The 115,878-nt window shown below is 49.8% G+C and overlaps 5 protein-coding genes across 7 annotated transcripts; 2 read left to right on the plus strand and 3 right to left on the minus strand.

Moving 5' to 3' along the window:
* Positions 1–1,624: 1,624 nt before the first annotated feature.
* LOC122382685 (von Willebrand factor D and EGF domain-containing protein-like) lies at positions 1,625–14,733 on the plus strand. The gene is made up of 13 exons (XM_043368347.1): positions 1,625–1,829; positions 2,630–2,736; positions 3,468–3,581; positions 5,556–5,690; positions 6,068–6,286; positions 7,898–8,094; positions 8,269–8,831; positions 11,296–11,481; positions 11,708–11,964; positions 12,770–12,899; positions 13,279–13,365; positions 13,751–13,884; positions 14,178–14,733. The coding sequence occupies exons 7-13, from the start codon at positions 8,498–8,500 to the stop codon at positions 14,274–14,276; spliced, it is 1,227 nt and encodes a 408-aa protein (XP_043224282.1). The 5' UTR covers positions 1,625–1,829; positions 2,630–2,736; positions 3,468–3,581; positions 5,556–5,690; positions 6,068–6,286; positions 7,898–8,094; positions 8,269–8,497; the 3' UTR covers positions 14,277–14,733.
* A 121-nt stretch (positions 14,734–14,854) lies between these two features.
* LOC122382688 (otoferlin-like) lies at positions 14,855–88,644 on the minus strand. The gene is made up of 38 exons (XM_043368351.1): positions 88,110–88,644; positions 87,610–87,659; positions 65,273–65,461; positions 63,644–63,867; positions 62,645–62,869; positions 56,237–56,423; positions 55,948–56,010; positions 55,450–55,534; positions 53,646–53,802; positions 51,466–51,652; positions 49,791–49,977; positions 49,477–49,581; positions 47,059–47,174; positions 46,206–46,383; positions 44,981–45,177; positions 42,286–42,480; positions 39,692–39,808; positions 38,237–38,389; positions 36,088–36,288; positions 35,723–35,839; positions 35,325–35,459; positions 34,467–34,628; positions 33,382–33,509; positions 32,593–32,761; positions 31,800–31,952; positions 31,391–31,531; positions 30,267–30,440; positions 29,842–30,027; positions 29,310–29,444; positions 27,939–28,210; positions 27,030–27,200; positions 26,578–26,744; positions 25,151–25,290; positions 24,321–24,508; positions 23,911–24,109; positions 17,549–17,767; positions 17,017–17,117; positions 14,855–16,685 (listed from the first exon to the last, which is right to left on the minus strand). The coding sequence occupies exons 1-38, from the start codon at positions 88,186–88,188 to the stop codon at positions 16,505–16,507; spliced, it is 6,033 nt and encodes a 2,010-aa protein (XP_043224286.1). The 5' UTR covers positions 88,189–88,644; the 3' UTR covers positions 14,855–16,504.
* On the minus strand, positions 75,284–77,961 carry LOC122382690. Its single transcript, XM_043368353.1, has 2 exons — positions 77,927–77,961; positions 75,284–76,851 (listed from the first exon to the last, which is right to left on the minus strand). Exon 2 carries the CDS (start codon positions 76,691–76,693, stop codon positions 75,440–75,442), a length of 1,254 nt encoding a protein of 417 aa, XP_043224288.1. The 5' UTR covers positions 76,694–76,851; positions 77,927–77,961; the 3' UTR covers positions 75,284–75,439.
* Positions 82,123–86,099, plus strand: LOC122382689 (steryl-sulfatase-like). The gene is made up of 3 exons (XM_043368352.1): positions 82,123–82,319; positions 82,930–83,808; positions 84,092–86,099. The coding sequence occupies exons 2-3, from the start codon at positions 83,032–83,034 to the stop codon at positions 85,475–85,477; spliced, it is 2,163 nt and encodes a 720-aa protein (XP_043224287.1). The 5' UTR covers positions 82,123–82,319; positions 82,930–83,031; the 3' UTR covers positions 85,478–86,099.
* An 854-nt stretch (positions 88,645–89,498) lies between the features above and the next one.
* Positions 89,499–109,457, minus strand: LOC122382691 (ankyrin repeat and SAM domain-containing protein 6-like). Of its 3 annotated transcripts, none has more exons than XM_043368356.1 (13): positions 109,428–109,457; positions 108,539–108,770; positions 108,086–108,313; positions 102,759–103,337; positions 95,489–95,680; positions 94,918–95,155; positions 94,027–94,141; positions 93,518–93,678; positions 93,055–93,217; positions 92,595–92,733; positions 92,076–92,237; positions 91,706–91,829; positions 89,499–91,387 (listed from the first exon to the last, which is right to left on the minus strand). In XM_043368356.1, the coding sequence occupies exons 2-13, from the start codon at positions 108,642–108,644 to the stop codon at positions 91,129–91,131; spliced, it is 2,466 nt and encodes an 821-aa protein (XP_043224291.1). In that variant the 5' UTR covers positions 108,645–108,770; positions 109,428–109,457; the 3' UTR covers positions 89,499–91,128. The 3 variants fall into 3 exon arrangements, with proteins under 3 accessions (XP_043224291.1, XP_043224290.1, XP_043224289.1); XM_043368355.1 differs by having other exon boundaries at positions 109,390–109,447; XM_043368354.1 differs by lacking the exon at positions 109,428–109,457 and having other exon boundaries at positions 108,539–109,083.
* Positions 109,458–115,878: the final 6,421 nt, after the last annotated feature.

Genomic DNA, 115,878 nt, shown 5'->3' on the forward strand with positions numbered 1-115,878 from the left:
ATTTATTGTTTCGTTCAAATTTTTCGATTGATTCCGCATACCATTCGTCTGATCGTCCGCCTTTGCTCGCTCCATCAGAGCAGATGCACGCTCTCTGTCTCTGCGATTTTCAACATCAGTCAGCGTCGTAGCTCGTGATTGAAGTCAATAACAATGCGCCCGAGTACTCCTAAAAGGATTCACTGCAATGTGTTCCAGAAACATTTTGTCAAAAGGTTTCGACTTTGTCTGGTGGTAATGTAGAATTATTGGCGTGATGGCGCCTTGAAGATTTGAAACCAGGCACGATATTTGCACGATAGTAGCACGATTGATGTGTTTTATCATATGAAAGATCTTGCTTGTTATTTTAAGAAGAAAACTATGGCTGGGCATGCCTCCATGGTAGAGAATTCCATGCCTTATCCATTTGATTACAAAGCTTGCCTTAGTGCAATACACGCCCAATCGAAGGTTAAGAACGATGGACAACGTTTTTCTTCGAATTCTCTATAAATCCCATAAAAGTGTTGTCTTATAAGAGAGAGCATAGCATGCAGTTTTGAATAAAGTGTAATGAAGAGCATGATAAATGAAACTGAATATTTACACTCCTGTTGAACGATGGCAAATACTCTCTAAGTTCTTCAACAGCCTCCTGTTTTCGTCGCAAAATAGTCGCTTCGAGATGTAAATTTGTTGAAAGATTCCCGCCTAGCGCGAACTTTGTCGAACACTCGGTAAACTTCAGAGAGCTGGCAGCACATGTCGCGAACAGAGCTCCGATCCAGTATTTATGGATGGCCGCACAGCTCAGCTTCAAGTTTCCGCGGTGTGATTGGCCGCGCAGCTGCACGGAGAGATTTGAGGGAAAAATAAATGATCCAGCTCGCAGGATCGGAGTGCGCAGTGTCTCTGGAGGCCGCGCAGGTGCGACGGCGGCTCCCCGGACCGGAAACGGAAATGGACCATCCGCTAAAGCCGCCGCTGAGCTGACGCGGCTTCTGTCGGAGGGTGAAACGGCCATACCAGTCCCCATGAGTTGCAGGCTGAACTTGAGTCACATGAGTTATCATCGCTTACACGGCGAACAATGACAATGATGCTTGACATCGAATGATGCTTCACACAGAAAAATATTGACACCGTTAGCGGTGTAATTGCACAGTACATATCTGAGCACTTGAGGAAAGTTAATTTAGTCCCTTCCCAGCTTAAATTACTCGCGCTTCTAAATGAACACCAGGAAGAAGGTAATAGAACACTGTTAGGAGGGTTGGGTGTTTTACTACATGTAGCAAAACACCCAACCCTCCTAACAGTGTTCTATTACCTTTTTCCTGGTGTTCATTTAGAAGCGCGAGTAATTTAAGCGGGGAAGGGACTAAATTAACTTTCCTCAAGTGCTCAGATACGTACTGTGCAATTACACCGCTAACGGTGTCAATATTTTTCTGTGTGTTGGGTATCATTGGCAAATATCTGGCTAGCCGATATTTATCGGCAGAATTTTCTTTTCTGCTTCCAGTAATACTACTCAAAAATCGCCTTTATTGTTATCAAACTTTTAAAAGTGGATCGTTCACGAAGCGATGCAAAGCCACCTTTTCCCTCCAGGTAACATGTTTTGCCTGTTTCGCAGGTGATTTGCGAGGTCCGTCCGGCGCTGGCCGTCGGACATCCCCCTCCCCGTCCCCTGCGCTCTCCCCCCACCCGCCTGGGGGTGACCTGGAGCAGTCGGCAGACGCGGGACGGCCGGACCGACCTCACCCTGTCCGTCTCGGCGCCCGTGACCTGTCGACCGAGGCAGAACTGTCGGCTGCTGCTGAGACTGCAGCCGCTACAGCAAGGTGAGGTCACGGACTGGATGTAAGATAAACTGTCGGTTTTAGCCCGTGCTGAATTGAAAGCCAACACAAACCATTGTTACATCTATTGTAGGCATACAGGCACTCTGTTTTCTTAAGAGAAAGCAGGACTATGCTGAATACTTTAAAAAGTCTTCAAAGATAATCAGCAATAAAAACGCTGGAGCTCGTGAGGAACAAACGATGGCCATTGACGGGATGAGAAGTGAGAACTATGACAGCGTCTTTCAGTGCCGGCACTCTGCTGAGATTGGCAATCAGGGCGAGCCTCCTCGATGTCTGGAACAGAAAATGGGTCATTAGTGTGGGGACGTGAGGGCAATGGCGCATTCACGATGATCGCGCTCATTCATAGCTGCTATTTGATATCCGAGATGATCAGTGAAAGATATCTGTAGCGGAATCTCGTCCAAGTCATCTGCCGTAATTCAAAAGGTAATATCGGCGGCTAAAGACTGGATAATGAGCATATTTTTATGTGTACTGCTGGTGCAAATATAGTCCATCTAATTTTCAAGTGCGACACACTTTTGTGCTCACCCTTTTCAAGTACATGCGTGTGCTTTCCATATGGAGCTTGAAGGTTCATCTCGGTGTAAGGGTCACATTGAGTAAATACCGTGGCAACAGAATCACAAACCATCGTAAGTACCTTTCCAAGTCCTTCGGTTTAGGGATTAGAGATACCGGGAAGGGCTATTCTTTTGGCTTCTGCGTCTGAAGCTAGAGCAATGGTGCAATATGTGCAGTAAGATATAACCATTTCCATTTCTCATTCACAGGGACAGCCGGAACCCAGTTATTACTCCTTGACAAGTGTGTGGTATCTTTCAACTGTCCGGGAGGCATTTGCTGGCCTGAGATCGTCACGGCAACAATCAGCAGAGCGGTAAGTTATATAGCGGTTGTAAATGGGACGCACTAATGAGTTCGAGTTAGAGATGTCACTGCACGTCGTTCAAATGATGAGAGTTGACAGTCGTGTGGCGGTGACTAATGACTGACGAGAGACGACATGACAGGCAACTTGACTGGCGTTTGATGTGACAGACAAGCTGACAGGCGTATGACATGTCAGGCTGGTTGGCAGGCGTCTGACACGATGTAACACGGGTGACCTGTCATCGGCTTCGCCTGTTACCCTGACCACCCGTGCCGTCGTTTAGAGCAGCTGGCGCATCGAATTTGAATAAATGGTTAACAATCGTGCATTAATGAATTCCCTGTGTGGAAATTTGAACCACCGGTAGGGTGATTATTCACGCCGAACAAACACGATTGAGCTATGAAAGTCATTCAGCTTAGAGTTGCTGTATTTAGTGCTCGCCATTTCGACATAATTTATTGACCACCGTCACGAACCATGGCCACCAGTATGTAGGTATCCTAGTGCTGCACCTGTAACTGTCCATCTTACCGATATGGGGTCGATTTGTCCGAGAAATGGTCTATTTGCCCAAGACAGAGTTCCAACTTCCACCTGTCCTAAACAGGGCAAATCTTCTTGTTAAAAGAGTTCCGTCCAAGCTCTAGCAGAGAAGCGGGTCTATCCGTCCGTCGGGTACGTTTGGGGGTTCGTCTACCCAATGACCTCACAGGCCGCTCTCTCTCTCTCGACAGCCTCACGACGGTCCACCGCGACCGATCACTGCTGAGCTGCGGGTGATACTGGAGAACCGGGCAGATCTGGGGCCGGAGTGGGCCGAGTACCAACCGCCGGTTATCGCACTTACGGTAAGGGTGATATTTGAGTCACTGGGGTACGTTTAACATTGTTGGTACAGTTAGCACACAATAAATCATTCGTCAGTACGTCGCAGTAATAATTCAGACCATCAAATAGTACGCCGCTGTAAACTTCACCCGGACCACTTTGTAGGACCATTGACTGGCACAATATGGATAAATGAACCTCCTGTGGGCGTCAGGCGCTGAGAGTTTATCACGGTTACCATCTACAGGCAAATCCCGCGGATCAGCACCCCGTCTTTACGGACAATCCCTGGATTCACCGGTAGCGGGCGATGTCTCCCCCATACTGGAACAGTGACAGTCGGTGGTCGGCTATTGCTCTCATATAGACCGAGTGGATTTTGACTGTCACATACGTCTTATACCTATACAAAATTTATATACCTTCTATTATACATATTTGTCAGTCTACACAAACAGTCAAAAAACAAAAATATGTAAAACGCTAATATTACCATAGGAGCACCAGGATTTGTTATCGCAGAACCACGCCACGCCTTGTGGTCCACAAGATGGATGTGCTATGCCTGGTCTGTTCATTACTTCCCCGGCACCATTACCGAGATGCAGCCCGTTACGAGTGTGTGCTGTATATTGGCACCCGGTATGTTATTGCCCAGGCTACACAGGCACGGTTGGGTATGTGGTGGGTTGGTGTTATACCAGAATGGTTGCACCCCCATGCTTATTACGACTTATCATTTAATTTATCATTGCGCTGGCACTGATAGACTTCATGCTGTCTATTTTCCGTATGCACAGCATTTATTCTATACCTTCCTATCCCAGACAAAGTTCTTTATCGTCTTTGCAATAACCTTGTCACAAAAATACGGAATTTTATAATCCTCGATGACAGTTTCAATGTCTGAGGAAGAGCCATATGTCTTTCACATTTCCGCCTTGTTCGAAGACCGCGGATAGCAAATAATTAATGAAACCATCCCTGGCCCCACTCTGCTCCCTTCAGCACGTGCGGAACAAAGTCACAGTTTAATTTCCGGCCGCGGCCGCGGACGTTTCGATCAAAATCTCATCAGCGGACGATTGGAGCCGAACACTGTCCGCTGACCCTTTGGCGGAGATCGGGTTTGAGGAGCACGGCCGGCCGTCTCGGCCCTCTCTCAGCGCTGACCGCCAGCAGATCCGGCCCGGATCGGGTACCCAATCAGCGACAATATGGCGTCTGTCCGTCAGACGAGGTGACAGAGGTTTCTGGGAACACTGGCCGTCACACTGAGGGCCTTTCCCGGCGCTGGGCGGTGCCGAGTTACAAACGATGTTCTGCCGCCGCCGAGACATTGTGACAAAGCGCCCGCACGACAGGCCAGCAATGCCGCTGGTGCGACCAATAAACCATACCGGGTGCAATATTGGTGGCTCCTGGGCTTTTGTGAGATTCCACTCAGCGTGGCTCGAAAGCTGGAGGTAATCCAATCTCATGGTGGCGGAGAGATGTGACAGTGTTCACACTATTAAAGTGAAACGAATCGCGGATATGGCTGATTTTTACGACGGTGACAATGAAAATGATGATGAACCAACGCGATGAAGACGTGTTTTCGATTATCACCTTTGTACGCTTTTGTTCTTTCGTTTACTTTACTTTCTTATTTAAGTTTTGGTTTATTGCATACCAAATAAAATGCACAGCTTGAGTATTTTTAGTGTTCCTTGACGTGGTATACAATGGCCACTGGCAGTCGTGCTCGTGAGTTCATGTTGCTAGACTTGTTCAAAGAAATCCAGTTCCAAGGCATCCGTTTGTCTCCTACTTATAATACAGCTAGCAGGTAAAAAGCGATCCTCAGGTTCGATTTCTCGACCATTCATCTTCAAAGACCGAGCCGGATCTGCTGCCCGCTGCTGATTATGATGAACAAAGAAATCGAGACGTGAGACATCGCCCATCTCCGACCGGTCTCGGACCTAACCAGCTTCATTACCGATCCTCAGGTGAGGCCGTCGGCCCCGCTCATCTGTCAGCTAATCGACGGGAGACACGTCGTCGGCTTCGACGCACGACTGCGGACCCTGAGACGCGCCGGGCAACACGTTCTTTTGGCCGGCCGAGCCGACGGCGGGAGAACGGTATGTAACTCGAGTGGCGGGATGGGTATCGGATGCTAGGATGAATAGGTGAGGGATGGGGTAGAGCATTGTGATAGCTTCGAATATCTACATATATCTTGTAAATAGCTAGTATATGTAAATAAACCATTTAATTTAATGTAGCTGGGCAGCTGAATGAATCCGCGTGTTTCAGAATATGATGAAACCTCACACTTGCATCTCAAAGCATGACGGCTCGTGATTATGTAATATGACCGGCGTCACGCGCTGTCATTTGGTGTACCGTGGCGTTATCTGACGCGGCACGTCAGTGTTCTTTGACAGAATGACGATATCATGCTGATGGAACCTTGGAATTCCTGCGGTCATATTCCATCCCGTGGACATTGTTTTAGCAGGTGACGGTCAGCACTGTTGCCACACGATGCGGCGGCCGGGTCGGACACTCCTTCTGCGCCTGCGCAGTGACCGTGGACGCCGGCTCGGAGTGGATAGAGGTGGACGTGTGCCCCGACCCGGTGGACAGGAGAGAGCCCACGCTGCGCCGCTCCGCGCCGGCCGGCCGCGGGCTGCAGCTGCACGTGCTGGAAACGAGGCCCGACTCAGCCTGGCTGGTAGGTTCCGTCTATGTGTACTGTTGCGGTACTGCGTATAGGTATGACAGGTATTTACGGTACCGGTTTTCTGGTACGATGCGGTACTGCGAACGTAGCTTTTGTGGCACTCATACATACAATATTGCTGAGGCGTAGCTGCCAAATTTGAAGCAGCTGGTTTCGTTTATTTTAGTGATTTAAGGTGGGAATGTAGAACAGCAATCTATTCAGTTTAGTGTGAGCGCCTGTGAAATAAAGCGATGCTTACAGTTACCTCGCATTCACAGTAAAGTGTAAATCCGAGCAACGAGAACACAGCTACGGCATTTGCATTGATTGTAAATAAGGTGACCTTTGTGTTTATGGGTGTTTCTGCACACTTTTACCTGATTCCGCCTAAATATTGTAAGGAATATTGTGTTACTATTGTTTGCAACGTTCTCCTTCTCTCATTAGTCGCGTTTTGTTTTTAACTATTTATGCTATGTTGGCATTTCTATAGAACTTTGCATTCATTATCATACCACTTCATGTTACACCATTCATAAAGTCAACAACGCTTCTTTGTGAAGCAGTTTCATCAAAGGAGACGGGAACAGTTTTGTTTTCATGTCAAGACGTTTCATCATTTCCCAGAGCGCTATCCAGGAGAACGTTGATGCATTGTTTTCTGGCATCTATGCGCATTCAGCGGTGAACAACCATTACTCAAACCGTACGTCTGTTATGAGAAGGGTGAAATGGTTCAGTGAAATTGTCTGGCTGAGATCTTTTGAAAAGATGGATGGATAAGTACTCTCGATGCTCATACATTTGAGCATCTCCCGAAACCCTGTATAAACTGTATTGCATGCATACCGTACGCCGCCCACTCCTTCAAAAACACCGATGCATTTCGGGTGACATTTTTTCATGATCTCACACACTAGTGACATTTAGTACCACATTTAGGCGGCATTTAAGACTCAACGATTACCCAGCCTTGGCCCACATTCGTCTTACTCACCGGGCCCTTCTGTCACGCCATCCCGGAATTTTGGAAAGGTATAAGAGAGCAAGGACGTCACGGGAACCGTTTCAAATTTATAAGGCAATCTTCCGCTGCCCCTCCTGGGCTGAAGGCCCTTATCTGACGGCTAAACTGCGCCGACCGTGCCTTTATCCCGGCTCGCTTATACACCATATAGCGGGTTATTTATGGTCGGCCTGCAGGCTCAATATGTTGAAGACGAACTCGATTATCATACTGATAGCAATGAATCTCCCGCGAGTGGTACGGGCGGAGACGAGAGGTGCGCTGTGAGAAGTAGGATATGGAGAATGGATGGTGGTCATAAAGGATGGGAGAGAGAGAGAGAGAGAGAGAGAGAGAGAGAGAGAGAGAGAGAGAGAGAGAGAGAGGGGGGGGGCAGGAGAGAGAGACAGAGTTCCTATCACATAGAGAAAGATAGAATGAGAGGAAAAATTAAAAAGAGAAAGAAATGCGAACAAAACTCATTCCCGATTTTATTTGTTCATCACCGCCTGCAAACGTCAAACTAAACAAGCATATATTCATGCTGTCTCTGGTGTACAGCTGTACAATGCTGGCAAACCTCAGCCGTGTTATCTCGTGTCCAATTTCAACAGATAACATCAGGCTCGGGCCTGGTGGTGCGACTCCATGCCTTCCCCGTGGACCAGGACCGGAGCGAGGACGAGTCCCCAGCCGGTCGGCGCCGGGCACTGTCTGTCACGGTCTCTGTAAGGTCACATGGTCAGTCAGAGACAGGATTGTGCCCCGGAGCACCAGCGGAACATTTCACCGCGGGCCGTCGGGGACGCAGGTGAGCCGAGACGGCTGTTACGATGTTTCGTGGCTTAGTTTGTTTGTTTATTTGATATTTGTATACTATATTATGAAGAGACACATGCTACATTATTTTGGAAGTATATGTATGCGTAACGTCGTGACTTGCCTGAATATTCATTCACTCGATGTTTGTTTCCATTTCAAACAGGAGGAACAAACGCAGTCTTCCTGCCCAGGACCATCTGGAGGAACTGCCCTTCGAGGAGCTCACAGATCACCTCTTCAGTGGCGCGCTGGAGCCAGAAACGATATCTGAAACGCCAGCGGAACCTACTCCAGATTCGCCGCCGAAATCTGTGCCAGAAACGGCAGCCGGCGCCCCGGAGCAGACATCGCAAACGGAGAAACAACACACGACAGACGGAAAATTAAAAACAATGGCTGGATCAGCCGCTGGCTCAACACTCGAAACTCGGCCGGACATATATCCAATTCCAGGGATTCTGCCAGATGACACACCATACTTCACTCCAGACACACAGACTGGTACACAACTGGAGAGAGCCAAGGCTGAGGTCCAGTCGAGCGGGCTACAAGGCGGGGGTTATGAATCTAACGCAGTGTTTGGGGACAAACCCGAGCCGCTTCTTCCGACCGAGAAAAGACGGCATAACTTTGAGCACTTCATCGCCAACGCACGACGGCAGTCTGCGTGTGCTGCCCAAATCGACAAAGCAGTCATGGTGGCACTTCGAGACGTCTGTCGCTTAGGTGAGGCCATCAGCTACTGCAGTACACTTAAGGTAATGATTGGGTTGATGGTTGTAGTAGCAACAGTTTGTAAGTACGTGAGGAACTTGGTGGCATTACTTCAGGTATTGTGATTGGATTATTGGGCTATGGAACACCTTTACACTAAGGCCGGGGGGATCCAGGGCGTCGCAAGTCCATCTACGACACGTCGCAAGTTACGACACATATGCCGTCGCAAGTTGTGTCGTAGCGGAAAAGGAGGGATGTTGAGGAAAGAGGGGTTTGTCGGAGGATACGACAGAACGTAGCTGCGACGAGGCTTAAATACCCGCTTTACTCGAGAATTTAAAAGGCTACACGATCAGCTGATCCCGTAGTAAACGTCAGTAAGGTCGAAAACTCTATCACGCATAAAGGAACATTCGCCTTTCTGGTTTGCGAGCTTATGAGACAGCAAGGTCAAGCATGTTCTCTGATTCTGAAGCTTTGTATTAACTGGGTGACTTGTGGTTGCTAACGCTCACGTGATTTGCCATAAAATTTGGGATCGATCACAGGAGATTCGTGGCTATAGGGCATCTAGAATCGATGCTTTAGAAGAAATGAGTTCCGAGAGTTTGAGGTCAGAGAGAGGTAAGAAATTTGTAGATGGAGGTCACAATTGGAGGTTACAGAGGTCATCTGGGACACGTCAGGTCACAGAGGTCAACTTGGGGTCATCACAGAGCTCAATTGGAGACCACGGAGGTAATCTGAGACACGTCAGGTCACAGAGGGCAACTTGGGGGCACGTCAGGTCACAGAGGTCAACCTAGGGTCATCACAGAGCTCAATTGGAGGTCACGGAGGTCATCTGGGACACATCAAGTCACAGAGGTCAACTTGGGGTCATCACAGAGCTCAATTGAAGGTCATTGGGGCCATCTGGGACACGTCAGGTCACAGAGGTCAGCTTGGTGCCATCAGAGAGGTCACTTAGAGGTCACATAGGTCATATGGGACACGTCAGGTCACAGAGGTCAACTAAAGGTCATCAGAGAGCTCAATTGGAGGTCATCTGGGACACGTCAGGTCACAGAGGTCAGCTTGGAGTCATTAGAGAGCTCAATTGGAGGTCAAGGAGGTCATCTGGGACACGTCAGGTAACAGAGGTCAACTTGGGGTCATCACAGAGCTCTATTGGAGGTCATGAGGGTCATCTGGCACACGTCAGGTCACAGAGGTTAGCTTGGGGTCATCGTAGAGGTCGCTTAGAGGTTACAGAGGTCATATGGGACACGCCAGGTCACAGAGGTCAAGTTGGGGTCATCACAGAGCTCAAATGGAGGTCATCTGGGACACGTCAGGTCACAGAGGTCAGCTTGGAGTCATCAGAGAGCTCAATTGGAGGTCACGGAGGTCATCTGAGACACGTCAGGCCACAAAGGTCATGTTGGGGTCATCACATAGCTCTATTGGAGGTCATGGGGGTCATCTGGGACACGTCAGGTCACAGAGGTCAGCTTGGAGTCATCAGAGAACTCAAAAGGATGTCACGGAGGTCATCTGGGACAGGTCAGGTCAAAAAGGTCAACTTGGGGTCATCACAGAGCTCATTGGAGGTCATCGGGGTCAGCTGGGACACGTCGTTTTTGGAATTGGGAGAATATTTTGGAGGCTGCTCCTTGCAACGTCCAAGACCGCCTTTCTGGATTCGCCAGTAGTTGCTGGAATGGTGTTAGGCTACTTCATATCCCCGAATACCCCAATAAATGTGAATATAACATATTACGCACCATTTTCAACACTCTCGCTGGCACGGATTGAGGCCTCATAGACGACCCGTCAGTTCAAGATCTATAACTCGCGTTAGCGTCAACGGATTGCAACCAAATTTTCAGGATCTAAAGTTTAAACAATTTTACACCTACCATGTAAATTTCGTGACCATGACCCGAATGACCTGTGACCTGTGACCTCTTCCTCAAGGCAACGTCAACTTGCGACACAACTTACGACTGCTATTTCAAATTCGTAAGTTGTGTCGCAAATCAGGCTATTTGCGATAGACTTTACTACTTAAGTAACGCTACTCATCGATTGATCCCTTCAAAAACGACTTACTACACAACTTGCGACACGTCGCAGCTGCGACGAGGCTTACGACGCTCTGGATCCCCCCAGCCTAAGTGAGTAACTCAGAAAAAGGAAACTTTCTCGTTCCTCGAAGGGAGTACTTGCATCACAGTTTCAGACTTGTCGAGGAAATATGTCGGTGTGGGGCTGGAAACCGAATGTTAGCACCTCCCATGGACAGGGGGAAGGGTGCTGACCTATCCCCTGACGCACCTATTGATAATTGAGAGGCTTCGTTCTCTCTTTACGTTTTTTTTTCACTAGCTATTACTGCAAAACGTCGGAGGGTGTTCGAATCACCTATGATATTTTCAAATCCTTATCTCTGGTGTATTTCCCATTGACTACCGACTACCCTGGCCCCCAGATGCCGGCCGTTCCGTCGAGCGGTGGGCCGAGCTGCTCCCGCCGCTTCTGGAGGACCGCTGCCAGGTGGCAGCACTGTCTCAGTCGCCCGCAGAGCAGGGAGGGCTGCAGTGCGCCGAGAGCTGTGTCGCCGGTGGTGGATGTATTCAGCAGGGTGAAGAGGTCGTCAACGACCACCGCCCTAACGGTACGGGTGCCTCTGTCAGTTAATCGCATGGCGACTTGGTGGGATGTTCTTGATGTCTCCTTCCACATCTGACTTGATGTCTTCTCCTCTTGTCTTCTCCTTTCAAGTTTCAGTTTACCTACTAAGGAGTATGGACATTGGACAGCTGTACTGTCATAGCCAGTGTCTGGAATGTACTATGTAGGCACACCGGGACAGCGGTCTAACTCTGACATCCCGTTCGCAGAGTGGGTGCCCCGAGTGACCTCGGTGGGTCAGCAGGGCCTCTGTGACCTGGCCTCGGCATCCTGTGTCGCCATCTCCATCCGAGGCCGCCACCTTTGGCCGTCTGTCGGTCTCCGCTGCCGAGTTAGGCAGGGCGAGCAGGCGTGGAACATCGCACCTGCTACCTACCGGTCTGCAGAGGAAGTACAGTGTCACCTGCCCGTCGCCAGTGTGAGGAGGCTGCGCCACACGGCAGATGTAGTACCGTGGACGATTCAGGTGTGTTTGTCGTAGCAGCCGGCGAGAAAATTACGTCGTGATTGATTAGGCTGAGCTCCAGCCCTTGCCGTTGGTAGCTAACAATAAGTGGTGTTTTTAAATGGTTTGGATAGCTTCAGCTTCTCTCCGACGATGATTCTGAGCAACAGTTGCATCCCACCACGTTCCACGAGGCCCTCTGGTTTCTTATGTCCTTATTGAGGAGTGGGTGCTGTACAGCAAAGCGAACACCCCCTTAGTCCGCCCCTGTGACGCTGCCAAACTCTCCTCTTGGCGCAGCCGGGAGTTGCCGTTTCAATACAAACCGTCCACAAGCTTAGTTCGATTGAGCAATCGCTAGATCGCTAGACAGCACTGTCGCTAGATGGCAGCACCATTCAGCGCCTGGAATGATACTGTCCCGCAATACGCCTGGGCAGGCGGCACAGTATTAGAGCACGCCGTTGCTTGAAACAGATATCCCGTAGGCAACTAGGCATACACATTTTTGACACGATTGCAAGGTTTTAGTGATTTACTGTGCTGGCCAAGGTGCTGGCATAGTGTTCAGCCGTATTACCTCGTGTCTGTATATCCGTCTTAGGCATATAGGTGCCTACCTATCCCTAACAATCAGCAACGTCAAATCGATTGTGACCGGTCATTATCATGCTGAAGTTAGTGATGGCTGGTGCTTGAGATGAACTTATAATCGTATGCATCTGATCGCAGTTAATGAACCTATCGTCCATGCTACTGGACCACGGAGTCAAACTCTCCTCTCTTATGGGTTACTTTTGATTCGCTGTCTGTTTCGCTGTTTCAGGTTTCTTACAACGGAGTCATCTGGAGTGATGCTGTGGTTCTGAAAACGTACAACAGCGACTGTCAGATCTGTCGAGAGAGGAACGGTAGCGTCTCCTGTGCTCCCGTCATCGACTCCTGCATCATAAATGGTGAGGATTGGTCTGGGATGTTGGAGTTATGTCATTTAGACTGCTGTTTAGATGGTGCCTGAAAAGATCCTGACGCTGGAATTGTCAACTTACCACGTGGACTGGCAAGCGATAAACCATGAGGCATGAACATGAGCTCAATTTATGAAGTGAAAGTCAACAAAGACTTCCCGAACTGAAGGGAATGCTTCTGCGTTCATCGCGTATAGCAATCTTGGCAATGAACGATTGGGAACTACGAATTTTGAAATGTTTTGAATTATATTCTTTTGAATAGGCTACACATTCGTTTTCATTTTGAAATGTAGCATGAAAACGAAATGCCATCCCGTACGTAGCATCTTTTCGTTTCTCTGTCGTTATGACTCTCTTTTTTCAGGTCAATGTTACCGGTCGGGAGACACCAATCCGAAGAACCCGTGTCGATACTGCGGCTCTAACCGGCATCAGTGGGTGACTCGAGTCGGTAAGTCGAATTGAACTTACTCTATTGGAAAGGATCGCCTCTCCGCAGCACAAAGCGACGAATGACGATCTAGTAAGGCGACAAATCTAGTAAAGCGACGAATGACGATCTAGTTAGGACCTGTATCGTAAACCTGACGATCAGACGGGGATGCCTATGATAGCTTGTCTGCAGGTCCGTGGTCGCCTGAGTTTTAGAATCATGTTTGAAACTGGCCTGTGGTTACGGGCTGCATCTTGAATAGGCATCCGTGCCGTATACCGTATCATGATGCTGACTTTGATGCACAGGGCTTGAAACTCATGGGTCTGAAGCCAACCATATCCCGCCTAAGTACCATTCGCATGCTATTGCCTCGCCGTCATATGCCGTCATTTACCATCAGATGACGGTTGCCGCGGGGGCCGACCTGTCACCTGTCAGACCGTCGGGCCGGCCTGTCAGCACGGTCTCTGCGTGGAGGACAGCCGGGGAGCCATCTGCGTGTGTCATCCCGGCTACATCGGCTCACACTGTCAGGTAAGGCCTATACATAATTATATATGCATATAATATAATATATAAATAATGAAAATACATATAACGAGCATAATTGCCCAGTCATGCTATGAACGAACACCGCAGTCTGAGCACGCTTAGTTATAACTTAGCTTCATCAGCTTTAGTCGCTGCATTATCGTTAAAATAAGCACTAACGATTATGATAACTCCCAATCTGCTTTGACTTTATCGACAACATTCAGTCAAACTTCCTGTCTCAACCAAAGGGGTGGAGAAGTTCTTACAAATTTATAATCGACTTGTTTCCCCAGATACGAGAAACGCCACCGGACTTCATCACATTGGCGGAAGAGATGGGCGACGAGGCGCTCTATGCCCCGCGAGAAGCGCTGGACTTCCGTTACCGATGAGAAGCTGTTATCTCCGCGTACTATTACCATAGGCTGACACTCATGTATCGTCTTCAAGTCAATGTATGTACCTCAGACATGACGTGCAATGGGATTATTGTACAGTAATGGATGCATGAACATATCTTCCAATAGAGTCTGTCGCCGAATACCACGACATTCGAGCTTGATTCTTGTTTTTGTACAAGTGAATAGGGTCCTGACAAGGCTCAAGGATTTGTTTCATATCGCGACCCAGTCAGCTAAATACCGGGAACTATCAACCAGCGTGTCATCGGCGTTGCAAAGGCACCTGTGACCCGACAGTGTTTGTCCAGCGACATGTGGCCGTCCCTTACTGGGAACGCCGTATTAGTTCTTCCTACCAATCAGTGTTAATTGTTGACCATGCCGTTGTGAAATAAAGGCAGACGTTCGATGTTGAAAGGGAAACAAAGAGACGCTAATTTTTATGCGATGCATATTAAAAATGCGTGATGAGATAGCATTCCATGGTATACAACTCGTTTGAAACATGGCATGCTATTCCTAAGTCCGAATAATACTGATGGCATGTGAGCGAACTCTCAAACACCTAGTATCAGTAGGTGTCAGATTGTATTGACAGTCACTTTAATAAGTTCACAATCCTCGCACAAAACTCAACGAACTATCGGCAAATGAACAAGAAGTGATATCAAAGCACCCATACAGCCCGACTATACGATATAATCATATACAAGAACTCAATGGAATTTCCGAAATAATACGAACAGTTTTCTACTATGAAATATGGATAGTATTGAGTTCTCTCACCCTCTCCACGTTATGCAGTTCACAAACGAACCATATCAGTTACACCATACGAGATTCATACCAGAGTACAAGTGTGGACCATTCACACAAACAAAGGCATTTTAGATATATAGGCTGTCGGTAATAATCTCAAGCCACTACACTATTGTAATGAGACGGACCGACCCACTGGGAAAGTGAACTCTTCTATCTACTCGTGAGCAGTTGGATCTACGGCGGCTGGCCAGCCAGCCGCCCGCTAACGCTCTAACGGCTACAAGCGGCGCACAAATAGAAGCGAAAGACTGTTCGTATCTATGTTATGTCTGGCTGTCAGGTTTATGTCACTGCTCGCTCTATGTCAGGGTTACACGGCTTGGTATTGTATCCACTCAAAATGTGGGTTGTGCGACTCGTTACCCTAAAAGATGCTACTCTTTTTTGACTATGGTGTGGCGTCTTGAAGAGGATCAGATCACTAGGTTATCAGGTCATGAAGTTCGAAGTGGGTAGTACGGTTATAGTTCACATCTGCAGATAAACTCAAGGGAGTCTTCACAAGCCAGGTTGCCAACCAAAATATTAAGGGAAATACAAGGTCACGAACGATTCAATCAAAATCAATATCAAAGTATAACATATTGCGAATGGAAATAACATAGCAATAAATGCTTCAGTAAATATGAGACTCATGAATATAAATAATGATTACATGAACAAATGATGCGCATCAAAATGTCACTCAAACATCACCTAAGGTATACCGTACGATAAAGTCGCCAGAGATCCGACAATAACGCACTAAACAAAGAAAGACAGTAACACGAATAAATTGTAGAATCAATCGACATGTAAAATGTAGACTCACATAGAGTGAACCAAAAGTCGTTTGTATGGACGAGTCAGAGATTAGCATCAGCACAGCCGCGGAAACTTGGATATCCTGAACTTGAGATCCTAAACTTGGTAATATCACCACGAACTCCTAACGCTACACATTCACTTTTCCTTTGATAGCCAGTGATCCCTTGGGTCATAAGCACGATTAGAAATAAGTTGAGGTTCTAGAAAAACACCAACATCTTTAGAAATCCGTTCCTCTCATGCTTATTTCCTCCTCGATTCATTTGGTCAAACTCTTCTGTCAAGCTCCACCGTTCATCTAACCTCGCTGTCCAAGATCCACACCACAGGTGCAGCGAAACTCTCAGCGAATGTCGCAGCGGAGCTCAGTTTCAGCGAATGTTCTTACTCCCAGAGCTCCTCAGCGGGATCCTATCAATATTCCGACCGGAGTGCCTACTTGGGTACTCTCTGTCCTCTGGGGAGCCTATCGGAGTACCTACGTACTACGCAGAATTCTCAGCGTCCTCTGAAGTCTGTCCACCTTCAGTCGACTGTATCGCCACCTCTTCCACACTCCCGACATTTCTCCCCGTTCCCGTCATCCCCGACTACGCTCCTAGAAGCTTCTTGACCGAGTAGCCGGGTAGGCTGTAGAAGAAGAGAAGAAGCAGGATGGCTAGCGCCAGCACCAGCAGGATCTTGACGATGGTCCACTTGTAGTTGTGCCAGACGATGTAGCGTATCGACTTGATCGGGTTCATGAACCACATGAACGACGAGTCCGGACGGCTGGGGAGGTGCGGGGGTCCGTTTCAATTTTACAATCGAATAAATTGTCCGTGCCGTGATATCTGTTACTGTCTTTGGTCAACCTTCATTTTCGCCATAAAGATACGTTGAAAATATGAAAAAAATTAAAAGCAAGCTAAAAATCACACCAATGAAAGAAATTCATCATAAAATTACCATTACTTTGACATCACTACTCTGCTCTACTCTACTTCAAGCGATTAGAGATGCACAAATCATGCGTAATCGCTGTTAAATAAATGACCAGTGCCTACGAAGCGCAATTCCCTTTCCCCATCAGCATTCCCCAAACTTCGGACCCCGTCCGTACTTGGGTTTGTCCAGTGGGTCTGGCTCGTTCCTGCCCATTCCGACCGGTGACCGTTCCGCCTCCTCCGCGGTCAGCAGGTGGATCTCCGCCTCCACCTTGCCCTGCCGGTCAGTGGTACAATTTAGTTCAATAATTAACAAGGGTCGCAGCGGTCAGTAGTGCAGGTGGATCTCGGCCTCCACCTTGCCCTGCCGGTCAGCGGTCACAGTTATGTCAATAACCACTGGTGAGCTCAGCAGTCAGCAGGTGAATAAGTGCCGCCACCTTGCCCCGTCGGTCGCAGCCAGAGTCAGAGATCCATCCATCATGCTCTACCAGGGATAAGTGCATGCAGTCTTTACAGAATACTTGTATCGTACCGATTAACTCCTAACAAATAACACTACTTTTGAGTTTTCAAAAGTTTAACTGCCGCACAGCTATGAACCGCACAGCAATGAAAGATTGGTCGGCTTAGCTGAGCAGCCATAGCAATACCAGCTCTATCTATGTAGTTATCTACATCTTACAGCGACTATAAAGCCATCCTTACCGTGAGTGCCATCTCCTCGTTGTTGTTTTTCACGTAGAACGGCCACCAGCCCTTGACGCGTTTCTGTTTGAAGATGGACACCATGGGTACAGAGCCGTCGTTCTTCAGCAGCGAGAGGGTGCAGTGTTTGGAGGACTTGGCGCCGCGCGGAAACCGGTTCAGGTCCAGCGTGATCTGACCGAGGAAGTCGTCCGCCGAAAAGTGGTCGGCATCCCACACCTGCAGAGAAAGAGTGGTACTTCATGGGTGTCGCCAGACCACTTAGTAATTAACTAGTTTTTAATGATACGGTACATGAACGTAAAATAAAAACACAGGTTTCATTATAACGATGAAAGTTGCATCAAACTCAAATGAAAACACATTGTATTGTACTGTATTTACTACAAGCACCCACAGGCAAACGCCCTTTTAACAGGTGCAGTCAAAACAGTACATAAAATCATAAACAAGATGAGGTGAAAACACAAACGATTCACAACACTGTAGTTAAAAGCACGGCATAACATAGGTAGGTATCTACTATAAGCAACACTAAAAAGAAAACAAGCTAAAAGTATACACTAAAAGGAAACATGCTAGTACACACCGGCGGCCTGACCGAATGAATATGTAGCAGTTCTGAAGGCTCCAAGTGTTGCCGTGAAAAAGTCAACTGTACTGTTCGCGGCTACGAGGGCGTTACAGCTGTTTGGAATTCGCCCGAACATAGAGTTTTTGACAGTATTGACTCGTGCTGGTGGGATATTCCACAGCCTGATGTTGCGCACCCTTCTACTAGGTGCTGAGAGTGAGAGCCTTGTGACTAGTTGCGGGCAGTCAATCTGACCATGGAAAATCTTGAATAAAAACATGAGGTCGTGTTGATGAAATCTCGATTTGATGGATGGAACCTGAAAGTGAGACAGTAGATGTTCGTAATCCAGGCAGTTTGTGGGATGGTCCGAACGAGATGCGAGCCAAATGAGGAACTTGTGTTGCACACGGTCTAGTCGTTTCATGTGGGTCACTGCAGCGCCGGCCCAGACGACACTACAATACTCCAGGTGTGATCGGACATGCGCAAAGTAGGCAGTACGCAATGCTCTGACGTCAAGGGCCCCGCCGCGCAGGTTGCGAGGCTGCTGCATACCCCGAATGAACAACCCGAGCATGCGTCTGGACTTCGCCACAACAGTGTCTATGAGACGCGCGAATGTCAGCTTGCTGTCCAGTATCACTCCGAGATCACGTGCCTCTACCTTGCGCTGCAGTGAAACATGAGTGATCTGGTAATCAAATGTAACTGGCCGGGTTTTGAGCGTGTACGAAATAACAAAACATTTGACTGGGTTCAATTTTAGCTGCCATGCCTCAGACCATCGCACCAGCCGACCAAGGTCGGCCTACAGGACGGCGGCGTCGTCGTTAGAGGTTACACGATTGAAAAGTTTCAAATCATCCGCGTACATGATACAGTTTGTGTTGATAGATGGAATGTCAGCAGTGTAGCAGATAAAAAACAAAGGTCCACAGATGCTGCCTTCTGGCACCCCAGACTTGACAGAAGTCCAGTCAGAGGTCACGCCGTTCAGCACTACGCGCTGGCGCCTATTGGACAGATAAGATGCGAGCCAGGCATACGCTTTGTCAGAAACACTAAACGATGTTCTCAGTTTGTGCAAAAGCAGCTGATGGTTAACTGAAGTAAAAGCAGAGCTAAAATCGGTGTAAACTGTGTCCGTCTGCGAGCCAGAGGCAATAGAATCCCATGCGTGGGAAAGAAAGCAGGCTAAGTTGCTGGCGCAAGAGCGTCTCCTCAGGAAGCCGTGCTGACTGTCAGGAAGACCAGGCAGACAGTGAGACAGCAGCGAGTCATAGACGAGCCTTTCCAGGACCTTGGAGCATAGTGGCAACAGCGACCAGTGGCGGCGGATTCGATTTTGGCGTGGGGGGGGCAAGATCCCAGTCGAGATGATGTCATAGGCGGATCCAGAAAGGCGTTTTCGACGCTGTAGGGGACATACCCCCCCAAAAAAGTGTCCAAAATCCAAAAACTCCTCGGATTTCGATTCCTTACTGCTGATACTGATACTGATTCGATACTGCTGAACAGTATAAAAAAAAATCCTGATAAAAATGTTATTATTAGGAAACATAAGGTACGTTTTGTCTATTTCGGGCGATGTAGGGGCCAGGAGGAGGGGGAGTAAATATTTGCTTTAAATGCCCGCTCCCTGGATCCGCCAGTGGACGATGTAACGCATTTCGTATTGCTGTATTAGAAAAAAATCTCCAATGGGAAAAATTGTGCCATAACCCGATCGCATATCAGATGTTGAAGAACGGTGCCAAACCCTTTTAAGTAGGCGAGCGCTACTCTTCAATGAGGTAACTCGTTACCATTTCCTCTGTTCATTTTACGTTGGATTTTCGTTTAACTTCCTTTAAAAAGTATTTCTGAGACAGATATCAACTGAAACTAGCTCACAGCGGGAGGAGACCGCTCAAACATTCAGAGACAGTCGGTCGCATCTAAACCTATTGGGACAGCGATCCGCCAGAAACCCTTCCCAAGGCAGTAGTTCGCCAACTAAGCTCACCGAGACGGGCTGTCTCGATGGGTTTATCCTACAGTCAGCCCACAGCAAGGCTTAACTAAGGCCCAAACGCTCGTCAAGCTGGGAACGGAGGGCTGAGGTGAGGGAGTCGAGCAGCGGACTAGGGTGAAGGAATTCGGTGAACTCGATGCAGAAGCTCTGGGGGGGGGGGGGGCGTTTCTTTATTAGGACTTAAGGGTGCGCTGACTGCGGTAAGGTCCAAATTATCACACCAAATTTTACCACGACATCTACCGGTTCAGGCACTCGAGAATCAGCGGCCAGTGATATCTGCAAAGACGAAGCATTTCCAACCCAGCTTCAGCCTAGTGTGGGCGCCTCAGGTGGCTTTAATTACAGTTGCACATACCAAACGACCTCAGTGCAGCCAGTCTGTCGCCGAAACCATTCGAAACAGACTTCAACGAAAAGTGAGACAAGGTTAGTGCTATCGTTAAGTGCCATTATAGACTTGGACCCCGTTGGCTTGACCCACTGGAAGGTGGTAGTTATCGGACGCTGCGGGGCATACTCATTTTTCCAAAGTGCCTTAGATTTTGCTTTCGTGTTCGATGCTCTGTATTTTACAGCCAGCCTTTAGCCAGAGGGGGCCCCACTAATGATCAGTGCCCTAACCCTCAAAAGTTTCCAACGTTAATTTTAACTTATTCTAGTGAATACTGAAATAAAGCGGATAGGTACTGAACTGTGAACATCCAGTTTTTACACTGGCCCCACACAAGCCTCCGAGGCGAATGCCCAAAGCAGATATCTAATGACTGGCCTTTGGGTGTCATACCGTGCATTTCTCAATGTGGTCAATGTGTACGACCTCGGCGTTTACCATTTTACTTGCACTGGAAACTGTTGCGCTCGAAAAATCAGGGGAGTGGCTTATTACGAGCGCTCATCAGTCCTAACTACCCGCAGGCGAATGGCTAGCCCTTCCGTCTCCGCTCGCTTGCGATTTGGCATTCATGTAGGTACAAAATAGCGGCAAACGACCACTGAGGGTGTGAGTTGCGTCTCTTGCACACTTAAAATATCTCTAAATCGAATCTGAAAAGACAAAAAATGCTATAAATCGGAAATGGTTAGCATTTACACATATCAAAAGGCACCGTTGGACAAACTGTAGGAGTGCATAGCTGCAATATCAGGCTATGGAAATTTTCCTCATGTTTAGGGCACAAATTATGGAGGGGCAAGAATATACGTTTGTCCCTCCTCCAGAAGTTTCTTAAGGAACGATGCCTCCTCTGCCACCCCGTATCCGTCGCCCCTGTAAGCGGTCCACTGAAGGCCTGGGTTGCCGCTGCGTCACGTTGACGCTTATAATGTCTCCAAAACTAGGGTGAAGAGAGGAAAACTTGAATTGAACGCGAACACTTGTCATTTAAGAAAGGCAACGTATGATAAAGTATATGGGCATCTGGTTACATCTTCAAATGATCGAACAGAATAATCAGGTTATATGTTTCTTGTCTAAGTTTTGTCACAAATTATGGGGGGGCAAAAAGATACTTTTGCCCCCCCCACGAGTTACCGGGCGGTAGTTGTCGGGGGAGCACTTGTTACCCTTCTTGTGGACGGGTACCACGTTCGCATGCTTCCACGCATCGGGAAAGACACCCTGTTCGATAGACATGCGGCACAGTATTTCTATCGGGACGGCAAGCTCACGAGCGCACTCCCTCATAATACGCGCGCTGAGACCATCAGGGCCACATGCCTTGTGCGGGCTCAGTTCAAGCAACAATCGCTCCACAGCGCCATCTGCAAACTCGAAACGACGCAGCGTCTCGGAAACAAGCTCAGGGGCCGCTGGGAGGTAGTCAGCACCAGGAACAGAAAACTTTCTAGAAAAGCACAGATTGAAACAGTTGGCCTTATCGACATCCGTGTCGTAAACATGTCCTTCATAAGTCAGGTTACTAGAGCAGTGGCGAGAAGATTTAAGAGACTTGAGAAATGACCAGAGTCTTTTAGAGTTGGTCTGAAAATCACCCACCAGGCCCACAAGGTACGACCGATACTCGGCGTTCGCCGCGGCCTTGAACCGTCGCCGAGCCTCGGAGAACATGCGGTCATTTTCCTCGGACGGTTGAGAGCGCTTGCGCCGATAGCTTGCTTCTTTGAGGCGCAAAGCATCTCTTACAGGACGAGTAAACCATGGCGGGAAACGACTGCGCAGTGCCACAGTAGGGATAAAATCCCTAACTGCCGCCTGTGTCCAGTCGTAAAAAAGCTCCGTTGCTTCGTTCACGCTCAAAGAACGTAAGGTGATCCACGGCAGAAGACGCAACGCCGTCCGCAGACCCACGAAGTCAGCCGCACGGTAGTTGAGGGCGACACTTCTCGTCACTCGCGGGCGGGACGCGGCTCGCACAGTGAAGTGCGTCACCGTCTCACGGTGGTCGGACTCGAACGTGCCGTCTCTGACGTCGGTGCGCGCAGCCCCACCGCACGACAAGATCAGGTCCAATATCGCACCATCTCGGGTCGGCTCATGCACAGTCTGGTCCAGGCCAAGGTCGTTTACACCATCCACAAACGTCACCGCGCGCCGCAGCTGCTGAGCCAGGACCGGCGGTGCGTGCTGCGGCCAGCGAATCTCCGGCAGGTTGAAGTCGCCAACCAGCAGCAGAGGATGACCTAGCTGGCGAACCCGAGCGGCGAAGTCGATGATGGTCTGCACCTGGGTGTCGGCAGCGGGAGGGCGATAGCAGACCGCGACGATGACTGGAGAGCCGGCGCAGAGCTGCACGGCCAGCAGCTCACAGTCCGGCGGCTCGAGGTCGGCGCGTCTGGTCGGGCGGAGGCTGGTGCGCACGGCGGCCGCTACGCCGCCGCCGTGACCGTCCCGGTCGCGCCTGAACCAGGAGTGGGTCGGCCAGCCGACCTGCAGCTCCGAGTCAGCAACGTCCGCGGTCAGCCAGCTCTCTGTGATGGCTACCACGTCGAAAGTCTGCAGCTCTCCGGCATGGCTCCGTAGTGTGTGGAGCTTGTTCTTGACGCTGCGGACGTTCTGGGCGATGCAGGAGACGACAAGCGGCGGACGGCCAGGCCCGGCCCCCCGGCGGACCGCGGGACGGGCGGCGGAAACAGCGGCAGCGGCAGAGACAGGCCCCGGGTTCGTCTCCACGTCTCCAGACTGGATGAGCAGGCATGGCTGAAACGTACTGACGCTGTTGCTGTAGTACGGGATGCGTCGATGGAGCCACACCCGCCTCAGTTGTTGATGACGGAAGGCCGCCACGCCCGCCGCCGACCACGAGCCGACGGCAGCCGGCGCCGGCAGGCCCGCAGCGCCGCATGACAGCGCGTAGGACGCCAGGAGAAACAGCAAAACGTAACTGATGACAAGCCGCGAACCCGGCACCCTCCGATCTCCCTGGGTTGGCCGTAGCTCACACCCAGACGACTTGACCACTCGGCCATCCGAGCCGCCGTCTCCACCGTCACGCAGAGGGTCCGACTCGGCGATCTCCCCCAGGTGTTCAGGGGTCAGCTGATCGGTCATGGCTGACGGGACACCCTGACCAAACGTAGTGACCGGCTCTAAAACGCCTATGCCGGGTGCGTACACTGCTAAGGGCTGTCAGTAGATCGCCCTGAGGCTGAATAAGGTGCTTAGGTATGTTATGAACACATCTTCTGATACAAAAATCGCTAAAAACCGGTTACTGAACAGTTCAAAGAAAACAGTTTAAACAGGGTAAATTAATAGATTCTCGTTTTTCCTATTTTTTTTTTTTTTTTTAGATGGTTAGTTCACTATACCTGCAGCTCCAGGCGGGCGGGTATCTTGCACTCGGACTCGTCCCAGGAGAAGAGCGACTCCTTCCTGGAGATGACGATCTTCTGCTCGGCCACCAGGTAGTCGAAGGGGAAGATGAAGCGCCAGTTGAAGTTGCCCTCGCCGGTCAGCGAGCGGTAGTGGATGTCGGTGCACTGGCAATCCTCGGGACCCTTCACCCAGCTGGAAAATACAGGGGAAATAAGTCCTTGAGTAAGGGAACGCAGAAGTGTGCTGAAATTTCCAATAAAAGATATCGAATCACTTCATACTACAAACATTAACCTTATTGTTAACAGTGTGCAAGACTGTGAGGGCAAGACAGAGGTTGACCTACCAGCCGAAAAAACTGACGTTGATAATTTTCTACATTTCGCAATGCCGAGATACGCACCCCTTGACGTAGATGTCTGACATCTTCTCGCCGGTGAAGAAGGCGTCATCCTCCAGCACCACGTCGTCCGTGTTCCAGATGATGACGCGCAGCTCGTAAGACTTGGGCTTCCGCGGCGCGATGTCCACCGGCGGTGGAGGCAGCGGCATGTCCATCGGAAACATGTCCACCCACATCTCCAGCTTGCCCTGGGGATGAAGCTTGTCTCAGTATGAGGCACTCAATAACTACAAGGGTTTGAGACCAGAAACATGTCTGTGTGGCACCGTTCCATGCTTCTATCCTCAGGATACTGAAATCCTTCTCCTCCACACCGCCACCCCCCTCCGGGCTGGACAGGCAACTTTATCTCATGCGGGCTGCTCCCTTGGAGCGGCACCGCTGCTCCCGAGGGAGCGCACCCCGTAGCCGGGTGCAGTGAGTGCCTTGGGGCTGGGTGGCCTGTCTTCGGACGGGCTCAGCCCCGGCGACTCACTAGGGTGCCTGCCCAGACCAATCTCTCCCCCTAATTCCTATCATCCTTCCGGCTCTGCGATGGTCTTGTCAGACCGAAAGGGCCTAACCCAACAAAACAAAAAAAAAAAAAACATGTCTGTGTGTTGGTGGGGGTTTCAGGCGGGCACTTCAGCCATCAAGAGCCCACCAGAAGCTTATTTGCTTTGTTACTGTCATACAATCTCTTCATAACTTGACAAACCCTTCATAGCTTAACACACCTCATAACTTGATAAACCCCTCATTAAGTTGACACAACACTGATAAACGCGATTACCAACGACACTGGGTCCTAGTACTTGATTCAATTACGCATTCAGAGTCTACCAGCTGACCTGCTCGATGCCCGGTTTCTCGGGGTTGTAGAGCGGCCGGGTCTCGATGTGGGCCGGCGTCAGTTTGCAGCCGACTCGCGGGATCTCTGACCACTGGTGGAGCGCCGCCAGAGCCAGGTCCTCTTCAGACGGCTCCTCGGCTGTCGGTTACAGCGTAATAGTCATTTGAGGACAACACTCACTCTACAGAGAACACAGGGACGGTTACAGGTCCTCTTCAGACGGCTCCTAGGCTGTCAGGGAAAGGGGGAAGGTGACAGAAACCTAAGAGGACTCCTCGGCTATTGGCTAGGACAAAAGTCACAACAGGGAACTGTAACAGGCCCCTCAAAGGGTTCATCGGCTGCCGGTCCCAGGATAACTGTCAAAACCGAGCGGGTGGACGGGAAACAGGGAATAGTGACTGATCACCCTAAGAGGGCTCCTTGGCTATCGGTCACTGCATGACAGTCATTGTGCAGAGAACGGTAGCAGATGACAAGTCTCCCTGAGCAAATAGCTGGTGTACTAGCTCGGGTCAGATAAAAAATTGCAAAAATGTTGCTTTTTTGTTTTTCCAATTAAACGGTCTTTTTCATTCTGAATGGACAATCGATGACAAAAGGGCACATGAAGAACTAACAAAACACAAATACAATATCATTAATTTACCTCTTCATAATCAAATGCTTATGAATAAGCGACAAAGTATGAGCGTCGATGCTTCCCGTAAACGCGACAATTATCCACTGAATGTTTCCCATGCTGAATGGCGGTCGCTATTCGGCGGAAACATCGGCAAATAAAGCATTAGCTGATGCATGTTTTATAACAGTTTCCCAACGAGCGTGACAGTACAGACACGGACCGTACCAAGACCCTAATTAAATGATCGACTGACGCTCGATATCGCCGCTGGGGAGTGGCTGGCGGGCTGAACGTTAGGACAATGGCCCATTAGGTGATCTATAATACTGGCGACACCTGCTTATAAACGAGCTCATCAGCGGCTACTGGAGGTCAATGAAATGGAAAGTGGGAAGACGACACAAAACTTAAGTGATGGCTAGGCTCTTTTTCACATCAAACTGCTCTGTTCAGTCCTTTTTTAATGGTTTATTGGTCGTTATTGAGCTTGAGGATCAAATTCTTGGAAAGCACTTTATCCACTTTGACAGTATCAATTTTACTACATAAACGCTTTATTACCTTGCGGATATTACGATAAAAATATCAGCAGTTAGCAGGTGATTTTTTTTTTTTTTTGTTAGCAGGTGATTAGGGAGAGCTAAAATAAAAGACGAGTGCCCATATTTACTAGGCATCTGAACTTCGTACCTTAGAAAGAATACTCCTCGAATCAAATACTGATCACAATAATAGTATGAGAAGCCAGAAGCACAGACAGACACACAGCCACTCGTCCCACAGACCCCCGGCACCCGTACCGTGTGCGTCGGGACCGGTGCCCTCCGGAGCCGGCGGCGCCAGCGTCTTGTTGCCGATGCGGACGTAGCCCTGCTGGTAGTGCGGTCCGTCCAGTTTGTTCTCCTTGCATAGTTTGTGCAGGATCTGGGTAGGCCGCATCGGGTCCCGCCAGGCGTTGTAGCCCGACCTAACGCCAGCGGAAACAGTTAGTTTTGTCAAAGATGAATAGGAGTTTGAATCAACAAGCTACACAGAAGGCTTCCATCGACTACTGACCATATCATTGTCATGCTCTTCTTCACGCGTTCCAAGTTCTCTCCCGATACGGAATTGCCCCCGCAGCAACAGTTCACCTTCATCGAGATGTCATCAACCCCGACACTCCTCGGTCTAGATCTGACACTCTTCCCCGGTTTGATTCCAACACTCCACTCATCTCCGGCCCTTTTATGCGTCTCATCACCCGACTTACGTCTCGAACTTGGCGTCCAGTCCGCAGGTGGCTCTGTGCCGAGAGTAGAAGCGGTTCTCCAGGTCGATACGGGTCTCCCCGATCAGTTCGTCAGTACCGACCAGGTCCCAGTCGAGCACCTGAAGAACGAGCATCGAATCCTGCGGGAAGGTGGCCTCCACCTCCAGACACCTGCAGCGGAGGGGCAGGGGGTTGGTTACAAGACACCTAACGAGCGGGTGAGAGCGAGTTAGTGATAGACAAGGAAGGGTTGATACGAATGACAGGGGATCAGCTAGAAACAAATAAGGATCGGCGATGGTTTCAGTAATAGACAAATAACGAGCGAAGGCCGAAGGGTTGAGTTAAAATACTTAGTTTAGGGCTTCCAAGACTCCTTGGAAACAATTTTGACTAGAGCAGAATATTTCAATTCATCACCCATGGGCAAATCATCATTTATCAGTCTCAATATAGTCGTATTGTTAGGTAGCTCAGGTGTTTGGTGTACACTTCACACCTCGTAAGGAACAAAACTGTTCGTCTTTCAAGGAAACAATTTCCACAGAATGGCCCCTTTGAGATTTCATACCGACAGTAGAGCTCACAATGGCATCGAAAGGAGGCGTCATCAAAGGAAATGACGTCCCCGACACGTTCAGCTGAGGCTGATAGGATCAAATGGACGGCAAAACGTACGGGGTTCTACGAATCCTAGGTCGCTGACATAACGACACGTTAGTTTCCGTCAACACTCAATGCATGTCATATTTTGTCCGTCTATGTTCGACATTCCCTGAAGACTCAATCAATCATCATTCGATTAAATAATCGAATTATTTGAATCGAAAAGAATCGAAAAATAATTAATTCGACATTAATCGAATTAAATAAGGCGGCACGTACTATCTCATCTATGGCGGTACTTACTTGCCAAACACTGGGTTCAGCTGTTTGGACTGGTAGTTCTCCTTGTCGCTCAGTTTCTTGCTACCCAGCTGAAGCACGATGTAGGGGTCGGCCTTGCCGTTCAGGTCCATCGGGTGCAGGTCTAGCGCGCGCACCACATAGACTCGCACCAGCACGTGGATCGGCTCATTGGAAGGTAGACCGCTGAAGTAGCCTTTGTACGGGTCGCCGCAGTGCTCTTTGAGCGCCTCGCAGTCGCGTGCCGGTGGCCATCGGTACATCTTTAGGGAGCCCTGTGGAAACCAGACATCCATGATCAGATGGGAAGACGGGCGGAGAAAATCAGTAAAGCCAAGAAATACATCCCGTATGCTGTCAGCTTCAATGCAATGAGTTTATTAAAATATATGAATTAACAAAAAGTTCGAGCATGAATAAATAAAATCTGAACTTTAATGTCAACTTTTCTTGACCTTTTTCCTTCCGTCGCCGCTAGCAGGAATACTTCAGAACACCTTCAAAGATCAACTCCTCAGTCGGGTTGAGTCATAAATCATAGGCCAGTCTCCGATCACTAGCTGCATAGGCAACGAACCGGAAAAGCATGTTTGAACTGCGCAGGGTAAGTGCGTCAAACTCCGGTAAACTAAGACGATACAGCCCTATTGAATGCGATTCATGGTCTTCTCATGCTAAATAAATACAGTTGTTCATTAAAATTGTATTACTAGAAGAGTTCAAACTTCAAACAGCCACTAACAAAGCACGAGATTCAGATAAGAGATGAAACTTGAGGCACGTGACTGCTGATGGGCCGCATGGGAGAGGAATACCAAAGCAGCAATTGAATCGTCAAAACTATGGAAACAAACTCTACCCGGATACGATATTTCGCAGACAATGATTCGGCTCAGTACTCGGCCTACGGGGCTCAGCACGTGACCATTTGTGGTTAGAATGAGAATATCAAATGACAAATGACAATAGAAGCCAATGTGACTGAGCGTAGGAAATGTGCTTCTCTGGCGAGCATTACCTAAGCAGTAATATCAGAGCGCTATGATCGTCCCTCCATTTGGCGTTGCATAATGCGCAATATTGGCTTTTTCGTGACATGCCGAATCACGGAAGTCTGCGTTGGTGACCCAATCGGTAGTGTACACTAGCGGAGCATGCAATGCTTCGAGGAAGTTCCTCATCCATGTATTGCTATTTCCATCTCCCTATATGATTGCTGGACGATTGACGATGATCGTCGACGTATCGCTGAGTCCAGGGATGCGGAGTCGATGGATTTTGGGGGACCAACTCCGACTCCACAGCCCTGTTACGATGGATTTTAGGTGACTCTGACTTCGACTCAGCAGCCATGTCACTGTCGCTGACTCCTACCTTGAACTTGCCGACAATGCGTGACTCGTCATCACTGAAGTCATCGGCCTTCTTGCCGCGGTACAGGTCGAAGGTGAGCAGCCACTCGCGGAAACTGCCAAACTCGGCTACCTGCTCCAACTCACACTGGTAGATCTGAAACAGCACCGAAGATATAAGATATGAGACACGAGATATAACGGAATATGACGGAACGCCACGGAAGATGCAGCTAAAAGTTAAGACAGCCGATTTACCAGCCGAGTGCCGCAGCGTGCGCGAAAACACGGTGGGAGTGTGGTGATTGGCATAGTTGTTTGTCACAGGCTTTCTGAGAAAGACTGATCACATTCATACCAGCAGTAGTGTCAATCACCCTCGCAAGGCTGTTTGCTCAGTTTTTGATGTCGCCGTTGGCAACCGAATATTTATTGCAATGTTGTTTGTATTGTAAATTGCAATGAGCTGTAAAAAAGTAGCGAGTTGCACCGACACCCCCTACGATTTCTCTCAATTTCTTTGCTATGAGCTCCGTAATAAATCCAGTGCATACCTGCAGTAGTGCCGTGGACTTTTTGTTTTTCCGTCGGAACTTTGGACTGATCCTGGCAGCCAGTCGGACCGCCTGGCTGGCTCCCTTGAAGCCGACCTTGCGGGACCGGGTCGGGGGCGCCTGGGCGGCAGCCACCTCGGTGACAGCCTCGATACCCAGCAGACGGGCCCGGTTCTGCCGCTCGCTCTGACAACGAAACGGAAGAGGCGCACCATGAGCCCGGGCAGAGTGGTTAGCAGGGGGTGGGTTACGAGTTGCCGTAAACGCCAACACACCTCTGTCATGAACGCTATAAGAGCAGCATCAGGCTGCCAACTCTGTCAAAAAATCGTAAACTCACAACACACCTATTCGTAGTACACATCGTCACTACTCATTGTGACCATGTTGCGGCGTAGAAGACGGCAGCTCTTTCTCGCCCTCACCTCGATAAGTGCCTCCTTGGACGCGAAGTACTTGGTCCACCAGTCTTTGGCCCCCTCTCCCTCCTCCTCATCGCTAGACTGCGAGTTCCGGCGGCGCTGCTTGGGCTTTTCGCGCTTTTTCCGCTTGGCGGGAGCGGCCATCACGCGGTGACCCGCGCCGCCGTTTCGGCACCCCTGGGCAGAGGCGATAGCGTAAGGGCCTGGCGATGCTAGAAGTTACTAGTTACGAGCACAGCACAGGAGAGGATTATTTGACGACACAGTGAAATTACTTAATGTTAGCTTACGAATGAAATAAAAAATATGAAATCAGGTGCAATGTAGGATATTTACCGCGAGGGTCCTATCAAATAGCCACTGAGAAGAGACAAGGCCTAATCATATCAGCATAAGGAAAACGCCTCCGTTTTCTCAGAGTCCAGCTGAGGCCCGGTGAGTCCCCGTGTCACATTCATCTTATCAATGACCACTCTCCCCGACTGCACCTGTCTGGCGAGCATCATTGATCAGTCCCGAACTTGGCGGCGATACTTTACCGAAAGTTAGCCAAGCGGCCACAGTAACCCGGTTTTAAGATGCAACTTTGGACCGTTCAGTTAACTCAATTACCGAAAATATTCCGGGAGATATCCGGGCGGGGAGATGGCGACACGCTTCTGGTCTAATTGCGCGATAGCATTAGAAACATTGCAAATTGCAAGGATGTCGCAGAAGTTATAATCGAATAGAACAAAATGGTTTCAATACCAAATTGGATGAAAGCTATCAAAATGAGGAGGTGACGATACGGTATAAAGTGCATGCAATACCAATGGTGCATCCCGGCAACGCAGTGAATCTGTCAATGTGGGAAAGTGGGACGGCTTCGCCGCAGTGGTGGGACAATAGAGTGGGACAGTGGGCTGGGAGAGTAAAGCGAGACACTGAGGTGGGACGGTCGTGCAGGACAGGGTGAAGTGGGAGAGTGAGATGAGACAGTGATATGGGACAGCGATATAGGAGAGCAGAGTGGGATAGCGGGGCGGGACAATATAGTGGGAAATTGGTGTGGAATATTGGGGTGGGACAGTAGAGTGGGACAGAGAGATGGGACAGTATAGTGTGACACTGGCACAGCGCCGTACGTAGTCGATGGTGATGAGTGTATCCCGCTGCAGCAGCGGACTCCGCTCGCCGTCGGCGCGGTACTCTCCTCCGCCGGGCGGCTGGCCGCCACCCAGCTGGGCCGACTGGGGCAGCAGCTGGCTGCCGGCAGCTGACGGACGCTGGCGGCACACACGCAATCATATTATAGCATACTTAGCACACTGTGGCATATTATGGCATACGATTACCAGCATAATTAGCCTCACAGCAGTCACAACCGGTGATCTTACAACAGGTAATGATGCTGAAAAGGCAAATGAAATATGGAAAGGTTATAGAAGAAAAGTGCACACGAAAACAATCAACACGTTTTATCTCATTCAATAAACTCAAAGCTTATCACCTAGTCGTGACCTACAGGCCACCCATTTAGTCGTTGGTACTTACCGCCGAGGCGGTGACGGCCGGCTGCGGGCGTACCATGTACCGGTGGATGTTGGAGATGATATGGGTCCCGACCAGGGTGAACCGTCCGAAACTGCGGCAGTCCACCACTCGGATAGTGATGGGCGGGCAGTACACCTCCTCCTCGGGTAGTTCCTGGGGAACAAGTATCGATAGTGATGGGCCAGTACAACTCCTCCTCGGGTAGTTCCTACGGAGAGAAAACGCACGGATAGTGGTGGTTTGTTAAAGGACATCTCCATTCTCCACCTCGGACAGCTCTTGAGGAATAAGGCGTATCCGAACAGTCATGGGCCAGGGGGCTATACCCAGAGGAAATCGAACTTATTAATCCACAGCGATAAATTCCTCCAGTGAATCTTTATCAGCCGCTATGTGAAACACACCCATATGAACCGAATCAGGAAAACGATCGACTCATGCATACCGCTGAATATAGGTAGAACTAAGTCTAACCTAACCTAAACTAGTTAGCCCAGCAATATCTATGCAAGATGACGGCTCCCAGGACATAGACTGGCATGCTTAACTAGTTCACTGATAGTGTTGCACTCAAGGAATACCCGCGGGAGGAAGCGGCAACTAATAGAACATTTTGGTGGCAAAGACAACACAATTTATCTTACAGCATGATGTCAAAGTATGCTAAGTGGTTAAAGTGAAACACAATCCAACTTATCAAGTGCGCTGCGGAATGTGAAAGTTTGCAAGTTCGCCATCATAACACGGAAGACGTTGAGCTACGACCTCCATGAATAATACCAAATCCACTCACCAGGTCCATAATTTTCACTGGTGACGGGAAGTTGGGGTTTTTGCGGTAGTTCTGTATGACAGACGACTGCAGGCTGTTGCCGGCACACTCCACATCCACGCGAGGGTTGTCCACCGTCAGAAAGTGGATCCTCCGCAGCGCGCGCAGACCCCAGAACAGCACCTCGATTCTGTCAACATCGAAAAGATTTATAACACAATCCTCGACTTTTCAACCTCACATAACCTAACTAGCTGCTGTAGTAATCTGTGCAGACGTCCGAGATCTCGGGGTAGCACCGGGTGACCCGCGGTAGACCCTGTTACACGGAGCCCACCCGTGTTGTACGACCCAGTCAATCAGTGATGTCTGACTGCTCAGCTGCACAGCTGCGGGGCACTGCCGCGGCCCGGGGAGTCAGTGGGCTCTGTTGGTAGTTTCTATCGGTAGTATAATATAGTGGAGGGCCCTGGGTAGACCTGTGTCCGCGCATGGGGTCGGTAGGTCCTGGGGTGATCCATGCAGCGGCTGTCACGGCATTGGATGGTGCACTGCATCACTAACAACTGGCACTGGCGGAAAACTGACCAGTGGTGTAACTGTTATTCCCAAAGTACGCCGACACAAACATTTACAGGAAAGGAAATCCGTCACATGAAAATATTCTTATATGTAAATAACTTCAATATAGTTCATGAGAAGGAAAAGTTCATTTCAATGAATAGAATTTAGTGTCCGTACTCCTGTCTGGGATAAATCCTCCGCATATTTGAGCTAACTACGAACAAAGGTCAAAGTGTACCCACGCACCTGTACTTAACCAGCGTCGGTCGGATCTCCTTTGGAATGGGCATCACGGGCCCGGTCTCCCTGCTGGAGTCACGGTACTTGGCGGGGGGAGGGGGCGGGATATCGGCGCCCCTCGGGTCGTCACACACCTGAAATAGAAACGGGTAGAGGAGGAGGGTCAACACGGGAATGCAGACAATTGAGGTATGACAAAATGGATTGAGTCGAGGGTCGATGGTCTAAGTTTGAAGATTGGCACTCATTTTGACGTCTGTCAAGGTAACATATGTATGTTTGTTTGCATGCATGTCGGTCTGCTATGAACCATTATTGGGACTATTTTTGTCCATTGTCCACTGTCCCATCCACAGTCGTCGATATTTCATCTACCGAAATGGCTAGCGATTGAATGTTTGTGACAGCGTTCAGACACAATACAGCAGGATGCCGACCTGGAATGGCCCATAGGGACCAATTATACCGCTGATAGCCTGAAACAAGCCGCAGTGACAAGGCATCACCAAACGTGTCTCGCGTCCATCAGAGCTCGTAAAACAGTTTTTGTCCGATAAAGAAGGCTTCTAAATTCGACACTGTAGCTTGTTTCGTGCTGTATTCCCGCGCCAACTGAGTGTTGTAGCTACACGTATCTAACAGATGATCAAAGCCAGGGGAGCGCTTAGTGGAAGTGGTGCTGCCCCCGACCCTGCATAGTAATCCGCTGTCCACGTACTAAAAGCTCGTTTCCGTGCATGATTAAACGTTCAGATGTGCAACATGTTTCGTGAGTCGCGCTCGAATATGACAAGGGTCACGGGGCGTGGGATACGGACAATACAGACCGTATTGATTCTGAGGACTGGCAACCGGTACACAATACACATACATATAACGGGCTCAGCCCCGGCGACTCACTAGGATGCCTGCCCAGACCAATGTCTCCCCCTAATTCCTATCATCCTTCCGGCTCTGCAATGGTCTTGTCGACCGAAAGGGCCTAACCCAACAACAACAAAAAAAAAAAAAACAATACACATAACTACACTCGACCACCAGCAAACAGTGAAGTCCCTATCAACAGCCCCGCCTTCCCCATCCCTTCTCACCTGAAGCAGCTCAAACACGGCCAGCAGATCACCGGCTGCCTCTGTACCCCTGACCAGCTGGTGCCATTCGAGGGGTGGTGGGAAACGCGGCCGCTCGTACGGCTCGTCCAGCAGCTTCAGGTGAGGTCGGGCCATCGTGCGTCCGATGAACTCTGCCTTACCCTGCCGGGGGAGAGGAGGGGCTGACGGTCATACGGTTTAGTTTGCTGGTAAATGTTGCATCGAGCTAGTTTATTAGCCGTGTTAGCTTACCAGCTCGTCGGAACACTGGATGTTTTCATTCGGCAAAGCTCACAATTTTCCTTTAAACTCCATTCGACCAGACTTTTTCACCTAACTTGTGACGGTCGGAGCTACTTCACCAATGGGTAATGATCATTGATCAACATCCAAAAACCACCTGCCTCAGGCCGCTACGTGAGAAGTTACATCTGAAGAGCGGAGTTAGACTAAGAACACACAAACAAGAGCACCAATAACCACCACACCAGCATCAGTCGCTAGCTGGCTGTTGACTTACACATCACCAGCCGCCAACAGATCGCGGTCACCACCGGAGCGAACCAGTCGCAGCCGCCAGCGTGGACTGTGGATCTGTCACAACTCACACAGCACTGCGCACAGTTCCAGGTACCGACACGGATCCCAGGACTAACTAGCCCTAGAGATCTTATACTGACAGCTCCCGGCACTAACACGACTTCTCACTCCGCGCCACACTTGTCCCACTCTCTGCCGTACTATATTAGCGAGCGCTGCGTCCTCAGGATAGCACTGAAGCAACTATTCGGCTCCCTGTCGTACTATATTAGCCCTCTGCGCGTTTTCAGACACTCACCGTCTTTTTTGGACACTTACCATCTTGTCCTGGTCGAACACCTCGATGACGACGGTCGGTGGCTCTCGGCAGATGGCCTCGGGACTTCCGTAGACGGTGACGTCATCGATGAGCAGCAGCTCGTCCCAGGTGGGACTCAGCGTCTCGTCAATCACCTGCACGTGCACAATGGATCCAAGCGGGTCGTACATGCACAATTATAACAACTTTATCATTTTTATTCAGCATATTTGCTCCAAGGCCTCCAAGCATCATCGATTACTTTGAACACGATGTGACAGACGGGCTGATGCTACGTCCACTCGTAAAGAAAAGCCACTTGAGAAGCTTTGACTACCTATTCATGTCATCCACAAATGGCAATAGTGCGTCGTTGTCTGACTATAGCAGTGCAGCTGAGGTGTGGCTAAAGTCTGACCTGCGTGGTGCGACTGTGTTCGCCGAACACAATCCTGGCGAACGGGTCGGAGAGACCGGACGAGTCGGAGCCGATCAGGGAGCGAGCCTGGTACACGTGAGCGCGCAGCTGGAACGTCTGTGAACCGAGGGTAAAGGGTTATTAAGAGCGATCCTGGTACTCGCGTGAGCGCGGAGCTGGAATGCCTGTGAACCGACGGGGTGATTTGAGAGCGGGCCTGGTACAGTTGAGATAAAACAGACATTGCTGGGGGGTCTGTGAGGTGCGGACCGACCAGAGCGATTGCATGGCGCAAAAAAAGTAAGCGTTACTTCCAGTATAATAGTTTCGCCAACTAATACAGCGATAATTTACGGTGCCCTCACCTGTCTCTCCACGTATCGCAGAGAGGTGGGCGGCATGGCGTTGGGTCGGTCCGAGTTACGCAGCTCGTGGGACATCTCATAGCCCCGCGGCAGGCCCGCGTAGAACGTGCTCTTGTGCTTGGTGAGGCCGAGCCACATGTAGACCTGCAGTTTGGCCTGGATCACCCAGCCGCCCGAGCCCTGACCGCGCTTACCCGGCAGCTGGAAAAAGGAAGGGAAATGAGCTTAGCGATTGGTGCTTCGAAGACAAAAGAGAAATGAGAATTAGGATGGCAGCACATACAAAGACAGAAAAAGCGAGCCGAACCTGTTTGGTCTGCTTTATGTTGCAATTAAACTAACAATAAGCAAAACTCATAGGATTACGGATTATGGACACTGCGACGATACGGAAGCACATCGCAAACATCGCACTTTCGATGCCATTGCTGTGCGTTAGACGGTTTCTTAGGACATCTTAGCAATCAACAGATATGACGAAACAATTTGTAAAACGGACGCGCTGAAGCCCAGCTTTTTACTCCGCCATTATTTTCTTTAAGGTTCACAGCCCCAGCCTGCCAACGTCATCCGCAGAAGCGCTCTTCACGCTTTCATGCTCATTATGCTCGCGGGTTCATTGGCTCCACACCGGGAGAGTTAGACACTTACTGAAAGCGCGATCTATCACACTACTATTTTCATATTTAACTACCTGTTAGAGTAAGTTCACTGAAGCGTCAACTAATCTAACTTACCCACTCACCACACCGGGGGAGAGTTTGCCAATAGTGCTAATCAGACTGAGTCCCGGAAGGCACCTTCGTGAAGGCGGATCAATTAGTGGCCGAGGTGGGTGACAAACAAGAGTTCAGAGAAGTCCGCCCGACGAGCAGAGGCCAGAACAGCCTCCACGCACGAGAACGTCACATTTTCCACTCCCAGCGGAGAGACGAAATGTGCCTTGATGGCTCAGAATGGTACCACTTTTTTATCCAGTGTAGTCAGCACTCAGCCCTAGGGAATCGTATCTGGGTGAAAGACCACGCCTGTGCCAGTCGACATGTCTCTAACTTCCACACCACTTTCCGTAATATTCCTCCGAAATGCTCCCTCACTCCCATACTCGTCTCATCTAATCAATAAACTCTACCCCCGACCCAGCGTCACCTAAGACCCAGGCTCACACACGGCACGACAGTCACCGTAAACAGCAGCAGGACCCCTGGAGGTACCGTGTGTTGATAAAAACAGACGCTCGTCGGTCCGCCGACTCCCGTGACGTAAACAACGCCATTACCGTCCGTGTCGACGGGGGGTGGGACAGTCAACGGGACGGGACGGGACGACAATTTTCGTCAGGGCAAGAGATGGGACAGGTCTGACAGCGGGACAACACAGGAGGGACAGTAATTGGTGTCAAGGGGAGATGTGACGGGACGAGACGGACGGGACGGGACGGGACGGCTGTTGTCAATGGGCGAGATGGAAAGGGACGGAGCAGGAAGGACAAGACAGGACGGTCATTGACGTCAGGGCGATATGACATGAAACGGGGCAGGATGAGATCGAACAAAACCGGAGTCGAGACAAATACACATAACGGACGATTGCGAAGGGACGCTATGATACAATCGGGTACTAAAACGGAAAGTACGGGATAGGACGGGACGGCTGTCTTCGGCTGATACATTGCTGGCGCCGGCCGTCGGCCTAGCAGCGAGCAACAAGTAGATAACGGCCGACAGCAGCTACAGTGTCACCACCCCGGAGACCAAACTGCCCAGTCGTTCTTTTTCATCAACGTCGTTTAAAAGCAATGTGATGACACCGGAAAATACAAATAGGCTCTAAAAGGAATGGCTCGTACAAAATATTTGGGAGCCTTCAAAACAAGATGCATGGTTCCGTTCTACTCTAGTTTCACTTTTGAAACCAGGGTTCGTAAATTCAAGGATGAATATAGCCAGCGACGGCCGTTTTGTTCGCGGAAGGATAGTTTGGCCATGCTTTGCGATGTCCCAAGGGGCGGAATCTTCGGCGCAAAAACGAAGAACTGAATGATAGTGTCCTTTACTTTGTGGGTTATACAAAACTGACCCTCGAAAACAGTAGGTCTCACCACCATGTCACTGACCTTGCGGAAGAATGTCACCACCATGTCACTGACCTTCAGGAAGAGCGTCTGCACCTTGCCGCAGTGCTGGCCGGCCTCTTCTTCGACCAGCGAGTGGAGCAGGCTCCTGGCCCGCAGTCGCTGGTAGGCCACCCGCTTCCCGCCACTCACCATCCATATAAACACGTCCGGCAGACTGTGCTGCGGCTGTGGAGAGGAGGGAGACGGAGGGTTAGATACGTAACGAGGAAAAGTAAGAATCAATCCCGTATTCAAGGACCCTTTGTGAGAATGTGAAGAGTGCGGAAGAGGTATGCTATGCAGTCCGACACAATGGGATAAATATTCAGAGAGAGAGGGGGAAGACGTGAAATGTTTCAAAACTATTTGCTACGTAGCTCTGTCAGCTTTTATCAGCCCGACATTGAGCAGGACACCAGACTAGGTGTCACGGCAGGACAAAACATTACCCCAACTTCCGCCAACATCTGTTCTGGATTAACAATCATAAAAAGACTTCGCAATCCGAAAGCTCGTGACCCTGTAAGCTTGGACTATGACCGGAATTAGTGACCGAAGATGCCGCCACGTCCTTTGCCCTTTACGCTACGTCTGTGGTAAAGCAGCATCATGCAGAATATTTACGAGCTAACTCTCCAGACATCAGGAAAGTCGCGTCCACCGCATCTCCAGCAGCTTAGGGAATCAGTAAAGACAAGCCCCATCCGCTGTCGGTCGACCGTTCACTTTCATCTGCCCCGCCCGTGACCGCCACCGACCGCCAGTTCTGATCAGCCGCTGCCTCCCGATCGCTCCCCAAACTAAATAAGTTAGCTGGGCGACCGATGACGTCACGGTCTCCTTTGAAGTCGCCGCCCGGGGAGACCGTGTGTATTTATAGGGCTAATTGGAACAGCTCGGGCTAATGAGAGCTGTCAGTTGAATCACACATGCCGTTTCGGCGGAGAGACGCTCGCTTCCCATGAGATAAGAAGATGAATCGGGTTCGTTTCTCGAGATGAATGCAAGGTATTATTGCCACTTGCTGGAAATGAAGATGCTCATCTGCAAAGCCGTAACTTTTCTTATGATCATATTATTCAGTGGGAGAGGCATAGCGTTGGAAGATATTGAGCTATTAAGTCAGAAATTACGCAAGTCCATTACCTTTTCTCGTCTTAATTTTCGAAGTTAGCGACGCATTAATTTTCTAAAATGACTTAGTTGATGAAGATAGAAGTCTATTCAAGCCCACCTCTAATGTCAAAAATGTAAATGTTGTGTGAGAGACATGAATTACAAACTATTTACGATAAACAAGCAAACGCACCTTTTAAATCAATTATATAAAAAAACATCAAAGGCGCCCGGCCTCGTCATAGACATCCCCAGCGCCTTGAAGCAAGTCCTCCTCTATGAACTGAATTATGAAACTCATCAGGTCTAACGCACTGAAAAGTAGGACGGCACCGTTCCGCTAAGACCCAGCCCGGCCCTCTGAGCACTCACGTCTTCTGTGAGGAACCGGAGCCGCTGAAGGAAGCTGTGGGCCGTTCTCAGTTTCTCCTTGACGTTTGCCGGTGTGACGAGAAGTCTCAGTCGCCGGGCGTTGTCCCCCATCGACTCCTGAGGAACCGATGGCATCGTTACACTCGACAAAGGCTTGGCGCTTGGGAAATACCTCACACTTCTAGCCAGGAGCTGAATTATACTTGACTGTCCTGTCTCAAAGCAGCGCAATTTATTGCGTCCATATAGTGGGCAATAGAAACGCCAATTAGTTCAGCATACACATACACATAAAGAGATGTTCAAGTGTTATGCCAAAAGGTTTCTCACTACATTTCCGAAGTTTGGACGTCGGTCCATGTGAAGTTATATCGGAGAGTATTAGGGTTTTACAGAACTACGACACCGCCAAATTGTGCCATTCCATATCGGGCGTGCTATGACAAATGGCCAGCGCAGGGAGATGATTACAGCAGTTAGTCGCGGCTCGGCGACACTGAACTCCGGCTACAGAACGATCGAGAGTCCAACTTGGGCGCCACATTCGGCCGAGAAACTGGGCGACCTTCGGTGGAGGCATGGCGGAGGCAGTTCACAATTTTGTTACTGTTGTGGGCTGTGGCTTTAATGCAGCACATCATATTTCGAGCTAAGTGGAATGATGATTAACGAAAAAAGAAAAAATACCTACAACTGGTTTTACTTGACACAGGTACTAACAAACCAGCATACTTGAAGACGCTTTTATTACGAGCGAGCGAGCGCAGCGAGCGAAGTGAGTCTTTTCAATATAACGGAAAAATCTCAGTATGAGCGGCCCGGCCCGGCCCGGCCCGGCATGTAACGCTTTTGAGAGGCTTATATCTCAGCAACCGCTGGACCGATTGGCCTGCGGTCTTTTTTGCTGGGTAGCCCCATCCCTTCTACCCCGTAATTGACTACTTTTGATACATATCAGTGACCGTGGTGGCACGTGCCACGTGAAAAGTCAAGGGTGTTCAAGCTGTTTTGCAAAAGTAGTGATTTTTCGAGGCTCATATCTCAGCAGCCGCTTGGGCGATTGACTTGCGGTAATTTTTGTAGGGTAGCAGCATCCCTTCTACCCAAAATAGGATACTCTCGATGTATGTGGGTCACCCCCAGTGCACGTGCAAAATACAACAAGAGGTGCCAAATTTGTTCCCATTTCAGTAACTCGGTAATTACTGGGGCGATTTCGCTGAAACTTGGCGTACAGGTAGGCACCCACCAGGCAATGCATTCCCATGTGTTGCGGTTAGGGTGCTAATGCACGTGCGCACGTGCAGGGGGCGTTTCCAGATCTCGAGAACGGCTGGGCCGATTGCGCTCTAATTTGGTGCACGGTTGGGGACCAGTTAGTAGGGTGCCGTGCAAAAGTCATTTTGGACCCCGTTTGCACGTGCGCACGTGCAGAATGCCGCTTCCAGATCTCAGGAACGGCTGGGCCGATTGCGTTCAAATTTGGCACACCGCTAGCGACCGGTTAGAAGGGTGCTTTGCACAAGCCCGTTGGAAGCACCCTCTCGCCCTTCCGCACGTGCAGGGCTCACTATCTCGCTCGCTCGTTCTTCGCCCAAAAGGCGTTTTACTGGTGATAAGTTCTGTTAAATCCTTTGTCTTTAGCGCGGTTTATGATAACCTATAAGTCGCCGGCAGCTAAGCGTTTTGCCAGGATCACATACCGAAGCCCTAGACAATTGAATTTGCATACGTAAATCAAGTCCGCAATTTCCAAGCCTTTGAACAGCCTATGCATATGTATTTTCATGGCTCATGAGTAAATATTATAGTTTCACACTAATGTCACGTTCATTTACCAAATAGTATATGACATTGTAAAAAGATTACAAAAAGTTTGCTCGAATTATAACTGCATAACATGTGCATAACAGCCACCAAGGCATTGCACTGCTTAAACTTTCAGAAAAACAGCTTCGCACGCACGAACTGGCGGCGTCTATTGCATTTTCTGGCGCCTGCTGTGTGCTCACTCGAGTTTGCCTGTAACCACACGGGCCGTGCCATTACGGGACGCAAACAACTATAAGTGGCGACCGAGACCGGTCCGCTGTGTTTGCTTAGCGCGGCCAAACTTAAAAGGCGGTCGCACCACTATATAGAACAGCGGTGGCTAAGTAGGGGTAATACACCGCTCGAAAGGGATAAATAATGTTATCTGACGGGTATTGGAAGCGCAAAATATTAAACGGTTTTAATATTTGATGAAGACGATTGATGGTGCATGGAAATGAAATGTTGTTGCTGTGCGTCGTGCGAGGCGTAAATGAAGTCCCGTTCTACAACAAGAAAAAAAAATGTGCATTGTCCTCTCTACGGTACCGTAGAAAGATGTCAGCCCATGAATGACATCAGCGCTTATAACGGCGTATGACTTCCATCAGCTCAGCATGGTCTATTCGTCCAAGCCGAGTTTAGGCTATGTTGCAGCACTCTCAATTTGATGGACTCCCTTCTCGCATAAATCGATATCTACACTCAATACCAGCAATCAACAATCTCTTAGGGGCATCACGTCTGGATTCACCAGCTCCTGAAGGTCCCACCGAACTCACCAGCTCCTGAAGGCACCACTGCACCCTCTCCTTGTCGAGTTTTGTTCGTCCGGTGACGGGCTGACTGGAGCAGCGCATCACGGACACGTATCGGGCGCAGTCGGCACACAGCTGGTCCAGGCAGGCCTTTAGGCACTGGTCGGCCGACGGGTCCTCCTCTTCGGAGAGGTCCTGGGCCTCCGACAGACACTCGTCCTGGAGGGGGCGGGGGAGGGGGGTCAGAGGGGGTGACAACTGCCGACACTAACCTGACAGACGCTCTTCCTGGAGGGGAGGGGGAGATAGCGGATGATGACCGATTGACAATTGACAAGACACTCGTCGTGGTTGAAGACAGAGGGCGATGACAGACTGCTAGCAAACTGCTGAGACACTCGTGAGACAATGTGACAATGTGGAGACAATGTGATATGATATACTGGAAAGACTGACAGACTGCTTACATAAACTCGTTCTGGGACAGGGTTCAGAGGTTGATGACAGACACTCTGGCAGCCACAAAATCTGACTGACTGACAAGATGATTGACAAAGTGACAGCCATACGAATGACTGGCGGAAGCAGGATTCAATTACATATATTGCATCTATGTCGGATGTTTTGCTACCGTCTTTTTATCGCTGACTGGCCCCGATAAAATATATATTTCTGCTGAATCAATTACCTCCAGTCTCCACTCATTGCCAGAGCAAGCCGTCGATCTGCTTGCAGGGTCGTACTTGGGTCGTACACAGTCCCTGGCTCTCGTGATAAGCCGCGGGTTTGTGTGGTGTTGTACGACCCCCGGCTCCCGTGATACGCCGCGGGTTTGTGTGGTACTGTGGTGTTGTACGACCCCCGGCTCTCGCGATAGGCCGCTGGTTTGTGTGGTGTTGTACGACCCCCGGCTCTCGCGATAAGCCGCCGGTTTGTGTGGTGTTGTACGACCCCCGGCTCTCGTGATAAGCCGCGGGTTTATGTGTCAGCAATTTACCTTCTCCGCACGTGTGCCGGTAAATTTTCAGAGGTCCATGGCAGCCGGTGGCGACTGCTGTTCATTTCGTACGTGCGCTAATGGCTACAGCTTGAGCTGGGGGTTAGCCTCGGACAAGCGTAACCGTTACACCCCGCTGTGTTGAGCAGACTCAACACTGGTCGGAACGATTGAGGGGATTGGTGGAAGGCGTCACAGGCCCGGAATAGGCGTCATGTGTTCTGTCGCGCTCAGCAGGGCCGTTGGGAACGCCATTAGATGCAGATGAGGTTAATCAAACGGGAACGTGCCAATAGCAAAGGGCGAGACAAGCCGTAGTGTGGATGGCAGGTAATCCATGGCACAAAACAAATGGCGATAGTTGATTGCGTAATTACGACCGTTAACCCTCGCCCATGTAGGGGGGGGGGTTGGTGCAACCCCCCCCCCTGAGGTTTTTCGGAAATAGTGCAAAAACGGCGGCGCGCAGCGCCGCCAAATTTTGGGTACCTTATGGGGCAAACCTTGCGCATCTTTTGATAAAAAAAAAAAAATTGACCGGGTCATGTCAGGTCACGGAGTTATGACGTCACAAAGGGAACAGCCTCCGGCCGGATTTTCACAAACTGAGTGCCAACGCCCGAGGTTTCCTGCCAGTGGTACGGACATCGGTTGATGGATCGTGATGAAACTTCCCATGCATGTTGGGGCAAGTATTGGCTATCATATGGTATAAGAAACTTGACCGGGTCAGGTCAGGTCACGGAGCTATGACGTCACAAGAGGAACAGCGTCCGGTACTATTTTTGAAAAGCGCCCGAACCACTATTTTGCTAATTCTTGTCACCTCAATGGGAATATGCAGCAATATTAGCTTCTATAGGGAGCAAATGGACCTTCCAAATCCAAAAATACAATCAGATCTCAAAAATTTAAATTTTGATTTTTCGAATTTCTGCCGCCGACTGTGACCTTGCCGACTTCCAGCGCTCCCAACGCGCCATTTTTAGAGCTAGGGAAACGAAATACATACCAAACGATAGAGAATTGATCAAGGAACACGATAGTGAAGGTTTCAAGTCGATATCTTCCACCGTTTTGCCGCAATCGCCGCAGAAAGTTGAAAAAAGTCTATTTTTCCGAAAATTTGACCTTTGACCGGTCATAAGTAGGTCAAATGTTGACCTAGGACCAAAAAATATACCACCAATCGCGAGATCTCGGCGAGAGCAATCCGTTGGTTTTTTCCGCTAAGCTCTACGACGGTCCGTTTTCAAACGCCAAGGGGGGGGGGTCGCACCAACCCCCCCCCCCCCTGCATGGGCGAAGGTGGCAGATCGCCGTTTACGGGCGAGGGTTAATGACACCATGCATCATTAAATGTGATCCCAGCTGTCAGCACAAACGGTGTGTACTAAATAACGACAGTCGACACGATGATACACTGGTGTCGTTTAATGAATATAAATGCAAATTGTTTGCTAAATTTGATATTGAGGAGCTGTCAAAGCAGGTGCACACCAAGGAATCTAATAGAAAACAGCTACAAAAATGTATTGATGATGGTGTTCCCACACCTTGATCAGCCTTCAAAATGCCATGAACGCCAGCCAAAATGCCAGCCATGAGGTTTCAGGGTCAGCCAACGAGCCAGGCTAGGCTTACTATGCAGCGCTGACCATGCCCACTGCACAAACAAAACGACTGCTTCTCTCGTCCATTCCTTCCCCCCACCCGACTGACCAGTTTCTCGGCGATGCGCGCCAGCAGGTTGGAGTGGTACAGTCGCCGCCGATGGTCGTGCCACACGCTGCGTACGTGAAGACACGGCTTGTTGTCCCAGTAGGGCAGGAAGTAGTACAGTCGGTCGTAGCTCATCGGTTTGATGGGGTGAGAGGTGGACTGGTAGGGTGGTGTGTCGGCCAGCACACTCTCCAGACCTGGAGGACGGAGCGAGTCGGTCAGTTTGGGGAAAGTACTGCCTTCCAGCAGCTAATGGTGTTTACTTGACGTAATCCGTTTGTGTTTGAAACAGTGGCGTAGGCAATTTCCTTCCCCTTGCCATTCTGTTTCTAAATATTAGTCAGTAAATTCACAAGACAAGGGATGTAACGCATTCAATCTGAATATTTTAAAGCCCATGCTATAATTTAGGATTTTGTCCGCTTCCTCAGGAGAGTCACGGTGGAAACGACAGCTAGGAAGCTAGGAGGAGTGAGGCTACGCCGAAGCTGCCTGCAAAACAGCACTGTCAACTGGACCAGCACTATGCCGCCGAGGAAGCCACTTCTTCCGTCTAGGGTCATCGAAAAACCTACCGCCAGAGTAGCTTGATGCTTCTCACAAGAGATGCACCCTAGGCACTCAAAAGGAACGAGCTCCCTGAATGGCAGAAACCTTGATATAGTGCCTACGACTTTAAGCTCCTACTTGCAGTGACGTGAGAAAGCGGCCTGGAAAGGGATTCACGCCGAGACGGAAAATACCGCTAAAGAAAATAAAGTCGCGACGGCCAAATGCAAGACCCAATAAACAGAATGGAGGAGTGCGATGCATGCTATGTTGATGAAATGTGAATGCTTCGTCGCAACTAACAAAGAAACAGTTGCATCGCATAAGATCTCAGGCTTAAAAAAAAACATTTAAAAAACAAAAACAAATAAAAACAAATAACACTAAGGAAGACGCAGTCGGGGCATTGAGTAAAAAAACCTGAACTTAAACTGTTGGAGATGGACAGTACCGACAAGATAATCAGTTTATCGTCCAACAGAGCATACTCAGTACCATGTAATCCCCTGATAATTGCGGCTGATTAGACCGGTTTAACGACGCTCGAAGTGAAAATGACCGACCGAAAGTGACAGTATGACCGTCCGGAAGTGGTGGTGTGACGGACCGGAAGTGGCGGGTTCCGACCGGAAGTGGCGGGTTCCGACCGGAAGTGAGCCGTTCCGGCGGAACTGACCGGGGTCGTCGTCGGTCCTCTCCCGGCGCGTGGTTGTGTTGTGGCCGTCCATGGTGTTGCCGTGGTTGCCGATGCTCAGCTCAAAGTGGATGGGTTTCTCTCCAAGTCTCCGAGGTATCATGGTGGCCTCGAGGATTGAGGCGAACAGGAAGAACTCCTCTGGCTTCCCCAGCTGACTCTGAATGGAAACACGAGACGTCAGCCAGGCACAAACGCGCATTCTTTCGCTATTGCTCTAAGGTTACCAGCGCCACCATATACCTACCCCACCTAAGTGCAAACACGGGCAACGTGAGAACGATGTTGAAGCGAAGCATGTGAACACATTTCATCCCATTATGCGAATTACACGCATAAAAAACGTTTATATTCTTCGCACACACGCTCAAGTGACATTTAAACAAGCTGATCCCCGCCTCATTCAACAAACAAACGCTTGCAAGTAACACTGTGAAATGGAACGAGGCCCATAATTCAGCCCCAATGCATTTTAAAGTTCTGAGAGACCCAGTCCTGTTCCCCCAGAGGCCGATCTAACTTTGAATGAGTTCTAGGTTCAATAGCAATTCTTCAGAGCGGGAGCGGCTCTGCCCGCACACACGCTGCCGAAATGGCTTAAACAATAGATAGGGAAGCGGCAGCGGCCAAGCAGATCGAAAATGAATGTCATCTGATGCGACTGAGGCATTAGTTAGATAGAAAATTGTCAGGCACAATGGAATTTGAGAACTAAGAACGTTAAAATATTTTCATTTTTCAAGACTTTAAGCAAATATATGTGGAAACATAGATCTCTGTACAACCAAACATAGGTCTCTGGTGAATACTTTAAACAAACTACACAAAAACTGACCTCAATCATGGCCGGCGCCGGTTCCACCTCGACTTCCGAGGGGGCCGGTTCGACCACGTCGGTGACTTCGGTCCGTACAGAGACCAGTAGCTGGGCGCGGTAGCTGATTCCCTCGCCTGTCAAAGAGCGATCGTAAGCTGCCGGCGGGAGGTGGCCTTACCTGGGGTATAGATGATCAGGAGTGACTTCTGATCTTACCGGGGAAACGCACCTGGCCAGTGGCCTCTGACCTTACGCGAGGAACACCTGACCAGAGACCATGACGTCTGGTCTTACCCAGACAAACAAGGACAGAAAGTGATCTCCGGTCTTACCCGGGGAGCACACCTAAGCAGGGACCTCTGACCTTTACCGGGGACACACCTGGGCACGCCTGACCTCTGACCTTACCGGGGAACACATCTGACCGCTGACCTTAGTGAACAAAGCGCGGAGAGCGAACGGCAGGGTAGTAGCAGTCTCGATCAAACATCAAACTGCAGCGTCGGCCCCAGGGAGGGAATTAACTGACGGCTGCCGACGCTCAGCTCAAAGTGGATGGGTTTCTCCCCCGGTCGGCGAGGTATCATGGTGACCTCGAGAATTGAGGTTTGTTTGTTTGTTTTGTTTGTTTTGTTGGGTTAGGCCCTTTCGGTCTGATAAGACCATTGCAGAGCCGGAAGGATGATAGGAATTAGGGGGAGACATTGGTCTGGGCAGGCACCCCAGTGAGTCGCCGGGGCTGAGCCCGTCCAGAGGACAGGCCACCCAGCCCCAAGGCACTCACTGCACCCGGCTACGGGGTGCGCTCCCTCGGGAGCAGCGGTGCCGCTCCAAGGGAGCAGCCCGCATGAGATAAAGTTGCCTGTCCAGCCCGGAGGGGGGGGGGGGGGTTGTGGCGTGGAGGAGAAGGATTTCAGTATCCTGAGGATAGAAGCACGGATAGGTGAGAATTGAGGCGAACGGGTCTGGTCACAACAGTTCTTAACTGGTCTGTGTGCTACGGTTAGAACACTTTATGGCGTATGGTGTTATATCGGTGAATAGCCATTGCATAGTTTGGAATCGTCTATCTACCCAAGTTTTCCCGACAATTCTGTGGTGCCGGGACGTTCGAATGGGACGTAAAAAGAGATAGAACTGTGCGAATAGAGTATACCCCACCCCAGTGCCTTCAATCACCTTGCTTAGTAACCCAAAGTCAACAAATTTTAGAAAAAAATGAGTTATAGGACGAAAGAAACTAATGTGCTGGTAGCATGAGAATAGAGCATTCAGAAGTACAGTCTCGACCTTGTATAAATTCTGCAAAAAACATTATTTCCATGTCCTTTTTCTCGCCAGACAACTAACAACAAAGAAATAATTGCGTGCATGGCATTGACGAGCAGTCTGCCTCGGTTCCGGTCATATATGTTTGCCAATGTCCAGTAACAGGCTGTTGAATAGGCAATTACCGTATCCGGTACGGGTAGACGCAGTCATGTGGGACAGCGTCTAGCGGCTCCCAGCAATGGGCACTAGCCGCTTCAAATGGACACTGTCTGGATACAAGTCTTCCTGTCCCAGAATCTCCCGCTCTAAGCACCAGGGATGAAAAGAATACGGCACGCATGAAAAATAATGCATGTAATGTAATGACAAACGACTTGATTGAGAAACAGCATGAATATAGTTATGTTCAGTTTTTTTTTCGTGACGCCTTCATTATGTGCCAAATTGCCGAATTATTGCGCTCTATCAGTTCACCTGTAAGGAGGTAGCACTCCGTTCTTAATGTACCCATTGACTTCCGTACCGATCTAAGCCGAACCCACTTTCCACTCCATGTCTAAGACGATAAATGAACGGTCGTTCGCCGTCTCATGCATCTCTACTACTTCAATCACTTCTCACTCGACTGAAGAACCCATATATGCAAATATAAAAGCATTCGCACGTATACATCACCCCATACGTCTCGACCTACACGATAAAGAATGTGAGAGTGACTGAGTTTCAGACGAGATTGGACAGCTTCGCTGGCGAACTGGCTGATTGGTAGGGAATTCAGCCCATGTGAACGCCCCTCTGATCCCCGTATCAGTCGATCAGTGGACTGGGGAGACGCGGGCCTAAGCTTCGGCGTCTGATCGGTTCCCGGAGCGACACAAAACTCCCCGCCTCAGCAGAACGGCTGCGAGCTGGCTAAGCCAGTGGTAGGCCGGCTGTGAGACCGACGTTCGTTTGTTCGTTCCGGAGCCCGCAGAAATAACACCGGGGAATGGAGGAAAGGGCAACGGCCGACACCCAAGTGCGTGATGGAAAAATACGGTTAGAGACAAATACTAAAAAAAAAAAATGAAATGAATCGAACACGACGGATGTCAGTAAAAATGAAAAAAAAAGACTATCGACATACTCAATAACGTTTTGAACGCAGTGCCAAATGGGACTTACCAAGGCCGTTGTTGAGCGGCGAATGCTCGTCAAACCCTGGGAACATGTAGTCTCGAGTTGAGCCATACATGTGGACGTAGGCAGGGCCAAACGTAGGCAGAAATCCTGAAAGAGAACAATTTCATTGTGAAAAATATGGGCCACATTACGAGAGCAGTGAGAAAAGAGATGCACGTTAGGTTGTGTCAGTGCATAAATTTTACTCAGCTATTGATGATTAAAAATGATTGGGCAATGTCTGGTAATAAGACAATGGAGTTTTTTGGCACCGTTCTAGCTAAATGGAGATGTGCTGGCCATTTCACCTATCTTACCACGCTCGCCATCGTTGCTGATCGTGTTGAGATCCAGAAAATGTGTCCCGATCAGTGTATCGTTCACAGTATCCATATCCTTGAGCTGGATCTTAATCCGCTGGCACAGCGGTGGAAACATTTCCGTGAAGACGATCTGCTGGTTCCAATGTGGCGAATAGCAGCTCTTCTTCACCGATGTTCTGCCCTGGGGAGTGAAACGTAAAAAGCCGGATTATTCAGAATGTCCGTCCGACAACATGAACTTGCGCGAATTATCGTGACAGACACATACAGAATTGAGACCAATATCTCCTACATAGACAGCTAACCATGCAGTACGGTGCCATAGTGTTTCTAGGATCCACTTCCTACCTACAAGAACCCAATAAATAACAAAAGATGACATCCAGCCAGCGCCGGCGTCGACTTTGCTACCTTAAGTTTCGCAATATAGTTCACTGTGTCCATTCTGGCGATGATACAGGGCTGATTGGAGTGCTGGGCTCTCCCATTATTCAGTACTGTGGTCGACTATAGCACTGTCGGGGATTGGTCGGGACGGTAGCGATAGAGCTCAATGTCAGTGCCGACAGAACTACATGTTAAACCCGGCAGGGCTCCATGAACAAGGGTGCTATCCATGAAGTTTGCTATATTGTTGGAGTTTTCGGTATGCATTTACATACCTTGTAGTTTCGTCTGAACGATCCGATACGACGACTACTAAAAGCATAATGGATTTCTAGCAAATGCATGTGAATGCACAAAGAAAAATAAAGCGATGTTTTGAAGACTGTGTAGAAATTCCATTCAAAACCGTATTCCAAGTTCGTTATTTCGAACTTAACTAGCATTATGGCTTTAAGTGGATAAACCCGCAAGTCAGTGGCGACAGGAGTCACTGACACTGACAGCGACTTCACGACTCCATATAAGTATCGCCATGACTCCATGGCAACGACATTGTTATCCACCCGTGCCGGCAAGAGTCCGCGTCAGTGGCGAAGGCCGGCAGGGTTCCATGGCAGCCAGCTGCCGGCCATGATTAGGACGATGTGCGCCGCGCAGACAGGGAGAGTAATATGGGGACGGACATAATGGAACGCTATCCGCCGCAGAGACACAATCTCCTCTATCTGTGACGTGAGCTTCAGGAGTTGCATCAGCGAGATGGTAACTTGTGATACATAATAGGGGAGCGACCGGTATTGCGTGATGACATAATTAAATGAAAAATAACCGTTTTTTTTGCCATTGTGATGTAAGAGAGCTGCTTCATCAAATAATCCCTTGTTTCAATTTGGGGGGAAATAATGGTGATTCCCCTTGCATCCACACATCTCCCACACCTGAAAATGCGTGTACTGTGAGGGGAACGGCGGATTTAGCATGTTACTCAATTCTAGCTCACAGTAAAGGCATCACATTCCCATGATGTGATAAGATTGATTAGTGAATAGATGTTTGGATGGGCGCATTGAGGAAAAAGTGGACCTAAAAAGGTCGAGAGCCATTCCCACTGTAATATGGTGAAAATGAGCCAATATAAATTTTCAGCCAGATTCAAAGCAAGGCGAAGCCTATCTAAAACATATGTATATTCGTTCACATGGACTACTAACATTTCTAGAAGCAGGACGCTTTCAAAATACCGCGTGCTTCAGCTGCAGTGGAGGAAGAGCGCAGCCCTTACTGTGAGCCCGGCGAACGAGACCCGCACGTAGGGGTTCACCAGGTCGCTGTTCTCCCCGGTGAGGGCGCGCTTCACGTTGGCCATGAGCGAGGAGTTCATCCGGGGCAGACCGTCGGCACTGTGTATGGTGACGGAGATACGTGCCCGCTGCCGCTCCGCAGTGACGCCGTCCGGTAACAGCAGGTTCCTGTCGCAGCACGGAGGGAAAGAGGGGGCTAGTTAGGTGTGAAGGGGAGGGAAGGGATCTTAGTTCGAGACTGTGAGAGAAAAGAAACCGGCAACGCTAGACTGTGGCAAGTATAGAGTGTATAATATAAGTATAGAAATTAGCTTAGCAGAATATCAGTTCCAGGAGCGAAGTGACCCCCATCAGCCTATGGGCGTGGACACGTTGTCCGTTTTAGAATGCGGCGCACATTGTAATTGTCCAGCTGGTACAATGCACATAGTAACGCTGCAAACAACATCTCAAGTAAGAAGCACACTGCGACCCCCACCAAACACGATTTGGCAGCACTGTAATGACGCCTGCTGGGCGTGAAGTTTTCCCTTCACCATAGGGTTTACACACAAACTGGTCAAAGTTTGAGCCAGGATATAGTAGTCTAAAAATGCAAAAAACGAGCAAATTTTGGCATCAATAGATTCAGCATTTCATCGTGTGCCTCAAACTGTCCATCATTTGGCCTCAAAGGAGGTAAAAATTGTTCAAAATCGAAGTTGAAAAGATGCTTTCTGAGCACATAATCTGGTAGCAATCACGTGACCTGCCATAAGCAGCTTATCGATAATTTACAAACATAATTATTAATATGCTGCTTTAAACAACATTAATCATACATTTTGAGCTTTCAGTACTTTAAATAAGGTCAAAACATCGCAAAACACAAAAGTTAATACAATAGTCACGTGGGTGTCAGGAAATGTCACAGGTGCGTCAAATTTGTGACTGGGGCTTTACTTTCAAACATCGGATCTACCTGTTTCTTATAGGTATCTTGGCACACTGCGCGTTTTCCCGCTACACACATGGCACGAATAACGCCCGACTAATTGGCTGGTCGATGAGGCGTGCAAGCCCGACATTGCCACTCCGCGAAGGCAGCCGGCCGCGGAACACAATAGCTATTTTGCCTGTCTGATATATGTAATTACGTCCGAAACGTGGCGAATACATCGCAGTGGAAGGCGCGTAGTTTGGTGACGAGTGATGACGCTCGTTGCAGGGATGACGTAGGAGCCACGCAGCAGAATGGCATTCGTCACGCAAATGCCTGGCAATGGCTGGTTTATTTTGGTAGCACTGAGCGCAAATTACCGAGACGTCAATATATGTAGCCACTTTATTACACATCATTCCGGGTTATTTGTAGTAGGCATAGCATACAGCTGAGTGGTGAACGCATATGGTGCTGAATGGAAACTGATTGGAAACAAATTCAAATTGTGTTTGACAGACTTGGCTGTGCTGCCTTCGACAGGCGCAACATCAAAGCAACGCAAAACAAATATTCAGTACGTTATAACAAGTGTTGAAACCAGATCTTTCGCAGGGTACCAAACAGGCTTCTATAGCCAACATCAAACGCTAAGTTTTATAGATGTATGCCAAGTTACTAAGACATCCCCATATTTCATTCTCGATGAAATACTGGCTACAGATGACTTTCATTTTGTGTTCTGGATTGATGATTAAATCATGCATGTCTTGGGTCCCTTCCGTTTACAATTATTTGTGGCTCTTTAGAGCCCTGATTTGTGGCATGCAAAGCCACTCAATTTTGAGACATTAGCCGCTGGCCGCGTCTGCAGCGCGCCACTCACGCCCCCCGCGCGCCACTCACGCCTCTATCTCACCACTCATGTTCCAAGCGCGCCTCTTTCGCCCTTAGCGCACCACCCATGCCTCCGTCGCGCCACTCACGTCCCCAGCGTGCCACTCACGCCCCCAGCGTTTGACATTGTAAAGTGTCATTTTATTTCGTTGTTTATGTTGCATTCATGTTAAGTATTGGCTATCGTTTCTGCAGAGAGGTGCTTTAATTAAAGAATTTTATTCTTTTGCACCAATCTGATTATGCGTTTGTATCCTGTGTTCTGCTTCTATTCTTGAAAAATAAATGTATTGTATTGTATTGTATTGTATAGCGCACCACTCACGCCCCCAGCGCGCCACTCACGCCTCAATGTCGTCCTCATCCCTGTCGGTGCGGGTGGGCGCCTTGACCGTGTCGCCCTTGCCGATGACGCTGATGTCGCACTTGAGGTAGCCCTTGGGGCCGCCACACGGGTCATCGGGGTCCGTCAGCAGCGCCCACTTGTGGTAAAACTGGTGATCTGTCGGCAGGGTGGGACATTGGAGAGACTGAACTGGATGATTGGGATTCAACGAAGCCGGCATCTGAGATGCAAATTCAGGTGAAAGTTCGATCAATGGTAAGGCTTGTGATAAATATATCGGGTACTTGAGAACGGCTATGTCCGACTTCTAAGACTTCATAAGCGGGTTTAGCATTGTCTCTAGGAAACTGAAAAGTTTTGAACAAGCTAGTCGTCACATCTAACTCTGAATAATAAATGAATTATGTCTTATCTTGATATAAACATACGTTTGTGGGGCTGAAATCAGTGTTAATAGACTTACGTCGATTCTAAGTTGGCTTCCTTCCGTTCTAATTAACTTACATTGATTGCACTCCACACAGCTTATATTAAATAAATTGCGATATTACACGCAATTTAATTTCCTTGACATTTCGCCGTCTTTGAAGTGTCAGAGTCACTCAAATCAGGGCTCGTCGTCGCGTGCACGCTGCCGCCGGCGGCGCGGCGACCGCGGCAGACAGTTGTTGGATCATTGGCTCCTGCCCGGGGCCACTGTCCAAATGGACACGTATTGGCTCGGTAAATGACAGTGAGTGAGCTCGCGTGCGCCGGCCCGCCGCCGACGCGTGCGTCAGGTGAGCTGAAGGGTCGACGACCAGCGACTCAGAGCCACTGCGCCCGCTCCACCGTCTCCAGAATGCATCTTTGATCACGGGTGTAATTCGCGCGGAGCACCGGCCGCCGATCTACCTCTGGGTGGTATCGATTGCCCCCTGGACTGCTGGTCTGGCCAGCGGCAGAACACGAGCCTCAGCCGCCGGAGAGCGGGCCAAATGGCCCTTCATGGACCGCTCTGCGCCCCGGGCCGCCCGCCGAGAGCGCTCCAATTGGCGCAGCACCGGCCCGCCAGAATGGCTAGCTCCCGGCCTGATTGGGTCGCTGTTTCGATAGGTCCTTTACAGAGCGAGATGAAAGGAACGCCTAGATTAGGCAGCGTTTGGCGATTGCGGGATATCGTTTCAGCAATGACGTCGTAGGATAAACTTAGATATCATGATACTGCTGACTTATGTAAGACGAACACATAGTCATTCTATTTATGTAGTAAAGAATGAACAAATGAAAACCAAGGGCAGAAAAGATGCTTCCAGCCAGCGCCACAACAAGCAGAATAGTTGGCGACCGACAGTTAAGCGTGAGTCGGAGCGACGCAGATTGTGTCGCTGGCTGCTGGCAAAGACGCCAAGCGATGGACGTCAAACACTGTATTTTCTTGGCGGCGCGTCGAATCGTATACAACTATACGAAAATGAAAAAGTAATCTTGACATCTTTGTGTGAAGGATCCTTCTTCGTGAATAGAATGCAGTCATTCAGACCCATCCACATCAGGCGCTGCTAACCACGTTCTGCTTAGCGCGGCAGATTCGCTTCGTCGGTCATTCTATTTCAAACAGTCGAAATAAGAACATCAGGAAGCACGTTCATGCCTTGAGCACCTATTCTGATTAAAAATTAGTTTCATTCAAGAATATAAAAAATTCAGGCACCAGCTGTGGTATGTAGGTATATTGTATGTAAACCGGTATAAATTTCAGATACACAAATACACCCGAGCCAGTGTGCCTATGACGTCAGTTCGAAGATCTATCTTACTTACCTGTCTGCGCCCAGACCGTTGCAATGTCCAGCTTAAAGCTCCCGAGAACCTTATTGGCACGAAGTATATTGCGCGATTGAAGAACCTGAAAATGAAAGTACGAGAAAGGGTTAACAGTTACAAACGGCCGTTCCTGAGACACATTGCTGAAAAGGATGTCATTGACTCTTCCAAGAGCTTTTGACTGATGTGATTCAGTTTCAAATACATAAACATCATTCATCCTCCGCCCAAGCGCAAGTTTAAAAGATATTCCTACGGAATTGGTTTAATCCCAGCAATCCTTCAATTTCCTTGCGACAACGACTTCAATTAAGATAATGTCAAGTCTGCGGACCACTTAATCAACAGACCAAAATCACCGAAGGCATGCACGTCCACCACGTGACAGAAGCTCGAACCGAGCCTGACAGACCAATAATCCAGTTCAGAGAACTCATTGCACGGAATGCAGATCTGAGGCGGAATCACAATATCGCCTCTATACTGGGTACTCACTGTGAGTGTGATGATCTTGTCGAACAGCATGGTAGGCGCCATATGGAAGTCGAAGACAAAATACTGAAACAAACAAACGGGATGCTTCAGTTTTCAATGGTTAGCTGTCAGTTTTCATAGCTGTTGCTATGATTAAAAAAAATATTATAATCTTTAATTAGGTATATTCCATTGACAAGGGCAAATCTTTTGGTAGCGCAATATTCACTTCCCAATACAGTGGAGGTTGAAAAAACACAGTTACAACGCGGCTGACCCTTCCGCTTTTGCCGAGCTCAGTCGTACTCACCTCATTATAGTATGGACAGTTGGTGCTCTCTTTGACCGAGGTGTACTTCTTCTGTTCCCCGACCTGCACACACACCACCGGGTCCATGTTGAGGCCGGCCAGCTGGCGGGCTTCGATCACTGTCACACACACCTGGTAGTCTTCGGCGCGCAGCGTGGCCGGCGGACGCATCAGCGTGTCACGCCGTCTGTGGGGTCACAGAGGTCACACACAGGTCACACGCAGGTAACACATAGGTCACATTGGTCACAGACAGATCAGCGTGGCCGGGGGACGCATCAGCGTGTCACGGCGTCTGTGGGGTCTAGGTCACGAACACAGAGGTCATATACACAGGTCAGTGTGGCCGGCGGACGCATCAGACTGCCTCTCCGTCTGCGCAGGTCACACAGGTCACAAACAGCTCAGCATGACAGGGAGACAAGTAGCCTCTTGTCTGAGTGGCGCCTCTGACACAAAGACAGCCTTCAATTGATTCGTTTACCCTTTTGTCAGACGGAATGCCAAAGGTTGCGGAAGAAGCTATTGACCAGTGCCGCACAATGGTGTTGCCAAACTCAGGTCCAAGCGAGAAAGGACACGGCTCATACCTTCCCATCAATTCAGAATCTCCTGGCGTCACAAATTACTGAGATAAGGCTCACGGCATCAGCTCATGTGAGTGCCTATATACAGCACCGTCTGTATGTAACAGCCACCCTGCTCCCAAAATACATACACATAATTGGATTATTGCGGGCAACTGCTGGTGCCGGCTGGTGCCTGCTGGCAACACCAGGCTATCACCATTAGGGCAATGTCTGGTGATTGATCACCAGCGGGTGGCCGACACCGGTCGGTCGCTCCGTCATCAGGGGACGTTATAGAGCGCGGTCTACCGTGACTGTCCATGTTATTTGACCCGCCCCGCCCTTGCCGAGCGCTATTGGCGAAGCTGATCGAGTCCGGTCGTGTTGTCGGGTCGCGGTGGGGTGGGGTCAGTGGTGTGGCCTGATCGGGTCGGGTCCGGGTCCGGACGCGTCGGGTCGGGCCTGTGTAGGTTTGGTTAGCTGTCGGGTCAGGTCTGAGCATGTCATGTCACCTGTCGGGATATCATATATCCCCCGATCACATCACTGTCCTGCAGTGACCCGATCACCTCCCCTGCAGGCCCGTCCGCCCCGTCCGGTCCGGCTCGGGACATAGGCGGCGGAACGATTTGAGACAAGGGGGGGCACCATGGCTCAAGGAGCCAAACCTAGGGTACCCCCAAATCCTGTTTTCTCATCGGATTTAGGCCACTTATTTTTCGTCACAGCCCTGACACGATGATTTTTTTTTAATTTTATTTTTTACTAAACGAAAATGGCAGTTCACCCCCGTATGCAGGGGTGTAATTTTATATCTCTTTGTGGGGGCATATGCACCCACAATCCTGAATTATGTATGCCCACACAATGATGAAAATGCACCCACAAGTCTTTTACAAGGCTGCAAGCGTCCTTTCGAGAGTACGGTGCCCTTCGCATGCTCTAACGGCGTCCTCCTGACCGTCTCGCGTTCATGGATAATATAGCGTTTTTAATCAGGCTCGGCGCCCTTCTGGGAGAATGGCGCACTTTTGACAGCACCGCGCCATTCTCATGGTATAACGGCGCCCTCCTGACCGTCTCGCGTCCTTAGGTCTCTGTTCACCGTGCATCCCTCGACTGTTCGGCGCCCTTCTGACCTCTCAGCGCCCCTGAACCACATATAGCGTTTTCAATCACTCGGCACCCTTTTACGAGAATGGCGCCCTTTTCCTGATCTCAATGCGCCCTCGTAACCATCTGGCGTCCCCACGTCCCCACCAACGTAGCACTACTGACTGTGCGGCGCCCTTATGGCCTCTTAGCGCCCCTGGACCACATAGCGTTTTCAATCACTCGGCGCCCTTCCAAGAGAATGGCGCCCTTTTCATCGTCTCACGGCGCCCTCGTAAGTCGTAACCGTCTGGTGCCTCCACATTTGGTGCCCCTCCTACTGGATGGCGCCCTCTACAGCTTTTTACGTCCTTCCGGTCAGTTTCCACTTTTAAGCGTGTATTTGCTTAGTCAGACACGTCACTTGAAGCGCCATTCGGCTAGCAATGTTATCAAATTCGGTGTTAATTTAGGCTCCCACATAAAGAATATCTATCGCGCCCCAAAACGGCCTGGCGCCGGGCGCCCCTACAGCTGGGCACCCACAATCATTTTAGGAAAATTACACCCCTGCCCGTATGTGTGGTTAACTTTAAGCTGATCCCCAAGTACCTATGTGTTTGTCTCTTCCTTATTCTCGTTTGATAAATTCCATTAATCCTACATGTAACAAATTACCAAGAAGCCATCGCATGGTACTAATCAGTGGCGAATCCCAGGGTGGAGGTCACATGGGTCATGACTTAGGGCCTGGGGTCACCACATGCCTGCCAGGAGCACCACAGGCCTGACAGCCGACAGGGGCACCACAGGCCCGCCAGGGGTACCATAGGCCTAGCAGGGGCACCACGGGCCTGTCAGTGGCACCACAGGCCTGTCAGGAGCACCATCGGCCTAGCAAAAGCACTACAGGTCTTCCAGGGGCACCACAGACCTGCCAGGGGCACCAGAGGCCTGCCAGGGGCACTATCGGATTCGCAGGGGAACCACCGGCCTCGCAAGGGCACCATGGGCCTGTCAAGGGCACCACAAGCCTGTCGTTGGCAATTTAGGATTGTCAGAGGCACCACAAACCTGTCAAGGGCACCCGCGTTCTAACAGGGGCACCACAAACCTGCCAAGGCCCAGGGACACCACAGGCTTAGCAAGGACACCACAGGCCTGTCATGGCCCATGGGCACCTAAGTCATGTCAGGGCCCACCGTAGGCTTGTCAGGGGGCAGGGTAGGTAGGTACCACAGTCTTTCCAGGGGCATCAGCGGCCTAGCAGGTGCAGGGGCACCAGTCATCACATGACTAACCAAAAATAAAGAAAATAAAAAAAATGAAAATAAGGCACCACCAAAATTAAGTGGCCGAAATCCGTTGAGGTTTTAATTTTGGGCATAGGTAGGGGCACCACTTCGATTCATGGCCCTCCCCTTGGAGTTTTCCCCGAATCTGCCCCTAGTACTAATACATCAAATTTAAGGGGGGGCACCTTGCTATTGGTGCCCCCCTTGCAGAATTCAAGGGGGGGCACGGTGCCCCGGTGCCCCCCCCGTTCCGCCGCCTATGGCTCGGGAGCCTCTATTTCAGCCATCCAGCTCCCCCAGCGCCCCACCACCAAATGACGATTGGTGGCGACTAATAAAAAGTTTAGTAGCGTCGCGTCCGCTTGCAGGGAATACTGATGGCCAAATGTGGCCATCAATCGACAGCCAAAGGTCAGATTGGTGAAGCGATCTGGCCGCAGATTAGCACAAGTGCTAATTAGCATAGTTTGTGTCAACTTAAACTTGTAAGTGAAATTTGTTGGGAGTGTTGGACGCTGTTCAACTGTAAATTTGAGCACATCCTATTTTACGTTCGTGCGTCTCAATTATTAAATAATAAAAAAACACCGAGCGTCACTGACCGAAGTGGCGATTTGTGGATGCACTACGCGATCACTGATGAGTTAGTTACGAGAAACTGATCTGTATCAGTGACTTAAAATCAAAAGACTCAAGTTACATGCAAAACGAAAAGAAAAAGAAAGCATTTGTCGGCATTGGCATGCATCAGGCCATTGTAGACCACCGCCATAGACCTCATCTCGCAGACTACTTTCTTGGAACAATACCACAGACCACTCTCGCCTCTACAGACCACTCCCACGGACCACTCTGACCTGTTAGACTCCTTTCACAGACCACCTCCAACAGGCCCCTAATGAGCCCCACTCCTATCAGCACTCTACCAGTGGACCCAGCCACACGGCGTTACTAAGCCTAACGACGCAGAGTTCGCTTCCTTAGTACGCCAGACAGCTAGGGAGTGTCCGTGAAACGGCGGCTATCTCTGCATTATAGATCCAAGAAGGCCAAGAGTTTGGATGAGAAATGGATGGATGGTTTGGATGAATGAAATGGTTTGCTTGAATGAAATGAAATGAAATGGTTTGGATGAGAAATTATGAAGTTTATGTCTTCATTTGTTTTCGCTATTCTTATGTCAAACTTCAATCTTCAACCATGCAAATAGCTCCACCATACTCTAACGAAGTTTTTCTCTAAAATGCTTGACGACCGTACCAGAGTAAAGTTTGTCGGCATTGATAAACTGAGCCCATTACTGTGAGTAGATGCAAGATCTGTTTTCGATAGCAGAATTAAAAAGGTCTCTTTACATAAATTCAGTATTTTCGACATGGTGAATAGTTCAGCAAAAGTTAAGCGCACTTAAATGGTATGTCAAGATGTTCTGAAATTCACGCTTGTTTTATGTATAACCCGTGCTGAACCTCACACAACATGTCAAAATGGCTTTTGTTGAATCCCTCAGCAAACTTGTCCGATTTTATTTACCTTTCATTGTAAAGGCCATTTCGATTATCCAATGATTACGTCGCCTAGTGTAGCCCAACTCTGACAGGCTAATGAATACAAACTGCTCGGTCGGGCCTCAGCCGACTCGAAGCAAGCTGTTGTTCTTCATCACGAAATTTACAGAGTTATCGTGCCAACCGCCAGCCTCGAACAGAATATAAATCGCGATTCGTTGACATTAAGCGCTCTACACTGGGTGCCATACCAGCCGTGCGCTCACGTCCCATGGAATTTATGGCACGGAGCACCTCGCTATAGCAGTCGCGCGACGGGCGCCGCGGCGGTGTTCCGATTTGACGGAGCGCCAGCCGCCGGCGGCGGACCGCAGTACAGCGAGTCAATCGGCTGAGCGATTGAGGCAATTGTGGAGTCCGATAACTAACGGCGAGAATCTTACATAAGTCGACAAGTTGATGGAACAATAAATATCGCGTTCCGACGTGGGAGGCAGCATGCACTGACTCGTGACGTTGAAATTGGACCAATTCACTAAGCAGCTTCTGATTTTATTTTTTCACGCCATAAATTTTGTTCATCCCGTTCTTTGTGGAAAATGAATGCATTCCGCAACAGTCGCAACAATTTCAATGATGGTGCTGCTAATCTGTGCTTTTACGGTATGGATTGATGTGTTTGCAGGGTGGCGAATGAATGCTTAAAGCATTCATAAATTAACTTAAATGCTGACATCATGAAGTGCGAAATGAGCTTAAATAATACAGTGGAGTACATGTAACTATCATTACTAAGCTACGCTGCAGTTTTACTATATGTTGTGGCAGCAGATCTCCCGAGTCCCGTGATAGACACAGACGGTGAACGCACGTATGCATCACTGGTGGACACACGCAGCCCTCCAATGGACGAAGCGTCCCGATTTGGACACACGTATCTCGACGTTGGACACAAGTGTCCCGATGTCAGACCCACGTATCATGTTGGCAGACACCCACGTTGGCTACATGTCCCATTGGTAGACACACGTGTTCTACTAGTGAACTGAAGTAGCGTGGGTGTGCTGCTGCACGGAATGGCCCGCCCGATAAGGTAGGACAGTGGATTCAATTCTGGAAACATGTTTCGAAGGCAGACGGCACGCCAGGCAGATGTCCACAATGCGCAGTTGGGCCGAACGTCTTGTCGGAGAAAGGTACAAATCCGTACAGCAAATAGAGCTATCTTAATTATGGATAGAGTCGTAGTGGGTTAGACGAAATGTTCTAAGGAAAGAATAGCGAATAGAGCATTGACAGTCGGATGCCTGTAGGCTGTAGCTGCTAACTAGAATGTTCTGACAGCTGGTCTTTTGAATGCGTTAGCATGCAAATAGCCATTCACATTCAGAGGCATGATAGTTTCAATTTTCATTGTTTCTGTTCTTGACATTTTCAATCGTAGAGTTGTTTCCAAAAATAACTATGTAAATGGTACAATTCCAATCGAACCATCAAGGGGCTTGTCGAAATAGTCGCAGTTTGTTCCCTGGCGTCTCCGTGAATAAACCTTTGACTCAACTCTCTGTTCAGTATAGCATTACCGCAACCTCCCGGGTCATGTCCTCTAGTCTGGCCTCGTGACCGGCATCATGACCAGGTGTGCTCTGTGGCGGAGGACTGACCTTATCCGGATAGTAGACTGACCTGACCTGTGTGGTGGACTGACCTAGCGCTCACAAAAGACTGGCCCTCTGACCTCCCCTTTGGACGACTGGCCTAACCTAGAGTTGACCTCCCGACACGGGTGAGGGGTTGACATAACTAAGACACTGGACTGACCTCCTGACCTGCTGGACAGCAGTGAACTGACCTGACCCACCAAAGAACTGACCTGACCCGCCACTCAACTGACCTCCTGACCCAGACACTGAACTGACCTCCTGACCCCACCACTGAACTGACCTCCGGACGCGCGCGGTGGCCGCCGTCGCCGACATGGTGCTATCATCGGACGCCTGTGAGCAGACGCTGGCCGGTCGGGGCGGCAGCTGCTCGGTCAGACTCTGCTGGGAGCCCGCCCCGCTCAGCTCGCCCCCGTCTCCGCGCGGCAGCAGCTCGTCCTCAATACTGGTGCGCCGTCTGCCCAGTCGCATCAGAGACTTCACCCGCCGCATCGCCATGTGTGCCCTGAGGGAGGTCATGGAGGTCAGGCGAGGTTTCGTAAGACTCGAGGATCGATTTTGATGTCGGAGAAAGTTCTCGAGCATCGCACATCAAATACAAAATTTATATACATATATCCCAAGGGAATCATCATAATTGCGCAAGTTACAACAAATCGCATTACGTTACAAGGACTCCGATACCTTGCCAAGTTAAGATAAATTAATCTTTTGAAATTCGAAACCTGACAATGGCGATACAGTTTACCACGAGTCAAAAGTTGCGTGTTTGAGCCACACTGGCCGTACTACGTGGAACAATGTTGGGCACTTCACGCCACATAAACACAGTGCAGGGCGTATGGGAATGCAGGCCGGCAAAATATGCAAACTAACTACATGAGGATAGCAATGGTATAGTAAGCAGGGAACCCCACGCCGCGTCGTGAGGTGGAATTAATTTCAGGGACATACCGCTATCCTACTGAATGCCGTGAGTTTACAACAGGATGCTTTGAGTGCAGCTATTTGAATGCGAGATGAGTAGACGATTAACATTATCGGCTGTCGTGCTTCTAATGAATCGAACTGGTGATGCGTTTAGTATGCAGATGTGATGTGTATATGCGTGTACGTACACACAACGTATGAGTACGCATACCAGTCAGTGTTGATCACGATTAATACTGAACATATGCCTGCTTTGGGAGGGCGCGGTCAGCGGTGTCTGACATGTCTACGGAGATGGGAGACAACCTATATGGTTTGAGACCAGCCGGTCTAGTGAGGTGAACCGTACCTTTTCCGTGACGGTGTGGGGCTGGCGGGGTCGGCGGCGTTGCCCATTGTCGGTGAACCGCCGAAGGAGGACCGGTCGCAGAAGGAGCGCTCCAGGTTGGCGATGTTCTGCTCGATGTCGACGAGCATCTGCTGGTCGTCCTCGACTGTGGCCGTCATCGAGGGCCACGAGACGAGAGACGCCTCGCCGGGCCACCGGTACACCACCTCGAACCGCACACGGGCCTGCGGGGAACACCCATAAACGGTGTATTCAATGTAATTGTACACCACCTCGAACCGCACATGGGCCTGCGGGAAGCACCCAAAAAAAGTGTGAATGAGCCTGAGAAACACTAGCAAACAGTGTACAAATAGTGTACACACTGCACCTCGAACCGCCCACGGGCTAGGAAAACAACCAGAAACAGTGTAAATAGGTGCGAACAGTGTCATCAACTCGAACGGAGCACGGGCCTGGTTAACACCCAAAAACAGTGTAAATTAATCTAGGAAGCACCCACAGTGTGCACGAGCCTGCTGCCCAGCCAGTTATACAGTTATAAACGACTACAGCACCTCCAGTCAGTACCTACCTTCTAATGAGCCTAAGAGCATACAAAAAAGAAAAGAAAAAACACAGTGCACATGGGCCTCATACACGCATGAGTCGATAGACATGAGTTTGGCACCCAGAAACAGCACACGTGAATCTGAAACCAGCCGCTAATGCCTGACGAGCACCGTCCAGCACGGGAGGCCCGCACGGACACAGACGACTGGAGGGTAGACTGTCCCGCAGTACATGTGTGTCATGCGGCACAGCATAACTACACCCTGCAGCTGTCAGCCGCATGCTAGCCATGGTATTTTAATTTTCGGGACACGGGTCGATCATGTCGAATGCGGTTATGGTGTTTGTCGTAATCATGTAAATAAGTCATTTTATCTTTTGTTGTCTATATATAACATTCGATGGTTAGGTAGGCACATCAAGCAATACCCGTCACCCGATAAAGCTCAAGAGGAATTAACTACTATAGATGTCTATTATCAACCGGTTAAAACCTTGTCCTTTTGCGCATACTGCAGTGAGATAATACGTATCTCGGTCCGAAATACGACTTGTTTGATTTTGACCATCATGTGGAAAATATTTTGGCAGTGCGGCACTGTCTGAAACATTATATATTGCTCAATGCTGACCTACCATACACATGGGAGCATACTGCATAATAAATCGCACTGTGCCTATATATGCCGTACCGCCTGCTCTGTCGTTTATGGGTTCGTCCCCCGTAACCTCCAGAGCCCGTGACGGGCCAGTACCCCGACAGTCCGGGGGAATCGGGGCAGCTCAGCGGCTCAGCTGCGTACCTACTAGAGATGTCAATCAGATACCAACTTTTTGGTATACCGATACCAAATCGATACCAACTTGGTATTTGGTATTTCAAGGCTAATGCATTTGGTATTTTGCTGGTATTGTGAATCGTCGGTAATGTAGAAGAGGCTGTGAATTCGGTAAAAAGTTGGTATTCCCCTCAGTTTCTAAGTTGGTTCGGCTTCGGTATTTTTTCCATGGTTATTATTGTTATTTGGTTTAGTATCGGTATCACGATTTTCCGGAATTGACATCACTAGTACCCACCTGTATGATTTTGTTATTGCTGTCGACGAGGTAGTCGTTGACCCTGACTCCGCCGTCATCGAGTACGCGCTGCAGCACCAGGCCGTACCCGCCCAGGCTGCGGTTCTGCAGGTACCGGTTCCTGGCGACCACCTCCAGCGTAAGGAGCGCATCGCGGTCCAGCGGCTGGTCCAGGCCAAACTCCACCTCCTGAGGAGCATGGGATTCAATAGTCATGAGTCAGCAGTAGGACAATCTATCATCGCGGTCCAGCAGCTGGTCCAGGCCAAACTCCATCTCCTGAGGGGCAGGATTCGATAGTCAACAATAGGATAATCTATCATCGCGATCCAGCGGCTGGTCCACGCCGAATCTCACCTCCTGAGGAGCAGGATCACATGGTTACGTGACCATCACACAATCGAGCAGCGGATTCAGAACAAACTGAGCAACAGGACCAACAGCCAGCAGCTGGGCTAGTATATCACAGAAGCGTCAAGGTATGGATAAAGTACACATGGTTATGTACAGACGGACACGACTATTGAATAGCCTGCTTTTACTATAGTAGGCACGACACCTACTCGCAATGTGGGTATACAAATGTCGATTGCCCACTGGGTCACGGCCAACTTTCGATGGATGAGTGATTTATTTCGCTCATTTCAGCCCAAACCCTCGTTTATTTCGCCTGTTTCACCGACATTCATCGACGTGTCGGCTATCGTGTGTGCCTCTGTCACCCCTTATGATGCCCACACAGACTGACATTATTGACATGAGTCGTTCAGAGCCATGCATATCACATAGCGCCCAATGTCTGACCGAATGAGCCGGTCGAATGCGCCAACCGGTGAAGATAACTGTTCTCCAATGTTCATATATCTCGAGCTATTCCAGCACGGGCAAAATATTTGCATTTCAGTCCAAATGTTTTGACGTCTGTAAGCGACTATGCGTAAAAGCATGCGCTTTGCAGTTTGTTGCGTCCCAACCCACCATTACCATCGGCACCTGAATGACCGGGCCTCATCCGTTGGACCCACACACCGAGGGAAGCGGCACAGGGCCGGCAATGGTGTTAGGGAGGAGCCGGTAGGTACAGACCGACCCGTACCGCCGTGGGGAGGTCCCTCCACGTCACGCCACATACCCGCCTACCCCGTGGGCAAACAGACGTGCACGCGAACCGGTCACGACAGACCCCCACACACACCGACCCGGCTGGATGACGCTAATTAATGGATTAAGGGGAGTGCATGCTGTAAAAATACTCATATACTGTCCAGTCATCAGCGATTGTGCGCAGAATCAGCCTACTCTGTGTCTTCCTCGTTGATTATTGCGGTACGATTTTTATAATTAAGATATTTCACGCACGCATTGCGGATAGCATCACGCAGTTTGGAAGGCTCATGATGCATTCTGTCGAGTGCCAGATATGACTAATGACCTCGTCTTACTGCTTACACACATACACATACACACGCAATCAGCTCAGATTGCGTAATGCCTCAGCTGAGCTCCCAGCTATAAGCACACTTATAAGGGCTAGACATCTGATCAGGCATTACTGAGCTCTATGCTACAAGGCCATCACCCGCATGACATGACGCAATACACCTGACCTTCGGCTTCGCAGTTCGATATCGACGAGCGTATGCTTTTGCGGGGACGGATTTTGTCCCAGCTAAATTCACAAGAACACCGGAGCCCTGTTCGGGTCCGCGCAAAATATTTTGCTGAGTGTGAAGTCACACATGCGATGATGTCAGCCGCCTGGCTCCGCCCCTCTCCGCCGGTTCGCAAAGCCGAGGGCCACGCGACACGCGGCGAACCGTGGCGCGGATGGACTGGTGTGTTTCGTTCAGTTACTAGGTAAAATGCGTTCAAATGTGGTTAATAGCAATGTGCCACTGAAAAGAAAGAAAATGATACCAAAACAACACCATACTAACCACTTACAATAAGAGATATATGAGGGTAAACTTTAATCCGCGCCACTTTCGCCTCCTGCAGCTACTATTTTCTTCTTGCGCAAAACTGAAAGATTTTGCGCGAGCCTACGTCACACGTGTGACGTCATACGCCGAAGGGCGGAGCTTGGCACCCGACAGACCCCAACTGCGCATGCGTGGTGCAAAATTTTGCAATAGGATGCGCTGCCCGAACAGGGCTCAGATTGAGGCGCGGCATTGTATATTCACACAAAAAGTAGCTTTTCAACGGCGCTAAGGCCAGCATAAGAGGCGTGCCTTCGGACACCATTACACCTACGTATACGCTCAGACCCAGCACGCATGCCTCCCAGCCCGCCGCCGCCCGCTGCCCCTCGACCGTCCGTGCCGAGACCAGTATAGTTGCGGGGGCTGTTAGGCGGACCGATTGGCGCCTGGGACGGCTCGTTACCGTCCCAGTAGCGACCAGTCGGTACTGTACGCCGTATGTCGGCTCGGCATCCGACCCAGACACTCATCGATCGACACGGAGCGTCGAGCGACGGCAGGTCACTCTCAGAATGTGACGCCGCTGGCGGTGGTTACACCGAGCAGATAGTGAGGCACAGACGGTACTTATACAATAAAGATGGGCAAGTGTTCTTACACCGCGCAGACGGCCATTTGTCCTTACACCCCACAGAGCACTTACACCATATTAGGCGGTCTAGTGCTCTTACAACACACTGACGGTGGGGCGACATTCGACAATTGTTCAACGGCGCGGACAAACCACCAACTTTAAATTGGAGAGGCGGTGAGAGAGCTACGAAGCTTACTGGTAAAAGCCAAGGGTTCTGACCATTGAACAGGTTTTGCGTACCTACTGCTGACAGCTATCAGAAAAGTTTACACCGGTTGGCATGTGGTTGCCTGTTTCTCAACAGCGACAGCTATGTAGGTATGTCTGTTTCGGAACGGTAGGCATCCTGATTGGTCCAGACGATTGGTCTGTTGATACATGTAAGACAAACAACATCTGTGAGATTAGAACGGATGAATGTTTATTGTTTTGCACGGTGCTGGGCGTCCTGAAACGGGAGCGTTTGATGTGGGCCATGGGAATCAGATATGGCCTATGGGTGCAGGCTTTAGGGCGTAGCATAAGCTGTTATAAGCCATTCAGACATGACTGAAGAATTCGGGCCGTGTGTGGTGTCCTTTGTTGTGGAGGGGCTTAACTTGCCTGTTGTTGACCAAGCGGTGGAGTACCCGATACTCATTATTATGTAGGGTGATAAGGTCGCGTGGTGCACAACATAACGCCACGAACACTGCCGCCTGGCGGCTAAATATGCACAGCACGGCCAAAGTACTAAGTGCAGCGTATCGAGCCACGCCAATGGCACGGCGCAATAGTTATCGCCATTAACGGCTGGACCACTTGCGCCACTGACGGTCAAATGACAGTCAAAGTAGGTGGGCATCGCTTAGCAGGCGCATATCTTCAGTGCTTGGTATAAGAGGACAGGGCGGCTTAGTCCCCAGGCACACCGTTCCGTGCTTCTATCCTCAGGATACTGAAATCCTTCTCCTCCACGCCGCAACCCCCCTCCGGGCTGGACAGGCAACTTCATCTCATGCGGGCTGCTCCCTTGGAGCGGCACCGCTGCTCCCGAGGGAGCGCACCCCGTAGCCGGGTGCAGTGAGTGCCTTGGGGCTGGGTGGCCTGTCTTCGGACGGGCTCAGCCCCGGCGACTCACTAGGGTGCCTGCCCAGACCAATGTCTCCCCCTAATTCCTATCATCCTTCCGGCTCTGAAATGGTCTAATTGGACCGAAAGGGCCTAACCCAACAAAACAAACAAAAAGTCCCCAGGCACTCATGCGCCGGCTGGCTAGCTGACTTTTGGCGTGACTCGGCATCGGGCACTGGACAAGCATGGAAAAGACGTGAAACGCGATGCTTGCTTTGTGTTACATGCGATGTTTGCTTTGTGTTGCTTTGTGTTGTATCCTGAACGAGCATCACTTCTTATCAGGAAATAAAATATAAACATGAAAAAATAGCATTTGCTCTGCTCACCAGTATCAGTGAAACCCTGTCCCCCACCGGCCAACAGTGAAACCTGAGTCTCATCCGCCTATGCCACCAGTGTATCCGCCCCTCGCGCTGCCCGCCCCCGCATGTGACCGCACTCCTGAGGTCCGGCCGGCGTGATCCGTCCGTAATGAGCGCCTCCAGCCCAACCGCGTCCTCGGAGACAAGCGCCCCAGGGCCAACCGACGGGTCACTGATACTGTCCCCCCCCCCTCCCCGGGGGTAGCCTCGTTACCCAGACGGTACGTGAAATGTGACCCGACGGCTTGTTTCCCGACGCCCGGGAGGCACCCTGCGGGGAGGCCCAGAGGTTTTGTGGCGTACTAATGAGCGATGCTAGGCTAGCATGGGTGGAGGGATACCTAAGCGTAGGCCGCACAGAATGGCGGATTATCTCCTCGTCTCTCTCTCTCTCTCTCTCTCTCTCTCTCTCTCTCTCTCTCTCTCTCTCTCTCTCTCTCTCTCTCTCTCTCTCTCTCTCTCTCTCTCTCTCTCTCTCTCTCTCTCTCTCTCTCTCTCTCTCTCTCTCTCTCTCTCTCTCTCTTTCTCTCTCTCTCTCTCTCTCTCTCTCTCTCTCTCTCTCTCTCTCTCTCGCTCTCTCTCTCTCTCTCTCTCTCTCTCTCTCTCTCTCTCTCTCTCTCTCTCTCTCTCTCTCTCTCTCTCTCTCTCTCTCTCTCTCTCTCTCTCTTGACATCTAACTACCTACTTTACATCTACCTCTAGCTTTTTCTTCTGGGTTTCTCTTTATTTCTCTCTTTTATCCAAGAGCCTGTGGAGTTTATATGCTCCGGTTGACAATCAGAAGTGCAGCGCGGGTAAACCGCCAGTATATTGGCCCGCGGTGTAGTATGTAGTCGGGCAATGCATTCAGCATACCGGGATGGCGGTGCATGAGCCGGGCAATCTTGGCAACACCGACCGGCAGTGTTGTAGCCGGGCAATACCACCGGCACCGGCCGGCAGCACACCCAGAGGCAGTGAAGGAGCCGGGAAATACTAACGGTGCTGGCCGACAGTCGGAGGGCTACTGTAGTTAGTAGCACGGCAATGCTGCCAGTACCGAGCGGTACCCGGAGCCAGCTTGTAGAAACCAAGCGGCGGTGTACTTAACCTAGTAGCCAGGTATAATACCGCCAGCACCGCGGCAGTATACCCAGAGACAGTGCAGACACCAAGCGGCGGTGTACTTAACCTAGTAGCCAGGTAATACCACCAGCACCGCGGCAGTATACCCAGAGACAGTGCAGACACCAAGCGGCGGTGTACTTAACCTAGTAGCCAGGTAATACCACCAGCACCGCGGCAGTACACCCTGCAGAGACAGTGTAGACAACGAGCGGCGGTGTATCTAACCTAGTGGCTGCAGGTAATACCGCCAGTACCGCGGCAGTATACCCAGAGGCAGTAGTCGCCATCGATCGGTCTGCACCGTCCGTCCGGCCGCCGGCCCCAGCCAGCCGTCCTCAGCTCGGCGCCGCTCGGCCCCGGCTATAGGTGAGCCGCGCTCACACCTGAAGTGCCGCGCGGGCGGTGAGAGATCTCACGGATCGGCGGTTCAGTTTACACCTCACGGCCTGGAAACTCACGGTTCACACCTCAAGTGCCAACCGCCGCGCTGACTGTGGGAGATCTCAAGGACCGAGCTCGCACAGTTCAAGTTCACAGCTAACTAACACTTGACGGACCGGTAGGTCGTGTTTACTGTTTAGTCAGTTCACACTGGGCATTTCAAAGGGCGGGGCCCACAGTTCACAGTTCATAGGCCGGTAGCCTGGTTCACATTTTACATATTGGCGGTTCACAGTTCATATGTACAGTCCACAGCAGAAGTAATGTGGGGTTTCAGTCTTGGGTATGTTCTGCTTCTGAAGCTTAGGAACGATTAGCCAGACTACAATGAAACTTTGAATGTAGCTTATATGTATCGTCACCCTTTCAGCTGCAACTTTAGCTATTGACATCTTCTTTTCCATCACTCCGCATTAAACAATCGCCAGTCAAAGCCAACCGTTGAGATTGGTAAAACCCTACATTACTTTAGCGGTGGGCTGTACTTCACAGACTAGCGGTTTGGGGTTACAGAGTTCACTGGCTGCGGCTTACGACTCACAGTTCACACTAGTGATGTCAATTACGGAAAACCGGAATACCGATACCAAACCAAATACCAACCAAAACCATGGAGAAATACCGAAACCAAACCAACTTGGGAACATGAGGAAAATACCAACTTTTTACCGATTTCTTAGCCTCTTAAACATTAGCAAGGGTTCATGTTGCCAATAAAATACCAAACACATTAGGATTGCAATACCAAATACCGAGTTGGTATCGGTTTGGTATCGGTATACCAAAAAGTTGGTATCCGATTGACATCTCTAGTTCACACCTCACGGGTCGGCAGCTCACGGCTGAGCTGAGGTGTCTGTGGTTGGCACAGAGGAAGAAGCCGGAAGACCGTGACAGATTCAAAAGGAGAGAGAACTGAGGAAAGGGACACGGGCCTGCGGCCGGCGTCTCTGGGATGGAATGAAGTGATCCTTCACAGATGAACGATCTGGGCGAATGAGTTTCTCAGCTGATTTGGCTAGAATAGCATCCATCCGTCGTGCGGGCCATTGGAAATCAACTGGTGGAGATGGAAAAATCGTCGAACTGGAATGAAAGATCCTCATAGAGATATGTCCATCAAGAGCGACCGATGACTGCCAGGAGAAGACAAGCTTCTCGTCGGTCTCAACTGACGCGTTGGCCGGTTGTGATAAAAGTTCTCGCCATTTCCGGGGTAGCCTTTGCAGCTAATCTGCCATAAACCCAGAGGATCACATAAGGCTTTTGGTCTACTTTATTGGACAGAAGCGTTCAGCGTGCTATATGTCGGCAGCTCATCACAGCAGACGCGAGCCTCTCAGAGTTTCCGGGAGACGAATTGGACGGACCGTCACACGAGCGGTCGCGGTAAAGGTGATATGGCAAGGGCTGCACGGCGGTGACAGTGGTGGGCATGACTCATGCTGCGGAGAGGGAATCGTCTTAGGAGCGTGCATCACATTGCTTATATTCGGGGCAGAGCAATCTGTATCATTAAAGTTGACACCGTGGATATGCGTTCATATTCAGCTGAGTAGGATAGACTGAATAGACGCCGTCGGGCATGGTCGAAAATCTAGATATTTAACCCGCGCCCCACTGGGGGGGGGGCTATTTATAGCCCCCCCTCCCGTTTTTCTGCAATAACTTCCAAACCGCTTGACGGATCGACGCCAAACTTACAGGACCTTCGGCTGCATCAATTTGACACCTTGTGTCAAAATTTGAACTTCGTAGGTACCATAGGTCGGCCGGAAATGACGTCAGAGTGACGTCATGTTCGTCCGATTTCGACGCAAAACATTGAACCACGGCAATCGCTCCCAAGAGCTCAGTTTTTAAGCTAGATCCAATTTCTTTGCATGAAAGGACTCAGAATTGACCGCGCTATCAAACTGCTATCTCGGATTTTCAAAATTTTGAAAATTTCGAAAATTTTATATAATAATATTCAAAATTTATATTTTTATATTTTTTTCAAAAAGTTTTCGACTTTTCGAAAAAACCGGAATATATGTGACAGAACGCATGATGTTGACTAACTCTAGCAAGTTTTAGCTAAATATCTTCAAAAATGGCCAAGTTATACGCATTATTGCAACAAATTCACAATTAATTTTTCAAATCAATTTTTCAGTACGTATTTGACATCGTACACCAATATAAATGGCACCATCGTGTTCCTGAGCTCAAACTGCATCCATTAGACACCTTTTTTGTTGAAAAATGTAAACTTCAAAATTTGACCTTTTTTGACCTGAAAGTGACCTGACCTAAGCGAAATTCGACTCCAAATGACCTCAAATGACACAGACGACATCAAATTCGAAATCTATGGCCTAAATGGACCATAAAACATGTGTCATGTGACCGATGCATGATATAATATTTTCGTGACCTGTGATGACCTGACCCTGACCTGAAAATCAAAGTACAAGTTTGGTACCCTCAAAGTATCTAGAGCATCTCTTCACGAGTGTGGAAACCAAAAATGAGCCTGATCTGACTTGTAAGACGGCGGCCAGAGCCCAAAATGTGAACAAGCCAAAATGCTAATAATTTTTACTTTGACCTGACCTGTGACGTCATCGGTGACCTCGAGGTCAATGAAATTAGGTTTCGCTCGACAGTTTTTCCGGGGCTATCAGACGCCGTTTGAATTTTGACGATCGGTCCAGTAGTTTCGGAGTTAGGAGGGGGGGGCTATGAATAGCCCCCCCCCCCCCAGTAGGGCGTGTTATACACAGACCCCAGTGGGGCGCGGGTTAATTTCTACATGCTGTGTTGTGTTTTCTTCAGTGCAAGTACACTGTAGCAATCACAGTATCTAGGATGCACTTTTATCCACTGCAGTGGGTAACATGAGTGTCATAGGTGTTATGTCTACAATCCGCTGTGCCGCGCGTAGCCCCCTCTGCCCCCCCCCCCCCCCCCACAGCCTGCCCGTAAGTGTACCATAAGACACCAATCAGGAAGTTCACTCGGGTATGCAATGTGCATATCACCGCCAGACAGCTGGGTGAGACATAATTACTTCATTATCCATTATAGATACTGCGCTATAATTTCGCTACCATCGTCACCGCAAAGCGCAACAGTAGACAGCCATCACAAGAACGACGACACCTCTAAAGCGTTTCCTAAACAACACCGACTCCGCCGACGCGGGTCCAACGACGATCCAATGACGTCACAGCTCTGCCACGCGTCTCTACGTGACGTCACAGGGACGTCAGAGTGACGTAGGCACGCCGTGCATCATTGAAGGCCAGCGGAAAGTTGGTGTCGGGCGGGACTTTGGGAGCTGCGCGTCTGACCTTTGAACGGCGGAGGCGCGGCGGTTATTGGTTATAGCGACGTTGGCGTCTGACCTGAAGGCCAAGTGTGATCGGGGCTATACGGTATTCCGCTGACGAACGACCGTGGAAAGAAGGTGTAGGTACTGACGTGCGACGGACCTCGTGTGATGACGGTGTTGGTGTAGAGGATTTTCGCAGTGTCGTCACGTTTCTCGGTTTGCGTTTGATGTTCAGTGAGTTTTTGTTCATTTCAGTGGCTGTTTTTGTGCAGCTTTATTAGTTGATGTCGGATACAGGAGGAAAACAAGGCATGATTATCCGCACTAATGACTCTGATGGTAGAAGTGGCGTGAAGCTCATGTGTCTGTCGAATGATAGGTACATGTTAGGTATTGTAATGTTCATAAATAGGTAGAAGATCATCCATCAGGTTACCCATCAGATCATCCATCAGCTTATCCAATATCCATGCTTTTGCTATGTCATGCAACTAAAAGTTGATCCGTCCAGTGTCCCAAAATTATATTTTGCCTTGGGTGTCGGAGGGGGATATTCCTCACAGAGGAGTAAAGCGGGCTGAGAGTGGAAGATTCGAGCTTCATGAAAAAGGGTGAAAAACAGGGATAATCAATTTGCCTGTGAGTGCTACAGGATGTGGGAACTGGGAGTTGTTTTTGCTAGAGGATTGAAGAAATTTCGGAGGAAGTTAAAAGCCAACCACCAAAGGTACACATTACATGCAGATGCTCGTTACTGGTAAAATTGGGAGTGAAAAATTGCTCTGGAAAATTGGAGGTGAGAGTGGAAAACCATTTTCATTTGGATGTCATTTCCCACCCAAACTGGCAAATTTTGGGACACTGGATCCGTCTGGCGGTAATGCTGACCTGGAATAACCGGAGATTCAGAACTTCGGAAACAAGTGTTGGTAAATCAATATCCAACAATGCTTTTTAATCTACTTTTACTTTAAAAAAAAAAAAAACACATTTTAATTTTCTGATGTGTAAACCAATATGATACACACTATCGGACTAACTTTGCAGAGAATCCCACCATGAGCCGCAGTCAAACAATCGCACTTCGTTCTCATTGCAAACAAAACGTCACGTTTCCGAATATCTTTGTTGCAAGCTAGTCCCACGAAAACAGCGCTCAAACGTTATGCTCTCCTAGATAAGCAAGACAAGTAAAACGCTTTCCGTGATTTTTAATTCATTGTCTAGCTTAGCTTGGAGACAGGGCTCCCCCTGTTTTTGCGTCTACCACTCTCCCCAGATTCCACGGCACCAGAGGCGGCCTCGGAATCCCTTAGCCCGAGAATGAATATACTCGTCAAAGCCCGTGAGCAGGGTGACAATGAACTGGGGACGGAGCGTAACGCGTTCAGTGAACTGCAGCGTCGACAGGTAGCCAGTGATGAGCTCTGACAGATCCAGTACACGGATCAGCCGGCGAGGTAGGGTGTAGAACCGCACCACCAGAAGTGGTACCACGTCACGGCGGATGACCCTCACTGGCAGGAACTGCAGCCGCGGCAGCAGCGGTCCCACGGCCACCTGTTCGGTCAGAGACGGCAGTGAAGGAATCCGCAGCTGGGACAGGCCCCTGACGAACCGGGACACGGGCAGGCCCTGCTGGGAGAGGTAGGTCTCCAGGCCGCCGTAGATGACGTTCGGCCGAACCAGTCCGGTGAGTCCGAGCTGGGAGAGTGCCGGTGCCAGCGGGTTCACAGAGAGCCCCGCCCGGCCGGTCCGCAAGACGATCCTCTGGAAGCCGAGTGGTACGGGAGTCAGTCGGAGATCCACCAGCCGTGAGTAGAAGGTCTGCAGAGGAGGCAGACCTCTCAGCGACGCACCGCCTCCCAGACGCAGCACCCGACTGCCAAAGAAGTCGAGGAACGTCGGCACGGAGACGGGAGTCAAAAGACTGCACGCCAACCGGGCATCAACCAGCGCCAGTGGCTCGCGCAGGGCTCCGGTGCTGGCGCTGACCCCCAGCTGCTGCAGGTAGGCCAGCAGACCACTGGTGTAGCCGTCACTGTAGAACACAGGCGGCAGGGCACCCAGAAGAGTACGCAGGAAGCCGAGGCGGCGGCTGATGGTAGGCACTTGCCGCAGCTGCACCGCCCGCAGGAGACGCACGTGAGGTCGCTCCAAGATGATGCGGATGATGTCGATGGCCGCGGGGCGGGAGAGACGGCCATACCGGGTGCGGATCAGGCTGATGGCCGGAAGGACATCCGCCGGCAGAAGGACGCCCTGCAGTGGAGATACGGTGACCGCGGGGCGCGGCACAGATACGGAAGGGCGGACCAGGGAGACGTCGTAAATGGAGCCACCTACTGGAGACCTTCGAACGAAGGTAGCCGCCGCAGCGGCGGCGAGGCAGCAGAGGATGGCCACCCGCAACATTGCTGTGACTCTGCAAATACTGCTCGTGCTCAAGAGAGTCTGGGTACTACGAGGAGTGACGTGGCCTTTATATCGACAAACAATGTAGGTTGCTCGTGTCATGTGTCGATTTTTGGGTTAAAGTGACGACCACATGACGGTTGAAACAGTCAAATAACCCTGAGTGACAGCCAAATACCAGGTGGTGGACGGTTGCTAGGAAGGCCGGAGTTTACTGAGAGGCGGGCGGAAAGGTCTCCGGCGTCACTTATCAGCCCGAACTGGCAAAACAGAATGTCTCAACGCATTAGTACCAACATCATATCGGCTATTTTGTATCCTCTACATGAATAAATCATGTGGAATATTTTGCTAACATGCATTATGCTGACAAATTCGAGCATCAAATTTAACGTTCGTGTTTTAGATGGATCACACCACAATGCATGAAATATGCATGCAAATGTACGAAAAGTATTTTTGGCAATTCAAAATAGTTTGGAACGGCACTTAGGAGGCCAGAGGGTAGATGCTGACCGGAGGTGACCGTCCAGCCTCAGCCGACTAAAAATTCCTCATTTAGGCACCGGCGTCAAATGCCACACTCAAAAGTCGTCCAACGAGTTGTAAAGTTCCCTGCTGAGAGAAAACTTTGTCGTTTGATTCTGCTACTGCTGACCTCATCTTGACCACCCTACCCACCCACGGTCTTCCCACGCTGGATGTAAGGACGTGCACACTAGTGGTGTCAATCGGTTACCGAAAATTTCGGTTACCGAAAATATATGCTGACCGATTTGGTAATCGGTCGGTCAGGCCCCTCAAAAATCGGACACTTTCGGTCACCCTGCCAGTGTAACCATTTTCTCAAAGAGAGAGTATTCCATTTTTGCCTAGTTAAAATGAAATTTATTAAGATGTTAATGATAAAGTTGCAAAATTTCCCCCAAATGCCGAATGCCACATTTTGGCATCTTCATTAGCCATCCCACCCAGCAGGCAGCAGCCACCCATTGTCCAACCACAACTACAAGCAGCCAAGCAGGCTGATTTTGACTCAGTTGACCCCACAAGTACACACAATTTTGAAACTCTATTCCAGTCGAACTATTAAAATTTCACCTGTAATCAAAGAAGTATTGCCTACAAAAAATCATTATAGGTACAGTCATCAAAATGTAAGGACAAAAATAACTTGAATTACTGAAATGTGTTTCTGAAGACTGGACAGTTAGGTAGCACTTTGCACTTAGCAGTGATCACATTTACATTTCACGGGTGTTCTACTATTCCACATTCTCCTTAAATATTGCAGGTAGCAACCAAATGTTTGAAATCTAGATGACCACAACATACAAACAAAATAATCTTGACAAAAACTTCATATTCGGCCCATGTGCGATTTCTGGAATCTTCCACATTCCAAACACAAGGAAGGATTTCGAAACAGATGCGCCATAACAGAGACTTTAAACCAGCTGATTAAGTTGCTGCAAAAAAAGTTTTGGATCGTTTCATGCTGCCTCGTGAATTATCTTATTGATGTAAATGATCCAACACGATATTGAATTCTAATGAAATCAACATTGTCAGTGTAATTCACTACAAGAAAATTAATTTCCCCTCAATAATTCGACCAAAAGGGCATATAAATAAATATTACGTCATCATCATACATCCTTTCGTTAGGGAAGAGAGGATCTTAAAAGTCAATCCTTGGTTGTTCTATTACTTTTTGCGCCACTTTGGCGCCACTGTATTAATTTTGTCTGCATATTTTGTTTTCTTGTAAAGATAAGATTAACAAGAGATAAGACAAAGTGCCTGTTTAATGAATTTTCATTTCATTTTTGGGACAAAATTCAAGCTCAGAGCTATCTAATACCTGCCTTTTCAGCTGGATTTTCAGTGTCAAATTCTTTGTAGAGTATCTCAGACCACATCTCAAGACTCAAGGCAAGTTTCCAAGCAGTTTTGATGTGTTTTGTGGTGTTTTGATTCCGCCTTTTCTCCTAGGGAATGTTGTCATGAACATACATATTATACCAACCATTTGACTTACTAATTGATTGTGCTTTTGCAACATGAATGAGCATTCTTCCTTACATAGACCACAGTAGATTCTTGACAATTCTAATGAACCAAATCTGTGAAATGCTGAGGTCCATGTGTTGCTACCCTCAGCAATGTATTGTAACTTCTACCACAAAATGTATTTTTGCAGTGGCTAAGAATTGACTGAACTTGGACTGAAATGCCATTTCGCATTATTTTCCATCAGCATTTACCAAATATTTTAATTTTGGGGTAGAGTAATAGCAAATAGAATTTCGGTCAAATTTCGGTCAAATTTTGGCTTGGGATGTTATCGGTCGGTATTCGGTCGGAAATTTTTCCCAAATTTTGGTTTCGGTCGGTATCGGTCAGACATTTTTTGGAAAATGACATCACTAGTGCGCACCAAGGTCCAAGCTCTGATCAGTGTGACTCGCCTTAGTTAACACTTTTCACAAGTGTGCATTTATATAACGGGTGCTGAAGCCTTACGGTAATGAATATTGCATAGACGTTTTGCAATGCTCAGCACTACATTTGGTTGATTTATGAGAACTCCCCCAGTGCTGCAGCGCTGCAACACCGTCACAGGCGTCAAACGGCTGGGCTTTAGGCGCTGTGGCAATCAGCGGCAATAAAATTTGGTAATACAACTATTGTGTTACAATCTAATTAGTTTCAGGCCATGCATGAGTATTCAAGTCTACATAGTTACTTACCTGTCAGGGTGTAAAATCTTTTCAATAAATATTTTGCACCCTAACTTACTTTATCAGCCCAAAATAATGTGTCAGATGACATGACACAAACATGTTGTAGGTGCACAATATGTGCGCAATTGCAAATACGTTCGCTCATCATTATTAACATACAAACACCGATGATGAATGTGTCAAAACGTTACGACGTCATTACGAGCAAAGCAAGCCAGCCCCATCGTGTGGTGCTCGGCAATATCCGCCCTGGTATTTTACCTCCGTGACTATCCTCTCAGCAATGTTTTCCCCTGGGTCATGACCCGGTAACGGCGGCACACGAAGCGACGATGAATATTTCATGGTCCGTTTAGTCATTCACCGTCCGGACCGAAATAGGCCACAGACAGAGAACCATTAGTGAAAGGCCCGCCAGGCAAACTTACCGATTTAGTGCTTGCATTTTCAAGTTGCATGCTTGTTTACCATTTTATACACGATACCCATCTGCATAAATGTTGAGTACGAGGGGGCAAATGGCGACACTTGGTGCTAATTTCAGAGCTATAGTGTTTTAAATACCTACATTCTCGTCAACACCAGCCACGAAAATATGTTTTATATGCAGTAAGAGTCGGATTTTGTAATGTTGACATCTGACCGTTTGGCCGTGGTTTGACCGTGGTCGGTCGAAGAAGTGGTTCATATTTCACAGTGTGATGTGAGCAGCTAAGGGTCCGGAGCACGTCCAGAATATAGTCACATGCCTCAATATGCACCCACATTGACCTCGGATAGCTCACAGTCACCTGCAGGATAGTTTGTAGTGACCAGGCCACACCGACAGTGACCTGGGGTCACCCACGGTGAGTTAGTCACACCGACTCATACCCACAGTAAGCTGGGTCCTGAACTCTACCAGATACCTGGTCCTACCCACAGTAGCCTGTATACATCCATAGTGACCTGGCTGACCTGTGATGACCTGGACTCGCCCACCGTGACCTGTGGGTGGGTCACTGTGACCTGTGGGCGGGTCACCATGACCTGTGGGCGGGTCTCTGTGACCTGTGGCGGGTCACAGTGACCTTTGACTGGGTCTCTGTGACCTGTGGCGGGTCACAGTGGGTGGGCCGTCCCAGCGTGGGCGCCCAGCTCCTGAGCGCCACAAGTGCTGCCGGGCCGTGGGCTGAGGCTGGGGGCGGGAGCTGGCGCCGGCAGCCGTCAAAACGACATAAAACATGCAGGTCCAATGCATCCGAAAACGGAGCCACCGCTGACACGGCGGCGCCGGCAGACTGTCCGGGAAAAGGGTCTCGCTTAAAATGTTTTCATTTTACCTGGTTCGTGTTAGGATGCTATGATTTTCACTGCGTCTTGAACTATTTTCACTGCGTCTTGAACTACTCATACTGCTGGCTGGGAGGTGGAAATTGAAAGCCCCTCAACTATAATGGCAGTGCTACATGTTTCCATTTTGACCCATATTAGCAGGCATTTGCACCACACAATAAGCAAAAATTCCCCTTCCAAATCAATTGGCATTGCTCATCAGGCATGCCACAAATGGTCACCTTTCAAAAATCTTTTAAACATGGGCTGTTCTTCTCTGGCAACAACCTCCCTCAATACATTGATATTAATGTCTACGTGGTGCTGATATTTCAGGTGACATTTTCTACAATGGCTCGCCGTGTATTTAAGGTCAAACAACGTCTGCAAAGGTTACATGAGAGTTGAGATTGCATAACCACATAGTCAAAGATAGCATATCATTACGGGTCATTTTAATACTTATCGATCATCTCTACAACCATGTTACATTTTCAAAACGCTATCAAAACCATCCAAACAATTTAATGCATCTAACCATCGAAACCATCAACATAGCCAATTGAACTTCTTATTCGCCTTATTTTTCACTTGGTCGGATTATGCAATTGCACATTTCAGTTATGTGAAGTTCACCTAATGACAAACACATATAACGAATATTCGGGCAAGGAACACATAACAGGGTTCAACATTAGACCCCGTCCCACGGTCCCCTCTAGCCACCGGCATAAATAGCTGAGTCATCACAGCTGATCTGAACGTACCCCTGTCATAGACGAATATACAGATAGCATGCAATCACCCACTGGCCCAGCAAAAAGCAATTGACAGCCGACCAAGGCGACTGGCTCAGTGGCGCGGGAACTTCTTCCAGACTGGGGGGGCTGAACCATCATAGAGATCAACCTAGGGTACCCCCAAATCTAGCTTTCTCATCGGTTTTAGGCCACTTATTTTTCAAACCTTGGCCTTTTCAACGAAAAAAAGAAGAAAGTATTTGCAAAAAAAAAGTGAGGTATTCCGTCTCAGCTGAGTGAAGAAACTAACGTTTTGGCAACCTGGAATAAAGGTTTTAAGCTGCCAAATGAGTTGCCGAGTCAGTAAAATAGGTAGATTTTACACTCACATGCTTTCTTCCTTTGTGACTCACAACCCCTAATTTGGGGAGGACAAGCTGCCCCAACGGTTCCTGGCCTCATGAAAAGTTGTGAGGCACCGCCCCCACTGCCCTCTCCCCCGGTTCCCGCGCTTATGTATGAATCTATGAAATTGTGTTGGTAGATTTCCGATTTCGATTCCTCCAGCTGGGGGGGCTCAAATACATTACGAGCCCCCCCCCCCCCCCCAGCCGAAAAGTTGGAGGGGCTCAGCCCCCCCTAGCCCCCCGGTTCCCGCGCCACTGGACTGGCTAATGTGTTTACACAGCATTCCAAGATAAGATTTAGAACCGACGCAAGGCAGACAGCGATCGTAGAAAGCGGTAGAATTCCTTTATGACGCAGGCCCGCACTGTTGTGCTATCAGTGAAGGTCAACACACAGTGTGACTGGGTAGTCGGGACCACGCCGGGAACGGAGGAAGGACTACGCCGGGACGAGCACGGCGATAAGGAGGAGCACGCCGGGTTGGAGAGCGGAACACGACGGAGCGGAGGACGAATTTACGTGAGTAAATACTAAATAGTGATACCTATCCACCACTTACCATTGTAAGATATTGTTACCGTTCCATTTCCCTTCATATTTGGAGAAGATGATGAGATGATGGATTCGTCGTAGCTACGTTTTGTGTATCAGTGTGCACCAGCAATCAGCATTATGTTGTGGATTTTTATTTCTTTGGTTTATGTACTCGCTGAGCCGCAGTAGGTATTGAGCAGACACCAAAAATAGATTGGCACATCAGACATTGTGTATGCCTGTCTATACCTGGCAAATCGCGGCGAGAGAGGCCGAAATTTACTGTCAGTCAAAAATACCGGGCCATGGCGGGCTGTGCGGACGCTGATCTGACACATAAAGTGATTTTTCTAAAGTGTGCAGCAGGAAAATATGGCGATGTGTGTTATTGCCATTGAACGTTTCGAAAGAATGAGTTTCATCACTGGAATAAGAAGTTGTGGGACTGTAACGCATCCCTGAAATAGCAGACATGAATGCCAAATTATCGACTGATAATTTGTGAACCAAACAAACGCTTAATTGTGTTCTCAGTTCTCACTAAGCAGTCCTATCTGGCTTCGTATCAACATCACATCATTTGCTTCTCTTTCAGGTAGCTCAAGACACCACATTTGAGCTGCTCCTGGATGACGATACCGGTCAGACATCAAGTGGTGTTGTTTCATTACCCGGAATCCTTCTCGTCTGAAACATCATGCGGTTTATGTTGGTGTTGGTTGCGGTCGTATGTCTGACAGCACCTTGTCTTTGCGCTCAATCCAAGACACCATCTAGACCTCCTTCGCCCCCGTCCCCGTCCCCGTCTCCTAGTCCGTCTCCGTCTCCGTCTCCGCCCCCGACTCCGTCCCCGTCTCCATCCAACAAGCAGCCGAAGGCTTCACCACCGCCCAAGTCTTCGACACCCTCACCACGAAGCTCAGACCCACCAAAGCACCCTGATGTACCACCAAGCACAAAGGCTCCACCGAGGCGTAGTGACCCGGAGCCCAAGCCAAAGGCAGAGGCGAATTCACAGCCCAAGCTGGCTTCGAAACCAAAGCCAGAAACGAAGCCGGAGCCGAAGTCGAAGCCTCCGTCGCAGCCGACGCCAAAAGCACAACCGCAGAAATCGTCTGAGCCAGAGCCGAAGCCAAAGCCAGACCCAAAGAAAGCGTCGGAGCCAGTGCCGAAGCAGGCACCAAAGTCGAAGCCGGAGTCCTCCAGGCCAGCCGCACCGAAGTGGCCCAATTTCCTGGTGTTGCTAGTCGATGATCTAGGTTTCGGCGATATTGGTCCTTTCGGTAACCGTACCGTGCCGACGCCGAGCCTGGACACGCTGGCCGCCCAGGGTGCCGTGCTGCGCCAGAGTCTGGCGGCCGCAGCCGTGTGCACGCCGAGCAGGGCGGCCCTGCTCACCGGCCGACTGCCGATCCGGTACGGCCTGGCGCCCGAGAACGAGGAGTGGGACGTCTCGCTGTTCGCCGCATCCAAGGTAAGTCACAGAGGTCCATATGTAGTAAAGGTCATTTGACACTTGGCTGTCATTTTCTCTATAATGATGAATCATCAATTGTAATTACTGATGCTGTGCTGTGCATCAAATGTAACAATTACATCGTCAATTGTGTACTGCAAAACACAAGTAAAAATTGTATCGTTAGAAAAGTCACGACTAGACCGATCAGCGTCTAGACCAGCATCAAAGATATTTGTTGTTCGTAGCAAAGCTCTCTTCAGCAATGTCTAGAATGCCCTAACGATAACCCTCACCGCAGGTCGGTTTGCCGTCGAACGAGACCACGCTGGCGAAGCTGCTGGGTCAGCACGGCTACCGCCGCTCTCTGGTCGGCAAGTGGCACCTGGGCATCAACTGCGACCGCTACGGCGACAACTGCCACCACCCGCTGACGCACGGCTTCGAGACGTTCTACGGCATCCCCATGACGAACCTGAGGGACTTTGGGGACGACGGGGAGTACCTGTATGCTACCGCCTACCCGGAGACTTTCCCCACCTGCTACGCTCTTCAGATAGGTGGTGTGATCGCTGCACTCTTCTTCAGACGTCGCTCGAAGCTGCTTCTTTTGCTAGGCCTCCTCACTGCTTTCGTTGGACTCTTCGGTGCCGTCTTCTTCGCCAACTGGAAGATCCTCAGCTCTCTGATAATGCGCGACTATGAGGTCGTCGAGCAGCCGATGCGACTCCAGGGTCTGACACAGCGGTTCGTGGCGGAGACGGAGGAGCGACTGCGCTTCTACAAGACTGACGGACGGCCCTTCTTCCACATGCACTCGTTCAGCAAGATGCACACGTCACTATCAGTGACGGACGAGTTTGCGGGCAAGTCTCGACACGGGCTGTTTGGCGACAGCATCATGGAGATGGATTGGGCCGTCGGGAGGATCCTGGACATCCTCAAAGAGCTGCAGCTGGATGACAACACGTTCGTCTACTTCACATCTGATAATGGTGGACATGTGGAAGAGCGAGGTATCCGTGGGGATGTTCAGGGAGGCTACAACGGCGTGCTCAAGGGCGGCAAGGGTATGGGCGGCATGGAGGGCGGCATTCGCATGCCGACGCTGGTCCGCTACCCTCCGCTGATCAAGCCAGGGACGGTGGTCGAGCAGACAGTCTCCCAGATGGATCTGTTACCCACGGCGATGGCTATGCTTGGAGTAGACGCTGCCGCCGCGCTGCCCGACCGCATCATTGACGGAAAGAACATGCTACCGCTGCTCACGGGCGCTTCGCCGCACTCTCCACACCGCTTTCTCTTCCACTACTGCAAGGCGACGGTGCACTCTGCTCGCTGGGTGGAGGATGACGCGCACACGTGGAAGGTTCACTTTTACTGGCCGCCCTGGCTGCCGGGACAGCATCGCTGTGAGTACATCTGCCAGTGCCACCAGTCGTACCGGATGGCTCAGCCGGCCGTCTACAACATCCAGCAGGACATCAGCGAAGATCGACCCCTGGAGCCCGGCTCCCCGCAGTACCTCAGGGTCGTCCGGACGGTCACCCGCGCTCTGGAAGAGCACCGCACCGGTGTGGACCAGGTGCCGAACATGATGACCTGGCCGATGCACCGCTGGCGACCCACACTGCAAGCCTGCTGTGAGCCGCCCTTCTGTCGCTGTACCGACCCCAAGTACCCCTGAGGTCGCCACAGGGACGACAGGAGAGTGAGACGGTAGGCAGCATTCGTGAGAGAGGGTATTCGGAATTTTGCGGGTGTTATAGCCAATTACTAGTTTGATAGAAAAACGATAGCTAATATAAAGGCATTCGTACCTTATTGTTTTAAAATAAGCAGTTTTCATAACTGGGGCTGTCGGATTCTGGTTTGATAATTGCCGTACGTACTAAGTAAGACGAAAAGTCGACAACAGATTTTAGAGAATTGCATAATAATTAGAACCACTTGGTTGACCAATGCAACTTTATCCTGCTATTCATGCATATGCTAAAATGTGATACTTTGTTAAGTGTGCATTTTTCGTTCGTGAAATAAATCAATACTCGTGAGCGTATTCATGCATGAATAATGCATACAGTAATGCACCCTTGCATCATTGCATACGCTTATATCAATTCAGTCCCTCCGAGATTTCAATCAGTAAAGTCTAAATAATTTAGCTGCGGATCATTGACATTCCCACTGAGTGCACGTCTGAATGTTGTGAGCGTATCCATTGTGCGGCTGTTTGCAAGGTCTGTGTGCATTGTATCCTGTTTTGTATGCGCTATTGTGTATGAAAATAGACGACATTCTGCCAACAATCCACGTCATTCGCTCGTTCCCTCCTACTCGTAACGAGCAATAATCACTGATCCACGTATTAGCGTGGCACAAAGAACGCGGCCATGCGCCGTTCGGCGTCTGATTGCCGGTGTGGAGGCCGAGACCCCGACACCGACACACCGGCGCGCCGGCTCCCGTGGCCGGGTCGATGGACGGACTACGTTAATGTTGCACGACGTTTGCCTTTCCATTTAATGCCGGCTGGCTCTGTGCAGGGGCGTTGCCAGGTGCTGGTGCGCCACCGAAACGGCCCCCCGGTCGGCCTGTGACAGGTGAGCGAATGGAAAACGCAGTGGGTAGGCCAGAGTGTGACGGACGGAGGTAAAGGTAAGCATGGATAGTTCGCTGTTTGGTGTTCGGTGACGTTGACGGCGAGTGACGCTTAGTGTGTAAAAACATCAAGTAACTAACCCATAAGTAACCCACAGTCCATTGTTCGGTCGTTTGTTAGCCCTTGGAACGCGCAATGCAGATAACGCTCGCTGGTCTGCCGTTTGTCAAACACTGGTACGCACAGTAAAAGTCAAGGTAACCCACACCTCGTTCTTTCAGTCTATGATTTGCTAACACCTGAGCCATTGACCGAGCATTGCACAACACTACTTCCAGGCACTCAGACAGAGACGTTATGAATTTTTTAAAGGTCTGCATCCAGCGCCGGGACCCAATATCGCCAGATTTCGTGCCGGTACCCATCAGAGCTCGCCGGACCAACTTGAAAAGGCACCGCCTCCCACAGTTCCCGGCGCCGAATCACGCCACAGGCGATAAATGGCCAGACCTGAAGTATGGGCGCTGACAGGCTGACAATTTGGTTTTATAAGGCTGTCACGGCGTCGAATGACAAATGGTTCGTGACAGGGCCAACAGTGCGGCCTCCGCTCAAAAAGCCGGCGACTGGAGGGGCAATAGATCATCGATTGGCTTCACACTTCCGACAACGGTTTATCAATCGTCTCGGTCATATATTACCCACCCAAACGCTACCGGTCCTTGCACAAACTTCCGAGCTCTGCTTGTTTTACGCACCATCTCCAAAGCAACGTCACCTAAACTAGCCGTTACCTACAGGCTACAACAGTCCTTACAGCCGTCCAACAGACGGTCCAACAGTCCAACAGACCAGTGCCTTCGCCCTAGGTCGTCCGCGGCGTGGGACGCGCATGGGGGTGTTTTGGAAATTGAAATGGCGCCGCGCCGTTGTGGTCCCTCGAGAGTTGCAGAGTAGTACACAGCAGGGGGCAGCGTTGGGCAACAAATTCAGAGCTGGGATCAATGGAAAGGCACCTGAGCGGGTAAGAGGGCAGAGCTGGGTCAAAGATCCCGAGCCAGGTAACTAATGGTCTTAGAGCACCAACAGCAGGAAGTATTACATGATTGGAGAATCTCACTGTAAGTGGGAACACTGCAAGTAGGGGCCGAAGGGGAGGTCCTAGGTCAGGGTCGGGTAATAAAACTCAGCCACTTGCCTCCCCAGTGCCGACTTACCTGTTCAATGGAGGCGCAGTCGCCCAGGGGAGCTGTGGTCCGACTCTGACCTGACGGAAAAGGGGTGGGGAAGGATGGAATCGGTCAGAGGGGGAAGGCGGAAAGGCCACGCACCGGTTTGGTTTCGGAGTCCTCTCAGTGTATCGCATTACAACATCACTGTTTGTTTCGTGCTAATTCATGTGTCTAATTAGTGCCAGCAAAAGTCTGGCTACATTGCGAAAGTTTTACCTTGTTATTCATTTTATGTTAATTATAAGAAGTTTATCCGAACTTCACCGGCCCAGAGTGAGCTTCATGTAATGCGTAGTGAGGCAGGCATTTTTTGTTTTTGTTTTTGGTAACGACTACCTACCACAATTTTCAATCGTCCATCTAATCGCATAGCACCTGCGCTCAAGGAGCGGGAGAAAAGTCTATCCAAATAGAGTGCCTTCACAAAGCACCTAAAATTTCTCATCTGATCTCTGATATTGCAAAAAAGCTGACGTAAGTCTCACCTCTGAAGTTGACGACGATGGCCTTCTCTCCTTTGGCTGTGACGCCCTCCAGCGCGTGAAATATCACCTTCAGCGACATGGCGACTTTTGACACGAGGTGACCTCAGGTCAACATCTCGCCTTCCGCAGCGGGCGACACACTGTCGCCGACAGGGTTATATCCTCTAGCCCGATCGCAGCACGATTCACTTTCTTCGAATTGACAATCGCTTCAAAGCGTCGTATAAAGATCGATGGCACATCGCTGAAATTTTCAGCCCGATGATTGTTTTCTTGGAACAGGCTGTCAATGAAGAGATCTCACAGACTTTCAATCTTGTGCCCTGTGCCCTCCTCTAGCTCACACTCTGATCAGACCCGAGTCACTTCCCACACCTTCCCATCGACACTGTTGCGCACAGACCCGCCCGGGGGTCGCGCGTCGGTCGCCGTCGTCACCCCCTGCCTCGAGCACCGGCCGGCGGGCACTGGCCTTACCGACCTGTGAAGCGCCTGGGGGCATGCGCCAGTGCGCTGCCGGCGGGAGCGCGCACCGCCAACGATCGCACTGCGCGGCGTGCGGCGGCTCCCGAACGACAGGTAGACAGCGCAGGTAGCGCGGCAGGGACTCCGGCGGACGGCGGCGCTTTGTAGGGATGGGTGGAGCGGTCCGGTGGACTGAAAGGTAGAGATGAGGAATGGGTCGGGTTATACACGGTCGGTTATACACAATCACGGGGTTATACAAGGTCAGGTCGGGTTATGCAGGGTCAGGAAGGGTCACACATGAATAGCATACAGGATACAGACACAGGTGAATGACTTGGCAGAATGGAGGACACATGCCTCACTATGTAACTATATGTTCCATTATTTTATTCATCTCGAACAATACCACTAGCTACAAGGGCATCTCCAACGATTATCAACTTTTCCTATATGAAAGCAGTATAGAGGAAATGCTAGCATCGAGGCTAAACGGCACCTACCGATCGGTACATCGTAATTGTTGCTATTATTTATTCACAGACCAACGCATTTTCCCATGGAGGGGATTTTTTTGCCACATAATTGTAAAAAGTTCGTGACAGGAGGGCGTCGCTAGGGTCGCCGTAGCGTCAAACAACGATCAACTGGCCGCAGGCTACTGCCAGTCGCGACACCAGCGGCTGGGCCGATAACCACAGTTTCATAGCTCCTGCTATAGGTGACACTACAGCAGCCTGACTGGTTAGTAGCGACAGGGATGGGCATCTGAGGATGCAGAATAGTTCTATTCTGCATGCACGCTTCTAAGCGTAAATTGGTCTACAAGGAAATCATAAGGGTCTCCTATTTCATGACGGCAGTATAACTTATCCATCGCATATAAGTTTTTTTATTCAATAATACTCGCAGAAACAGTCAAAAAACGCACACGGTTTTATTCATTGAGACCACACTGAAATAATATTGCATCTTGAATCACATCTAGGCGCCTTTTAGGCGTAATACTGATTACTGGGCCAGACACACCAGCCAATGTTGTCTCTAAACGTCGCAAAAGTACATTTACACACCAATAAATAGGCAATACGCTTCAAATATTCACTTCACTAACCACTACTCAGCCCTGGCTGAAAACACTATATGACCCGCCCCATATAACAACCCCGATTATATATTCATAAAATAAATTCACCTGAAATCCTCTAACATACCATTTAATAGGCAATAATACTGTTTGCACATTGTAATGCCGGTATTTACAAAATCAATAACAGGATCCGGCAGATATTAACGATACATCTTCAAACCACTCTGAGCAGGTAATCTAACCAGGCACGAGATAAGGCACCGTTCTTATTACGCAGCAAACGCAGCTCAGGGTGCGGTTAATTAATGAGCGAACGAGCTGTCATCACGGGTACGCCTTCGAGAGGCAAGCTGGTTGGAGTCAACGATACTGGCTTGAGCTCAAATGGAACTGTTATCGGTGGAGCCATATCGATGGGGATTTTGTACTTGATCTGTTTAGTTTTTGAACTTAACCGCGATGGATTGCTATATGACTACAATGCCCTGACACGGGATTATGAATGAATGCAATGACATGACAGCGACCATTTGGCGGCACCTTTATCATGAAAAAGTAAATATAACAATGAGAATGATAACAAAAGATAAATGTATGCCCATTTTCCAAAGAACTAACATGACGCAACCGTGAGAAGAAGGCAACCACTGACTGGCGACTATAGGTCCACCGTGATCACGCTAATGCAACTTGAAATTCCTCACGACTAGCATAGAAAACCCTGGCAACAAGAACGCGAGTGCCTAAATTCTAGCCTGCTGACTATTCTAGACTGCGACTGGGGCTTGAAGTGGCCGCTGGTTCCACCAGAGCACGGGCGTAAGGCGGCTCTCACAAAAAATACCGCTCTCAGCAGCTCAATTCAGTAGCCAATTAAGGCCTCAATTAAGGCCCAATGGGGAAGAGCCAGCCTTGGTCTAACTGGACTAGCTTTGGTCTAGACTTGGTCTATCCGAGCTCCATGTTGGTGCAAGCAATACGGCAACAGTGTGTAAATGTGCAGTGCACTCTTACCGAAAGTTTGCAGGATATTTACTGCAAACCTTGAGAGCCTGCTGAGATCAGAAACAACACAAGTATTTCTACCACGACCTCGCCTGAGCTTGACAACCATGAAACAGCACGCAGCCACGAAAACTGTGGATGTGGAACACTTAGCTTGTGTCTTCCTTCACTCAACGGGATCTCTCTTTAACGAGGATCAAACCACTGCAGGGCGGGGCACCAGATCAATAATATCGCAAAGAACCGCTCAAGAGTTATTCCTCAACAATTGCACACCAGTTTCCCTATTCTATCACAAACTTTTGAGATCACTTACCAATAAACCCATGGGGTAGGCAAACTTGTGAGATCACCCAACTTCGAGGCACCACTTCTGAAACAGCAGCCTCTGACGCCGACTGGCGGCTATGTGCGCCGGTGAGGCCCGTTTCCAGGCGCGACAGTTTCAGGTACGCGCCTCTACACGCGCAGTTTTTGCCGCAGCTCCTGAATCACAACAGCCAGCTTCTGACGGTCTCGGCGACTCACATTCAGCTCCACAAGATCGTCGTCTGTGAGATCCAGGAACGCCTCAAAGTCGATCTCTTCCGCAGCGAATGCTGAGCCGTACCGCGCCAGACCCAGTGACCGTAGCAGGTAGGTCAGCTTACCCACCGCCTGACCGTCGGAGGTGGCCGGCTCGGCGGCGGACGGCGGGTCAGCGGCCGTAGTGGTGGGTCTGTGGGCACAGAGGGAGAGGCGCGGTGTTATGATATGATGAAGGGTGTTAGGTGATATAATGAACGATTAAAATACGATGCAGAAGACGGAAAATTCACACTGCATAATAACCTTCCGATCCGATATTCAGCTCCTGAAAGTTTGATCACGCAATCGCACCCGGACCATTATATTTGTAATGTTTATCAACACTACAAATGCTTGAGCAGATGGTATCTACAAGACTCAGCCGGTATGGCCGGACTCAAACGGCAAGCATCAAACATCAGCGCGAACACCAAGCATCAAAATTACTAAAATATTAGACTAAACTCACTTTTTACGGAGACTCGGTTTCTGCTTCAACGAGCCCCGTTTTGCTGGTGAGCCTTTGGCAGCCTTCCTCAAGTACGAAGGGTGGTCAATGGAAGACTTCCCAGATGTTTCGAAACCAGAATCGCCTGGAACACCGACATAAGTTTTCAGAAAGCGATATTGACATTGGACAATGCAAGTAAAACGGACGAGCTACCATATATGGACACCGTAACGATAAACAACTTAATGAAGTGCACAATTACTCACTCATGGAGGACAGTATAACATACCGGAGCTGTACAGCTCACCGGATGGAGTGTACAACTCCCCAGAGGAGTGTATAACTCACCGGAGGAGAGTATAACTCCCCAAAGGAGTGTATAACTCACCGGAGGAGTGCGGTCCGGGCGAGAGCAGCCGTCGCTGACCGAGAGAGTTGGACGGTGACGAGTTGGGTGACCGGAGGTAGCTGAGCAGACGATAGGTGTTGAGGTGGCCTCCGCCGGGAGCCGGGCCAGAGCCGGCACTGGCCGCGGGCACGGCGGCCGAGTCTGCGGTACGGACACGGCAGCGTCAGGACACAGCCAGACAAACAGGCAAAGACTGACAGAGATAGACATAGAGTCAGATACAGATACGGAGACAGACAGAAAGACAGACACACAGAAACAGCTACAGAGAGACAGACAGCCATTAAGTAAAATATGCTGCAGAGACACCGGCGCCGTCGCCGCAAGCAGTTTTCACGCGTTCATAAAGGCATGATTGCAATTCTTGTGTCGGTCGAACACATCATTTCTGAGCCTGAGAGTCTTGATTGCCACGGTCGAACACATTATTTCCGAGCCTGGGAGTCCTGACTGCCATGTCGCCTCGAACCGTTTCAGGTCGCCGGTGCGGAGACTGACCTGGGCCATTGTCGCAGTCGGCGGGTCCCTCGCAGAGAGCCGGCGGCAGTCGACACCGATCCAGCGCGCTGCGGTCGGCGCAGAACGGCGGCAGCACCGGACGCAGCGTGTCAGACGGCAGACTGCGCGCCGGAAAACCCTGTGCGGGGGGCGGACGGTCAGACTGATAGTGCTGCACGGGACAAGGGAGGAGCAAGCTGGAAATACAGCACGGGAGAACAAATTGGAAACTCTGCAGGGAGAAGCAGACAGTTAAAGGCTGAGCCCTAACAAACACTACAGGGAGGTTAGACTTAGGAACAGGCTGACTGTCAACCCCGCATTGAGGAAAGAAACAGAGAATGGAAACCCTGCACAGGTCGATAACTATACTGAATAACAAAGTGAGCATCTAACTCAGTCTTGGTGTTCGGTTCTCCACAGCCCACTCTCTCACCGCCACCACCGTCCGCCATCATACCTGCGGCGTCCTGGCCTTGAGCCGTTTGGCGGCCGGCAGTACCCCGTCCAGTGTGAGTCGGGGACGGGACCGGTCAGCGTCCTGCGGCACCCCGGTCTCCTCTGGTAGGGGCCGAGCTCCCGTCATCACCACCGGCTCCACGCGGGCGCGCACGTTCTGAAACCTGACATGGGAAAGAAAGTAAGGAGACAGACCATCGGGGGACGAAAACACAGGCAAATGTGGGACACAGCGGGACTAAAGCAGAGGGGACACGACCGGGCCTTTCGTCCATACCGCCGAGGGGACTCCACTGCCTCGACAGTCGACAACATCCCAGCCATCCCATCAACGACCATACACAGTCAGAAGCCAGTGCGCTTTCCTGGCTCAGTCATTCGCAGCACAATCCATGCCCCTGTCAGTATCGATTTCATCTCTTGTCCCTGTCAGTATCAGTACCATTCCCCGTCACGGCTCTCACCTAGACGAGAAGCGGCTCCACCAGGCCTTCAGACCACGGTCCTGTAGGCTGGGCGTGCTGACGGCACGACTCTGCCAGGCCAGCGGCGCCGGCCCGCCCGCCAGGCCGGCAGGGGGCACCGGAGGGGTGAACTTGTACGTACAGGCGGCCAAAAGACGAATCTGCAACGGAGGTGGAATAACAAGGGTAATACGGAGTCGTACATAGGTAGTCAAAGTTCACAAGGGGCGAAACAGGGTCAAACGGAGCCGCAGGAGGCCACACGACATGACTGGCAGTTGTCCTAAGAGTGAGTGGTAGCATATTGATTTGCTCTCATAAAATTACTTTTGAATATTTCAAATCGACGGTTGAACAGTCAGGCAGAGCCCACGCTAGAGTATTCGGCAGAGATAACGGCATATCTCAATTTAATACCTACTTGATAACTTTTTATCGGAAAATAGTTATGTTTCACACGCTTGCCCGATCTGACAGCCAGCGGCCCGTCCCGCCTGTCGATATCTCACCATGTCGGGACTGCTGTCGACCAGCGAGGCCAGGTCGAAGGCCGTGCAGCCCTTGTGGTCGCGCACGTTGGCATCCGCTCCGGAGGACAGCAGCAGCTTCACCATCTCCGGGTGACTGTGAGACAGAGAAGAGGGTGATGATGCCCTGATGACCTGAGCTGACCCTTCGCAGTCAGAAGTTATCGATAATGACTTGTGAGCCATGAAATTTGCTGCCATGAACTTCACGGTGCCTGTCCCGTAGCTCAGTTGGTAGAGCATTGGACTCCCGGTAGTGAGAGCCCGGGTTCGAGACGCTCCGGCGCTCGATATTTGAGACTCCTGACGGGGATGGTCTGCGGTTGGTGGGAGCAGCCGCAGCCAGTTGAAGTCAGTTGAGTGGGACAGGCCGTGTCCGGCTTTGAAGGGCACGTTAAACTTTGGCATCTAAATTCTCCCGTTACCCGGAATTGCGCGATCGGACGGTGGGGGTCGGAGTCTACGCAACACGCTCTGCTTAGCGTGGGCCCCCGGCTCTGTCATTCCGTCCATTCAAACATTCGAGCTAAATTTAAAAAAAAAACTTCACGGCGCTACGGCCCTGGCACCGCCTCCGCCGCCCTCCCACCGCACTCGCCTTCCCCACCCATCGCGCTCCCCTTCCCTCTTCCACTGCACTCCCCTTCCCCTCCTATCGCGCTCCCCTTCCCTACCTCCATGGTAGCCAGGACTCAGGTATCACAATGCAGCACCCCTAGCGGCGTCCTCCAGCAGAGGCTGATAAGACTTACGGAAAAAACGCGTGCGACAGCTCTTAACCACCGTCCCCGTTGGTCAGCGATACTCGCTTGTGAAACAAAACGTCTCACAGCAACCGTACTGCCGTCCCTTCGCGAGTGCAGCAACACTCACTTATGGAACACGGCGTGCATGAGCGGCGTCCACCCGGTGGTCGGCTCCGGCTGATCTACAACCGCGCCGTGCCGCAGCAGCAGAGCCGCCATCGGTGTGTCTCCGGCCAGCGCAGCCAGTGTCAGCGGAGCGCCAGACTCGGAACGGACGCGGTTGGCGGCGCCGGGGTCCGCAGAAAGCAGCTGGGTGGCTAGGGTGAGGTCCCGCCGGCGCACCGCCTCGTGCAGATCGGTACTGTCTGTCCGGGGGATGGAGAGTGGGACGGTCAGTGGGGGAGGGGGGGGATCTGTGGACAGCCCAGGGACGATCGAGGTAGGCTGAGAGTTGAGACCGAGAGTCGGATTAGAATTACTCAACACCATCAACCTAAGCGTGTGAGGTCGGTGCTGTCTGGAAAAAGTAGCAAATTTTACACGGCAAAAGCATTCTTCTCATCTCCGATTTTCTCTTTCCTCTCGCTTGCTTCCCGTTCCGTCAGCCTCATCTGTGCTCTCAGCCGCACGCAACGTGACCCGTGCCCCCTTCCCTCCCTCCCCTATCTAACCTCCCTCCTCTCCCCTCCCACACTCGCCTCCCGTGTCCTCGGCCTCCTCGGTGCTATCCTCCAGCACTCGCACCACCTGCCGATGACCGGCCACCCGGGCCATGTCCAGAGCCGTCATACCGAGCGTATTGTGCGCGTTAGGGTCGGCGCCGGCCTCCAGTAGGATCCGGCAGGTGGACCGGTGACCGCCCACCGCCGCCAGCATCAGAGCATTGAGGCCTGTCAACATGAGACCCGTCACCAGAGCTGTCAGACCTGTCAGCACCAGAACGGTCAGCCTGACATATCAGCGTCGAATATTTGTCAAAATAAGATATGACATCAGTATGTTTAGACGTCCTGTCCAAATTAAAGCTGCGGCAACATAAGCGTCATAAGCTAAGTAGAAAAAGAAGCATGCAAAGACAGAAAAAGCGTGTCTGCCGAAATTATGTCAGTCAACATCCTGTCAAGTGTCAGCGCAATGTTCTTTATACGTCCGCTGACAGGTGCGAATTTTCGCAGCTTCAACCCGGCGGCGGTGGGCCACAAGACTCAGGAATCCAGGAAGTAAGTTCATGCCACCAGCCACCACACCACGTCTGCTCGCGTGCAGACTGGCAATAAATTATGCCGTTTAATTACCTGGGCGGTGTACAGTGAACGGGCCTGTATAATGGACTGTGTGCCCAGACCACCGCGTTCTAGCCACTCCGTGTATGAGGGCAGTCCGCACCTACATTCACCGCTGCCCCGTACAGAGCCGGACAACGCTGACCAAACAAAACACCAGAAAACCACTGGACTGGCCTGACAGAGGTGTCGTGCGCGGAATGCGAGTATTTACGTTAAAAATATTATTATCTTAATTTAATATACACATGTGTGTACCTAGGTCAATATTCCCCGAAAGTCAAGTTCAGCATGCCGTCCGCGACGCGGGCGGAGCGTAGCCAGCAGGAAACATGACACCATATAATTTAATAAAGTAGATACCAACTAACGCCTCTATCGCCCACAAAAATTAATTGCTTCAAGCATTCCATTATTCATAATTCATCGTAGCACTCGAGTAATCACTCAGGCAATCAGCATGGCACGAGGGAATTGATTGCGCAATGCGCCCGTTCTAGTCTCGCCATACCCTCCCAAACAACCTAGGAACGCGCAGAGAGAGAGAGAGAGAGAGAGAGTACATTTATTCACTGAAAGACATTGTAATTTTACAAATGATTCGAACAATTGGCGCAAAAGTGCAGATGCACTTGAATCAATGGCGCCGCTTGCACAAACATAATAAAATGAATAACACAAAAATGACACAAATAATCATCACAAAATAATTGTTGACGACCGCCCGAGCTCGGTTACCGCTCCGCGACCCCGGCGATGCGCTGTAGGAAAGGTGTTCCGGACCGCACTTGCCAGACCGACTGCTGCAATCAGTGGGACCAGGATGGGACTAGGATGTAGCCGTAGGTATGTTCGGTTATAACCGATGGGTATGGATAATAAAGGATTGGACTGCGGCGGCGACCGCACCGCCCACTGCACGGCTCAGATCCTTGCCATGGATTAGTATGTCAAGTTGCTCAGAGGAGGGGATCGTGCAGAAATCAAAGTTGAGGATATTAGATAAGGAATTGTAAAGGATGTCTCGTTGATGAAGATAGGACGGACAAAAAAGCAAAAAATGTTTTGTGTTTTCTAAATGATAACCGCAAGAACAGGAAGGTGAATCAGTTTGTTGTATGGAAAAAAGATGAGCGTTGAGTTTTGAAGTGTTAAGTCGTAGTTTAGTATGAAGTAAATTACCAATCCTTGTACCTTGAAAGAAGAAAAAGGGTGGCCGAGGTGGTAAAATAAGTTCTGATAAATGTTTTTTGAAGGTTTTGTGGTTAGCATTTAGGCGTAGATGTTCCGGTATGTTGTTCCAAATACGTGTAGAGCAGGGAATAAAAGATTTGTAGTAGGAGGTTGTTCTGGCCATCGGTATAGTTTGTGTTAAAGTGTTGCGTAGTGTTCTTGTGGTATTTTGCTGTCTTGTGTTTGGAATAATAGATTTGATAAATGTTGGAACTTTAGGGTTAAACACTAGTTTGTGATAGAACTGAATTTTGTGCATTTTCCGTCGGTCAGTCAGTGAAGTCCATCCTAATTCGCGTCGAAGTCCTTCAGTTGATGTCCTAAGTCCTGTTCCTGTAATCAGTCGTGCTGCTCTGTTCTGTGCCTTTTCTAGTCTCATGCAGTCTGTCATTGTGATGTGTCCGTCATAAATGGTGTCACAGTAGTCGAGGAAAGGTTGAACGTAAGTAGAATAGAGTGAAAGAAGCATGTTTTTGGGTATGTGTTTCGCTATTGGATATAATGGTCCCATGGATCGGTTGAATTTTAGAAGGACGTCATTAATGTGTGTGTGAAAACGTAGATCAGTGGACAGTGTGAGGCCGAGGTGTTTGTGGTCGTTTACTATTGGAATGGGGTTACCACCGAAAGTCAGGGTTGGTATGTTTGTCTGTTGTCGGTGTGAAAATGTTTGTTGTGTGGTTTTGGTTGCGTTAAATGTTATAGCCCATGTTTGTCCGTAGTTGTATATTTTGTCTAAGTCTTCTTGCAGCGTCGTCTGGATGTCATGGAAGTTGTCAGTTGGAGAGTAAGAAGAGTATAAAGAACAGTCATCGGCATAATAAAGCATTTTGTTTTGTGTTATGTCACAGAGTCCATTAAGATATAAAATTGCCAGGAGTGGGCCCAAAACTGATCCTTGCGGAACCCCAGCGTCGAGCGTGAGTGTTTCTGAAGTCGTGTTATTAATGTCAACAGTTTGTCGCCGGTCAGTTAGGTAAGATCCAAGCCACTTTAGTAAGTTATCTGTGATTCCAAATTCTTTTTCACACTTTGTTAGTAGTCCCTTGTGCCATATTTTTTCGAAGTAACGGGAAAAGTCTAAATAAACTGTGGTGAAGTCCTGTCCTTTGTCGAGAGAGCCGTACAGTGAGTCAGTTATGTAAGTAAGTTGCAGTTGTGTATTGTGTCCCGGTCGGTATCCGCTTTGTCTGTCCGAAAGAAGTGAAAAGTCAGTGATATGTTGGTATATATGTGAGAAAATGATTTTTTCAAAAACTTTTGAAATACAAGGAAGTAAACTTATTGGCCGATAATTATTTATTTCAGAAGGAATTCCTTTCCGCTTGAATATTGGTCGAACTTTAGCTATTTTCCAAGATTCAGGGTATTTACCAGTTGTGAGTGATTTGTTAAATAGGCGTGTCAGTGGTTCATGAATAAGCAGTGCTGTCATCTTCAGAATTTTTGTTGGTAGTCGGTCTGAACCACAGGCTTTATTTACGTCCATGTTATTTAGTGTGTTAAGTACTTCGCCTGGAGTGATTTGTATGTCGGTCAGAGTGGGCACTGGTTCGTTGTTTCTTGTCAGATATGTCTGGAGCTGTGCAATATGCGTGTTAGTGATGTCTAGTTGTGTTTGTGAAACGAAATGGTTGTTAAGCATTGTCGCTTTGTCAGTGTCGTTTGTCGCTGTCTTGCCGTCAGGTTGTATAAGAGTTGGTATCGTGTGATTTTGTTTGTGTCCTGTTAGGTCTTTTAATATTTTATGATATTTGTAAGGGTCGTGTTTGTTCTGTATTAAAAGTGACACCTTATTTTTTACGTGCTCGTCGTACAGTTGCCTATTTAAGTTTGTCACTAAGTTGCGCTGGGTTCTCCATCGCGCCCATGCTTGTTTGTCTAATTTGCGTTTCCGCGCAGTGTTAAATAGACGTTCCCGTTTCCTAATTTCCTTCAAAAGTTCCGATGTCACCCAAGGTTTGTTTTGTCTTGGTTTTATTTGTTTAGTCGGGATACACTGTCTGGCTGCGTCCATTATACAATTAGTAAAGTCTCTTGCTGCTTGGTCAATGTCTTTGTTAAGAATCGAAGTCCAGTCTGTTCGTAAAAGAATGTGTGTTAGTTTGTCAGCGTCTGTATTTTGATAATCCCAGTACTCAGAATAAGTAAAGTTGTCATTCTTTTCTCTTTGGATCGATAGTGTTGCGAATACAGGGAAGTGATCAAGTGTTGAGAAGGAAGAGAAGAGTCCGCTGTTAATGATTAGGTTAGTATTAGATGTAAAGAAAAGGTCGCGTAAATTATGCGTGTCGTTCTCGATGCGAGTGGGTTCGGTGATTAACTGTGTAAGACTTAATGTGTCAGTGGTGTCTTTCAATTTACGGTCAAAAGATGTCAGTCCGCTGTGGTGATAGATGGCTGGAGGGAGGAATATATTACCGACGTTTAGGTCACCAGTTAACAACACATTTTGAGAGTAGAATTGGGCGCGAGTCACACTGTCAGTAAGTCTGTCGATGAATTCTTGTTGTCGCTGTGCTGGAAGATTAGGGGGGAGGTATACTGAGCAAAGAAGAAATGTAACATCTTTAATTTTGATTTTTATCCAAATCCATTCTTCACCTGGCAGCTCGAGTGAGGAAATTCTAGAAAACATGAGTGAACTGTGAATATATACTGCCACGCCTCCTCCATGTCTGTCTCGATGTCTAGTAATGGGTGCGTGAAAGTTGTCAATGGTGTATAAATTCGGGTTAACTGTATCGTCCAGTTTGGTTTCTGTGAGTGAGAGGATTGAAATCTGATTAAGGTTGACAAAATTTACTAGTTCTTGAAGCTTTCCGGTGGCCGTGATGCTATTGATGTTTACGTGTGATATCGTAATGTGATTATCAAGCTGATTATTTATAGTTGGTCCGGGATTTAATTCGATTCCACCAATGATTAAAAGAATACGCATATCTGGAAAATAATTGGCCATTTTCAATGAGGAGTGACTGAAGATACGATAGAATAATAACTGGGATGTTTTGGTAAGGACGGTAGGGGTTCTGAGGAGAGTGAGAGAGGAGAGGGAGAGAGGAAATGCGACCTGAGCGTGCCGCAGGGGGTGGCAGGTGATAGCGAGAGGAGAGGGGGAGGAGAGGTCGAGAGGAGGAGGAGAGGGGGAGGGGAGGAGGGGCTGAGGAGAGGGGGAGGGAGGGGAGGCGACCCGACCGCGCAGTAGAGGGCAGGGCGACCGCCGCAGCCCGGGGAAGTGTTTGGCGCAAAAAGAAAGATTTAAGGATGGGACAGAGGTGGCGAAGAGCTGAGACGAACAACAACACTCAAGTCGGGTTAGGGGGGATGAGAACAAATAAAAGGACTGAAGAAAAGGATGATCCGCGGTCGGTCGGCAGCACGGCACGGAGAAGGAGGTCGTAAGTAGGGTGGGCAGAGCGCCCGGGTCGCGGCGGCGGGCGGATCATCGCGGGCTCGCTAACATAAGACAGTAAATAAAAGAGAGCGAATGGAACACTTATGCAGAATAGACAGGCTGTTACTAAATTATAATGCGGTAAATAGGTTTAAACCCATTTAAACTAACCAAATCTAAAAACGAATGAACGCTACTAATATATCTCGCACATTAAATTAGGTGCTATGGGATGCGAAATAAGACTTGTGCTCAAAACAATAACTCCTTCTCAACGGTTGGAGACTCAGACAGGTGCAGAAAGACAGCACTACTGCTTGTGACTGGCACGTGAGAAAAAAGAAAAAAAAATGAATCAGTGAAAGAGAAGAAAGGTCCGAATACCCTCGTGAACCCTCGGTAAACATCGGCGAATAATAGGTACTGCTGCTCATAAACAGCTCTGGTTAACGAAATACCTAGTCGTACCATGCTACTTACACACTAAATTACCGACTGCAGTGACATTATAACAGTTTCACTACACAGGCTATCGTTGAATAGTGTCAGATCGGTTCATACAGTCTATCACCCCTCCCCCCCTCCCCCCCCGCCCGGCCCCACCCCGGCACCCGGACGGCAGGACGGCGCCCGTGGCACCAGCGCGGCGGGGTGTGAGGGGTTCCACCTCATATCAGGCACTTCACCGACATTTCAGCTGACATCACAGAAGATGTAACACATAAACAACATAAACACACTTCTAAACTTTCCCAGTTGGACAGTCTGTGTTCGCATGATCTACTTTTTACCGAGCTTTTTAAGGTTAGTTCCACGTTTCTTGCGCTTACCTTGACCTTCGGCGGCAGCAGTCTCACCATCACCGGTCACCGGGGAAGACGGAGCGGTCCCTGTGCCCGGCGGAGCAGGTGACGGTCCCGCACCGGACACCTCAGCAGGCACTCCCACTCCCGGCGACAGAGTGGCAGCTCTCGCCCCCGGCTCCGGCGACTCGGCCGTCGTCTCCTCGGTCGACTCGGCCTCGCCAGCTGCAGTCTCGGCCTCAGCTTCTGTTGCCGTCCTGGTCGACACTTCCGGCTCCGGTCCGGTCTCGGCGGCTTCGGCTTCAGCCCCGGCCCCTGGCACGTCCGGAGGGGCAGCTACGGTCACGGGCGAGCGAGCGGCAGGGGCCCCGCTCACCGGCTCGGGGAGGACTGACACGGTCACTGCCGCGATACCCTCCGCCGGCCGGCGCGCAGTGGCGGCGCCAGGCCCAGCCGCGGCGGGGACGCGCTTCTCCCTCGGAGTAGGCGCGGCGATAACCCCGGTCTGCTGCATAGCGCTCTGTATGTCTGGGTCGTCTCCGACGATGTCTTGAAGGTCGTTGATGGAGTTGATCTTCCTGGTCGGTCCTCCTTCTCTCGTGCGCACCTTGATCTGGCAGTTATTGGTCCAGGCCGAATGCAGCTTTCCCTTTCTGCGCAGCTGGCGAGCTACGAAGAGGATAAACTGGTTCCTCTTCGTCAGGTTCTCGGCGATGAACGTGTTCGCCAGGACTTGCTGCGTCAGGATCGGGTGCTGCTGTAGTCTCCCGGCCCTCAGATTCGTCCTGGCCTCCAGCAGCTCCTGGCGCTTGTTAAAGGAGACGAACTTCGCGATTATCTGACGCGGCCTGTCTCGCCTCGGCGGGCCGACCCTGTGAGACCGGTCTAGATCCGCCACTGTCACAGTAATCCCGGCGGCCTTGGCCAGGTCGATCACCAGGGAGTCGGTGCTCTCCCGCGCAGACTCGGGCAGGCCGGTGATCATCAGCGAATTCCGACGGGAATACTGCTCGAGACTGTCGATATCGTTCTGTGCGGCAGACAGCTGGGCTCGGAGCTGCTCGATCTCTCGGTCACGAGTCTGGACGGCCTCCGTCACACACCGGCTAATGATCGGCGCCAGCAGCTTCTCATGTAGACGAGCAATGAAGCTCTCATCCTCAAAGCACTGGGCAACTGAGTGTGCAATATCCTCCGGCTGCATAGCGAGCTACGCGACTCACCGCTCAGAGAATAACCACGTCCTACTCACCGAGCTCAGGAAGCTGAACGTCCAGCGCGGCGCCGCGGTCCAGAAGCAGCCGCAGCACAGAGTTGTTACCGTGAGCCGCCGCCGCCAGTGTGGCCGCAGATGTGGCCGCCAGAGACGCGGTCGGACATCGGCGAGGGGTCCACGCCGGTTTCTCAGCGGCGGGCCTCTCCTTGCCAGGCTGTGCGACTGCTCTTTCCTTGCTGGGCTGTGCAGTCGCTCTATCCTTGCCGACCTGTGCGGTCGCTCTCTCTTTGCTTATCTGCGCGGTAGCCCTCCCTTTGCCAGGCTGTGTCATTGCTCTCTCTTTGATGGGCTGTGCGGGGATTTTCTCCGTGCTAAGCTGAGCTGTAACCCTTTCCTTGCTGTGCTGTTTTATAGCTTTCTCTTTGCCGGGCTGTGCGACCGCTCTTCCTTTGCCAGGTTGTGCCGCCACTCTCTCCTTGCCGGGCTGTGCGCCCCTATCCGTGCGCGGCTGTGGGTTTGGACTCGCCGGTGGTGCATCGGCAGCGCCTGCCTCCAGCAGTGCAGACACCGTGGACAGGTGACCGCTGACGGCAGCCAGCAGCAGCGGGGAGGCTCCTATCGAAACAGTGGTGAGACGGTCACACGCCGACACGTAGAGGTACGACAATTACTACAAACAAATCACGCGACATGAGAATTGGTCAGCAGACAAGACGGCAGTCGGCACACCTAGGCAACAATGAATAAGTATTAAAACTACAATCATTAACAATACATAGGGGGCATTCCACGATAGATCGTACCACTTTTTTCCAATTTGACACCCTCATCTCTCGAAATTTGACGAGAATTGGTCTCAGGGGTAATCAGGGGATCTGAATACACCTGTAACAATTTCAGGCTTATCAGATAAGTATTTTTTTAGTTATGGTGTATAACATTTTTTGGATCTTGCTTTGCAGCGCTAAGTTTGGCGGGCTGTAACTCTAAGACGGATTATTCAAATGCCAAATGCAATATAACATTGAACTTGCAATGAAACAGAGATTAATATGTATTTTTGAAATTTCGAAAAATACGCTATTTTTGATATATGACATATCGAGTTTTCTTTCATTTGTATTTTTTGGACTTTGGGACCAAATTTTTTTGAATTTTTATTTCTTTAAAAAAATATTTGGCTCATTGTTAAGAAGTATGCGAAAAATTAGGAAGGTGTTCTTTCTATAAATGTATTTATTTTACGTCACGATAACGGTTTCGAATAGTGATTTCGGGAGGGGAGCTTACAAATGGCGTGGTAAAGTTGCCTAGTGACATCACGGGTTACTGAAATTTCAATTCAAGTCTGAGTCATCTGAAAAAAGTGAAAAGAGGGTTCATTCAACCCTCTTTCCCATAAGCGCGAGGGTGAAAAAGGCTGTTTGGTTCTGACAGTGTTTTGGACGCCCATGACCATAGCTGTCCGAGATGGAAGTTACAGGCAGTGGCGGTCGCAGGGGGGGGGGGCCATCAGGGCCATGGCCCCCCCCAAAGGCAAATCAGGGGGGGCCATCATATCATTTGGCCCCCCCCCCCCAAACAACCGATGGGCCCCCATGGCCGTATGGGGCCCTGGCCCGTATTCGATTGTCACGAGGCTCGAGAAACCCACGCCAGCTATTAACAGCTCCCATACCAGTCTTTGAGGGTCCTACACTGACGTCGGAGGGCCCTTCAGTGGCGGTCAAGCGTCCACATTGACCGCTGAGGACCCAAATTGACCTCTGAGGGCCCTCCACTGGCCTTTGAGGGCCCCTAAACCGGTCTCAGGGGCCCAACCGGCGTCTGAGAGCCTCATTCCGGCCTCTGATGGCCTCATTTCTGTCTCTCGAGTCCCAAGACCAGCCTTTAAGTGTCTCTGAGGGCCCCGCACTGGATTCTGAAGACCCGATGTTGGTCTCTAAGAGCCCGCATCGGCCTCTGGGGGCCCATCTTGACCTCTGAGGGCCCTCCGCTGGTCTCTGGGGTCCAATGCCGGCCCTTGCCGGCCTTTTAGGGCCCAAAACTGACCTCTAAGGGCCCATGCTGGCCTGTAAGGACCCACATTAGCCTCTGAGGCCCCCCGCACTGGATTCTGAAGACCCAATGCCGGCCGCTCAGGGCCCGCATCGGCGTCTGAGGGCCCACCTTGGCCTTTGAGGGCCCTCCGCTGGCCTCTGGGGTCCAACGCCGGCCCATGCCAGTCTTTTAGGGCCCCACACTGACCTCTGAGGGCCCCATGCTGGCCTGTAAGGACACACATTAGCCTCTATGGGCCCCGCACTGAATTCTGAAGACCCGATGCCGGCCTCTAAGGGCCCGCATCGGCCTCTGAGGGCCCATCTTGACTTTTGAGGGCCCTCTACTGCCTCTGGGGTATAACGCCGGCAAATGCCAGTCTTTTAGGGTCCCATTCTGACCTTTGAGGGCCCCATGCTGGCCTGTAAGGGCCCACATTAGCCTCTGAGGGCCCCCGCACTGGATTCTGAAGACCCGATGCCGGCCTCTAAGGGTCAGCATCGGCTTCTGAGGACCCATCTTGGCCTTTGAGGGCCTTCTGTTGGCCTCTGGGGTCCAACGCCGGCCCATGCCGGTCTTTTAGGGCCCCACACTGACCTCTGACAGCTCGTGCTGGCCTGTAAGTACCCACCTTAGCCTCTGAGGACCCCGCACGAGCCTCTAAAGACCCGATGCCGGTCTGTAAGGGCCCGCATCGGCCTCTGAGGGCCCATCTCGGCCTTTAAGGGCCCTCTACTGGCCTCTGGGGTCCAACGCCGGCCCATGTCGGTCTTTTAGGGCACCACGCTAACCTCTGAGGGCTCCATGCTGGCCTGTAAGGACCCACATTTGCCTCTGAGTGCCCAATTTGGTCTCTGATGGTCTCAAACTGCCTTTTGCAGGCCCTGTACTGGTCTCTGAGGGCCCTAAACTGGCCCCTAAGGGCCCAAACCAGCCTAGGTCCCACACCGGCCTCTGATGGTCCCATTTCTGTCTCTGGGACCCAAACTGACCCTTATGTGCCTCTGAGGGCCCCGTACTGGCTTCTGAAGGATCGATGCCGGCTTCTGAGGACCCATAACGGTCTTTAAGTGTCTCATGCCGACACCTCAGGCCCCACACTAGCCTCTGAGGGGCCCCAAACTGGCCGCCTATGAGGTCTCTACACCGGCCACTGATGGCCGTATTATGTTCTCTGGGGGGCTCAAGCCTTACCTTCGGGGGTCACGCACTTGCCTCTGAAGGCCCACATCAGCCTCTGGGGTCCTACCTGGGGCCTTTGAGACCCTTCGCTGACCCTTGGGTCCAACGCCGGCCTTTGGGGGGTCTGACACCGTACTCTAAGGGCCCCATTGCAGCCTCTAGGCGATAGGTATCGCCTAAGCGCTATCGATGGGCCCATAAGTGTAGGAACCATGGGTGCAGTGGGCGCAGTTGCACCAAACACAATTCTGCAGTGGGTGCAGACAATGTATTCTGCATCCACAATAATCTAGAACAAAACCCCCTTTTCTCAGCAACACTACTTTCCATGCAGCACGACAAATTTAGGATATTTTGCCCACTATCCATCTTTCGAAGCATTTGATACTGTAATGGTCTTCAAAACTTACATTTGTGCCCAGTAAAAAAAGAGAGAAGATGAAACGGAACACATGTGATTGAACAGTGAACAGATACCGAGGACCCACTGTCAAAAGTTTTAGCACGATGATCTTAGAAAATAGCAAAGTTAGCCGCCTAAGCCGCCTTTACTTTTGCGGTAGTCCATTCACAGTTGCGTGAATTAGACAATATCAATAATTCAAAATGCACTTATCGGTACCTTTTCGACATTGTACACCCTCAAAGCTCGCAATGAGCCTCCGCTCGGGTGCCGCTCCCTACCCCCCCCCCCCCCGCTTCACCGGTCATGGCCTGGATTTCTGTACCCGTGCACTACGCCCGTGGGCCCCTTTGAGCTAGCACCGGGCCCCCCGGGTCAGCGCAGGGGCCCCTTTGCCAAGTTGGCCCCCCCCCCAAACTCCAAGTCTGCGACCGCCCCTGGTTACAGGACGCATACATGGTGTCCTCCAGAGGTCCCACAACTTGTATATCTGGGAATTTTCAAGGTTACATGAGGTCAGGTCGGTCACGTGACATCACTGTTATAAATCAATGGGGAAATATAAAAACTGTTATTTTGGCGCCGAGAATGATCTAAAACTATCCCACGTACATGATATCGTGATTTCATGCACTCCTTGCAAAGTCCAATGCTTTACTTTTGCATTGTTAACCTTGCGTGACGTCATTTATGACATCACTAGGGTCGTACGAGTTTTTCGTCAATAACTCCCGATCAAATAGAGCTAGAGAGTCGGGAAAGCCACCAATGGACTCGGGAAGACCTTCCGAATCGAATGATATGCCATATGATACCCTTTGCCCAGCTTCGTGACCTGAGGGGCTCTGAACTGACCTTGACCCGAGGTCAACTACTTAAGTTGACCTCACCCTAGCAAAAAGTATACCATTCGATGCACCTGAGCTAGGCGAACACAATGATGCCAAAATCGCGGCTCTGCGGCCATTTTTTGCGAAGTTATTTACTAAAAACCGAACCCGTAACTTCAGTCACGTGACCTGACCTCAGACGCTACCGGTTAACCTGAGACCTTAAAATCGGGTACCAATCGCTGCGACTTGTAACGGCACACACGCCCGTTTTTTCCGCGAGGCTCTAGCTCTATTAGAAGCGAAACGGCGTGCTGGGGTCGTATCAACCCCTCCGAAACCCATTTTGTTTGCGGGAAAATGAGGAACTAATAGAAAGAACACCTTTCTAATTTTTTGCATGTCGATTTGCAATGACATGAATATTATTTTGAAAAAATAAAAATGTGAAAAATTTTGGTCCCAAAAGTCATTAGAGGCAAATGAAAAAAGATTAAGGTTTTTGCTCAACAATGAAATTTTTTCTTTGGAATTTTTGAATTGTAATATTAATTTTTGATTCATCGCAAGCTTAGTGTTGTTAACTTTTTGGTTGGTTGCTTAACCCGTTCTTGAGTTATAGACCATCAAACTCACCGTTACATACCGAAGTTAAAAAAATGTAATGCAATATAACTCAAAAAGTTTTGATCTGAGAAGTCTGATATTTTGCCAGGCGTCTTTGGGGCCTATGATTACCCCTAGGACCGATTTTCATTAAAATCTGAGAGATGAGGGTGACGGGCCTGGTACGATCTATCGTGGAATGCCCCACCTATCTTTTGTACCACACTTCACGCTACTCCTTTGTGAATACTCAGCCTTTCCGCGATCTACTCCCTTTCCCCGAACCCCGACGCAGCACGTACCAAGCCGGTTACATCTGCGGCCGTCGGCTCCCCGCTGCAGTAGTAGCCGCACCACCCCCGCGTGGCCGTGGCGAGCCGCGTGCATTAGTGGCGTCCATCCGTACAGGTTGGCCGCCTCCAGCTGTGCACCGCGCGCCATCAGTAGCTGTACCAGGGTCTCGTGACCGGAGGCGGCGGCCACCTGAAGTGGAGTGGTGTAGACGGCGTCCGAGCCATTCACATCCACTCCTGAGGAGAGGGGAGGACTGTCAGACACTGCAGTAGCAAGAAACAGAACAGCGTATCATAGCAAAGGTCACAATATCAAACTTTAACTGACATTGGCACTCAGCAAGTTTGTTGTTGACAATATATTCAGGTCAAATTTACTAATCACCTTCACTGCAAAGCTATGATAGAAAATTGAGCATCTTGTCTTTATTTTTTCAATCTAACAAAAGAAATGTTGCACACCTTTCTCCAGCAGAGATGCTATGGCTGCCTGATCGCCCTTGTAGCAGCTGTCCAGAAAGGCTCCAATGGCACCATCCGGTGAGCTGCCGTCATTCTCTTCCATCATTAGATGGCTAGTGCTACAACTCTCAGTGGTGGTCCTTCTGGCATCTTGTCTATCCCCTACTGGGCATCACTGTATGATAACAGCAGTTAAATAAGATGAATTTGAGGCATCACAAAGGCCCTTTACCTGTAAATAATTCAGGATGATCAGATTATTGAAAAAAACATGCTGATGATTCAGAAAAACAGCCTGGCATAAAGAAACATTAGAAAATGTTAGATGGGTGATAAGAATGTATTTATTTACGATGAATGATGATATAAGAGGGCAAAGGTTAAGCCATAGTCAAATAGGTGGCTGTTCAGGAGAGGCCAGAGAGGTGCCCTAAGGGCGGCATTAGTAAGTTTGGCACGTTTGGCGTCCCACGAAGATACCAGATGTCGACAGTCGAGAAATTACCTAGATATCTAGATATTCCTCGCAACGCTGTGTCGCTTAAGTTACTAATACCAGGCCACCTTGACCAGCCCCAACGTCAAATAACATCAACAATACAGGGCACAGGCCCATGTAATATCCTTGAAAAATGAAAAAGTCAGCAGGATAAGTGAAAACGTGTGAATCATCAGACACTGCACCTAACACTTAACTTTGACTTAGCGTGACTAAGGGTGAGGACTTAGCGTGCATCCTCGTGCATGAATGTCGTCCTCGATGTCGTCTATATACCTACACTCCTCTGCCATTTAAAAAATAATACCTATGGAAAACCAAGAAAAAAAAAAATCACGGAAAATCACTGAACTCTATAATGTGCCGAAAAAAAAAATATTTCTGCTGCACCACAATCGTATCCAAACAATAAGTCCAAACAATTCGCAAAGTTCAAGGTTACATGTAACGGAAGTTGGCACAGATTCAGCACAGATTCAGCACAGCACAGATTCGGTAGGGGGAAAAAAGGCCCCGGTAGAGGGAAACCTTTATGACCCGTTTTCCCCTAGAAATGACGTCACAAAGAGGTAAAAATGGGTATCAATCGAAAGCTCTCGTTTACCCAGACACAGTCCTGCAAGAAAATTTCACTTTTTCCCCATAGGAAAGTTTGTACGGGAAAATCAAAATTTTGGGTCAATGGGGGGTCCCCCCCGATTTCGTTCAAAATCGGCACACAGGTGCCCCACCACCAGCCGAGAAACTTTCCCCATAACGGTCCCCGTTGCATTGACGTTTAAGGCCCGTAAAGCCCCCTAGACTCGTAAAATATCCGTAAAATCGCCTTTGTACGGACAAAAAAGTGGTGCTATGGTGAAAATGGGTATCAATCGAAAGCTTCCGTTTACCCAGACACAGTCCTGCAGGAAAATTTCACTTTTTCCCCATAGGAAAGTTTGTACGGGAAAATCAAAATTTTGGGTCAATGGGGGGTCCCCCCCGATTTCGTTCAAAATCGGCACATAGGTGCCCCACCACCAGCCGAGAAACTTTCCCCAAAACGGTCCCCGTTGCATTGACGTTTAAGGCCCGTAAAGCCCCCTAGACTCGTAAAATATCCGTAAAATCGCCTTTGTACGGACAAAAAAGTGGTGCTATGGTGAAAATGGGTATCAATCGAAAGCTCTCGTTTACCCAGACACAGTCCTGCAGGAAAATTTCACTTTTTCCCCATAGGAAAGTTTGTACGGGAAAATCAAAATTTTGGGTCAATGGGGGGTCCCCCCCCGATTTCGTTCAAAATCGGCACACAGGTGCCCCACCACCAGCCGAGAAACTTTCCCCAAAACGGTCCCCGTTGCATTGACGTTTAAGGCCCGTAAAGCCCCCTAGACTCGTAAAATATCCGTAAAATCGCCTTTGTACGGACAAAAATTCGTTGAAAATCGGCACACAGGTGCCCCACCACCAGCCGAGAAACTTTCCCCAAAACGGTCCCCGTTGCATTGACGTTTAAGGCCCGTAAAGCCCCCTAGACTCGTAAAATATCCGTAAAATCGCCTTTGTACGGACAAAAAAGTGGTGCTATGGTGAAAATGGGTATCAATCGAAAGCTCTCGTTTACCCAGACACAGTCCTGCAGGAAAATTTCACTTTTTCCCCATAGGAAAGTTTGTACGGGAAAATCAAAATTTTGGGTCAATGGGGGGTCCCCCCCGATGTCGTTCAAAATCGGCACACAGGTGCCCCACCACCAGCCGAGAAACTTTCCCCAAAACGGTCCCCGTTGCATTGACGTTTAAGGCCCGTAAAGCCCCCTAGACTCGTAAAATATCCGTAAAATCGCCTTTGTACGGACAAAAAAGTGGTGCTATGGTAAAAATTGGTATCATTCGAAAGCTCTCGTTTACCCAGACACAGTCCTGCAGGAAAATTTCACTTTTTCCCCATAGGAAAGTTTGTACGGGAAAATCAAAATTTTGGGTCAATGGGGGGTCCCCCCCGATTTCGTTCAAAATCGGCACACAGGTGCCCCACCACCAGCCGAGAAACTTTCCCCAAAACGGTTCCCGTTGCATTGACGTTTAAGGCCCGTAAAGCCCCCTAGACTCGTAAAATATCCGTAAAATCGCCTTTGTACGGACAAAAAAGTGGTGCTATGGTAAAAATGGGTATCAATCGAAAGCTCTCGTTTACCCAGACACAGTCCTGCATGAAAATTTCACTTTTTCCCCATAGGAAAGCTTGTACGGGAAAATCAAAATTTTGGGTCAATGGGGGGTCCCCCCCCCGATTTCGTTGAAAATCGGCACACAGGTGCCCCACCACCAGCCGAGAAACTTTCCCCAAAACGGTCCCCGTTGCATTGACGTTTAAGGCCCGTAAAGTCCCCTAGACTCGTAAAATATCCGTAAAATCGCCTTTGTACGGACAAAAAAGTGTACTATGGTAAAAATGGGTATCAATCGAAAGCTCTCGTTTACCCAGACACAGTCCTGCAGGAAAATTTCACTTTTTCCCCATAGGAAAGTTTGTACGGGAAAATCAAAATTTTGGGTCAATGGGGGGTCCCCCCCGATTTCGTTCAAAATCGGCACACAGGTGCCCCACCACCAGCCGAGAAACTTTCCCCAAAACGGTCCCCGTTGCATTGACGTTTAAGGCCCGTAAAGCCCCCTAGACTCGTAAAATATCCGTAAAATAACCTTTGTACGGACAAAAAAGTGGTGCTATGGTAAAAATGGGTATCAATCGAAAGCTCTCGTTTACCCAGACACAGTCCTGCAGGAAAATTTCACTTTTTCCCCATAGGAAAGTTTGTACGGGAAAATCAAAATTTTGGGTCAATGGGGGTCCCCCCCGATTTCGTTCAAAATCGGCACACAGGTGCCCCACCACCAGCCGAGAAACTTTCCCCAAAACGGTCCCCGTTGCATTGACGTTTAAGGCCCGTCAAGTCCCCTAGACTCGTAAAATATCCGTAAAACCGCCTTTGTACGGACAAAAAAGTGGTGCTATGGTAAAAATGGGTATCAATCGAAAGCTCTCGTTTACCCAGAGACAGTCCTGCAGGAAAATTTCACTTTTTCCCCATAGGAAAGTTTGTGTGGGAAAATCAAAATTTTGGGTCAATGGGGGGTCCCCCCCCGATTTCGTTCTAAATCGGCACACAGGTGCCCCACCACCAGCCGAGAAACTTTCCCCAAAACGGTCCCCGTTGCATTGACGTTTAAGGCCCGTAAAGCCCCCTAGACTCGTAAAATATCCGTAAAATCCTTAAAATAAATCCGTAAAATATCGACACCTGTGTGCCGATTTTGAACGAAATCGGGGGGGGGGGGCCTCCATTGACCCAAAATTTTGAATTTCCCGTAAAAACTTTCCTATGGGGAAAAAGTGGAATTTTCCTGCAGGACTGTGTCTGGGTAAGCGAGAGCTTTCGATTGATACCCATTTTTACCATAGCACCACTTTTTTTGTCCGTACAATGGCGATTTTACGGATATTTTACGAGTCTAGGGGGCTTTACGGGCCTTAAACGTCAATGCAACGGGGACCGTTTTAGGGAAAGTTTCTCGGCTGGTGGTGGGGCACCTGTGTGGCGATTTTGAACGAAATCGGAGGGGACCCCCCGTTGACCCAAAATTTTGATTTTCCCGTACAAACTTTCCTATGGGGAAAAAGTGGAATTTTCCTGCAGGACTGTGTCTGGGTAAACGAGAGCTTTCGATTGATTTCCATTTTTACCACAGCACCACTTTTTTGTCCGTACAAAGGCGATTATACGGATATTTTACGAGTCTAGGGGGCTTTACGGGCCTTAAACGTCAATGCAACGGGGACCGTTTTGGGGAAAGTTTCTCGGCTGGTGGTGGGGCACCTGTGTGCCGATTTTGAACGAAATCGGGGGGGACCCCCATTGACCCAAAATTTTGATTTTCCCGTACAAACTTTCCTATGGGGAAAAAGTGGAATTATCTTGCAGGACTGTGTCTGGGTAAACGAGAGCTTTCGATTGATACCCATTTTTACCACAGCACCACTTTTTTGTCCGTACAAAAACGATTTTACGGATATTTTACGAGTCTAGGGGGCTTTACGGGCCTTAAACGTCAATGCAACGGGGACCGTTTTGGGGAAAGTTTCTCGGCTGGTGGTGGGGCACCTGTGTGCCGATTTTGAACGAAATCGGGGGGGACCCCCCATTGACCCAAAATTTTGATTTTCCCGTACAAACTTTCCTATGGGGAAAAAGTGGAATTTTCCTGCAGGACTGTGTCTGGGTAAACGAGAGCTTTCGATTGATACCCATTTTTACCACAGCACCACTTTTTTGTCCGTACAAAGGCCATTATACGGATATTTTACGAGTCTAGGGGGCTTTACGGGCCTTAAACGTCAATGCAACGGGGACCGTTTTGGGGAAAGTTTCTCGGCTGGTGGTGGGGCACCTGTGTGCCGATTTTGAACGAAATCGGGGGGGACCCCCCATTGACCCAAAATTTTGATTTTCCCGTACAAACTTTCCTATGGGGAAAAAGTGGAATTTTCCTGCAGGACTGTGTCTGGGTAAACGAGAGCTTTCGATTGATACCCATTTTTACCACAGCACCACTTTTTTGTCCGTACAAAGGCCATTATACGGATATTTTACGAGTCTAGGGGGCTTTACGGGCCTTAAACGTCAATGCAACGGGGACCGTTTTGGGGAAAGTTTCTCGGCTGGTGGTGGGGCACCTGTGTGCCGATTTTGAACGAAATCGGGGGGGACCCCCCGTTGACCCAAAATTTTGATTTTCCCGTACAAACTTTCCTATGGGGAAAAAGTGAAATTTTCCTGCAGGACTGTGTCTGGGTAAACGAGAGCTTTCGATTGATACCCATTTTTACCACAGCACCACTTTTTTGTCCGTACAAAGGCGATTATACGGATATTTTACGAGTCTAGGGGGCTTTACGGGCCTTAAACGTCAATGCAACGGGGACCGTTTTGGGGAAAGTTTCTCGGCTGGTGGTGGGGCACCTGTGTGCCGATTTTGAACGAAATCGGGGGGGACCCCCCATTGACCCAAAATTTTGATTTTCCCGTACAAACTTTCCTATGGGGATAAAGTGGAATTTTCCTGCAGGACTGTGTCTGGGTAAACGAGAGCTTTCGATTGATACCCATTTTTACCACAGCACCACTTTTTTGTCCGTACAAAAACGATTTTACGGATATTTTACGAGTCTATGGGGCTTTACGGGCCTTAAACGTCAATGCAACGGGGACCGTTTTGGGGAAAGTTTCTCGGCTGGTGGTGGGGCACCTGTGTGCCGATTTTGAACGAAATCGGGGGGGGACCCCCCATTGACCCAAAATTTTGATTTTCCCGTACAAACTTTCCTATGGGGAAAAAGTGGAATTTTCCTGCAGGACTGTGTCTGGGTAAACGAGAGCTTTCGATTGATACCCATTTTTACCACAGCACCACTTTTTTGTCCGTACAAAGGCGATTATACGGATATTTTACGAGTCTAGGGGGCTTTAGGGGCCTTAAACGTCAATGCAACGGGGACCGTTTTGGGGAAAGTTTCTCGGCTGGTGGTGGGGCACCTGTGTGCCGATTTTGAACGAAATCGGGGGGGACCCCCCATTGACCCAAAATTTTGATTTTCCCGTACAAACTTTCCTATGGGGAAAAAGTGGAATTTTCCTGCAGGACTGTGTCTGGGTAAACGAGAGCTTTCGATTGATTTCCATTTTTACCACAGCACCACTTTTTTGTCCGTACAAAGGCGATTATACGGATATTTTACGAGTCTAGGGGGCTTTACGGGCCTTAAACGTCAATGCAACGGGGACCGTTTTGGGGAAAGTTTCTCGGCTGGTGGTGGGGCACCTGTGTGCCGATTTTGAACGAAATCGGGGGGGACCCCCCATTGACCCAAAATTTTGATTTTCCCGTACAAACTTTCCTATGGGGAAAAAGTGGAATTTTCCTGCAGGACTGTGTCTGGGTAAACGAGAGCTTTCGATTGATACCCATTTTTACCTCTTTGTGACGTCATTTCTAGGGGAAAACGGGTCATAAAGGTTTCCCTTTACCGGGGCCTTTTTTCCCCCTACCGAATCTGTGCTGTGCTGAATCTGTGCTGAATCTGTGCCAACTTCCGTTACATCAAGGTTACTGGTAATTGCTGTCTGCTGATGCTAAAGAGCTGCAAAAAAAGAAGTTCCAGAAAAAAGGCAAAATAAAGAACGAATACTGGGCAATTGGGCAGTATTCTGCCACCACTGCAGCCCTACTTCTACCTTGGCCTTGACTTTGGCCCAATACTGGTGATGCTACACAGCTGGCACCACATCACGCTTCAACTAGAAGCTGTCGATGGTGAGACAGGCGAAGCAAGCGGCGCGAAGTGCGCGGTGTTCTGAAGACGAGCTGGCTCCGCTGGCTCGCTCGCTTTGAGTCTGCCTGTGCCGCCGAGATGCAGTCCGTTCAGATGGTCCGCAGCCAGCAGGTACACGTGCTGATCGTACTGCCGGGGATGACCTATCCGACACCGACACCCTATCGAATCATAGCTAGGCCGTTTTTATGGGCGCCACTGGGTACCCCATCTTTCGCTCACTGGAACTGGCCTGACATCTTTCGGCCGGCCGCGCAAGCTGAGGTTACGCTGGTGAACGCATAACGGCGCTGCGACATTCGCGAGTCCCCTTGGTCCCCAATCACTGTCCGTCGGCCACCTTTTAATCAGAAACCAGGTTATTTGATGATGGTACCAGACAGCTGGCTCTTGTGCAAGCAAAAATGTGCAAGGGTAAAGGCTCAAAGGCTGTACTGCTGCAATGCCAAATGCCAATCAATGCAAA

Source organism: Amphibalanus amphitrite, unplaced genomic scaffold, assembly GCF_019059575.1.
Source record: "Amphibalanus amphitrite isolate SeventyFive unplaced genomic scaffold, NRLGWU_Aamphi_draft 000145F_arrow, whole genome shotgun sequence".
Lineage (NCBI taxonomy): Eukaryota > Metazoa > Arthropoda > Thecostraca > Balanomorpha > Balanidae > Amphibalanus > Amphibalanus amphitrite.

What these genes read in the sequence shown, in the direction of transcription:
- LOC122382685 (XM_043368347.1), top strand. Translation starts at nt 8,498, where the DNA reads ATGGCTGGATCAGCCGCTGGCTCAACACTCGAAACTCGGCCGGACATA. An exon ending in TAGTACCGTGGACGATTCAG is followed by an intron (nt 11,965 to 12,769) that starts GTGTGTTTGTCG and finishes TCGCTGTTTCAG; the next exon opens with GTTTCTTACAACGGAGTCAT. An exon ending in ACATCGGCTCACACTGTCAG is followed by an intron (nt 13,885 to 14,177) that starts GTAAGGCCTATA and finishes TTGTTTCCCCAG; the next exon opens with ATACGAGAAACGCCACCGGA.
- LOC122382690 (XM_043368353.1), bottom strand. Translation starts at nt 76,693, where the DNA reads ATGACACGAGCAACCTACATTGTTTGTCGATATAAAGGCCACGTCACT.
- LOC122382689 (XM_043368352.1), top strand. Translation starts at nt 83,032, where the DNA reads ATGCGGTTTATGTTGGTGTTGGTTGCGGTCGTATGTCTGACAGCACCT. An exon ending in CGCTGTTCGCCGCATCCAAG is followed by an intron (nt 83,809 to 84,091) that starts GTAAGTCACAGA and finishes CCCTCACCGCAG; the next exon opens with GTCGGTTTGCCGTCGAACGA.
- LOC122382688 (XM_043368351.1), bottom strand. Translation starts at nt 88,188, where the DNA reads ATGTCGCTGAAGGTGATATTTCACGCGCTGGAGGGCGTCACAGCCAAA. An exon ending in CGGCGCCGGCCATGATTGAG is followed by an intron (nt 46,384 to 47,058) that starts GTCAGTTTTTGT and finishes GTTTCCATTCAG; the next exon opens with AGTCAGCTGGGGAAGCCAGA. An exon ending in CGCGCATCGCCGAGAAACTG is followed by an intron (nt 42,481 to 44,980) that starts GTCAGTCGGGTG and finishes CGCCCCCTCCAG; the next exon opens with GACGAGTGTCTGTCGGAGGC.
- LOC122382691 (XM_043368356.1), bottom strand. Translation starts at nt 108,644, where the DNA reads ATGATGGAAGAGAATGACGGCAGCTCACCGGATGGTGCCATTGGAGCC. An exon ending in GGAGGCCGAGGACACGGGAG is followed by an intron (nt 95,156 to 95,488) that starts GCGAGTGTGGGA and finishes TCCCCCGGACAG; the next exon opens with ACAGTACCGATCTGCACGAG. An exon ending in AAACCGAGTCTCCGTAAAAA is followed by an intron (nt 91,388 to 91,705) that starts GTGAGTTTAGTC and finishes CTGTGCCCACAG; the next exon opens with ACCCACCACTACGGCCGCTG.